Source organism: Perognathus longimembris, chromosome 17 (assembly GCF_023159225.1).
Source record: "Perognathus longimembris pacificus isolate PPM17 chromosome 17, ASM2315922v1, whole genome shotgun sequence".
NCBI classification, from domain to species: domain Eukaryota; kingdom Metazoa; phylum Chordata; class Mammalia; order Rodentia; family Heteromyidae; genus Perognathus; species Perognathus longimembris.
This window is the reverse complement of record NC_063177.1, coordinates 38,245,775-38,378,969: the sequence shown is the minus strand read 5'-3', so window position 1 is coordinate 38,378,969 and position 133,195 is coordinate 38,245,775. Positions and strand designations below refer to the sequence as shown.

Below are 133,195 nucleotides of genomic sequence, written 5' to 3'. Positions count from 1 at the left end.
TAGACATGAGCTACCGGCACCCAGCCATATCTTTTTTATTTTTTTTCTCAAATTTTTATTATCAAACTGATGTACAGAGAGGTTACAGTATCATACGTTGCAGCCATATCTTTTTTAAAAGATTCAACATATGAGAAAAAATTAAAAACTTGTCTTTCTGAGTCTATCTTAGTACATTCAACATGATGACTATATGTCAACCAAATTTCCTACAGAGTCATAACATCATTCTTCTGAATGTGTGAACAATACTGCATTGAGTACGTGCAATACATTTTGGTTCCTGTTTCACCATCAGTGGGTGCCCAGGATGACTCCATGACTTGGTTCTTGTGAATAGTACTTCAATAGATACAAGCATGCAATGTCTACATTTTATGTTGCCAGGTTGCTTAATTCCTTCAGGTATACACACACACACACACACACACACACACACACACACACACTCACTCACACAGTACTTTAGTGGGTTCATGTGTGAGATCTACAGTTACATATTTGAGGAAATTGCATGCTTATTAGTATAAAGAATGACCAAATTCAAGTTTCTACCAACTGTGTGTGGGGTCCTCTGTCTTTCCAAGGATTCTCACTAACACTTAGTTTTCTTGACGGCAGCCATTCTGACTGTAGTGAAACAGAATCTTTGTGTAGTTTCTCTTTGAAAATCCTTGATGGAGAAGACATTGATTATTTCCCACAGAATGTTACTTGTTGTGTTCCTTCTACATGTATTCATAACATTGTCCACTTTTATTGATTAGGATTGTATATATATATATATAAGTGTATATATATATACATATATTACACACATACACACATATGTACTGGAGAGTGTACACTGAGTCTCTTGTTTCCAAGGGTAGTGTTGTTGTGATCAGGTTTTCCACAGTTGAGTATTCATTTCTCTGGCAATTCTTGATGAAGCTAGTAACTTCCTCTAAGTTATTGCAGTGCTTCTGTAATGCACATGTTTCTGTCACTTTCTGTGAAGAATCAAGATACTTTACCGAATGATTGGGTAAATTTCTGAGTCCTGTATTCTGTTCCATTGTTCCTTGAGTACCACTTTGTATGTATTTTATTGTTTTGTTCATTTTAATTTGCTGAGAAAGAACTGTACCACTTGGGCCATCTGTTTTAGGTTTTTTTTCCACACAAAATAACATACTTTTTAAAATTTCTTTATTGTCAAAGTGAAGTACAGAGGGGTTACAGTTTCATATGTAAGGCAGTGAGATCATTTCTTATCCAACTTGTTACTTGTTGCATGGCTTGGTGGTCTAATATTGTATTATTGTTTTGTATCATGATACTTGAAAAATAAATTGACTCATGAAAGAAATAAAAAATTTCCCAATCATAATTACATGTGTTCTCAAATAAATAACTAAAATAATCCTAGCCAAAGGCTTCGAAAAGCTCTGCAATAAAGCTTGTAAACAACAGAAGAATGAAACTGCTTGTTTTATGACACGTAAGTGGATAGTACAATTTTCTTCTTGTAGAAAAACTAACCAGATCAGATTGGGTCGTTCAGGGTAGTATGGCTGAACACACCAAAATGGTGAGACAAAGGATAAAAGATGAACCAATGCAACAGCAGTCATAAGACAGCATGTTGGAAATTAACTGTACGGCCTTGGGGGGGGTAGGGGGAATTGGAGAAGAGGGAAAGTGGGAGAAAAAAGAGGGAGGTGTAACAAGTTTGCCAAGAAATGTACTCACTACATTACATATGTAACTGTAACCCCCTGTATATCACCTTGACAATAAAATTAAATTATAAAAGAAAAACTAATCATACTGCTAAATGGATGTGCAATACTTTCAACATTTCCTGTGGCTCATATATATGTATATTTATGTTTATTTATATATGAAAACACTTAATTTTGTGGTTTCTATCATAATTCTTTATGCTTTTCAGATTTCTATTTCCTTTTTTAATTTTTGAAACTGAAAACCTGAACAAGATAACATAATAATTCTCTTGAATAATGCCACAGGAGGGTCTTATGTATTGATAGGGCTGACTGAGAAGCCCAGTGGAGATCTAGTATATTGTGTACATATAAAAAGCAGACACAAGAATAATGTGACCTCTAACTTGTGCTGGCAGGTAAATATTGGAAAAGCAGAGGAATCCAGATGTCTTGTCAAAAACCACCAAGAGGGGGCTGGGGATATGGCCTAGTGGCAAGAGTGCCTGCCTCATATACATGAGGCCCTAGGTTCGATTCCCCAGCACCACATATACAGAAAATGGCCAGAAGTGGCGCTGTGGCTCAAGTGGCAGAGTGCTAGCCTTGAGCAAAAAGAAGCCAGGGACAGTGCTCAGGCCCAGAGTCCAAGCCCCAGGACTGGCAAAAAAAAAAAAAAAAAAAAAAACCACCAAGAGGGGACTGAGGGTCTGGCTCAAGTAGTAGAGCATTACTGAACAAATATGTTGTCTTGGGTTTCTAGCACAATCCTGCAAAAGAAAAATGAAAAATCAAAAAAAGGCGAAAGAACACAAATACACTATGTCAACTACTGCAGGTCGACAAATTCACAGTACAATACAAAGTGGATTCTTTAGCAGATAAGAGAGTTCTGAAGCCCACCTTTCATAAGAGGAACTAAGATGTGACTTAGCACTTTGACTCAGGCATGACAAATGAAAAGAATCAAAGAAGGATAGACATTTCTCAATTACATCACCCAGAGTTGGTCTATTCTTCCCTTAAAAGATTAGAAAATGAACCATGACTCACAGTGGAGGAAGGAACATGTCCTGATGGACTTCCTGTCCCCACGCTGCTGGCCTCTCACCTGCAAACCTTCCTCCCCACCTGACCTGATGAAGGGCTCATTAGGTTCTAGTAAGGCTTTAGCCTCCTGGGTCACCACACACAAATATGGGGCTATAAAATCTGAATACCTAAGAGTAGACACAGTGGATGTAAAATGTGATTGAAGCATCCCATAAGGATATACTGGCTATCATGCAAAAGCTCTGTAACAAACTAGACCAAACACAAAGGAGATGGTTCTTCCTGAAATGACTGACTGATAAATTGCAGCACACCAGAGAAATGGTGTCATGCTTTCCTTCCCACTAGAAAACTTAACCAGCAAAATATAGTGTCCTAACTTAATAAACTACCTGTCTATTAACTTAACCACAAGGAACGAACACTCCATGTGATCACATGTGCTCTTTTAGCAGTGTATAAAAGAGCATGGGGGACAGAGAGTCTTCCAAACTGTTCACCCACACCTCCTTGCACACCCACCCACAACCTCCATCCTCTGACACCATGGTCAACTCCTGCTGTGGCTGCTCCTGCTGCCAGCCCTGCTGCTGCCAGCCCTGCTGCTGCCAGACCACCTGCTGCAGGACCACCTGCTGCCACCCCAGCTGCTGCTGCCAGCCCTGCTGCTGCCAGCCCTGCTGCTGCCAACCCTGCTGCTGCCCAAGCTGCTGCAACAATTCCTGCTGCTGAGCCCTCTCTCCTGCACCCTCTTGCTCTTCAGCTGCCAGCATTTATGAAGTAGAAATCTGCAAGCTGATCATGGAGGCCAACTGCAAACCTCAGTTCCCACTGGGGTTTGTGTGGGCCTCCACATACACTGTCCCCACCCAGTCCTTCTCAGCTCACCATCTCTCTTCAAAATGAACCCAAGTTGCAATATTCCATGAAATCTGTCAACTATTTTGTTACCTTCTCAAATTCCTACATCTTCAATAAATGTGAATACATGCAAATATAAAAGCATTATGTCTCTTTATGCTTCTTCAATTATTGTTCAAATATGTAGCTCATTTCCAAACAATAAAAATCCCATGGCAGGGCATTCTGAATGTGCCAGGTCTGATCTTTCCTATTGCTTCCTCAAATTTACACCATGGTTGCCAGAGCCTTGAGCTCTCTGCTGAGGTTTTCCTATATTGGATAGGAAGCTCTAGGAATCACCTAGGCTCCAAAGGCAGGGCTTTAATAGTGACAGGAGCTGGTGATCCTCTGTCCTGCTCACCTCCCCTTTAGTGCCCATGTGACCATTGTGTCCAGGGTTTCACAGGTTGTTCCTGGGAACATATTCCAGATGCCCAAGGAGAATTCGCCATGTGGCATTCCTTGCTAGCAAGTCCCCTCTTACTCTCAATTACTTCCCAAGTTCCCTACATCTTGTGTTGTCACCATCCCCAAGTCAACACTTACCTCCATCCTCCAGCTTTGGCTCTGTCCCAGAGTGCACAAGGTCTATTCTCACATCTTCCTAACTTAAGTGATGTTGATTTTCTATATATTTTTCAACAATAGGGATGGTTCTCATCTAGGCATCAGCAGTTGGATTGTATGCTCATTAAAGTGAGAAGTGTTCTGAATATTTTTATGTCGATCATTTCAGATGTTTGTCTTTAGTCTTTCATTTTAGTTGATGTTTAATTGTTGTTGATGTTTTGCCATTGGTGCATATTGATTGTGCAAATAGTAAATATGCTTAAGATGTTGCCATACATGTATATGGGGTTATGGTATATGACCTTAGGTTCTTTGATTTGTCCTTTTGATTCCCCATACTTAATCCCCTCCCATTGGTTTACTTCATTCTTTAAAAGGTTTCTTTGTACTTTCATATTATTTTTCTTAAGATTCAACATAGAAGAAAAAATTTAATAGTTGTCATTCTGAGACTATCTTATTCTTATGAACATGATAATTACCACTTGAATAAGTTTTCCTAGGAAGCCATAACATCATTCTTCTCAATGTCTGAATAATACTGCATTGAGCACATGCAACACATTTTGGTTGTTTTTCACCATCAATGGACACCCAGATGACTCTATGGCTTGGCTTTGATAGCACAGTCTGAAATAGATGTGAGCATGCAGGTGTCTGCATTCTATGTTGCCTGATTAGTATAATGAATGAACTAATTCAAATTCCTCCCAACAATGTATGGGGTGTTGTTGCCCTCCAAGAATCCTCACTGACATTGTTAATTTTCTTGACAGCAGCCATTGTGACTGTAGTGAACTAGAATCTTTGTGCATTTTTGATTTTGAAAATCGCTAATGGTGCAGACATTGAATATTTTCCATGTAATATCACTCATTTCTGTCCCTTCAATGTCAATTCACTTCATTGCCTATTTTTATATATTCGAACTCTGTATGTGTGTGTGTGCGTGCGTGTGTGTGTGCATATGTGTGTGTGTAAACACTGAGCCTCCTGTTTCCTAGGGTAACGTCAAGTGTTGTTGTGGTCAAGTTTTGTACATTTGGAGATTCATTTTTTTTTCTAAAGCTAGAATCTCCCTCCAAGATAGCAGCACTTCGGTAATGCAGGTGTTTCTGCCCTTTCTGCCAAGAATCAAAGTACTGTAGCTAATCATCTGATTGGGTAAATTTCTAGGCCCTCTATTCTATTCCACTGGCCCTGTTTCTGTTTTGGTGGTGTTTATTGTTTTTGTTTGTTTCAATTGCTAGAAAGAGCTACACCAGGTGAGCCATCTCTCCTGGTAAATAGAATAGTTTTGTTAACATGGCTTGGTGAAATAATTTTAAGCATAATTTTAAGTGTTGTGATATTTCCAAAAATAAATTGACCAGTGAAAGAAACAAGGAAAATTTCCTATTCACAATCTCACCTGTATCCAAATAAATGACAGAAGCTCACCTAACCAAAGATCTGGAAAATCTTTGTGATGGAACTTATAAACTACAGAAGAAAGAAAGTGCCTGTTTTATGACACATAGAAGGTAGTTGAATTTCCTTCTTTTAGAAAACTTAATCATATAGCTAATTAGATGATTATTTTTACACCATGCCACATATTGTGTCTTCTGTATAAATGTATACGAATAACATTTCATTCGGAGTATTCTGATGACCTTTTTGCATTTTAGGCTTGTGTTTCCTTTTCTCTTCTTTTTGTTTTTGAACCTGAAAACCTGGCAAGGATAATGTAATAATCCTCTCGAGTAATGAAACAGGAGAGTTTTGTTTGTGATAGTGCTGAGAAGCTCAGTGGAGACCTGGTATATAGTGTGCATACAAAAATAAGGCAGAACAATAGTGTGATAGCTAACTTGTGCAATCAGGTAAGTATTGAAAAGGCAGAGGATTCCAGATGTCTTGTCAAAAAACAGAAAAAAAGGGGCTGAGTGTGTGACTCAAGTGGTAGAGCATTACTGAACAACTATGTGGTCCTCGCTTAACAGCACAATCCCTCCAACACAAAAACCAAAGAATCAAATATAAAGCACAAATGACACAAAAACACAATGTCAAAGACTGAAGGACAATGAGTTCACAGTACAACATTAGGAGGAATCTCTAGAGAACAGCAGAGCTCTGCAGCCCACATTCTCATAAGAGGAATTAAAATATTATTTAGGGATTTGATTCAGATAAACAAAATTGTAAAAAGAAAAGATACATAGACATTTCTCAGTTAAGTTTCTCACCCAGAGTTAGTCTATTTTTTCCTAAAAAGTTTAGGACATGGATCCTGACTCACAGTAGAGGAAGGGACATGTGCTGATGGCCTTCCTGTCCCCACGCTGCAGGCCTCTCACATGAAAACCTTCCTCCCCACCTGACCTCATGAAGGACTCACTAGGTAGTGATTCTTTACATGCCTGGGTCACCACACACAGTATGAATCTATAAAATCTTTAATTCCTAAGAATTGACACAATGTACCATGGAAAATGAGAATAAAGCAGAGCAGAAGGAGTCACTGGCAGTCACGGGGCGGCTCTTTGAGGAACTAGACCTAAACATGGAGGAGGCAGTTCTACCTGAAGTGACTGACAGGAGAATTCCAAGGCACCAGAAAAATGGCCTCATGCTTTTCATCCCACTGGAAAATTCCATTAGGAAAATATAGTGGCTTAATTTCATAACTACCTGTTTGTTAACCTAAACAATCACAAGGAGAGATCACATGATCACACTTGCTCCTTAGCAGGGTATAAAAGAGCACGAGGAACAGAGAGACTTCCAAACCATTCAACCACATCTCTTGCACACCTACCCAGAACCTCCATCCTCTGACATCATGGTCAACTCCTGCTGTGGTTGCAGCTGCTGTCAGCCCTGCTGCTGCCAACCCTGCTGCTGCCAACCCTGCTGCTGCCAGACCACCTGCTGCAGGACTACCTGCTGCCGCCCCTGCTGCTGTCAGCCCTCTTGCTGCCAGCCTTGCTGCTGCCCCAGCTGCTGCACCAATTCCTGCTGCTGAGTCTTCTCACCTGCACCCTCCTGCTCTTCAGTAGGCAGCATTATTGATGTAGTCCTTCTCTGAGCTAAATCATGGTAGTTCACCTGTAAACACCACTGCCCTCTGGGGTCTGTGTGGATCTCCAAATGCACTCAGTCTTGGAAGCTGTCTATCTCTCTTCAAAATGAACCCAAATTCAACATTTCCATGAAATCTCTCAAGTATGTTCTTCCATTCTCAAATGCTGTTACTACTACATTATCAATAAAAGTGAATAAATGTATAAATAAAAAGATTATCTTGCTTTTTTCCCTTCTTCAATGGGTCAAATCAATATGTAGCTCATTTCCAAACAATAAAAATCGCATAGCAGGGCATTCCTGCTCTGATCTTTCCATTGCTCCCTCAAAAATAGACCATGTTTTCCCAGAGCCTGAGCCTTGAACTCTGCTGAGGACTTTCTCTATTGAAGAGAATGTTGCAAGTAGGAGCTAAGGCCCCCAGGGGCACAGCTGCAACAATGACAGGAGTGGTGAGCCTCTGTCCTGCTCCCCTCCCCTCCAGTGTCCGTGTGTCCACCTGTCCAGTGTTCCACAGGTTGTCCATGGGAACATAATCCAGCCGCCCAAGGAGAATTCTCCATTTGGTATTTCTTGATAATGAGTCCCCCCTTAATCTCAATTATTTTCCAAGGTTCCCGCATCTTCTTCTGTCATCATTTCCCGAGTAAACTACTTGCCTCCATCTCCTCATCTAAGTCTTCCACATCTTCCTCATCTAAGTCTTGCTGGTTTTCCAAACAATTTGGGAGATGGTGATTATCTAGGAATTGGCGCTCTTTGATTGTGAGAACTCTCCTGGACATTTTGATGTATATTCTTTCAGAAATTTGCTCAATTGTTCTTAGATCAATAGCCTTTAGCCTTTCATTATTGCTGATGTTTTACTGCCTTTAGTTTTTTTCCATTTGTGTATAATAATTGTGAAAATACAAAATACTCTTAACACATTGTCATACACGAGTATGTGGTTCTATGACTTTGGGTTCTTTGCTTTATCCTTGTGATTTCCAATATTAATCCTTCCCTGTGTTTTACTTCATTCTTTAATAGGTCTCTTTTTACTTTCATATCTTTAAAAATTACTCTAAATAAGAGAAAAAGTATTCAACAATTGTTTTTCGGAGTGTATCTTATTTTACTTAACATGATAATTACCACTTCCAAGAATTTTCTTGCAAAGTCATGATATTCTTCTGAATATCTGAATAATGCTCCATTGAGTACATGTACAACTTTTGGGTTGTTTTTCACCATCTACAGGCACCCTGGTGACCCCAGGACTTGGCTGTTGTCTATGGTCCTGCAATAGGTATGAGCTTGCAGGTGTCTCAATTTTATGCTGTCTAATTATATACATGCCTGATTCTTTCACACACATATAAAATATATGATAGACAGACAGATAGAAAAGTGTTTTATCTGGATCATATGTGAGATCTATATTTATATATGTGAGGAAACTCTATGCTTATTAGTACAAGGAAGGAACTAATTCAAATTCCCACCAATAGTGTATGGGGCCTCCTTTCTTTCCCAGGACCCTACCTAACTCAGTTTTCTCAATGGCAGGTATTCTGACTGTGGTGACATTGTGTCTTTTTTTTTTTTTTTTTTTTTTTTTTTTTTGCCAGTCCTGGGGCTTGGACTCAGGGCCTGAGCACTGTCCCTGGCTTCTTTTTGCTCAAGGCTAGCACTCTGCCACTTGAGCAACAGTGCCACTTCTGGCTGTTTTCTGTATATGTGGTTCTGGGGAATTGAAACCAGGGCCTCATGTATATGAGACAAGCACTCTTGCCACTAGGCCATATCCCCAGCCCCTGTGACATTGTGTCTGGATGTAGCTTTGATTTGGAAGTCTCTGATAGTGAAGGATGTTGAACAGTTTCCATGTAATATGAGCCATTTGTGTTCATTTGGTGTCTATACACTTCAGTGTCCATTTTTTTTTTTGGATTGGGTATACTGGAGAGTCAACAGTGAGCCTCCTGTTTCCTAGGGTAGGGTTGAATATCTGAAGACCCTGAACAACCAAAGAATCTTGGGCAGAAACTAGATGGGTTTATTTTGTTGCTGTTGTTGTTTATTGAAATTTTCAATAAATCTAGCTCTTGAGAGAAATGGTCTTGATAAAGGGCTGGTATGAAAATGGGTACATTGCTTAAGGATGCATGCCTCAAGGAGTCAGTGGAGGAGACTTATTCTAGGAGGCAAGCAGCTGTACGACAAGCCCTCTAACAAACTGCCTTAGGAACTATGTTGTCTATACATTGCTCTGCACCAGGAATGTACTCTGCCCTTTTACCTGTTGGGAAAAGCAGAGTATATTCTCTAAGAAAACCTGGAGCTTTTCCTCTATATCTTTGTGGTTTCCTCTATCTCCCCTTACCTACTAAATCCAGTGAAAAATCTCCACACAGGACATATTGTTTTTTTTTTGTTTTTTTTTTTTTTGGCCAGTCCTGGGCCTTGGACTCAGGGCCTGAGCACTGTCCCTGGCTTCTTCCCGCTCAAGGCTAGCACTCTGCCACTTGAGCCACAGCGCCGCTTCTGGCCGTTTTCTGTATATGTGGTGCTGGGGAATCGAACCTAGGGCCTCGTGTATCCGAGGCAGGCACTCTTGCCACTAGGCTATATCCCCAGCCCTTATTGTTTAAATACTTCATGTTTTTCAGCTTTACCAGCACAAACCCTCAAATAAAAGCATACAAATCAAACATGCGAACAGGAATTTACTGTGATAAAAAGATTGCAAAGAGTTTTTGTCTTTAAATGTTCTTTGTTAAGACAATTAATGATGCCCTCCTTCCACCTGTTTTATGACACACAAGGGATTAGCAGAACATTTTTCTTTTTGAAGAATTAGTAATATAGCTAATTAAAGGGCATTTTTGCACCTTTCGACATTTACTGTGTCTACTCTATAAACATATCAAAATTACATTTTGTCTATTCTATCATATTTCTTTTTGCCTACTAGGCTCATTTTCTTTCTTTTTAGACTCTTTTCAATAACTGAAAACTTGAATATGTTAATAAACTAATCCCCTTGAAAAATGAAGCAGGAGTATCTTGTTAATTGATAGGGTTTAGAAGCTCCAATTAGACAGAAGAATTACCTGACAGCTAACTTGTACCCACATGTAGATATTGGGAAATGGATTGGTTTCCAATTGTCTTGTCAAAATCCAGAAAGTAGGCTGAGGGTGTGGCTCAAGTGGTAGAGCATTACTGAGCAAGTCTGTGGTCCTCTGTTCATAACAAAATCCCTCCATAACGAAAACCAAATAAAGAAACAAACAAACACAAATGGCAGAGAAACACTGTGTCAAAGATTGAAGGACAACAAATTCACTCTACAATATTAACAGGAATTTTGGTGGGACAGCAGAGCACCGCAGTCCACTTACTTACAAAAGGAACTAAAATAATTAGAGATTTGAATCAGATAAAAAAGAAGAAGCGAAGATACATGCATGGTTTTTTTTTAAGTTTTTATTATAAAACTGATGTACAGAGAGGTTACAGTTTCATACGTTAGGCATTCGATACATTTCTTGTACTGTTTGTTACCTTGTCCCTCATACCCCCCTCACATGCATGTTTTTAAATTAAGCTTTTTACCCAGATTGTGTTCTATTCTTCCCATGAAACATCTAGAAAATGGATCATGACTCACAGTGGAGAAAGGAACATGTCCTGATGGCCTTCCTGTCCCCATGCTGCTAGCCTCTCACCTGCAAACCTTCATCCTCACCTGACCCGAAGAAGGGCTCATTAAAGTATAGTGAGGCTTACCCTCGGGGTCACTGCACATAAATGTGGGTCTATAACAATCTTAAATACCTGAGAGTAGACAGAATGTGCCTTGTGAAATGATATTGAAGCATCGCATAAGGACTACTCCTGTCACCTGATGGCTCTTTGAGGAACTAGAGCAAAACACACACACACACACACACACACACTTAGATGATTTTCCCTGAACTGACTGAAAGGTGAGTTCCAACACACCAGAAAAATGGCGTCATGCTTTCCTTCCCATTTGATAATTTAATCAGAAAAATAGAGTGGCCTAATTGGATAACCACCTGTTGTTAACTTAAGCAATCACAGGAATGAACACTCCATGTGACCACACTTGCTGTTTAGCAGGGTATAAAAGAGCATGTGGGACAGAGAGCCTTCCAAACTGTTCAGCCACATCTCCTTGCACACCCACCCACAACCTCCATTCTCTGACACCATGGTCAACTCCTGCTGTGGCTGCAGCTGCTGCCAGCCCTGCTGCTGCCAGCCCTGCTGCTGCCAGACCACCTGCTGCAGGACCACCTGCTGCCGCCCCAACTGCTGCTGTCAGCCCTGCTGCTGCCAGCCCTGCTGCTGCCCCAGCTGCTGCACTGATTCCTGCTGCTGAGTCCTTTCACCTGTGTCCTCCTGCTTTTCAGTAGGCAGCATTATTTATTTGCACTAAATCACAGGAGGCCACCTGTAAACCTTACTTCCCACTGGGGTCCGTATGGGCCTCCAAATGCACTGCTTCCCTCCCCCCCCCCGACACCTCAGTGTGTGTCAGCTTTCTATCTCTCTTCAAAATGAACCAAAGTCGAAATTTTCCATGAACCCGTCGACTATCTTGATACCTTCTCAATGCTGCTATTCCTACATCACCAATAAAAGTGAATAAATGCAAATATAAAAGCATTGTGTCTCTTTAGTTTTCCTTCTTTAGTTGTTGGTAATATGTGTAACTCATCTCCAAAAGATAAAATTCCATAGCAGAGCATTCTAGGTGTGCCATATCTGAATCTTCTCCATGAGACTCTCAAATACAGGCTATGGTTGTCTTCTACCAGAGCTTAGATCTCTCTGCTGAGGACTTCTTCTATGGAAAAGGAAACTCTAGGCAGGAACTCAGGCCCTTCATGGCAAAGGTGCAACAGAGAGAGGAGCTGGTGAGCCCCTGTCCTGCTCCCCTCCCCTCAGGGCCTGCGTCCACCCTGCCCAGTGTTCCACAGGTCGTCCAGGAGAATGTCATCCGGCTGCCCAAGGAGACTTCTCCATATGGAGTCACTCACTGCTTCCCTCCCGACTCCTGATTATATCTCAAGCATTCCTCATCTTGTCCTGTCATCATTCCCCAAGTAAACTACCTACCTCAAACTCTCAGGTTTCCCTGTGCCCCATCTTCCTCATCAAAGTGTCGCTGTTTTTCCAGACATCTTTTAAGCACTGGGGATGGTTCTCATTATATAGACACCAGCTCTTGGATCCCATGCTCACTGAAGTGAGACGTCTTCTGAATATTTTGTCATGGATCCTTTCAGTGTTTCATTGTTGTTGGTGCTTTAAAGCATTGCCATTGGTGTATATTAATTGTACAAACAGAAAAGTTTCTTTAGATATTATCGTACATGTATATGGGATTCTTTGACCGTAAGTTCTTGGATTTGTCCTTGTATTTACCCATACTTATTCCCCTCCCATTGGTTTACTTCACTCTCTAAAAGGCTTCTTTTTATGTTCATATTTCTTTTTGGCTGTTGTGGGACTTGAATTCTGGGTCTGGGCACTCTTCCTGAGCTCTTCAGCTCAAGTATAGAGCTCTACAATTTGACCCACAATGCCTCTTCCAGTTTTCTGGTGGTTAATTGGAGATAAGGGTCTCACAAGCTTTCTTCCTGGGATGGCTTTGAGCCTTGAGCCTCATCTTAGCTTCCTGAGTAGGTATCATTATAGACATGAGCTACCGGCACCCAGCCATATCTTTTTTAAAAGATTCAACATATGAGAAAAAATTAAAAACTTGTCTTTCTGAGTCTATCTTAGTACATTCAACATGATGACTATATGTCAACCAAATTTCCTACAGAGTCATGACATCATTCTTCTGAATGTGTGAACAATTCTGCATTGAGTACGTGCAATACATTTTGGTTCCTGTTTCACCATCAGTGGGTGCCCAGGATGACTCCATGACTTGGTTCTTGTGAATAGTACTTCAATAGATACAAGCATGCAATGTCTACATTTTATGTTGCCAGGTTGCTTGATTCCTTCAGGTATACACACACACACACACACACACACACACACACACACACACACACACTCACTCACACAGTACTTTAGTGGGTTCATGTGTGAGATCTACAGTTACATATTTGAGGAAATTGCATGCTTATTAGTGTAAAGAATGAACAAATTCAAGTTTCTACCAACTGTGTGTGGGGTCCTCTGTCTTTCCAAGGATTCTCACTAACACTTAGTTTTCTTGACGGCAGCCATTCTGACTGTAGTGAAACAGAATCTTTGTGTAGTTTCTACTTGAAAATCCTTGATGGAGAAGACATTGATTATTTCCCACAGAATGTTACTTGTTGTGTTCCTTCTACATGTATTCATTACATTGTCCACTTTTATTGATTAGGATTGTATATATATATAAGTGTATATATATATATATACATATATTACACACATACACACATATGTACTGGAGAGTGTACACTGAGTCTCTTGTTTCCAAGGGTAGTGTTGTTGTGATCAGGTTTTCCACAGTTGAGTATTCATTTCTCTGGCAATTCTTGATGAAGCTAGTAACTTTCTCTAAGTTATTGCAGTGCTTCTGTAATGCACATGTTTCTGTCACTTTCTGTGAAGAATCAAGATACTTTACCAAATGATTGGGTAAATTTCTGAGTCCTGTATTCTGTTCCATTGTTCCTTGAGTACCACTTTGTATGTATTTTATTGTTTTGTTCATTTTAATTTGCTGAGAAAGAACTGTACCACTTGGGCCATCTGTTTTAGGTTTTTTTTCCACACAAAATAACATACTTTTTAAAATTTCTTTATTGTCAAAGTGAAGTACAGAGGGGTTACAGTTTCATATGTAAGGCAGTGAGATCATTTCTTATCCAACTTGTTACTTGTTGCATGGCTTGGTGGTCTAATATTGTATTATTGTTTTGTATCATGATACTTGAAAAATAAATTGACCCATGAAAGAAATAAAAAATTTCCCAATCATAATTACATGTGTTCTCAAATAAATAACTAAAATAATCCTAGCCAAAGGCTTGGAAAAGCTCTGCAATAAAGCTTGTAAACAACAGAAGAATGAAACTGCTTGTTTTATGACACGTAAGTGGATAGTACAATTTTCTTCTTGTAGAAAAACTAACCAGATCAGATTGGGTCGTTCAGGGTAGTATGGCTGAACACACCAAAATGGTGAGACAAAGGATAAAAGATGAACCGGGCTGGGGATATAGCCTTGTGGCAAGAGTGCCTGCCTCGGATACACGAGGCCCTAGGTTCGATTCCCCAGCACCACATATACAGAAAACGGCCAGAAGCGGCGCTGTGGCTCAATTGGCAGAGTGCTAGCCTTGAGCGGGAAGAAGCCAGGGACAGTGCTCAGGCCCTGAGTCCAAGGCCCAGGACTGGCCAAAAAAAAAAAAAAAAAAAAAAAAAAAAAAAAAAAAGATGAACCAATGCAACAGCAATCATAGGACAGTATGTTGGAAATTAACTGTACGGCTTTGGGGGGGGGGCAGGGGGAATTGGAGAGGAGGGAAAGTGGGAGAAAAAAGAGGGAGGTGTAACAAGTTTGCCAAGAAATGTACTCACTACATTACATATGTAACTGTAACCCTCTGTATATCACCTTGACAATAAAATTAAATTATAAAAGAAAAACTAATCATACTGCTAACTGGATGTGCAATACTTTCAACATTTCCTGTGGCTAATATATATGTATATTTATTTGTTTATTTATATATGTAAACACTTAATTTTGTGGTTTCTATCATAATTCTTTATGCTTTTCAGATTTCTATTTCCTTTTTTATTTTTGAAACTGAAAACCTGAACAAGATAACATAATAATTCTCTTGAATAATGCCACAGGAGGGTCTTATGTATTGATATGGCTGACTGAGAAGCCCAGTGGAGATCTAGTATATTGTGTACATATAAAAAGCAGACACAAGAATAATGTGACCTCTAACTTGTGCTGGCAGGTAAATATTGGAAAAGCAGAGGAATCCAGATGTCTTGTCAAAAACCACCAAGAGGGGGCTGGGGATATGGCCTAGTGGCAAGAGTGCCTGCCTCATATACATGAGGCCCTAGGTTCGATTCCCCAGCACCACATATACAGAAAATGGCCAGAAGTGGGGCTGTGGCTCAAGTGGCAGTGTGCTAGCCTTGAGCAAAAAGAAGCCAGGGACAGTGCTCAGGCCCAGAGTCCAAACCCCAGGACTGGCCAAAAAAAAAAAACCACCAAGAGGGGACTGAGGGTCTGGCTCAAGTAGTAGAGCATTACTGAACAAATATGTTGTCCTGGGTTTCTAGCACAATCCTGCAAAAGAAAAATGAAAAATCAAAAAAAGGCGAAAGAACACAAATACACTATGTCAACTACTGCAGGTCGACAAATTCACAGTACAATACAAAGTGGATTCTTTAGCAGATAAGAGAGTTCTGAAGCCCACCTTTCATAAGAGGAACTAAGATGTGACTTAGCACTTTGACTCAGACATGACAAATGAAAAGAATCAAAGAAGGATAAACATTTCTCAATTACATCACCCAGAGTTGGTCTATTCTTCCCTTAAAAGATTAGAAAATGAACCATGACTCACAGTGGAGGAAGGAACATGTCCTGATGGACTTCCTGTCCCCACACTGCTGGCCTCTCACCTGCAAACCTTCCTCCCCACCTGACCTGATGAAGGGCTCATTAGGTTCTAGTAAGGCTTTAGCCTCCTGGGTCACCACACACAAATATGGGGCTATAAAATCTGAATACCTAAGAGTAGACACAGTGGATGTAAAATGTGATTGAAGCATCCCATAAGGATATACTGGCTATCATGCGAAAGCTCTGTAACAAACTAGACCAAACACAAAGGAGATGGTTCTTCCTGAAATGACTGACTGATAAATTGCAGCACACCAGAGAAAAGGTGTCATGCTTTCCTTCCCACTAGAAAACTTAACCAGCAAAATATAGTGTCCTAACTTAATAAACTACCTGTCTATTAACTTAACCAAAGGAACGAACACTCCATGTGATCACATGTGCTCTTTTAGCAGTGTATAAAAGAGCATGGGGGACAGAGAGTCTTCCAAACTGTTCACCCACACCTCCTTGCACACCCACCCACAACCTCCATCCTCTGACACCATGGTCAACTCCTGCTGTGGCTGCTCCTGCTGCCAGCCCTGCTGCTGCCAGCCCTGCTGCTGCCAGACCACCTGCTGCAGGACCACCTGCTGCTGCCCCAGCTGCTGCTGCCAGCTCTGCTGCTGCCAACCCTGCTGCTGCCCAAGCTGCTGCAACAATTCCTGCTGCTGAGCCCTCTCTCCTGCACCCTCCTGCTCTTCAGCTGCCAGCATTTATGAAGTAGAAATCTGCAAGCTGATCATGGAGGCCAACTGCAAACCTCAGTTCCCACTGGGGTTTGTGTGGGCCTCCACATACACTGTCCCCACCCAGTCCTTCTCAGCTCACCATCTCTCTTCAAAATGAACCCAAGTTGCAATATTCCATGAAATCTGTCAACTATTTTGTTACCTTCTCAAATTCCTACATCTTCAATAAATGTGAATACATGCAAATATATAAGCATTATGTCTCTTTATGCTTCTTCTTCAATTATTGTTCAAATATGTAGCTCATTTCCAAACAATAAAAATCCCATGGCAGGGCATTCTGAATGTGCCAGGTCTGATCTTTCCTATTGCTTCCTCAAATTTACACCATGGTTGCCAGAGCCTTGAGCTCTCTGCTGAGGTTTTCCTATATTGGATAGGAAGCTCTAGGAATCACCTAGGCTCCAAAGGCAGGGCTTTAATAGTGACAGGAGCTGGTGATCCTCTGTCCTGCTCACCTCCCCTTTAGTGCCCATGTGTCCATTGTGTCCAGGGTTTCACAGGTTGTTCCTGGGAACATATTCCAGATGCCCAAGGAGAATTCTCTATGTGGCATTCCTTACTAGTAGGTCCCCTCTTACGCTCAATTACTTCCCAAGTTCCCTACATCTTGTGCTGTCACCATCCCCAAGTCAACACTTACCTCCATCCTCCAGCTTTGGCTCTGTCCCAGAGTGCACAAGGTCTATTCTTACGTCTTCCTTACTTAAGTGTTGTTGATTTTCTATACATTTTTCAACAATAGTGATGGGAAAGGGAAAGATGGTGCCGATAGAATAGGGAGGGACCCCGACTCGCTCCAATGGCATAGTGAGCTGGGAACCCCAACACCCAACACCCCATCAAGAACCCAGCAAAACCAGCAGCCAGAAGCAGTGGAGAAACGCAGGAAAACAAAAAGGAGCAAAAAAGAAGAACCGAAAACCTACACGGAGCCGGAGATTCACCGGGGCACCCTCCCCCCACCAGCCGACCCTGGCCCAAACAGGGTCAGGCTGGGAAAGGGGAACCCGGCGATCGGCAGACAGGCTGCCAAGAGCGCAGAATTCATATAGCGGGAGACCCCACGGCCACAAGGCAGGGTGCGGACCAAGACACACACCGGCAGCGACGAGAAGTTCGGGTCCACACCGGGTCCAGACAAAGGAACCCAGCACGGCAGAAATCGGGAACCAGGGAAGCCACCACGACACATAGCCAACCCCTGGAGGGCCAACGGCTGCGGGGGACACACACACAAAGCAGCAAAACAGAGGTGAGGACTGAAGGTGCCAAGCCACACCCGGACAGTCGATCCCACTGGACCCCACACATACCGCCCCCCCCCCGACGGACTCGTGGGAGGGCACAAGCACAACCCAACAACCCAGGACTTGCTCTGGGAGGCATAACCCGCCGAAGTGCCTGTTGCAGTGGACGCTCAGCGCACAGGAGGGCGGGGCCCCCGGTGACAGCGCCCGCTCTGGTAGGCGTGTACCCTGCACTGGTGGGCGGAGCCACAGCAGCAGCACCTGCTGCCGTAGACACGCCTACATAGGAGAGAGGGAAGAACCAAACCTGAGAAGCCATCCAGATCTCCAGATGCGCAAATCACAAAGAAACATAACTTAGTTCATCAAAGGGCAAGCCAACTCGCCAGCTCCAAAAAGCAGCACGACTGAAGGAGATGGAGAATAAAAAAGCAAATGAGGCCATGTTAACAGGAATGATCGAAAGCGTCAGAAATGAAATCAGAAAACAATTCCAGGAATTTAGAGCGGAAATCTGGAAGGACACCCAGGAAGCCAAGAAAGAAATGGAAGCAAAACTGGATACAATGCAAGCCTGCTTTAAAGAAATGGAAGCAAAAATGGATACAATGCAAGCTGCCTTTAAAGAAAATCTCCACATCCTGAGAATTGAAATGCATGAAAAAATAGATTTAAAATACAACTCTTTAAAGGAAGAAATCTCCACGATCAGAGCTGATATGACAACCATAAATAGCTCTCTGACATCCATAAACTCCGCAATTGAAACCATAACACAAAGAGTAGATCACATAGAATCCAGAATCTCTCGCCTGGATGATGAAGCAGCTGACAACAACCAGAAAATGACCACACTCCAAGAAAAGGTGAAGCTTCAGGGAAGACTAATCCAGGAACTAATGGACAAAGACAAGAGATATAATCTGCGCATAATTGGAATAGAAGAAGGAGCCGAATATCAGAGCAGAGGGCTTAATCATGTTCTCAATAAAGTTATTGCAGAAAACTTCCCCAATCTCACAGGGGACCCCATCCAGGTAACCGAAGCCTATAGGACACCTGGCAGGCCAGACCCCAGGAAAGCCACCCCAAGGCACATAATATTCAAGACTACAGACCTCAAGATTAAAGAGCAAATTCTGAATTCAGCCAAAGCGAAGAAGGAAACTTTTTTCAATGGGAAGAGGATTCGAATAACATCCGACTTATCCACACAAACTTACCAAGCTCGAAGCGAGTGGAAGAACACCATCCAAGTACTCCAGAGTAACAATTTACAACCTCGGATCAAATATCCAGCGAAATTGGAGTTCACATTCGAAGGGAGAACCAGATCTTTCCACACCAAAGAGGAGTTAAAGGAGTATGTGAATAAAAAACCAGCCCTACAGCGAATATTAAGAGGGGATCCCCACCCAACAGAGATCGTAAAAGACACACAGACAGAATCAGAAAGAAACTTCAATAGCCAAAGTCCAGCAGAAACACAAGCTCACTAAAGACAAGAAAAAAAAAAAAAAAGAAGAAAAAACAGCCCACCAAGAAAATGGAAGGAGAAAAAACACCCTTATCCTTGATCTCTTTAAATATAAATGGCTTAAACTCCCCGATTAAGAGGAGCAGACTGACAGAATGGATTCGCAAACAAAAAGTTGACATCTGCTGTCTACAAGAGACCCACCTTACAGCAAGGGACAAAAACAGGCTTCGAGTGAAAGGATGGAGCAAGATCTACCAAGGAAACGCATCCACCAAAACGGCAGGTGTAGCCATTCTGATCTCAGACAAGCTGGACTTCTCTTTAAAGTCCACTCAAAAAGACAAATAAGGACACTACATATTAATACAAGGAAAAATCCAGAATCAAGAAATCACGGTGATAAATGTATACTCACCAAACAAAAGAGGCCCGACATATGTCAAGCAAATTCTCAAAGAATTACAGAGCAAGATAGACGCAAACACAATCATAGTGGGTGACTTTAATACTCCTCTCTCTCCAAGAGACAGATCCAACACCCAGAGGATTAGTAAGGGAGCTGAGGACCTAAATAACACCATTTCCCAAATGGATCTAACAGACCTATACAGAACCTTTCACCCTACAGAGACCCAATACACCTTCTTTTCAGCAGCCCATGGATCATATTCCAAAATAGACCACGTCATAGCCCACACAAAGAACCTCAGCAAATACAAAAGTATTGACGTCATCCCATGTATTATATCTGATCACAGTGGATTAAAGGTAACCCTCAACAACAAAGGATACCACAGAGCCTATACACACTCTTGGAGGCTAAACCCCACGCTGCTATCCAACACTTGGGCCACAGATCAAATTAAAGATGAAATCAACGAATTCATAAGCCACAATGACAAAGAAAACACATCACAAAGAAACCTATGGGACACAGCTAAGGCAGTACTGAGGGGCAAGATCATTGCACTCAGCACCCACATTAAAAGATTGGAAGCAGAGCAGGTGAATACCCTCACGATGAAACTAAAACAACTGGAGAAACAAGAAATGACAGAATCTAAAACGACTAGGAGGGGAGAGATCACGAAGATTAAAGAAGAGATAAATCTGATTGAAAATAGAAAGACCATTCAACAAATAAATAAGACTAAAAGCTGGTTCTTTGAGAAAATAAACAAAATTGACAGACCCCTTGCAAGACTTACAAAAAAAAGAAGAGAAGAGATTCATATTCGTAAAATCAGGGACTCCACAGGAAAAATTATAACAAGTACACACGATATTCAAACAATCATAAGGAGCTATTTCCAAAACCTCTACTCAGCAAAAAACAATAATTTTACAGAAATGGATCAATTCTTAGAGAAGAACAAACTGCCCAAACTGAACCAAGAAGAAATAAATCAACTAAATAAACCAATAACTTACAGTGAGATACAGGAGGTAATCAAGAACCTCCCTGCTAAGAAAAGCCCAGGCCCAGATGGATTCACCAACGAATTCTACAAAACCTTTAGTGAGGAGCTAATTCCAATACTCCTCAAACTCTTCCGCGAAATAGAAACGGAGGGAGAAATCCCAAACTCATTCTACGAAGCTAATATCATACTCATCCCCAAACCAGGCAAAGATCCAACAAAAAAAGAGAACTACAGACCAATATCCCTAATGAACACAGATGCAAAGCTCCTCAATAAAATATTAGCTAATAGGATCCAGAAACTGATTAAGAATATCATACATCATGACCAAGTAGGCTTCATCCCTCAGTCACAAGGATGGTTCAACATCCGTAAATCAATCAACATAATTCACCACATAAACAGAACTAAAATCAAGAATCACATTGTTATCTCAGTCGATGCCCAAAAAGCCTTTGACAAAATACAACATCCATACCTATTAAAAGCTTTGGAGAGAACAGGAATAGATGGAACATTCCTCAAAACAATAAAAGCCATATACAACAGACCAACTGCTAATATCATATTAAATGGAGAGAAACTTAAATCATTCCCCCTAAACTCAGGAACAAGACAAGGATGCCCACTCTCCCCACTTCTTTTCAACATAGTGTTGGAATCCCTAGCCATAGCAATAAGGCAAGAGGAGGACATCAAAGGGATCCACATCGGCAAGGAAGAAATCAAGTTATCCCTATTCGCAGACGACATGATCTTATATCTGATGGACCCAAAAAACTCAGTACCCAAACTCCTACACCTAATAAACCAATTTGGCAAAGTAGCAGGATACAAAATCAACCCACAAAAGTCAGCAGCTTTTCTGTACACCAGCAATAGACAAACAGAAAAGGAAATTATGGAAACAATTCCATTTACAGTAGCCAAAAAAAGAATAAAGTACCTAGGGATCAACTTAACCAAGGACGTGACAGACCTATTTAATGAAAACTACAAAAATCTAATAAGGGAAATCAAAGAAGACACAAGGAGATGGAAAGACCTCCCATGCTCATGGGTAGGCAGAATCAATATAGTGAAAATGGCCATATTGCCCAAATTGTTATACAAATTCAATGCAATACCTATCAAAATCCCAGCCACATTCTTCACTGAAATAGAGAAACCAATCCATAAATTCATATGGAACAGCAAAAAACCTAGAATAGCCAAAGCAATTCTAGGCAAAAAAAGCAGTGCAGGAGGTATCACAATACCTGACTTCAAGCTCTACTACAAGGCCATCATAACAAAAACAGCATGGTATTGGTATAAAAACAGATCGGAAGACCAATGGATTAGAACTGAAGACCCAGAAATAAAACCGCACTCTTACAGCCAACTGATATTCGACAAAGGAGCTAAAGACATACAATGGAATAAACATAGCCTCTTCAACTACTGGTGCTGGGAGAACTGGGCAGCCATATGCAGAAAACTCAAAGTAGACCCAAGCTATCACCATGCACCAAGATCAACTCAAAATGGATCAAGGACCTCAACATCAGACCTGAATCCTTGAAACTACTGAAGGACAGAGTAGGAAAGACACTAGAACTTATAGGCACAGGAAGGAACTTCCTGAATAGAGTCCCAGGGGCACAACAAATAGGGGAAAGACTCAACAAATGGGACTACTACAAATTAAAAAGTTTCTGCACAGCTAAGGACATAGCCACCAAAATAGAAAGACAGCCAACGATATGGGAAAGGATATTTACCAGCACAGCAACAGACAAAGGCCTGATATCTGTCATCTACAGAGAACTCAAAAAACTAAGCCCCTCCAAGCCCAATAAACCTATTAGGAAATGGGCAAAAGAGCTAAAGAGAGACTTCACAAGAGAAGATATAAAAATGGCAAAGAAATATATGAGGAAATGCTCAACATCCCTGCTAGTAAAGGAAATGCAAATAAAAACAACCCTGAGATACCACCTCACCCCAGTTAGAATGGCCTATACTCTGAACTCAGGAAACAACAAATGCTGGAGGGGCTGTGGGGAAAGAGGAACCCTTCTCCATTGTTGGTGGGAGTGCAAATTAGTACAACCACTTTGGAGAACAGTATGGAGGTTTCTCAAAAAGCTCAATATAGACCTACCCTATGACCCAGCCATACCACTCCTAGGCATCTATCCTAAACAGCAAAATCCAAGATATCAAAAAGGCATTTGTACTTCCATGTTTATCGCGGCACAATTCACAATAGCTAAAATATGGAAACAACCCAGATGCCCCTCCACAGACGAATGGATCCAAAAAATATGGTACTTATACACAATGGAATACTACATAGCGATTAGGAATGGTGAAATACTGTTATTCGCAGGGAAATGGTCAGAACTCGAACAAATAATGTTGAGTGAGACAAGCCTAGAACACAGAAAACAAAGGGGCATGATCTCCCTGATATATGACTGTTAACAAAGGGAGATGGAGAGACAGTAGAGACCAAGTCTGTGAATACTGTATATGTTCTTGATACATTGTATATTGCATATATGTCAACCTGACCTAGACAAAGGATAGAAAAACAGGTCATAAGATATCATAAGAAATGTACACACTGCCCTACTATGTAACTGCACCCTCTTTGCACAACACCTTGTAAAAAATTTATGTCCAATTAATAAAAAAAAAATAAAGTAAAAAAAAAACAATAGTGATGGTTATCATCTAGGCATCAGCTGTTGGATTGTATGTAAAGTGAGAAGTGTTCTGAATATTTTTATGTAGATCATTTCAGATATTTGTCCAATTTTTCATAGATCAATAGTCTTTAGTCTTTAATTTCAGTTGATGTTTAATTGTCATTGATGTTTTGCCATTGGTGCATATTGATTGTGCAAATAGTAAATATGATTAAGACATTACCATATATGTATTTGAGGTTCTATGACCTCATGTTATTTGATTTGTCTTTGTGATTACCCATGCTCCCATTAGTTTACTTCATTCTCTAAAAGGTTTCTTTTTATTTTTGTATCTTTTTTTAAAGATTCAACATAATAGAAAAATGTAATGCTTGCCTTTCTAAGATTATCTTATTTCACTCAAGATGATAATTACCTCTTCAATCAATTTTCCTATGAAATCATGACATCATTCTTCTGAATGTCTGAATAATACTGCATTGAGCACATGCAACATATTTTGGTTCTTTTTTCACCATTCATGGGTACCCAGGATGACTCCATGACTTGGTTCTTGTGATTAGTCCTGCAATAGATGTGAGCATGCAGGTTTCTGCATTCTATGTAGCCTGATTCCTTCAGGTATACATACATACATGTACACACACATACGCAGGGGTGCTTTTGTTGGATTGTATGCGATTTCTATATTTACATATTTGAAAAGAATTTATGCTTACTAGTATAATGAAGGAAGTAATTCAAATTCCTACCAACAGTGTATGGTATTCTTTGTCTTTCCAAGGATCTGCATTAACAGTTAGGGTTTTTTTTATGGCAGTCCTTCTGACTGTGATGAAACAGAATCTTTGTGTAGCTTTGATTTGAAATTTCTTGATGGAGAAAACATTGAATAATTTCCATGTAATGTTACTCATTTGTGTGCCTTCAATGTCTATTCTTTTCATTGCCCATTGCTCACACTTGCTCCTTAGCAGAGTATAAAAGAGCATGTGGGACAGAGAGCCTTCCAAACCGTTCACCCCTGTCTCCTTGCACACACACTCAGAATCTCCATCCTCTGACACCCTGGTCAGCTCCTGCTGTGGCTCCACCTGTTGTGAGCAGTGTTGCCGTCACCCCAGCTGCTGCACTGATAGCTGCTGCTAAGCCCTCTGTCCTACACTCTCCTGCCTTAAGCTGCCAACACTTAGGAAGTAGAAATTTGCAAGCCCATGGTACACTTCGGGGCTCATTGCTGTTGATGGACACCTCCATGTGCCTTACCCCTCTCCTGCAGGTTCCAATCTCTCACCAAGAGGAATGTAACCTGAATTCTTTCTGAAATCTGTCAACTAACTGTCTTGATATATTGTCATTCAAACATATTTTCTCAAATGCTGTTATTCCTACATCTTAAGTAAATCTCAGTTTTGAGCCATCCAAATATAAAAGGCTTATGTCCACTTACACTTTTTTCTTCTTGACTTGTTTTTCAAATACACATTTCATCTCTAAATAATACAAAAAAAAAAACATGGGGCAAGGGAATCTGGGGGAAAGCTCTAGTTCTTTCCTACAGCATCCTCAAATATAAAAGATGAGTGGCTAGAGCCAGAGCCTAGAACTCTCTGTTGAGGACTTCCACTACCGAAGAGGAAGCTCCAGGAGGGAACTTTGACCCCCAGGTGCACAACTCCAGTAGTGAGGGGAGCTAGAAAACCCCTGTCCTGCTCACCTCCCCTTCAGTGCCTGCATGTCTACAGTGTTCAGTGCTCTACAGGTCATCAGCTGGAGTGCAGTCCAGTAAGGCCAGAAACAGTCCCCTCATTGAGGCACTCTGTGATGCTTCCCTCCCCACTTCCTGCTCTCAATTATTTCCTGGGTGACCCCCAACCTGTCCTACCATCATTTCCTAAGAAAACCACTGATCTCAATCTCCTGGGGCTCTGTCTGTCTGTCTGCCTCAGATCTATGACACAATCTAAGACACATCCTTTCCTCATCTCAGTGTCACGGCTGTGCCACACATGTTGATGCCACGGGGATATGAATTTCATCATGACATTTTCATGCATGGATATGAGCCTCTATGACCTTAAGTTCTTTTATTTGTCCCACTGATTATCCATATTAATCCCCTCCAGTGTGGCTACATTCTATTCTCTTTCTATTTTATGTCTTTAAAAAATTGACATAGATGGGGCTGGGAATATGGTCTAGTGTTAGAGTGCTTGCCTCGCATACATGAAGCCCTGGGTTTGATTCCTCAGCACCACATACATAGAAAAACCCCCAAGTGGCGCTGTGGCTCAAGTGGTAGAGTGCTAGCCTTTAGCAAAAAAAGCCAAGGACAGTGCTCAGGCTCTGATCTCAAGGCCCAGGACTGGCAAAAAATAATTTATACAGATGAACATAATATGAACAATTATGGAGATGAATCTCAAGGTGTTTTTTTAATCCATTTGGATGATCTTTGGACCTCATATCACTTCCCAAGTCCAGCTACTACCCCACAATAATTCAATTTAAAAAGTTTGTACACAAGCCCAACTACTGGCAGTTTTTAACCCTCTCCATGTTCTTTTTTTTTTTTTTTTTTTTTTTTTTTTTTTTTTTTTTTACCATGATGTGAACTGGAAGGACCACTGATTTAAGGGTGTGAATTTCACAGTATTGTTTTACAATGAAAAGGTATTCTGTAATATTTATCTGTGGAAAGGGTTTTTCTTTTTTGTCCCAGTCTTGGAGTTTGAACTCAGAGTCTGGGAGCTGTTCTTGGGCTTCTTCTGCTTAAGGCTAGTGTGCTACCACTTGAGCCATAGCTCCACTTCTGGCTTTTTTTTTAGTGGTTAATTGGAGATAGGAGTCTTATGGACTTTCCTACACAGGCTGGCTTTGAACTGTAATCCTTAGATCTCAGCCTCCTGAGTAATTTAGGATTTACAGATTTGAGCCACCAATGTTTGGTGGAAAGGAATTTCTTCATCTCCCTAGTATTTATTATAAGCCTCTGAATATTTAAGGAGTCTTTTTGCTATGTTTTTTTTTTAAATTTTCTTACCTTGTTTTGTGGTAAGTGGAGTAGAGAAAATTTCCCTATCCAAGATGTCTTGTTGTTTAATTCTTTCAAGTTCTCTATGTTGACAAGCCCAAGACTATGTCTAAAAGCATGAAAATCAAGTATTTGCTAAACAAGTGCATGTAATTTTAAAAACTATATTGCAATGGGCTTGGTCTTTAAACTGTCTTAATTAAGACATTGAATGACATCATCACACTTACCAACTGGTCTCTGCCCATTCTTGATGCCCAGGGCACCAGCTGAAGTAGTGGCAGCATTCCTAACTTTTACAATTGGATAGGCAATTCTGTACCCTTTTGTGACTTTACTATAAGCACACTGTAGATAAATGCAAGCCTATGTTCCTTCATATACATAGGTTTTATATCAGTCTGTCTAAAGTACTGTTCCTTTAAAAGGAGTACTGGAAGTGGAATGACCTTGAACAATGAAGCAGGTGAGTCTCTTACATATGCAGCACTCAGGAAGGTCAGGTGTAAATTAAAATGAGAAGCATCAAATACCGAGCTTTCTAATCTGAATTAGCCAGTCAATCTAGGTAGGTAGGACCTGAGTCCACATGTGGTGCTAAAGTCACAAGACAGGACACCAAACACAGAAGTAACACACAATACGGATGGAAGGGACTATATTTTCCCATTTAGCAGAGATTTGTCTCCCTAAGTAGCCCTAAACCTGAGTTTTACAGGTTTGGTTTTGGCAGAAAAGAGAGAGAGAAGTAAGAGATTGAAGAAGAGGGAGGAAAAGGAGAGGAAAGGAAGGAGAGGCGAAGTGAAGAGAGGAAAGGAGAGGACACGAGAAGAGCCACAGAGAGAATTTCTCACTACTACATTTTCTACCTTGAGACAGTTCTGTGCTCACCATAAAAAGTCAAGAAAAAAATGGCCCATCATTCACAGTGGGGATGGAAATACGTCCTACCTCATCTGGCCTTCCCGCTCTGACGCCGGTGGTCTGTCACATAGAAACCTTCTTAACCCACTTGTCCCCTGATAAGTAAGCCACCACACTCTACCCCAGAAACAAGGATGGGGCTGAAGATTTACAATTACATCAAGACCGACCAGGTGTGTTCAACAAGATGAAACTGATCACTTTACCCTCAGATACTTAACATCATATGACGGCCCTCATTGAGGAATGAAGCCAAAGAGTCACATAGGAGACATTTCCATAGGAACAGACAGATAAATACTAACACTCCAGGAAAAGGAAATCCTGTTTCCCTTCCACTTTGACATTTAACCAGGAAAATATACTTGCCTAATTTGATAATTGCCTGTTTATTAACACAAACAATAACAAGGAAAGGATGCCACAGGTAATGACAGAGACCTTTAGCAGGGTATAAAAGGGCACCAGGGCCAGAGAGACCTCCAAACTTTCCAACCACATCTCCTTGGACACTAACTCAGAACCTCCATCCTCTGACACCATGGTCAACTCCTGTTGTGGCTCCACCTGCTCTGAGGAGGGCTGCTGCCAGCCCAGCTGCTGCCGCCCCAGCTGCTGTGTGTCCAGTTGCTGCCAGCCCAGCTGCTGCCGCCCCAGCTGCTGTGTGTCCAGCTGCTGCCAGCCTAGCTGCTGCAGGCCCACCTGCTGTGTGTCCAGCTGCTGCAAGCCCCAGTGCTGCATCTCCAGCTGCTGCCGCCCCAGCTGCTGTGTGTCCAGCTGTTGCCGCCCCAGCTGCCAGTCGGTGTGCTGCCAGCCCACCTGCTGCCGCCCCAGCTGCTGTGTGTCCAGCTGCTGCCAGCCTAGCTGCTGCAGGCCCACCTGCTGTGTGTCCAGCTGTTGCCGCCCCAGCTGCCAGTCGGTGTGCTGCCAGCCCACCTGCTGCCGCCCCAGCTGCTGTGTGTCCAGCTGTTGCCGCCCCAGCTGCCAGTCTGTGTGCTGCCAGCCTTGCTGCCGCCCCAGCTGCTGCATCTCCAGCTGTTGTCGCCCCAGCTGCCAGTCCGTGTGCTGCCAGCCCACCTGCTGCCGCCCCAGCTGCTGTGGTGGTTCCTGCTGCTGAGCTCCCTGACCTGTGCCCTCCTGGTCTTCAGCGTCCAAATTCTTAATGGAGCCCATCTGAGCTGAATCATGGAGGGGAGCTATGAAACCCCTAGGGCTCGTGTGAGTCTCTAAATACACTGTCCCTTCTCCCGCCAGGTTACCACCTCTCTCCAAAATAAACGCTATTTGAATTTTCTCTCAAATCTGTCAACTATCGTGTTACCCCGCCCCCCAAACCCCCACCGTGGAGGTATTTGCTCTCTGACATATTTTCTCAATTGCTGTATTTCTTGCATCTTAAATAAATCTTAATTTCACAAAGCATCGAAACATAAAGCATCATGACCCCCCTTACTGTTCCTCCTAAATCGTCGCTATCTGTCCACACTTTGCAGCTGACCTCTAAGTAAGGAAAAGACCATTCCCAGGGGCTTCATAGTCCCCAGAGCTCCTTCCTCGTGCCTTTTTTCCGATTCAGGAGGACGGCTTCATGGTGGCAGCGTCTGCAATTCCCCTTCTGAAAGCGTTCTGTGGTTGAAGAGCAAGCTCTCACCATGAGAGTTAAAGCTCCTAGGAACAGAGGCCAAGCAGTGTGAGGGAGCTGGAAGACATCTGCTCCGGGTCAGGACCCCTTGGCAGACATCTCCCACTCTGAGATTCCAGTGGTCCTTGGTGGGATTGGAGCCCAGATTTCACCAGAGGAATTCTGCGCATTATGTATTTCTGGTGGTTTCCTCGCAGGCCTGGATTATCTCTCTAGTTCCCTGTGGCTCTTACTGGGATCATTTCATAAGGAAAACAATCTGTCTCAACCCTCCATGTCTGGAGCGGCCTCAGAGTACAGGAAATCACCCTCAGTGTTCTTGCTCTTTCATTTATTTTGCATAGAATATTGGTAGTTGTTATGGCATTGAGTCATTGTTTTCCTTTTCTGGCTACCATGGTTGCAAATTATCGAAACACTTGTCCTTTCTTCTTCCCACTGTGGCCCCATCTTTGTATTTAGTCATCTCTGCTCCTTTTCTTCTGTTGTCACATTAGTGTATTTGAAGGCTGTAGGGAAGGATGGCCATGTTAGTAAATCTCATCCCAAAGGACTCATGCTTGAAACGTTACATCCCTATGAAATGCATGTTAAGTGAAATTCACTAAAAGTAGGACCTGAAGTAGGGATTTAATTATTTTTTAAAAATGAAGATTGCTTTATTACATATATGAGTTGTACAAGGAGTGGTTCACTGCGGCATTTCCATAGACACAGACAATGTACTCTACAACCTTACCATCTCTGCCACTCCCTTTCCTCACCGCCCTCTCCCCTTCTTCTTCCTTCTGACATTGTTGGCAGTGTATCACCCTATGGAAATCAGTATGGCGATCCCTCAAATAATTAAAAATGCATCCAGCTTATGACCCCATCATATTACTCTTGGACAAGAAAGATACTTGAATAACTATGTTTATTGAATGGAGTTGGATTTTTTGTGTATTCTTATTTTTAATACAACAGACTTTCTGAGAATAAATCTGGAAGAAAGTTGAGGAAGCAAGTTAGAGTCTTAGAAATGGTTGGAAAATGTGGTTTCATTGAATTTTACCCGATTAGGTCCCCAGAAACTTCTAGAAAGCAACCACAGCCCTGCCTCTCCTAGAGGTAATGTGGCTGAACTCCGCAGTCCCACTTTTACTTGTGGCCACTCCCAGGTAGAAGGAGAGATGGCTGATACTATCAATTTAGATACCATCAGTTGCCTTTAAATTATTTTAGTGACTTGTAATTTAATTTATGTATATACATACTATGGGTTAAAGAGGCTTGTCTAAATGTAGTTCACCATTAAGATTCCCTGAGGAGCATTAAAAACTTCTCAAGCCCTGGCCTGACCCTAGACAAAATTAAACCAAAACTGTCCTGAGAAGAAACCAGGCCTGGACAGTTTTAAACATTTCTCAGGTGATTCTATCACACAGCCAACTGTGAGAGCCGCTGGTAATAGAGGTGGAGATTCTCTACCCCTTGGGCTGCAATGAGAATGTACTCTTCCTTTGTAGCTGTGATGGGATGCTTTTCCTAACCTCCATAAACAGATATGGAAACATCTCCATTAATAATCAAAATGATCTTTTTCATCTATGTTTTTATTTTTCATCTTTTTCCCTTAGCCTCTCATCTATAAGAATTCCAATGGAAACTCCCTTTTCCCTCCAGGATTCTCTGAGGCCTCACAATAAAATTATTAAAATCTTTCATATCCCAGTTTTTCCCCACACACATATGCCTATAAAACAAAAGCCTGTAAATCAAATGCTTGCTAAGCAATTTTGTTTGATAAACTTATGACAAAGGATCTGGTCTTTAAATGCTCTTAAATAAATTAAGCACACCATCAGAGGGTTAACCAACTCACCTCTCTTTTTCTGAGACATCCTTGGGTTTTATAAGGAGAATCCTGAGTTCTGAGAAACTCCCTCAGTCCTGGGTAGTCAGAGACAGTTGGTCATGCTAGCCCAAAATCCATTAACAGTAAGTTACAAATAACAATCATTAATAGCTCTAGATGAGCTAACATAGTATCTCACAGACATATGCCAAGCTAAAGAGGCCTGACAGAAAAATTGTACTCTGTATCATTTGCTTGAATTCTACATCAAAACCAGTCTACAGTTATAAGTTACTTATAATACTGCTCCCCTCCCCCCCTCCCCCACTGTGTTGGTGAGAGTTGACTGAAGTAACACTGGGGGCCCTTACATGGGATGTAGATGTTCCTTCTCTTGATTAGGTGTGGAAGTTACATGGAAGTATCTATTTATCAAAACACCACCATGTATGTGAGTTTTACTCAATCATAAAAAGTTAAAGCTGACTAGCAGTGTCCATGAAGGAATAGATCTACCAAATCACCACACTGGTTGATTTGTTATAAGCACAATTCTCTGAGTGAGCTGGCACTCTGATGAGTTCTTCTGAGGTGTCTTCACTATGGTCTATTACAATTGTGCTCGTGTGTGTGTGGTGTGCACATGTGTGTTTGTTTCACTCACATGTGAACTCCCCCAGGAAAGAGACTCTATATCACATTCCTAATGGCTGGCAACATGGGTCTCTCTGATCATCCTTTCCACACACTATAGTATGAGAAAAGCAGAATCCAGATCTAGGTGCTTGTACAGAGCTCAAATGAACATGCAGAAATGATCATGCAGAAATGTCAAGGAATTTCAGCACCAACATCATCTAGACACCTGATAGAAATGCAGGGCCTGAGGCTCACTGAAAGACCAGAAATTCTGGGAGCATGCAGACTCATCTGCATATGCATAAGCTGTTGGGGTGATTTGGATACATGCCTACATTAGATTGCTTCCCAATGGAGAAGTGATAGAATAGCTCAGTAAGGTCAAATTTGCCAAAATCCTACAGACATTTGGGATCACTTCCAAAAATTAGTGACATGGGTTTCTCTAGAAGTCTGGAAGTCAGTTCTGAAGAGATGTATATTATTATGAGTTGTTATATTAAGCTAGCAATGTAAGAAGCCATGTGACATCATCATAACATCCATCAGATGACTTCATTGCAGCATTTAGGAATACAGAAGTGTGAAGTGTCCAGCAAAATCCATTCCATAGGTACAGAGGTCACTAACATCACCCATGGGTAGAGCAGAATCCCCTTCCTCACTCCTCACAAAATGATCCAGATGATTGGAGGTTTTCCTCCCACCCAGAACAGAGGCAGAATGAGCAAATGGGCTTTCTTCCCAAAGGCCAGTGAAGGAAATGCGTAATGATTTTTGACGACCAACTCTCCTCATGTGAGAGGTTGCAAGGAGAGAGAGAGAGATGTAATGTAAGTGCAGAACATCACGTGATAGCGCTTTTGTGTGTGTGTGTGTGTGTGTGTGTGTGTGTGTGTGTGTGTGTGTGTAGACACACTGTTCTGGGAGATGCCACCCAGTGTAAGTCAGAAGGAAAATCAGGTCAGTAGAAGATATTACAACCAGACAAGAAACTGTCTCTACCAAATGAAACCATGAAACAAACACTATTGTGCAGTCTGATCATTACTTCTCTATTCAGTAAGCAAAAAAATAAGGAAAACATACTGACAACAGGAACATGGACAGAGTACATAAGAACACTTCTAAACTCCAGTCCTTCATTCTATTGGACACCCACCCCAAACCTCCATCCTCTGACACCATGGTCAACTCCTGCTGTGGCTCATCCTTCTCTGAGCAGGGTTGCTGCCTGCAGACCACCTGCTGCAGGCCCAGCTGCTGCCGCCCCAGCTGCTGTGTGTCCAGCTGCTGCGGCCCCTGTTGTACTAGTTCCAGCTGTTGTGGCTCCAGCGGCTGCCGCCTCTGCTGCTGCCTGCGTCTGGTGTGTGGCCAGATCTCCTGCCACACCACTTGCTATCACCCCACCTGTGTCATCTCCACCTGCCCCCGCCCCATGTGCTGTGCCACCCGTTGCTGTTGATCTCAGAGGCTTGTAATGTTGATCACACTACGGATGTCTTCACAAGTCACACGAAATATATCATGGCTCCCAATGACTGGGGAGCTGGGTGCTTACCTGCTCTGGCCTCTTCTGTCAAAGAATTCAGAGTGGCATTCCACTGTGTGTAGGAAGTAACAGGCACAAATGCATTGGTTCAAGGATCTTAGCCCAGGGCCAAATGTATCTCTTTGTGGAACAATAAGTGTTCATTTTTGGCACTTGCTAAATGTGATGCTGTCATAGAGCACTGTGTTCTCAATAAACACCATTTCCTACCATGCCACTGAACTCTCCTGATTCACTTGTTATTTGATAGTCTCTGTGTGTGAGATTTGTCTGTCAGTCCACACCAAGGTCCCGCTCTCTCCAAATTCCACATTCAAGGGCAGAAGCTCCTGCTTCGTGTCACCTGTGTTGGAGTCAGGACTCCACTAAGCATTTGCTGTGTGACATGGAGGAGGTAATGAACCTCTTCAAGCCTCACATTTCTTTCTCTGTAAAATAGGGTTGATATATTATGGCCTTTGAAGGTTTAATCCACTGAGCATGCGTATCACAAGGCCTAGCACACCATATAAGTTCTCTTTAAAAGAATATCAGCTACATCACTTGAAGGTAGGGATGGAAGGGAAAAGAAAAATATTTTAAATCAGGAAGAGATTTCAACTAAACTAAGTGTTGATATACATCTCAAATATTCCTTTAAAGGTTCTGGGAATTGAATATCATGAAGTCATCTAAATTTCATTTATTTATTTTCTTCCAGTCAGTGCGTGCCTTAATTATGAGTTGCATAAGTTTTGAGCACCTTTCTTTTTTCTCCTCTCCTCCTCTCCCCTCTCGTTTCCTCCCCTCCCTTTTCTTTCCCTTTCCTCTCTTTCTTCCTTCCTTCCTTCCTTTCTTTCTTTCTTTCTTTCTTTCTTTCTTTCTTTCTTTCTTTCTTTCTTTCTTTCTTTCTTCCTTCCTTCCTTCCTTTTTTCTTTCTTTCTTCCTTCCTCCCTTTCTCCCTCCCTAACTCACTTCTCCCGCCTTCTCTTCTATCTTTCCTTTCTCCCTCCCTCCTTACTTCCTTCCCTCCCATCTGTCTTTCTTAACATACAATTCCCATTTAGAACACAAAGTGTACCTTTCAAGTTAAAATTTCTGGAGATTTATGAGCTTTATGGAAACCTTCTTGTGAAAAATATAAAACTCTTCATTATCACATGCTCAACATTTTTGCATTTCTCAACCAAAAAAAAAACAATATTAGCTCAGCATATTATTGAAGTATCTCTATTTTTCTGGATCAATTTACTCCTTCCTTTGGGGCTTTCTTCGCTTGAACAGCATATTTTCTTGTTACTCAGTTTTTCTGCCCACCTGAACTCAGATAAGAATGGTCCGTGTGACTTGAAAAACATGTAAACATATACAGTACTAGTATGTTTATACCAATATAAGGGCTTACCAATTTTGATCCATAATCAAAAAATATATTAAGCCTTTTAAATTCAATTTTTCTATGCATGATATATTTTCACTGTTCTATTTACAAACAACAGGTGCAACTAAGAGTAATTGTTTGAAATTTTTTGAATTATAATTTTGTACTTTTGTATCTTTATAGAAAGTAAATAATCCGGTTTTTATTTCAAAGAGGAAATCATGAGTTGTTATGATTACCCCCCTCTTCATATGTTTCCCCTCGATCTTTTTTTCCATGAAGTTTTGCTATTAGCATGTAATAGTTTTGTAAGGGAGTTTCATTGTGACGTTTCCATATGTCCATAAACTGTACCCTGGGAAAAGGGGTTAAACTGTCAAGGGACAAAGTGAAGAGATGTTAACATGCGATGAGTTTCACCTCAGCATATGTTGGAGTTATAGACTCCAAATATCATGGAAAGATCCTGCAGACTTTTTCTGTCTCAACCTTTTCTACTCGTTCCAAGACATGTGTCTCTTAAACACTAGAATTAACAGAGCTTTTAATCCTCCCATAGGTTCTTCTCTGACAACTGCAAATTATAGGGCGTGGGCTCTAGATTTAATATGGTGTTTTACTAGCCAGAACTAAATCAAAGAATAGAGGTTTTATATGGCCTTTCAGTCTTAAAGAAAATGAGGCCTATAATTTCCAACTTTACAAGAGCAGAAACGAGATGGCCCACTGAATCTGGGTAATGACAAGACTGTTTGCAAAAGCATCGGTCATGTCAAGAGAAATTAGAGAATTCAGAGCACATAATAGCCAGAAGCAGGTCTGAAGGCCTAGGCAGTGATCGGATGAAGTAGCCAGAGGACCACACGTCTACACACAAGTATGGTAACTGCCTTTGGGAGGGTTCTGGTGCTGGAAAAATGTCTAAAAATGATACAAGAGAGGTTAGGATGGAAGTAACAGAATAGATATCATATTACTAATGGAAAAGTGTGACTGGCATGAATGTTTTGTGACTAAAGCCACTCTGTCTGCATGTACGGTAGGATGGATTTTAAGTGAATAAATCATGAATGCAGTCTGTGCTGGATGTGTTGTTAATTGATCATGCTAATCATCTCCCTTGGGGATTGATTAAGCCCTTCTCAATAACAAATACTACAAAATATCAAGACACAGACAAAAAACACCAAGGATCCATTTTCTTAAAGAGATGTTTTGATTAAGGAACCTGCTAAAACAAAATAAAATAAAATAAAATAAATAAGCAAGCAAATAATTTCAGTGAGATAGCTCTTACAACTTTTGCCAAGAATTTTCCTGATAACCTCACTTCTTTCTTTTAAAAAAAATTTGTATTGTAAAGGTGATGTACACAGAGGTTACAGTTACATAAGTCAGGTAATGAGTACATTTATTTTTGAACAATGTTATCCCCTCCTTCATTTTCTCCCACTTTCCCACCCCGACTCCTCTCCCCCACAAGTTCTAAAGCTCATTTCCAACATAGTTTCTAGTGAGTACCACTGTTTCTGTGATTCTCCTTCCCTTCCCCAGATCAGATAAACTTATATACAAGACAAAAAATACAGAAACAAAAAACAACAGGGAATAACCCCAAGGTAAATAGGAACAAAAAAGAAAGAAAGAACTGCAAACAGTACACTAAACATTTCTTGAAGTTCATTTCAATAAGCATCATTTTATAGTTTCTTTGGGTCTGGCTCACTTCGCTTAATATAATTTTTTTCAAGTCTTTCCATTTCCTTACAAATGGGGCAACTTTACTTATAGCTGTGCCCGAAGAGACCTAGACTATCCTCCAAAGGAAATTCAGTAATTGTTACTCACTAAAGATCGTGTTGTCACTTCTTAAAATGACAGTACTGCCAACATAGTCTTGTATCTTCATAGGCTTTATTACTCACCAACTGACTTTTTATTAGGTGTCTTCCTATTTCATGGACAACCCTATGAATCTATCTTACCTTAAAGGACTCTATGGATAAAAGAGCAAAATGAATACTATGTATGCTTCATGCGTCGTACCAAACAGCCTGCATCCATAGTATTTAGGACTTTCTTACAATGATAAAGATGCTCCTATCAGGTGAATAGATATTGATTCTGCCTCTGTTTACAACTGGACTCCCCCCATCTCACTTCTTTTAATGGAAAGCTTTCAAATCCAGATGCAATAGGAGGACAAGCAGGTAGCCTGGAAGAGTGAGCTAGATCCTGGAGAAAACATTGTGGGTTTTTCTGTGGCTAAGCTGCAGATTGCAAGGCCATATCACAAAGTTCTCTGGAGCTCCTGGCTGTTAGTCCCACACCATATCCACATTGATTTGCAGGCTCATTCCAAAGCAACCTTGCTTTCTCGTTGATCCTCTCAAGATAACAATCTTTCCACTAACTCATTCAAGCAGAATTTGCTACCTATTGTTATGAGTGCTGAGGTACTAGCATGAATCAACATGCACGAGATTCTCCAGTGATGGGAACAAGTATATTTCTGCCAAGCATTGCAGAAGACAGCATAGGGGTCATCTAATATGCAAAAGCCTAAAATGAAAATATTATCACAGAGCTAAGACCTCAGAGACAGAAACTAAAGGAAATGCAAAAATAAGAAGAAAAGACTTTGGGAGAGAGCAAGAGAAGGGGTGACATTGTCCAAAAAGAAATGTACTCATGTACTTATGTAACTGTAGCCCCTCTGTACATCATCTTTATAATAACAATAAAAATTAAAGCTAAAAAACAATACACATGGAGAAAAATGAATAAGATGGGGAAACAACTCAACAAGATGATCAATTTTATATTCATTTACCCCATTGGTCTTCATTTGGTCTCAACCTCCAAGAAAAACCTAATACCGTTTTTTTCAAATGTAGCATATTATTTTTATAGCAAAAGCCAAGAATAAGTCAAATACCTATCAGCAGAGGAATGGCTAAGCAAGCTAAATATGTCCACAAAAAAATAAAATACTTTGTGGCTGAAATGGAATGAGGAATATCTGAACATACTACTATGGAATTCATTGTTGCTATTATATATCAAATGAATGCAATCCAGTTGAAATAAGGTATGAATAGTATGAGAACACATATCTGAGAAAAAAGGAGATATAAATAGATAAACATACTTTAAATAATAAGAAAAGAAAATATTTATTTTTCTAATGACCAAAGTTGAAGATGGTAGCTATGCTGATTCTGACTTAATCATTACCCATGACATACATGTGTCAACGTGTCCCACTGTACCTCATAAATATGTACAAATAGCTACTTGTCAATCAAAACAAAGTGATTACCCACAGGGAAGGAAAGGAATTCAGGCAGAGAAGAAAAACAAAAGCATGACTTTTTTGAATATGGCTTATTTTGCGGAATTAATTTTGGAAGAAACTATACTTTGTGTAATTGCAGAGTCACAAAATTTTAAACCATAATTCTACTATGAAATTAGACAAACAGACAGACATTAGCGGAGTTTTCCAGTCCACATGGGGGGATGGGGGGATGACAACATGTAGGTAAACATTTCCCCCAGATGTTCACCGCTGAGCCGGACTCTTAGAGATGAGTGAGCCCATTCAGGCTCCATTCAGTTGTGCCAAAGCAGAGCACTTCCCAGCCTAGTGACAGAGATAATGAAGGAGAAGAAATTTCCATAAAAGAAGATGCCAGGGGGAAACACTGAACAGGGAGGGCTGAGCTGGGACTTGAAGAAGAAGAATTCACTAGGAAGAACTTGAAGAAGGACTACTATAAGATGTAACAGGGCCACCCAAAGTGTACAATTAATACTCATTATGCTTTGTAGACGATGACAGGTCATAACAACCTTAACTCACTTCTGCATGAACTCATGGAAAATGAGCATCTCACAGGCTCTTCAAAAGGACAACTCAAAGCATCAATTTTGAAGAATTCAGTCTCTGTTATCTCCATTTCTGAAAGTATGTGGGCCTCAAATGCATAATACTTAGCTTGGACCCTGATCTTATGATACCTTAAGGTTTTCTACCAAATCTTTCCTGTTAATACATCACACTTTAGCATTCATAGGACAAAGGAGAAAGCTTATTTGTCCATGTCCTCATTGCTCAAGCAGAATGTCTTCAATTCCTCTTAGTGAATGAATGTAAGAGAATACTTCAAACAAAGCTTTTATAGAATTCAGAATCCATTGCCTACATTGGCCTATCCTAAGACAGATAAAGAACATTTGTCTTTTACGTGTTGTAAACAACATGAGGGAGGGGGGCAGGGGGGCCTTCCCAACTGGCCTTTGCTATTGAAAAAGAATGACTTGAACCCATTCAGGGAGAACCATCAAAATGGAAGGTCTTTGGCAAGGACCAGTTTCTTCAGTCAATCAAGAAAACACCTAAGAGAGAAGTAATCCCCTATTTTACACAAATAATTGCAAGATTAAAATCTTTTCATCTCTTTCCTTACTAGCATTCTCCCTGGCAGGAGCTTGTATTTGGCCACATTGACATAAAAAGGGGCTTAACATTGTGAAAGCCATCCTCAAAATATTACCATGGAAGGATGGGGGTGACACATGGGAAACCTCAGCAATAGAGAATCATGTGACAGGCCCAATGTAAAAGATATGTAAGGCAGGAGCAGAAAGGCGAATGTGGTTTCACATGGTTTATAACAAGAGGCAATGAATCATAACACTGCCAGGAAACACAGTGAGGCTCTTCCGAGATACTGAAATAGTTAACCTCATAAACACAATTATGACAATAACTTCCCAGGGTAAAAACAAGGAAAAGTATTGTTTACAGTAACAACAGTTACCCAGCAGAGTATAAAAGGAGACCTGGGGCATGAAGATTTCCAGATTTAAGAAAGACACTCCTTGGGAAAACTACCCAGAACCTCCATCCACTAACACCATGGTCAACTCCTGTTGTGGCTCTGTCTGCTCTGAGGAGGGCTGCTGCCAGCCCTGCTGCCGCCCCAGCTGCTGTGTGTCCAGCTGCTGCAGGCCCCAGTGCTGCATCTCCAGCTGCTGCAGGCCCCAGTGCTGCCAGTCCATGTGCTGCCAGCCCTGCTGCCGCCCCAGCTGCTGCATCTCCAGCTGCTGCCGCCCCAGCTGTGGAGGCTCCAGCTGCTGCCGGCCCTGCTGCCGCCCCTGCTGCTGCCTGCGTCCGGTGTGTGGCCAGATCTCCTGCCACACCACTTGCTATCGCCCCACCTGTGTCATCTCCACCTGCCCCCGCCCCATGTGCTGTGCCATCCCTTGCTGCTCATCCTGCTGATCCGGAACCCACCTTTCCCTTCTCTGTCCCCTCCCATGGAGGACTTTCTTTTGTGTTGACCCCAAGGACACAGGGAGTGGGGTTCATGTTGCTTCACTAAGCTGTGTCTCTTGATTTTGTGGAGATCACTAGGGTCCCAACAGCTAGCTCTGTGATCATATTCTGGACTCACTCTAAATCTTTCCCATGTGATCCTTTCCCTTCCATCCAACTGTTCTTTAAATTCGGCTTCTTAACTTTTAAGTAGCTGCTCATCAGACTCAAGGATCCAAAATTTAATTTCAATAGCTCTACCTTTAAAGATTTTCATAGACTCTCCTAACTGCCCATTGAAGGTTCTTTTCTCTTTTTCCTTAATGCTCATATTTTCCTGTTGTATTTCTGTGCTAAAATAAACTACCACTTTCCTGTGTAGAAAATCCGTGTGACTGTATTCTTTTCTCTCAAGATTTTAGACAACCATGATACTGGCCTTATCATGCTGCTGTACAGATAAAGCCACATTTGTCACAGTCCACTTTGCACTGATGGTTTCTTTAGTTCTTAAGACCACATTGAAGGGTGGTCATGGGTGATTCATGGGTGAAAATCAGAATACATTTTGGAATGAGGGCGGACAATGTTCTATGGGTTGGCACTCTCTGATTATTATGTATTTCTAAAAGGAGTTCATGGTCATGACAAAGAAAATGGAATCGGGCATCTGGAGCAATTGGTTTGGAGCAAAACATAAAAATGAAGAACAAATGGGAATGAAAAGAGTGGGTTTTTTGGTAGTATAAACTCTTACTTCCTGCACTTCAAGGGCAGATGAAGCTGAGGACCAAGCTGAAGGCTTAAGGATGAGAGTAGCAGAGCTCTGGAGGTGTTGCTGTCATGATTTGGACTGTTGTTTCCACCAGGTTAGCACCTTCACTGGAACAGAAGGAAAACATGACGTAGGAGGTTGGAGTGTCTGAGTTGACACAATTAAAATCTGGGCATCTGGATTTCAGAATAGCCCCTCCACCAGAGCTCTGGCCTGCAGAAATGGTTGACTTTCCATGCTAATGTCTAGGATCATCCTTTTTCTTAAAGATGAGGTAGAAGCTTCAGTCTTGACAGTTATCCAGTTAACTCCTCCCATGTATCCTCTTCGCCAAACGCTCCTAATGAGAGTTAAGTTATGACAGGCTTTACCCACAAAAAGGCTAGGATTTCTAATGGAGCAGTACCCCGCCCCCCGAAAGATCTGCAGGACTCAAAGAACCCCTTCATGAGTAATGGTGTGCCTCTCCATCAGGAGACGTATATTGGCCAATTGTCTCTCCTTTTGTGATGTAACAGCTGGAAGATGCTCATCTCCTAGAACCATCATTTCCTGAGGCATGGGAAAATTGCGACTATAGTCACTTCTATTCCTCCCATGCTGCTGACTGGCTATGATAATCCCGCAGGAACTTGTAGTTATGCAAGAAATAGTATTATTCCAGCAAAGGCAAAACAGATCCTCCGTTCTCTCCTTAAAAAAAAAAAAACTGTTTGCATCATCAAAACACAGCCAGATAGGGATTTTCCTTTCTTCCTTCGGAGTTCCTATCATATGCATTGATGGGTTTCAGTGTATTTGGTGCTATCGGTCCATTCTAACTTGCATGTCAATTGATACTCTTGCAAGTAACCTCAAGGTAGCCTCTGAGTCCTGACATGGCTCTAGTAGGCTCTGAAGGTTTTCTTGTTTCTTTTTTCTTTTCAATGTAAGGAACTTACAGACTTCCAGACTTATTTGTATATATTCTTCTCTAGACATAATCAGCCATTTCTCCAAGGACCCACAGTTCCTTTTGGTAGAAGAACAGTATCTGAGGCCATACATTAAAGTGTTAATTATTTCCTCTCATCTCAGCTTTCCTGGTGTCCACAAATAAAATGTATTTATTATAGGTTTCTATAGACAATGACACCATTTATATTTGAATTCACATATCTTACCTACAAGTACTAAATCCAGCCCTTTGACTCCATCTTGGTTAAATGAGGGAGTTCCTTTTTACTTATGCTCTCACTTCCTCTTTCTCTATTGTTCCATCATTTTTTAAATGGAAGTAAATTTCTGGTGTGGTGTGTGGTGTGTGTGTGTGTGCACGCATGTGCACACACATGCTGGTCCTAGCACTTGAACTCAGGGCCTGGGTGCTATCCCTGAGCTTTTCTGCTCAAGGACAGTGTTTTACCACTTGAGCCACCACTCTATTTCCAGTTTTTAGTAATTAATTGGACATAAGATGCCATTTCTTTTTTTTTCTTTTTCTTTTTTGCCAGTCCTGGGCCTTGGACTCAGGGCCCGAGCACTGTCCCTGGCTTCTTTTGGCTCCAGGCTAGCACTCTGCCACTTGAGCCACAGCGCCACTTCTGGCCTTTTCTATATATGTGGTGCTGAGGAATCCAACCCAGGGCTTCATCTATAAGAGACAAGCACTTTATCACTAGGCCATATTCCCAGCCCACTGGCCATTTTCTATATATGTGGGGGAATTGAACCCAGGGCTTCATGTATACAATGCAAGCACTCTTGCTACTAGGCCATATTCCGAGCCCTTGATTTGCCATTTTTAAACAACATATCCTGGAGATTTCCTCATAGTAGCATACAGAGAAACACATCATTCATTCCTCTTTTTAGACTGAATACTAGTCCATTGCAAGACTGCATTGGTTTATTCATCCGTGTCCAATAGAAAGACACTCACATTGTGTTAGTCTTCTTGTTGTTTTGCTGGGCTTTTCTAAGTAGAACAGTCGTGAGTACAACATATATTCATATTTTTGTCTGAGTATCTTTGGGATACTTTATAGAGTGGGAGTAACTTGGTCGAAGAACAATGTTGCTAGTTATTGTCAAATATGTACAAGAAAAGTAATGACATGCCTGTCTCCACATTGTTTCACAGATTAGTTGAATTTTGAATTTTTATTTTTTTTTGGCAAGTCCTGCGCCTTGGACTCAGGGCCTGAGCACTGTCCCTGGCTTCTTTTTGCTCAAGGCTAGCACTCTGCCACTTGAGCCACAGCACCACTTCTGGCCATTTTCTATATATGTGGTGCTGGGGAATTGAACCCAGGGCTTCATGTATATGAGGCAAGCATTTTTGCCACTAGGCCATATTCCCAACCCTGAATTTTGAATTTTTTACAACATAATAGATGAGAAAAAGTATCCCATATCCTTTCATTTCTTTTATCATGAATAAAATTTGATATCTTTATACAGTGGGAAAATATCTGTGTTTCTTTTTCTCATCAGATAATGATCTTTTGAAAAAAAATCTATGTTTAGGAGTCTTTTATATACTATGAATTCTTTGGTAACATATATCATGAGAGTTTAAAAGAAAATTCATCATTTGTGTTAACTTGCTTATTATAGTTTAATGTAAATTTAACTTCAAAAAGTATGCACGCAGGGCTGGGGATATAGCCTAGTGGCAAGAGTGCCTGCCTCGGATACACGAGGCCCTAGGTTCGATTCCCCAGCACCACATATACAGAAAAAAAAAAAAAACGGCCAGAAGCGGCGCTGTGGCTCAAGTGGCAGAGTGCTAGCCTTGAGTGGGAAGAAGCCAGGGACAGTGCTCAGGCCCTGAGTCCAAGGCCCAGGACTGGCCAAAAAAAAAAAAAGTATGCATGCAGATATGTAATAAAATAGAAGCATTATAGAATTTTCTTTAATGAGGAGGTCTCTGACAAGCTCTGCTTAATTTCGTAACTAGTACTAATTGACTTTTTTGTTTGGCTAAGTATTTTTTGTGATTTTTTTTATGTTGTTGGTTTGTTATTATTTTGGTTTCATTTTTGTTTTGAGTTTTCTCTTAGCTGGTCTGTAACAGGAAATCCTCCTTCTGCAAATTCCTGAGTGCTGGGATTATAGGTGTGCCCCACTGTGCTAGATTTCACTTCTATTGCACCAACACTTTCCTTCCTACCTTCACTGTCACCCTTTTAGACAGACATTCCTCTTATAATCTCCATAATATCTTCACCTATGTGTTCTTCCTGCTTCCTGTCATTCTCCCATCTGCAGTCAATAATAGCTGAGACCGGGATGTTTACATCTCACTGATAGATACAGATACAACATAAATTCAAGAAATTCCTTAAAGTCTCCCCATTTGATCAAAAGTTTCACTTTCCTTATTGCCCGACACATATTATTATTATTAGATAGGTCATTAACCCCATCAAATGCCAAAAACATACTCCATCTAACCAAGTGCTCATTGTCTAAATGTTCATCCCTCCATATCTAACTTGATTATCTGTAATATGTGGAAAGTGCCTTTTAATTTCAAAAACTTTCACATCCACCCAACTAACCTGCACTGAAAAAGATATTTTCATGAGACTAACACCTTGTAGTCTCTACCAAAAAAACAAGAGTGTGAAAAGGAGACAGAGGACAATTGGATCAAGTGTGGTAGCCTAAGGCATATCTTGAAGCCAAGGGGAGGGAGGGAGTTATTTTAAATGAAATAGATGTCAAGAAAGATCTTAGCTGTACTGGGCATTTAAACATGGGTGAGAGTTTGCTAGCTCAGAAAGACAGAAAACAATATTCTAGGCTAATGGAATATTCTAGGCATGAGGAATGGCAAGGGGTTATCATTCTTCACATTTTGTGGGAAGCATCGCCACTCAACTGTGTGACTTCAGTCCGATTGGATCTCAATTACCTCATGTGTAAAGAATTAAGGAAAATTGTGTCTACCTCACAGAACCCTCGTGATGCGTAAACAGGAAAACAATGGTAGAGAACTCAGAAAATTCCTGAGTACTGCTATTTACAATGATTAGTGTTAGCTCATCTTTCACGAGGAATGTACAAATTTTAACATACAATTGTTGGTTTGTTTATAGTCCTCTAAATGGCTACCAAACTTTTTCTTACACAAGTGTAGCCTTGGCCTTGAATGTTTACAGCATAGAGAATGAAGCTAAAAACCTTTATTTCTCCTTTATACCAAGCAAAATATCTCTAACATGGATCATTGATAGATAACAGCTCAGAATATAAAAAGTGTACTTCCAATGCCATTTTGGATGCACATACTCAATGGGTATACTAACTTATTGAAATGCAAGTCAAAATGTTCCCTGATTGCCAGGCATTGGTGGCTCATGCTTGTAATCATAGCTACTCAGGGAGGCTGAGATCTGAGGATTGTGTTTTGAAGCAAGTCTGGGCAGGAAAGTCTATGAGATTCTCATTTCCAATTACTCAGAAAATGCTGGAAGTGGCGCTGTGGCTTAAGTGGTAGAGCACTGGCCTTGAACAAAAAAGTTCAGGAACAGCATCTGGGCCCTGAGTTAAGCCCCAGGACCAGCACAAAAACAAACCAGAACAAAATGTTCTGTTATAGCACCCACTAGGTGCTAAAAATCATGTCAATAATCATTTAATACTTTTTATAAATTTATTTATTTATTAATGCCCTTATGTAGTTGTACAAAAGGGTTCAACAGGTCATTTTATGAGTATATTGCATCTTGCTAAGTGTCAACCATTCTCTCCCTAATCTAATAATTTTTTAAAGGTCCCATCATAACAGTGTAAATTTTACTACATAAAAAGTAATGAATCATTTGCATTATAATTGTTTCAGATTGAGTAGATTCAATAACACAAGATACATAGGAAATTCATCAGGCTCTTTTACAACTCAGTGACCATCCAAAAAATTCTAAAGAATCAATGTATTTCTCACCACATAAAAGCTACCTCCCCTTTCAGACCCTAGCACCTGAAATATGGGTCTTCCATCCTATTTTTCTACGAGAGTTCCATTTTACATCTTTTAACCTATTTGACAGCAGAGGAGATTTAGTCATTATAAAATCTATTGTCTGTCAGCATGTCAAGGGAGGTCAAGCCACATTCAATCCAATGAAACAAAGTCACACAAAGGGTCTACTGTAGGAGATATGGTAAAGGAAGAAAAATGGTGCTGATTCACTGCGTTTTCACCTAATTAAGGTAACTCATGGTACAAGAGGAAAAGGAAATGGTGTCTTTTCTATATATAGGACTATTTACCAGATAAACATAATTAACTAAGACTAAATTTCTTGTTAGTACAAACAAGGTCCCTCACATGGTTAGTAGCCCTCAGAAAGGTATAAAAGGCAAGAGAGAGTAAGGAAAGATCAAACTCGCAATACTCATCCTCTTGCAAACCCACCCACAACCTCCATCCTCTGACACCATGGTCAATTCCTGCTGTGGCTCCGTCTGCTCTGAGCAGGGCTGCTGCCAGCCCAGCTGCCTGCAGACCACCTGCTGCCGGACCACCTGCTGCCGCCCCAGCTGCTGTGTGTCCAGCTGCTGCAGACCCCAATGCTGCCAGTCCATGTGCTGCCAGCCCTGCTGCCGCCCCAGCTGCTGCAGGCCCCAGTGCTGCATCTCCAGCTGCTGTAGGCCCCAGTGTTGCATCTCCAGCTGCTGCAGGCCCCAGTGCTGCATCTCCAGCTGCTGCAGGCCCCAATGCTGCCAGTCCATGTGCTGCCAGCCCTGCTGCCGCCCCAGCTGCTGCAGGCCCCAGTGCTGCATCTCCAGCTGCTGCCGCCCCAGCTGTGGAGGCTCCAGCTGCTGCCGGCCCTGCTGCCGCCCCTGCTGCTGCCTGCGTCCAGTGTGTGGCCAGATCTCCTGCCACACCACTTGCTATCGCCCCACCTGTGTCATCTCCACCTGCCCCCGCCCCATGTGCTGTGCCATCCCTTGCTGTTGAATCTTCCCCACTATGGATGAAGACTTCCCTTCTAAAAAAATATGTAATGCCCAAGATAATGGATGTGCACAGAAATGCCAGAAGCCTATCTCATTCCTAGCAATTTGATGTCCTCATTAGAACTTCTGCCTAACCTTCCTTCTAAATGAATTCAATGAGAATCCCCTAATAAAGTAGCAAAGTGTCCCCAGCACCCCTCCCTTTGGCATTAGGATATCCCTTCATCATTATCTCTATCCCTTGAAGGACCACAGATTTGATCCCTCCTCTCAATAAAATTCAATAAAGTATCTAATCTATACAGCTTTGCAAAGATTTTTTTAAATGTATCTTGCTATTTTTGTACCAAAAATAAACTTCAATTCTACAGTCTCTAAAAATTGAATGGAACTGTTAATCTCTCATTTTTGTCTTAAAAGGGATTTATACTTGAGTCCTGGGTAATTTTACTTTGTCTATACGTATAGAGCAGACAGCATATATCCTTCCTAGTCAACCTTCCAACAAGTGTTAAATGTCAAATCTCCGGCTTGGTATTTCTCTAGAAAGGCTTCATTGTCTCAGGGTAAGTCAACTAAGCACAGTACAGTCTTTAATGGAAAGATTATTGGTAGAGTGCTTGCCTAGCATGCATGAAGCCCTGGGTTCAATTCCTCAGCACCACAGAAAAAGCCAGAAGTGGCGCTGTGGTTCAAGTGGCAGAGTGCTAGCCTTGAGCAAAAAGAAGCCGGGGACAGTGCTCAGGCCCTGAGTCCAAGCCCCAGGACTGGCAAAAAAAAAAAAAAAAAAGAATGAATTTAACAATAAGTAAAACATCTTGGAAAAATTCAAAAGGTCAATGTTAACCTTTTGGATGTGGGTGTAAAGGAAGCCTAGAACACTACTACTGGGACTGTAAACTTGCTCAACCACTCTGGAAAGCAATATGGAGGTTCCTAAAAAAACTAAAACAGAACCACTCTATGATCTAGTGATTCTACTCCTGGGCATTTATCCAAAAGACTACAAACTGCTACAGTAAAGCCACTTGCACAACCATGTTCCTTGCAGCACTATGCACCATGGCCAAGATATAGAACCATTCCAGATGACCCTTGATGGACCAAGGGATCAAGAAAATGTAGTGTATATATACATGATGGATTTTTATTCATACATGAGAAAAATGATATTGAATTGTTTTCAAAGAATTTGGAAGGACCTGGGAAAAAATCATGTTAACTGAAGTAAGTCAGGCCCAGAGAGACAAAGGACCCATGTTTTCTCTCATAGGTGGAACCTAGAATTAATTTACAAATATAAGTAAGTACCTTGGGGTGATATCCAGGTGTCCATAAGTGTATTGCTGAAGAACTCAAATGGCGTAGTTCCTTAGAAAGGAAAATTCACAGTCCAACACAATAAACTCCAGGAAATGGATACTTGAAAGGGAGAGTAGAATCAGGGGATGGGGTAGATGAATGAAGAGAGGAAGTGGGTAGAATGCTGTCATAATATTCAACCCATATCCTACAAAATTAAGGAAGTTGAGAGGAGGGTGGGATTGAGAGGGACAGGGGAAAATAATGAAAGGGGTGATGTTTCTCAAGAAGCCTTGTCTTCATAAATGACTTTGTTGAATGACAACTCCTTTGTACAACTACTTAAAGATGTTTTTACAAAGCAAATGTGTAACTAGATAAAGCCCTTTTAATATGTTATTTTATGTGTTGCAAAGGAACATTTGACTGTAATTTACTTTGAAAAATACTTAGGAAAATCCTTTTCTTACTCTCTCTCATTTTCCATTATGAATAAACACATAAACAGAAAAGGCCGGAAATGGTGCTGTGGCTCAAGAGGTAGAGTGCTAGCCTTGAGCAAAAAGAAGCCAGGGACAGTGCTCAGGTGCTGAGTCCAAGCCCCAGGACTGGCAAAAAATATATAATAATAATAAACACATCTTTGTGATTTGTATACATGATAAATGACAATATCTGTTCTTTTAAAATGAAAAAAAACTACCTTTTTCTCTTGGCTAACAAAAGCATCCAATAGATAGTTTCTCCAGTTGTATATGTTTTTGGACTCAGAGTCATGAGTGCAAATGAGTGAAAAGAGTCTTTTCTCTGGATAAAGAGTGGATCTACTTCAGTCAGGCAGCTCTTCATCCTGCCATGGCCAGATGGCATCTCCATGGCCAGGCAAGTGAATGCAGAGGAAAGCCTGCAAAAAGCTCATCAGTATAGCTGGGCACTGTGTCTTCTTTCTGTTCTTGTCCAAGGCTGTGCTTCCTTCTCAAAACAGAATTCTAGCCACTCACATGCCTCTCCTCTGCTCACGGAGGTCATTCCATTCTGAGCCCTCTGAATGACTTCCACTGAGGCAGACTCCCAGTGTGATTTTTCCCATTGTCCCATACTGCTCCTTTCCCTTCCCTTCCCTTCCTTTCCCTTTCCTCCCCTTTCCTCCCCTCCTCTCCCCTTCTCTCCCCTCCCCTGCCCTCCCCTCCCCTCTCCTTCCCTTTTCTTCCCTTCCCCTTCCCTTCCCTTCCATAGGGTTAGTTTCTAAAGCATTAAACCAGCTGCATGCTAATCTTTGCTCAATATCTGTTTCCTGGAACTTCCCTCTTGTACCCCAAACCAACTGGAAATTCATGACAGTTAATTTGAGAGCCAGAAGGATAGATTGAAAAGTACATTTCATCTTTCAGTGCATGATAAAAAATAGGAGTATAAGCATAAAGTAGAAAACATTTTAACAGTCTATAGGAAAATTGTGATTTTATTTAAATCACATTTATTTATGGATATTTTATATACATTTTATACTAATACTTGGCTAAAAGTTTTTTTTAATAACAGAAAAGATTGAAACCACAATTAAATTTTGCCTTCCTTAGTTTTTTTCTGATATGACACATCCTTATTAAAGGCATTTGTAAGTCAGGTGCTGGTGGCTCATGGTTATAATTGTAGCTACTCAGGAGGCTGAAATCTGAGGACTGGGATTCGAAGCCAGCCCATGTAAACAAATCGGAGGGACTCTTATTTCCTACTAAACAGCAAGAAGCCAGAAGTAGAGGTGTGGCTTAGGTGATAGAATGGAAGAGCCAAGAGCTCGAGGTCCTGAGTTCAAGCTGAGTTCAGTAGCAGAACAATAAATCAAGAGATGACAGGCAGAAATATGGATAAGTGCATTTGTACTGTATGTAAGCATTTGTTTACAACCCTGACTTTGCTTGTATCTTTCTTATTCTGATATTTATTTAAATATCATTTGATATTTTTTAGAAAATGTGATTCATTTCAGATTAACTGCATTCCCCCATCTAGATTAAGTGCATTGCTTGACAAATTTACACCCAGAGACACACAGACACACACACATTTGTATTTATTGTGAGAATGCTGAGCATTTTCCTATTACATGTGATGAGGATTATTTACCTATATATAAGAAATCTGTCAATTCATGTAAGTCTTGTTTGACTTCATGGTTAATACCAATATTTTCTTGATTTTCTAGAATATTCTAATTGTACAATCATGGCAAACAAAAGCATGCTACCTGTCCACCCACAGTGGTAACCCTATCATTAACTCAAACATTTTTAGGTTTTTCTTCTTCTACTATCTTACTTTCCCCAATTCCTCACTGGCGACTCAGGTATAACAAATCAAGTAAATAATTAGCACTTAAGTCTTTATCATGTGACATGTCACTAACCACATAGACAATATAAGTACTTAAACAAACAAAGTAAGTGTCATTTCCTTCTAATGAATTGTGATCCATTTGTTTGGAATGCTTCTTCTTTTCACCAGCAGTCAGTATAGATAGATAGATAGATAGATAGATAGATAGATAGATAGATAGATACATACATACATACATACATACATACATACATACATACATACATTAGATAGATACATAGATACACAGATACATAGATTCGATAGATATGAAAGACAAATGATGATAGATAGATCAGCTATGCTATGATACATAGAATTGATAGATAATAGATAGATAAGATAGACGTAAAGGACCATTACATGCAGTATGATTTCATTCACTCAATAATCAACTACCACCCATTTCCCTTACCTTTATTGGTTAAATGAGTGGTGAAGATTTTCTTCCATTCTATGAATTGTCTCTTGATTCTAATTCTTTGGATATGCAGAAACTTTTTAATTTGGTGCTGTCACATTTGTTCATTTCTGCTCTTATTTTCTAAGCATTTGGAATCCTGTTCAAAGATGATTACCTAAGCCTATATCTTCCAAATTTTCTGTATGTCTTCCATAAATGGCTTCAAAGTTCAAAGTTTCCCATTAAGATCTTTGATCAATTCAGAGTTGATTTTTGTACAGACAGATAGGAGTCCAGTTCTACTGTTTTGTATGGAGATAACCTGTTTTTCTAGCATCATTTATTGAAGGGCTGTATTGTGCCCAGTGTATATATTTAGCTGCTTTATCAAAGATCACATGGCTGTAGCTGCAACTATGTGGAGCTTCTATTCAGTTCCATTAACCTTTGTGTCTGTTTTAGTGCTAGTACCAGGCTCTTTTTTTAAAAGTATATATTATTGTTATTATTAAGGTGGTATACAGAAGCGTTACCATTTCATAAGTCAGGTAATGAGTAAATTTCTTTTGGGTCAATGCCCATGCTGTTTTTGTTATTACGGTTGTTACTATGGTTGAAGTCCATTTCTGTAAGACCTCTACCATTGCTCTTTGCCCAAGATTACTTTTGCCACTCAGAGTCTTTATGAATTTTAGGATTGATTTTTCTATTTCTTCAAAGAATGACACTGGGATTTTGATGGATGTTTTGTGGAATCTTGCCTTTATTTTAGTAGCATGGCCATCTTTAGAAAATTAAATCTATCAATCTGTAGACCTGAAAGGTCTTCTCACCTTCAAGGTTTTATAATTTTCATTGTAGAGGTCTTTCATCCTTGGTCAAGTTTCTTCCTAAGAATTTTTATGATGCTGTTGAAAAAGAATTGTTTTCTTTATTCTTTATTAGTCTGTTCATTGTTAATATACATTAAAGCTACTTGTTTGAAGTGTTGATTTTATATCCGACTACATTTCTGAAAGTGTTTATCAGATTTAGGAATTTTTTTTGGAAACAAGGTTCTGTAAACATCTTTTTCTTTTTTTTATTTTTCAAAAAATTTTTATTATCAAACTGATGTACAGAGAGGTTGTAAACATCTTTTTCTATTTGAATCCCCTTTGCTTCTTTCTCTTACCTTATTGCTTTGGCTAACAATTTTAGTATTATATTAAATAACAGCAGAGAGAGTAGACACTCATGTCTGATGCTTGACTTTATAGGAAATGATTTCATTTTTTTCCCCAATTTAGTATGGTGTTGGTTATAGATGCGTCATGTATAACCTTTATTATGTTAAGGCACAGTTCTTCTGTTCCTAGTTTCTTCAAAGCTATGATCCAAAAAGATGCTGAATTTTGTCAAAGACTTTTTCTTCATCAGTTAAGAGGGTCATGTGACTTTTTCTTTGATTCTATTTACATTATGTATTACATTTAGTGATTTGTACATGTGGAACCACCCTTGAATCCCTAGAATAAAACCAATTTGATCATGATGTATGAGCTTGCTAACGTGTTGTCAAATTCCATCTACAAGAATTTTATTGAGAATTTTTGCACATATGTTGATCAAAGATATTGGTAGATGGTTAATTCTGGTTGTCTTTGTCCAGTTCTGGAATAAGTATAGTACTTGCCTTATAAAATGAGTTTGGTACTGTTCTGTCCCTTTCTATTTCATGGGAAAGTTTGAGAAGTATTGGTGTTAGAATTCAGCCGTGAATCCAGTGGGTCTTGAGCTTTGTTGGATAATTTTTATTACTGCTTTATTACTTTGATCACATTGCTTATTAGATATGGGTTTATGTGGTTTATCTCCTCTTGGCTCAATTTTGATAGGTCAAATGCATGTAGTAATGTGTCCATTTCTTCTAGAGTTCCCAGTTTATTTGAATACAGATTCCCAAGTATTTATCATGATCCTCTGGATTACACTGTTGGTTGTTGTTTTTTTCTCTAAGTTCACTTGAGTCTTTCACCCTACTCCTTTTAGTCAGATTGGCCAACTGCTTATCAATCTTATCTTTCCCAAGAATCTACTTCTTAAAAATTATAGTTTTATTATCTTTAAGTAGTTGTACAAAGGAGTTACCGTTCCACAAATCGGTTTATAAATACAATGCATCTTGATTAATGCCACCCCTTTCATCTTTTTCTCCCAGCCTTCTCAACCCAACCCCTCTCTCGTTTTCTGAGATTCATAGAATATACGTTGAATTTTATGACTGCATTCTCTTTTTCATTCATCTACCTCCCCTTCTCCTTGACATCCACTCACATCTTTCAAGTGCCAGTGTGCTACTATTTATTTTGTTAGACTGTAATTCTCCCCCCCCCCCCGCCCTAAGGAATTACACTATTTGAATTCTTCCCAGCAAATGCCTTACTTTGAAAAGACAACTTTTTGTTTTATTGATTCTTTCTAGAGTTTTTCTTCATTCTCCATTTCATTGCTTTTTTTTTTCATTTCATTGCTTTTTGCCCTAAACTTTATTATTCTGCTCTGCTTGCTAACTTTAGATTTGACTATTTCTTGGTTGTTGTTTTTTCAAGGAGCTTTGGGTACATGACCAGGCTATTTACTTAATGTAGGTACTCATAGTCATAAATGCACCTCTTTACCAATGCCTATGAGATTGATCAAAGGTTCTTTTAGGTTTGCTCTCATTTTTTTTATTACGTTCTAGGAATATTTGGATTTTCCACCTTATGTCTTCAACACATTCATCACTCAGTAATTTATTGTTCACTCCCCAAAAGTTAGAATATTTTCCGTAGTCTCTTTTCTTGTTGATTGTATGCATGGAGTTATTTCCGTTTACTTATGCTTGCTAAGACTTGCTTTGTGCCCTAAGATATGATCTGTATTGGAAAATGTTCCATGGGCTACTGAGAAGAATATGTATTGTGAAACTGCAGGATGATATATTATGTAAATATATGTCTAGTCTATTTAATGATGTTCCTTAAATCTGAGGTTTCTTGGTTGATTGTGGGGGGAAGCTGTCTGTGTGACTTCTCTATTGGTGAGAGTGGGGTCTTGAAGTCGCCCACTATCACTGTCTATATTTTTTAAAGCCAGTAGTGTTTGTTCAATGAAGTTGGGCATACCATCATTTGGAATATATATGTTAACAAATGTTATTTCCTTTGGGTAAATAGTTCTCATCACTATTATGAAGTGACCTTCTTTATCTCTTCTGATGGGTTTTGGTTTTGAAGTGTACTTTATCATTTCAGTATAGCTACTACTACCTGAGGGTTCATTTTCTTAGAAAATCTTTTTGCACACTTTAGTCTTAAACTAACACTTGTTTGACATGGTAGTTCCTATGTGCCAGTTCATGCCTGTGATCCTCACTATGGTCAGAAGCACAAATAGAATATCAGTCCATGCAAAAAATGAGACCATATAGCCAGAGCAGAAAGTGTTGAAGGCACAGCTCAAGACCTAAGGAGAGTGCTTGCTTATCAAGTGTGAAGCCCTGGGTTCAAGCCCCAGTGCTACCATATGCAAGTAAATAAATAACTTGAAAGCTGGGCCTAGCAATGCACAACTGTCATCCTAGCACTTAGAAGGCTGATTTATGAGAATTGTGAGTTTGATATAAGCCTTAGCCACATAGGAAGACTCTGTCAATAATATTAATAATTATTATAAATAAATTACAAACCATAAATTAAACTCTCTACTCTTAAAGACTATCCTGAGAGACATAGAGTAAGAGATGTGTTTTTATTATTTTATAGTGGTGAGTGAGTCATTGCCAGAACCTAAGAGTCTGGAATGAGACCTAACAATGTTAAGAACTTCTGTGGGCCCATCTAAGAGGCCCACAATCAATCACAGCCATGCTCACAACATTCAGGACATCTTCCTCCGATGGTCTTTCTTTCTAATTCTTTCCCACCTGAATGGAACATTCTTTGATAACCAAAGATGTGTTATGATTCAGGAAAAAGTTTCTCCCATAATTTGTAAGCATTAGTATGCAGATAAGAGCAACTGTCACATTTAAAAACAAAATACCAGAGACTTAGGTGGTAAGTGTCTTGTAAGCCTTTGGATAGGCCCAGGCCAAATGTGACACATGAATGAAGAAACAGGACAAATGCTTCCAAGGAAAACATATAGCCTACCAGGAAAAAGGAAATGTTTAATTTACTTGTACTTCTTGGGGCGGGGGGTGGGGGGGAATACGTCACTAGAAACACTCAATTATGTCATTAAATGATTAATTTTCTAGGAAGGTAAATAATAAGCAGGAAATAATAACATCATCACAAGAGGTCTTCTGCAGGGTATAAAAGGGGACATGGTCCCAAAAGACTTCCAAACTCAAGATCTTCACTCTCCTAAACCCACTCAGAACCTCCATCCCCTGACACCATGGTCAACTCCTGTTGTGGTTCTGTCTGCTCTGAGCAGGGCTGTTGCCAGCCCAGCTGCCTGCAGACCACCTGCTGTAGGACCACCTGCTGCCGCCCCAGCTGCTGTGTGTCCAGCTGCTGCAGGCCCCAATGCTGCCAGTCCATGTGCTGCCAGCCCTGCTGCCGCCCCAGCTGCTGCAGGCCCCAGTGTTGCATCTCCAGCTGCTGCAGGCCCCAGTGCTGCCAGTCCATGTGCTGCCAGCCCTGCTGCCGCCCCAGCTGCTGCATCTCCAGCTGCTGCCGCCCCAGCTGTGGAGGCTCCAGCTGCTGCCGGCCCTGCTGCCGCCCCTGCTGCTGCCTGCGTCCGGTGTGTGGCCAGATCTCCTGCCACACCACTTGCTATCGCCCCACCTGTGTCATCTCCACCTGCCCCCGCCCCATGTGCTGTGCCATCCCTTGCTGCTCATCCTGCTAATCTGGAACCCAACTCCTCCTTCACTTCTGCCCCAGAGATGTAAACCCTTCATTTGTTAGGACCAAAGGAATCTGGTTGATGCCATTTAAAGGATGGGTTTCATAATTTTAATGAGCCCACAACTAACCTATAGCCTCTTTGAGCCCATTTTAAACTCTCTTCTTAACTGTGCATGCCTTGCAGCCTTGTTATTAAATATGAACTATTTTTACTCCACTAGTTAAAAATATTAATTCTGCTCTTTATCACTTTGAGGCTCCAGATTATTCTTTCCAACATGTTAATTATTAACTTCAGCCTCTGTTTTGGCACTGATTTTATACCCTGAGGTCCAATTATGTCCTATCTTTTCTCCTGGAGAATTCTGTTGCTTCCAAATTTCTAATAAACTTTTCAGCCCATAAGAGTTCGTTGACACTGTTCTTCATTGTTTTAATAATCATATTATTCCCTAAGTAAGCAGGCATATTTCACATTAAGACATGGGAAGAATAAGCCATGTTGAAATCATTTGTAAAATAAATGTTATATCAAATGGGGATAGCTTAAGATCTTAACACAAAAGTAATATGTTTGAAATGGATAGCCCTGGCTAACATCTGTAGTCCTAGCTATTTGGGAGGCTGAGATTTAGAGGATCATGGTTTGAAGCTATCCTGGGCAAGAAAGTCCAAGTCATGTATCTATACCATAGCAATACTGATGGTCAGCTCGGTATTTTGCCTTCCATTTCCTGGGCTTCTTTGTAGGGTGAAGTTATTCCAAGAAATCATAGATAAATTGCCAATATTTGAGGCTCAGGTTCCAGATCCCCCTGCCATTACTTTTACTATGATTTATTATCAAAGCAAGATTTTAGGCCAAAAAATGCAATACTGCTGGTCAATGTGGCACACAAGAGGAAGGAAGCTTTGCTAAGGATCCTTGCTACCTCACACTTATGTGTAAAATAAGAACATTTTTCTGTGTGAGTATATCAGATTCTCACCTCTATGAGTTATGATCTGGAAAATGTGGCCACAAGTATTTGCAGAGGAGGGGCTTGAGGGGAGGGCCCAATGGCTTTCTGTATTTAAGACAAGTGAAAATGGGGAGAATAATTGTTCCAGACTCCGAGATGATCCCACATGAGCATCTGGAACCAACTGCCAGTGGATTGTTAAAACCTCCTGTTGGGGCTGGGGATATGGCCTAGTGGCAAGAGTGCCTACCTCATATACATGAGGCCCTGGGTTTGATTCCCCAGCATCACATATACAGAAAATGGCCAGAAGTGGTGCTGTGGCTCAAGTGGCAGAGTGCTAGCCTTGAGCAAAAAGAAGCCAGGGACAGTGCTCAGGCCCAGAGTCCAAGCCCCAGGACTGGCCAAAAAAAAAAAAAAACCACAAAAAAAGCTCCTGTTACTTCTAAAAATAAAAGAGTCTGAGCCACCCCATATCCACCCAGGAATTTGATAAGACAGAAAGAAAGAGAAAAAGAAGTTATTTTAAAAAATGCATTGCACTTATAAATTGATTTGTTGAATGGCAACTGTTTGTATAACTTAATGATAATAAAGATACAATTTTTTTAAAAGGTTAAAACATTGAAAGGGAAGTGGTACCACTTTTCCTGCTTCTATTATCACAAATTACTGAAAAATTTGTTAGAGAAACTAAAAAATTGTTCAGGAAATAATGGATTTAGTCTGACTGACTTGACGTCAAAGACAGAGAACACAAACTATCAATCTATTTAACTTGGGAGAAAGTATTGGAAATGGACAAATTCTCTAATCATTTCTGCAAAGGCTCATCTTTTGCAATGGAACAGTTACTACCCACAGTCCTCTTTCATTTGCTAGAGAATGTTCACACCACTAGTGGAGCTATGTGGTTTCCAGTAGTAGACAATTGCCTGGGTGAAAGGGTAAGGTTGTAGCTATTGCTATAACACCAAACTAAGCAACTACAATAAAATTCCCATATTCAGACATATTTCTGTCAATAATTGATAGGTTAATAAAAAGTAAATAAAAGTATAAAGGCATTTCCACAGCCAAGAAATAGGAAACTCCTACAGCAAATAAATGAATAAGCAGATTTAAAAAACCCAACTCCCTTATAGAATATGAATAAATAATGGCATGTCACATGAGGAAATGAACCGCCCCTGGTTCTTCTTTGCAATGATTTCAGATTTGCTATTGCTTTAATAAAGAGTTCTCTGACCTGAAACAAGCATATTTCCTGGTGTGAGATTCTCATATCACAGAGAAGTCTAAAGTTGGATTCCAAACTCACTTGAGCTGCAAGTTTTCAGCATGGCTATACAGTTTATTTTCTTTTTCTCTGTGTTGTGTTTATATCAATCTTCCCCAACGACTTCTCTTAGCAGACTTAAATTTTCCAATCATCCTGTCTCAGACAGGAGATCATACACAGTTGTCTGATCATCTAATTGCTGTGAGGTGATGTCTTTTGGAACTTTGAGAAAGGTATTAAAATACTAGCCTTGAGTCACCAACTCATAACCTAAAGTTGAAGCATCACCTCACAGATTGAACAATCTGGTCTCAAGTCAGTTATAGACTGAACAAATTAACAGCTGGTGCTCTTTTTAAAAAAAAAAAAATTCTGGCATCTTGGTTGCTCTTTTTTTCAAGGTCAGAAATTTATTATTTCAGAATCTGTCACAGGCTAAAGGCATGGTCCCACAGGGGAGTGCCCATCTAGAAACTACAAGACCATGAGTTCAAATCCAGTACCCTCAAAACAATTACTCCAGATGCTTCTGAACTTATGTCCTCCAATTACATTTTTCCCAAGAGAATATTTTCTCCTATTAGTGATTAGAATCATCAATGCTTATTTTCAAGCAATGAAATGGAATTTCTGAGGAAATGTTTGATTAAGAAAATAGGGCTGGGGATATGGCCTAGTGGCAAGAGAGCTTGCCTCGTATACATGAGGCCCTGGGTTCGATTCCCCAGCACCACATATACAGAAAACGGCCAGAAGTGGTGCTGTGGCTCAAGTGGCAGAGTGCTAGCCTTGAGCAAAAGGAAGCCAGGGACAGTGCTCAGGCCCTGAGTCCAAGGCCCAGGACTGGCCAAAAAAAAAAAGAAAATAGCTACTCTCATAAAATTGATTTCTTTCCAGGTATATTTTATTTTTTTAATACCTAGTCAAATACAAATTAATCAGAGCTAGACAATAAGAAATTCCTACTGAGAAATCAGGAAATTTCTATTTAATCAATGGTAGTTCTTGGTGAATAAAGAAGAGAGAAAGGGTGAACATTATCCACATGAGAGCTAGGCACTAGGGGCTCATGTCGGGCAATCGCAGCTACTCAGGAGACTAAGAACTGGAGGACTGCAGGTGATAATCAGTCTGGGCAGAAACATTGGAGAGATTCCATCTCCACACTATCAAGGTAAAGAGCTGGAAGTGTGTTTCAAGCAGTAAAGCACCCATTATAGATAAAGTAACTCAAGGAAGTGTGAATTCCAGCTCCAGTCCTGGGGAGAGAAAAAAGAAATTATCATTATGAATGAGACCAATGGGCATAATCTGTTTTGATTTTTAAATGTTTGTGTTTAAACTTCCCATTCGAGATTACTAAAACAATTTGTTCCCCTTCCACTTCAGTAAATTATGTTATCCTCCTTTACTATTTACTCTTCCTTCCGAGTCCTCTCTAGAAGTATTCTTTCCCAACTGACCAAAGGCCTGAAAGGTATCCACAAGTGTGATATTCTCTTGTACTTCTACTAACAGAAGTAGGGTTACCAGCTACACTAAGAGGACAAGTCACTACTTGAATCTCAGATAACCAACAAATGTTTTCAAAATGCAAGTATGCCATTAGTATACTAGGCATAATTTTTATTAAAAGGATTAGTGGGCTCTCTGAAATTCAAATTTAACTAAAGAATCTATATTTTCATTTCCTAACTTCAAAAGAAAGTTTCAAAACAACTTGTGGCCAAAAGCCAAGCCTGCCTAGCCTTATTCAACTAAACCTCAACTAACCTACAGACACATGACCTAGAAATAAATACTTACTATTTTGTGTGACTGGAGTTTGTGGTTGTTTATATGCAGCCATCATTGACTAATCCAACCGTGGTAGTAATGAGATACTAGTTTAATTCACCAGTCAGTGTACAAAGATGAGCAGATAGATTTCTAAAAAGATGGCATGGGTTAGGCTGGTTATATTCTAGCTATTTTTAAAATTCAAAATGTAGAAGGCATTAGTTAATAATTCCTAGATTAATAGATAAAATAAAACACAAACGAGCACTATTAAGTAAATCTATTGGTGTTCACTCATCTATAAGCACTTTGTGACAACATGAGTTTATGAATTCTATATGCTTGAGTCTGAATCCAGACTCTGTAATTAAAGAACTGAACGAGGGGAAATCAGGCAATCCCTCTCTGCTTCAGATTTCTCCTCTGCGGAGGGGAGATGACAAAAATTTTCTCTATTGATTATCATGATCACTAATCAGATTAAGATATGTAAAGCATTTGTTATAATTACATATTCAATAGATGGCAGCTTAAGGGTCTTACATGGTAGGGGAATAAAAGGGAGGGAGCTGAGATCCAGCATCAATAAAGGAAAAAGCACACATGAATTATGATGAACTGTTGTTAATGTGGGGTGAAGAGATCCCATAAGGTCTGAGTTACAAAAGAAAATAGGATAAAATTTTGTCTTAAAGGCCTACTAAAATAAAAAAAGTCTACTGAAAATTGGTCATAAATTAAAAGGCTACTTGTAAACAAATCACAAAATATTTCCCTTCTAGAAAATCACATCATTTTGCCTAGAATAGTGCATATCTCATTCTTGCTATATTGTCTCAGATAATTATTTTATTTGTAGTTAAAAAAAATAAAAGGATCAATTAATGTCACTGTGGAACCAAAATGAAATTTGACAGGGATAGAGAAGGCAAAGTTAACATAATTCACATTTATTGTGTTTTCCATGGATCTTCAATGCAAAATGGAATTAATCCTCTCATGTATTTCTTTTTAAAATATAATTCCCTTGCTAGGCACGAATGGCTCATGTCTGTCATCCTAGCTACTTAGGAGACTGAGATCTGTGAGGATCATGATTCTAAATCAGCCTGGGCAGGAAAGTCTATGAGACTCTCATCTCCAATTAACCACCAAAAGCTGGAATTGGACCTATAGCTCAAGAGGTAGAGTGCTAGTCTTGAGTGAAAAAGCTTAGGAACACTGCCTAAAACCTGACTTTGAGCCCCAGGACTGACACACACACACACACACACACACACACACACACACACACACACACACACACACACACACACACATCATTTCCTTGAAGCTCAAGCACAGTAATTTCAGCATAAATGATAATTTTAAAAAACAACACTTGGTGGCTGGGTACCAATGGCTCATGCCTGTAATCCTAGCTACTCAGGAGGCTGAGATCTGATGATAGCATTTCAAAGCCATACCAGGCAGCAACACCTGTGAGACTCTTATCTCCAATAAACTACCAGAAAGCCAGAAGTGGAGCTGTGGCTCAAGTGATACAGTACTAGCCTTCAGCAGAAGAAGTTCAGGGATGGCACCCAGTCTCTGAGTTTGAGTCCCAGGGCTGGTGTGCATGTGCACACGCGCACGCACACACACACACACAACCAATATGGTAATTTGTAAGCTCTTTGCCTTCCTGTTTTTGCTTGTAAAATAAGCAGGGTTGATTGAACATAATTTCCCCCCATACCCAAAGGAAGAGAGTAGATCTACTTCAAAAGAAAAGATTTTTTTTACACTTTTAAGGAACTCATCATAGAAGGTAGTGAATATACAAATAATTAACAATTAAAAGATTGGACAAGGGTGTATTTCCCAGGTTCACAATGTCTGCCAGGGGAAACATGATATTCTGACATGGATATCAGGGAAACAGCAGACCCAATAAGAAGTTATACTTTGTTGACCTGTGGCAAGTATTTTCTGAACTGGAGCTCATTGAGAACCTAACCCAGAAGTTATCTATCCTGGAGTCAAATATTTCCCCAGTTGCCAGAGAGTACCACTTCTATGGATGCTGCTGAAATGAAGAAGGCACTTTGCTTATTTTACTAAATGGTGTTTCACTGAGTTCAAGAAGCATGAATCTCCGCATGAAGGGCACTTACCAATACATGAGAAGACAATGGAGCTGAGTCCTCACATCCCACCCTCATTGTGGAACCAGAGAAAATCTCCACCTTCTGAGCTGCCAAATGAAAACAAAAAGGCCTGTATGCATTCCCCAGTCCCCGGTTCCCATAGAGGCTGTGACTAATCTCAGATACATTTCAAAGATAAAAATTGCAATGCGTCTTGGAGGAAGCTGAGCTCAGGTTGTAAGGACAAAGAGGGCATTCCAGGTGAAAGAGGAGACATCAACAACCAAGGTAAGAAAGCCCTGGTCCTGTGCCAGAGAGAGTGATCAAACCAGTATGGCATGATCTCCGGGGCTCCACCTGGTCCTTCCTCATAATGTAAGACTCCGGGAAGGAGATGGTGATTGGCCTGCCTAAAATGATGCTATGAACCTGTTACTGTCCTGCCCCTGTGTGTTAATGAGGCAAGTCACTGCTTGGGTGGCAATCTCAAGAGTTTTTGAGGGGCAGAGGAATAAAATGCTGGCTTGGGGACCAATGGCTGCCTGATTAGGTCCTAGCTAGTTGGGAAAACACATTCTTTTATGAGTGAAACATATTTCAGAGGCAGATTCATCAGAATTAAACCCAAAGCCTAAATTTGGTAAGAACAGACAATTAAAGGAATTGAAGAAATATTTGGGATGCATATATGTGAAAGTGTGTGAGGTGAGGGGAGCTGAAAATACCACTGGTCAATGTTAATTCCTCATGTAATTGGCTGAAAGATCAAGGAAGCAATCATGTGTCCCAGAGGTCATCCACCCCTGGCCAGATATATAAAAGGCCCAGGAGGAGAGGGAACTATCACACTCGAGAACATCCAACTGCCTTCCACTCCTCAACCCCACACCAAGCCAGACCCCACCATGACCGGCTCCTGCTGCGGCTCCTTCTCCTCCCTGAGCTGCGGGGGAGGCTGCTGCCTCCAGCCCTGCTGCTTCCGCGACCCCTGCTGCTGCCGCCCCGTCTCCTGCCAGACCACCGTGTGCCGCCCCGTCACCTGCGTGCCCCACTGCACGCGCCCCATCTGCGAGCCCTGCCGCCGCCCCATCTGCTGCGACCCCTGCAGCCTGCAGCAGGGCTGCTGCCGCCCCATCACCTGCTGCCCCAGCTCGTGCACGGCCGTGGTCTGCAGGCCCTGCTGCTGGGCCTCCACCAGCTGCCAGCCCATCACCGTGCAGGCGCCCTGCTGCCGGCCTCCCTGCTGCCAGCCCGCGCCCTGCCGCACCACCTGCAGGACCTCCTGCTGCAACTCCTGCTGCTGAGCCCCTGGGATAGAGAGAATGACACACCGGCACGTGAAGCTCGGTTTGGCTTTGGAACTGAGTTAAAAAGAAACAGATCACCCCTGTCCCCTGAAAGGTTTCACCAGTGAAACATCTCCCAATCTGGGTAGAGTCTGCTATAAGCAGATTTGCATCACTCTCCTCCCACCACCCCGCCAACATCCAGTCATCTCTGATGGCCTTTGAAAAATCCCCCAATGGGCTTTTTGCCAATGCACCCTGAGCCCTGATGGTTTGGGCTGCTCAGATTTTTCACCATTGTCTCTTGCCACCATTGTCTCTTGCTCAGTGTTGTCAATAAACTAATGTTTCCTGAACTAGCCAACTGCCTCGCTCCCTGATTCATTTGGTAATGTGTGCTTATTAGTGTACTCAGATGAGTAAGATTGTATAATTTACACAAGAAAACAAAGCTTGGCCTAAGCAAGATTTTAACCATTGACATCCAACTCGCAGAGTCAATCTGTGATGGCTGTGAGGGAGCCTCCGTGGTTGCCACGTAGTGAAAAATGAGCCACATCTCTTATCGCAAGGGGCTCCCAGTGCAATGGAGGAGACAAGGTGTTAGTGAAGAGGGGTGGAAGTAGAGCATGCCCTGCTCAGAGTGGTCTCTGGCAGTAAGCTGCATAACTCAGTGTATCTCGCTGTATCTCTCTTTTCTATGGCTCCTAGAATTGTACTGTCTGAGTACAGCCCATGCATCATCTCAATCAGAAACTCAGCATGTTTATTAAAATGCATATGCCCAGGCTTCAAACTTAACCTTTCTAACCAAAATCTCTGGGGACAGGTGCTAAGACGGTGCAATTTTTATTTTTATTTTTTTGGCCAGTCCTGGGGCTTGAACTCAGGGCCTGAGCACTGTCCCTGACTTCTTTTTGCTCAAGGCTAGCACTCTGCCACTTGAGTCACAGTGCCACTTCTGGCTTTTTGTTTATATGGTGCTGAGGAATCAAACCCAGGGCTTCATGCGTGCTAGGCAGGCACTCTACCACTAGGCCGCATGCCCAGCCCACGATGGTGCATTTTTATCATCGCTTCCATGCAATTCACAGGCACAAAAGAACTTCAGGACCACGATCTCTGTGGGAGATCTGGATCTGAGCTCCTCGAAGTTATGACAACCAAGTGTCTTGATGGATATTATCACTCTCTCCTTTCCATCCCTCTCCCTCATCCCTCCCAACTCAACCGCTCCTTGAATATTATGACAGAATTCCCCTTTTTTTCTCTTCATTCATTTGCATTCCCTCTTCCCATACACCATTCGAGTGCCAGTTTCTGATGTTCATTTTACTGGGATGTGAGTTCGTTTTTCTAAAGAGTTATACCATTTGAGTTCTCCCCTGCAAATACCATACTTTGGTTAATACATTTGTGTACACTTGCATACAACCCCATTTCTAAATTTGTTCTATTGCTTCCATGTATAAGAGAAAATGTGCATCATTTTTCTCTCTGGGCCTGACTTACTTCACTTAACATAACCTTTTCCAGATCTAGAGGAGAAGCATCTTTAAAGGACATAAGGAATGCATCTTGAGCTGGTGGTGGGGAGAATAAAAATGACAACAACCGGGGCTGGGGATATAGCCTAGTGGCAAGAGTGCCTGCCTCGGATACACGAGGCCCTAGGTTCGATTCCCCAGCACCACATATACAGAAAACGGCCAGAAGCGGCGCTGTGGCTCAAGTGGCAGAGTGCTAGCCTTGAGTGGGAAGAAGCCAGGGACAGTGCTCAGGCCCTGAGTCCAAGGCCCAGGACTGGCCAAAAAAAAAAAAAAAAAAAAAAAATGACAACAACCAAGAAGAGACAAGACAGATAAAGAGGCCAAAAAAAAAAAAAAAAAGACTAAAAAGAGACAAAAAAGACTAAAGAACAGGTAGAGAGGGAATGCAAGGAAATGAGGATAAAGGAGAATGAAGAGGAAGAGAGAAAAAGAGAGGCTAGCAATCCTGACAAGGGTATTTGAAGGTCATACAGAGGAACTAGGACAGTCCCTAGTCTATTATTGAAGATGGGAGATCTATCGTCTCTGTTATCTGCCCTTTGCCCAGCCTGAAGCTCATGTCTTACCACTCTCTCCCCACTGCTTTCTTCAAGCTACATTGATTTCCTCCTAGTGATTGGCCATTGGATATTACACATGTCTTAGCTTTTGCTCATGCTCAAATGCTCTTTTTGGCTACCTTTTCTCCCTTCTTTATCTACCTAACTGATTCATTTCCAAAATTCAGCTCAGCCTTTTCCAGCAATCCTGTCCTAACCCTCTAGCACATGTGCAAACCTGATTGCATGCATGTGAATGCATACACACATATACTTGCACAGATAGTAGGTTAAGTTAGGTGAGGTGGCTTCATATTCTCGTAGCATCCCAAGCTTACCTCCATCCCCATAGGGCATTATAATGGGATTGCCTGTTTCTCTGCTTTCAAGGAAGGGACTAACATTTATCATTTTTTTCCTACCACTGAGCTCAGTGTTTAATTTTTATTTGTTCAATCAAACTAAATTGAATTTTCTTTACAGCAGAATTCTACAAGATAGATATTTATTTGATTTATTTGCCTCAGCCTTCCATGTAAGTTATTCTTGGGTTTCCTGTCAGAAAAATGGGAAAACTAACACTACTATAGATGTCTGAGAAAGGGAAATAACTATATATATGTAAAGTGTCCAATACCACTCAAACAAAACAGAATTAAAAAACAACAATATACTAGTAACCAGCAATAAGCCAGACTGTAGGTGTGGCTCAAATGGTAGAACACCAACCAACCAAGCTAGCCAAGTAAGTGTGAGGCCCTGAGTTTCAACTCCAATACTGGAAAAGTAAAGACAAATAAGCCCACACCTCAGAGGCAAATTTGGTCTGCCAAATCACCAGCAAACCATGGACAGGATTCATTTTTACTACCTTCCAACTCCTCATTTATTTTCAAAATTCCCAATCATCTTGGCTATAGCTAGAAAGGACAGAGCTATTTTAGATGGTTACTTCAGACATTACTATCCCATTTCTTTTATAATCCTACCTCAGTACCCCATACCAGCCAAACTCCTCAGCCAACAAACTATACTGTCTATAACAGAAAGATAAATGATTCCTTAACAAATATTTTCAATAGATTGTGAGGAATTTAATACAATGTGCTTATATTACAGCTAGAAATCAAAAATTATCCCAACTTTCACTTTTATGTCTGAGACCATAATCAGGGAATAATATTCAAAAATTCTGGTGTACATAAAAATCCTCATTTAGTTTGACCTTATTGAATGAGAAGAATCCAGGGGCTGGGGATATGGCCTAGTGGCAAGAGTGCTTGAATGAGAAGAATCCATCCCCTTTAATTCCTTGATCTATTTTTTCTGATTTTTTGTTTATTTGTTTGTCCCATTTCTTTTCTTTGTTTTTTAAATTTTTATTGTCAAACTGATGTACAGAGAGGTTACAGTTTCATACGTTTAGGCATTGTATACATTTCTTGCACTGTTTCTTTCCTTGATCTATTTTTGTATTACCTTTCTAGGCTGTGCACCAGCTGTTCGCACCTGTGATCCTAGAAACTCAGGAGGCTGAGATTTGAGGGAATCACAATTTGAAGCCACCTCAGGCAGAAAAGTCCATGAGACACTTGTTTCCAATTAAATTAGCTAGCAAAAAGGTGGAAGTGAAGGTGTGGCTCAGATGGTAGATCACCAGACTTGCACAAAAGCTAAAGGACAGTGCCCAGGCCCTGAGTTCAAGGCCCCAGTACCAACACCACACATACAAATAATATATATTTTATTATATATATATATATATTCTTTCTATATTGGTGAATATTTTATAATAGGAAACTATTCACTATTTATATTTCTTTCTCCAACCTCCCACCACCACCAAATAGTATTGCACTATTTATGTTTTGGCTCATAATTGATTGTGAGTTGTAGGCCAACTCAGACTGCTAAAAGAAAAAAAAATCACTCCAATGCTTTGATGGTTATTTCCTTCTCAGCAAGGTGTTTTGCAGAAGCTCTGGGCCATGTTTTCATAGCAGACTAGATACACATCACCTTTTATGAGCTGTTCTGGTTTGGGCCAAATTGTTACTTCATCCAAATGCCAATCAGAAACCAGTCCCGTGACTAATGCGCTATGCCTCTGTCTGGCTCCTCTTCAGAAATGGTGAGTAAGAGGAAAGAAAGGGTAATGGTGGCAGTACTTGGTCCCTCACACTTTCAACCTGTCACATGACCTGGCCTGGAAGGGTTGGCTGGCAGACAAACAATTCTTCCGATGACATAAACATCAGGTACACACCTCCAGGGAAACAGCGGAGAGATGGAAAGGAAAATATTCTTCCGGGTGCTGGAATTTCTGCCTCAGCCACTGAATCAGTCCAGGGTTCTCATTTCCATGGATGACCACAACTCCAGGATATGACCTTGTGTCCTGAGGGGAGGGGGAGGAAGGTCATCCATGCCAGGGCTAGTATATAAAGGGCTCAGAGGGAGAGGAGGCCATCACACCTGAGAACATCCAACTGCCTTCCACTCCTCAACCCCACACCAAGCCAGACCCCACCATGACCGGCTCCTGCTGCGGCTCCTTCTCCTCCCTGAGCTGCGGGGGAGGCTGCTGCCTCCAGCCCTGCTGCTTCCGCGACCCCTGCTGCTGCCGCCCCGTCTCCTGCCAGACCACCGTGTGCCGCCCCGTCACCTGCGTGCCCCACTGCACGCGCCCCATCTGCGAGCCCTGCCGCCGCCCCATCTGCTGCGACCCCTGCAGCCTGCAGCAGGGCTGCTGCCGCCCCATCACCTGCTGCCCCAGCTCGTGCACGGCCGTGGTCTGCAGGCCCTGCTGCTGGGCCTCCACCAGCTGCCAGCCCATCACCGTGCAGGCGCCCTGCTGCCGGCCTCCCTGCTGCCAGCCCGCGCCCTGCCGCACCACCTGCAGGACCTCCTGCTGCAACTCCTGCTGCTGAGATGCCCGACGCCCAGCCTTGCCAGGTGTGCAGGCCAGGTGTGGCGCTGACGTTCCCCACTCCTGCTGTGCAGATGAGAGATGCCACCTGTGCGTTCCTCAGCCATGCACGCAACTGGAACTATTTCCCCATCGGATTCCACAGCTGATTTCTCTTGTCTGACAGCCTTTAGAAAAATCCCAGCTCTCATTAGCTAAATCCCTGGTCTGTAAAATAAAAAAAACAACAACTCATAAGCCTGGTGCCAGTAGCTCACGCCTGTAATCCTAGCTACTCAGAAGGCCGAGATCTGAAGATCATGATTTGAAGCCAGCCTGGACAGAAAAGTCTATGAGACTTACATCCAAATCAACCAGCAAAAAGCCAGAAGTGGACCTTTGGCTCAAGTGGTTGAGGACCAAGCTTAAGTGAAAATGCCAAGCGAGAACAGGAAGCCCTGAGTCCAAGGCCTAGTTCTGGCTCCCAAGAAATGCATAAACAAAGATCAAAGTTCCTCTTCAACAAAGTTCTAGCCCCTTACTAATAATCATGTGTCTACTATTTCAAGGTTATCAAATGGAATATTTTTCCAAGGATGCATATTATGCTGTTTTCCCATAGCAAAAGAGAAATAAAAAATTATTTCTGGGAAAGAAAATATGTTTCTTCTTATTGTTTCCTCATCTTCAAAAGTTTGTTTCCAGCTTAAATTATGGGATAATGCAGAATGAGACAAACCAAGGGAAGGGAGTTTTCACAGGGACCTACTTTGAACTTAACTATAAGAGCATTCAAGTACAAGGTCTCTGATTTTCCAAAGCAGTTCAGGTAGTTCAGATCCTCTCATGGAATGGGCCTTCCTATTTCAAGCCACGGGTTGTCGTGGGAAGGAAGAGGTGAGATTCCAGTGGGTCTCTCTGATCATGAACTTGACTCAGATGGTCCAACAGTGACACATGACAAAAGAAGAAGAGCCTGGGTTATAGAGGTATTTACTGCTAATGTGGAAAAGTATGCAATGAATGAGATCCAATGACAGCCAGAGAATCCCTCAGCAATGAATACATGGTTTAAAGGAACAACCACCACCCCAATGTCTCTGTGGCTCCCGCCAGCACCACCATAGCCAATTCTGCTTCCAAACAGTGGGAAAAATAGGAAAAAATGTAGTCTCGGAGCCAAGTTATGAACTCAGGATACAGTCCATTAGTGAAACAATGTCAGTAAGACAGTTGATAAGGATGGTTTTGTTGTTGTTTGTTAGACACTTGTCAGCCAATCAGGAAATATATTGCCCTCAGAGAGAGATATTTTGTTTCCCTTGAACCTGATCTCAATGAGTTTTGTGGAATGTGCAGCTTGTGTGCTTAGTCCTATCTCCTGACTGTCAAAAAAAGGCAAGCAGGCCTGCATGGGTGGCTCACGCCTATAATCCCAGCTACTCAGGAGGCTGAGATCTGAGGATCACGGTTCTAAGCCAGGCCAGGCAGGAAAATCCATGAGACTCTTATCTGTAATTATCCACCAGAAAACAAGAAGTGGTGCTGTGCCTAGTGGTACAGCACCAGCCTTGAGCTGAAAAGCTCGGGGACAGAGCCCAAGCCCAAAGTTCACGCCCCACATCCAATACACACACACACACACACACACACACACACACAGAGAGAGAGAGAGGCAGGCGAGGAAACTTTGTGAGAGGAAGGACCTTTCTTATTCTTTACTTTTGTTTTTTTGTGCTAACAGTGGAGCTTGAACTCAGGGTTCTGCACACTGCCCTGTGGCTTTTTTTTTTTTTTTTTTTGCACACAGCTAGTGCTTTGCCACTTGAGCCACAGCTCCACTACCAGCTTTTTGGTGGTTAACTGGAGATAAGAGTCCAACTTTCCTGCCCTGCCTGACTTTGAACCATGATCCTCATATCTCAGCCTTGTGAGCAGCTAGGATAACAGGCAGGAGACCCCCGTGCCTGGCAGAGGAAAAGGATCTTGATTCATTTTGTTTACTACTAAATTTCTACTGATCTGCACAATAGAAGGAACTTGGCACACAGGAAGTAATCAGAAATTATTTGTTGAATAAATACTCAGAGCATCAGAAGAGAGGCAGACATAATCCTAGCTAAACTCTTTTCATTCTGGACATACAAATATTTCAAAAAGTAAGTCACCTCAAGATGAAAAATATTTTTTCTTTACATGTAGTAAAACTTTCTAAATCATTATATACAGGGGTACTTAGTGTTAGGCATTTCCAAGCACTTTTCTATATCAATTATTGCAATTTTAAAATTTTAATATGTGCACAATGGATGTTTTTCTTTATTAAGGGTCTGATATTTACTTATACATAGGCTTACAAGTCCAGGTTTTGTTGTTATATTTTTGCCTTTCCTTAATTTTTTAAAACTCTACAACCACATCAATTTCCCTCAGCTTTTTTGCTCATGGCTGGTGTTCTACTATTTGAGTCACATCTCCAGTGCAGCATTTTGCTGGTTAGCGACAAAGTCTCTTGGACTTTTCTACCAAAACTAGCTTAAAAATGTGATCCTCAGATCTCAGCCTCCGTAATATCTAGGATTATAGAGTTCTGAGCCACCGTGGCCTGATAGAATTTTCTCTTTGGACTTCCAAGGGCTTCCTTGTTTGCCAGTGTTCTCTCAGATACATAATGCTTATTTTTCTCCAAACTTCATCATCATTACTGGATCTTGGTTTGTAGGTTTGTTTTCCACAGTATCCCTAAGCCCTAGTCAGCCACACTGGCTAATGCAGATCCAGGTAAGTCTGCAAGGGGCTGTGAAAGCAAGGTGACCAATAAGGGATGAGCCTGAACCTTCAACCGCGGATCTAAAACAGAACTAGTTGCAAGGAAAGGCCAGACCAAAGTAAATCAAGAGGCAAGAGCTGCAAAGTATTTGTGGCATGGTTTTCCTAGAAGAACTCAGAGTTGGAAACCATTAGGCATGACCATTGGTTCTGTCAGCAGGAATGAGCTCAAGTCTAGTTCACAGGAAGGTGTGAGAGACCTAGAAATGGGCAAGATAGTGCTGAGACCACTGTCAGCTAGGATCACTAACTCCAGGTATGGAATCTTGGGAGATGGCCACCTTTATCTAGATGTACTCAGGTTCTTCGTCTTCCTCACTATACTGTGGCCTTTCTTCACTTAAACACTTAATCATGTCCCTTAAACACTTAATCATGCCCAATTATAATACTATGTCCATTGGGGCATGTTTGGGAATATTCAGAAGACTGAGTAGGAAATAATTCTTCTAATTCCTGAGAGTACCGGCAAGATATCAAGTCTTTTCAGATGACTCTCACAGCCACATCACAAATAGTCATTGTTTTAGAGGTAAATATACCATTAAAATTCCTAATTCCAGCAGACATTTATTGAGGCCTGAGAATGTGGTTCACACACTAATTCTCTAGCTCTTTGGGATTGCAATGTTCCCACATATATTTCTGGAATGAGTATTGCTACAAAACTTACTAGATGTGTAAACAAGTTGCTTATCAGGTTCCTTGCACAGAAAATGAAATATACAATTAGGTTTGCCTTCTGGAAAGGTTATGAGGAATAATGTAGTAAGTATGTCAATTTATTTTATTATATTACTAATGATGTAAGTCATAAACAAATATTTATTAATATATTATTTGTTAACTATATTTATATTCTATATTTATTTATATTGATTATATATTGATTAATAAATATAATATAGTAATTTTAGTGATAGTATATAATAAATATATGGATGATACAATAAATAATATAGTAATTTTAGTGATAGTATATAATAAATATGTGGATGATACAATAAATTTAATATAATAATATAGATTTCATTAAGCATGATGCCTGAACATAGTTACATAGGATTGTAAATAAAGGGTATAAATAATGAAATTCGCCTTTGTTTCCAAAGATAAAACCCTGGAAATCAATAAGTGAATTTCTAAGTCTACACAGCAGTTGCTGCAGGCCTACTAAGATATATCCCAGTAGCTCTGAAAGTATATTGGCAATGTCCTCTCTGACCAACTGAAGTTTAGCTTTTCAACATGATGTCGCAGTGGCATTCTCCACTTGTTTAGCAATGGGAAATGCTGGCCATGGCTTGGCCAATTCCCTCCCTGGTTAGTAAGGAGCCCCGGGGCCATGGCAGGCATTGTGCTCTCAAAACATCACCTGCCAGAAGCATCATCAAATTATACGGTAATTGGAGACTTTGAAGTTGGTCATTCAGTTCATATTTGAGGCAGAAATAGCGAAGTATAATGGCTCTCCATTAACTAAGGGAAACAGTCTCGGATGAGTCCTGGAGCCCTGAAAAAGATGGCTGGAGAACTCACTAACAGTGGTGTCATTTGAGAAGGAACAAACCAAAAACAAGCCAACGGTCACGTGACCCGGGGGTCATCACCTCCTGGCCAGGTATAAAAAGGACCAAGAGGAGGAGGGAGACATCACACCTCCCTGCCCTCCACTCCTCAACCCCACACCAAGCCAGACCCCACCATGACCGGCTCCTGCTGCGGCTCCTTCTCCTCCCTGAGCTGCGGGGGAGGCTGCTGCCTCCAGCCCTGCTGCTTCCGCGACCCCTGCTGCTGCCGCCCCGTCTCCTGCCAGACCACCGTGTGCCGCCCCGTCACCTGCGTGCCCCACTGCACGCGCCCCATCTGCGAGCCCTGCCGCCGCCCCATCTGCTGCGACCCCTGCAGCCTGCAGCAGGGCTGCTGCCGCCCCATCACCTGCTGCCCCAGCTCGTGCACGGCCGTGGTCTGCAGGCCCTGCTGCTGGGCCTCCACCAGCTGCCAGCCCATCACCGTGCAGGCGCCCTGCTGCCGGCCTCCCTGCTGCCAGCCCGCGCCCTGCCGCACCACCTGCAGGACCTCCTGCTGCAACTCCTGCTGCTGAGATGCCAGCAGCGGCGGAGGCTCCTCCAGGGGGAGTCTCTGCATCTCCTCAAGAAGCCTGCTGATCGTGCCTCCGGGCTAGCTCAAGCTACCCAGCAAAGACACCTTTCCAGACCTGGGACTGAGGGAGCCTTCTCTGTCTTCTTTGGGCCCTGTGCCATGTTCTCTGTTTCCTAATAAACACGATATTCTCAGCATGGAAAACATGGTATTTGTGATACTTCCTTTTGCACCCATCGTCTTTTTGTGTTTTGAGTTGGTTGTTGGTGGTCCAGAGATTACCGAGGCAAGATGCAGAGCAATCTTCTTCCATGGCTCTCTGCAACAACCCCCGAGTGTGAATAGTTATCTTCTAGTCATTGGAAATGTCATTTCCAGAGAGACTTAGGTGTCTGGAGAGAAAGGTGCAAAATGACTGTGTTCCAGTCACACCTCAGCCACCTGAGAAATGTCTTGCAACCATGGGCACATTAGAAAGCTGTGTCTGGGTGACCCTCCATTCACTGTGTCAAGGTTTGTTGTCTGAGTTCAACACCTGTTGGTTGCACCACAAAAAGCCAGTAGGTTGAAGGAGGGGAGGAGCCTAGGCAAAATCTTGCTCATCATCTCTGTTTTTAAAGAACAGTGAATAGTGAATTTTGAGTGAATGAATGAATGATATAGGTAAAAAGCAATCATAAGCCCAGGTGTCAAGAAACAACCCCAGAATGTATAAGTTTCCTGACATGAGACCTTGAATCAAACATGTCCTCTCAGTAAAGTAGAAACATGTTTATCTTCCCGAAGTACATTATGGGCTCCATTCTTTTGTGCCCAATTCAACGTTCACCACAGATGATGGATTCCCCTCTTTTGTGCCTGAGAATAGGTACTGGGAATATTATTTACAATGCCAACTTAAGTGGATACTAAATCTACATTGGGTTTCCCTGATGGCTTTTCTGTGCTGAGAAATCACACATTAATGGCATTTTTCCAAGCAAATTGATCAATTGCTATCCATCTTCTTATTTATTGAACATGAAGTTAAGAGTCTCACAGACTTTCTTGCCCAGGCTGGCTTTGAACTATGATCCTCAGATCTCAGCCTCCCTGAGTAGCTAGAATTACAGGCATGAGCTACCGGTACCTGGCCCTTCTGGGTATTTTAATTTTAACTCATTCTATTAATGAAACTAGTCATTAAATAAGCATCTTATTTGATGTGCATTCTGTGGTAGCCATTTGCCATACCAAATATGTTGGTTTTGTCCTAAATTGGAAAATAAGACTTTATATGGCACAACATAATATGACATTTCTAAATACACCTCTTGCTTTATTTAATACATTAATTTGTTTTGACAGATACAAGATACTAAATGTCAGACATGGTTCTTAAGTCTTTGACATTTAAATCCCATGACAATCCTGATGTGTATCATTATCTGACCTAAAGCGACAGAACCCGCAAGTGACAGAACCTTAAATGAGTGAAAATAGCATCTGAATTCTTGATTGGTTAGATATTCAATAGAGTAGATTTAATGTGTGATATACTATATATGTGTATAGCATATATAGCATATATATGTCATATATATGTATATATATATCTGAACTCAGCGCCTCATGCTCTTGAATGGCTTTTTTGTTCAAGGATGAAGCTCTACCACTTAAGCCACACCTCCACTTCTGGCTTTATTTTTCTGGTTAACTGGAGATAAAAGTCTCATGAACTTGTCTAGTTGGACTGGCTTCATTTCAGCTAGGATGACAGACATGAGCCACAAGCACCCAGCTGGATCATGTATTTTTACTGAAAATTCATACATTCACAAATTTGACACAGTAAGAAGGGCCCATGTTTTCCATAACATGGTTACCTGCAACCAATTCTATGGGAAAAAATTTAAATCGCCTCTAGCTTGGCATCAGTGACACATGAGTTCCTGAAGCCCTGTGGACACATGTCACCAGTGCCATGAGCCTAAAGTTCTCTACTAGAAGTAGTGGGTAGGACGAGTGTGCTGCAATGTCTCAAAGGCTGGAAGGTTTCACTAAGTGATCCTTGCAGTCTGTACCTTTGTACACAACGTTACAGGGAAGAAAAAAATATCTCTGGGTTGACTTTATGGGAGAAGTACTTACAAAAGAGAAGTTATTTTCATTAAGCATTAACTTTTGTCAATGTTGGCAATAGTTCAATCACCAAAAAGTTTCCACAGAAACACAAAGACTGATTAGGAGATGCTATGTTATGAAAAGAACAGAATGTACTACTTTCATCTGAGTTTCTATTATGAGCAAAGAAAGGGAAAAAAAAGGACTCCTGTCTGTGAGCAAAGAATGGGAAGCATGGGAGAGTGGAAGGTCATTAGCATGGATGGAGACTTCTGGAAGTCTCTCTCCTCTGTCTCCTCAATGGTGGTGATGTGTCAGTCAACCCACATTCCTTTTCAAGTTTTGGAATGGTATTTTAAATTCTATGGGAGGAACTTTAGACCCCCACGTGTGCTCAAAGTACTTTCCTATGAAAGAGAAAAATGATTCCACAGGGACCTAAATGCTGCCTGGCAACTAGCAAGAGTAGTAAAGATGGAAGGAAAGGAGTCTGCACCCCCACTGCCCGCAGCCACGCTTTCAGAATAAGCCAGGCCCATCACATTTCCATCAGGGCACAAGATGAAAACTAAAAGACAGCCCCCCCGACACACTTCCCCCTGAAGTGGGTAGTATGATATGTTTATAATGTTGGCTAACAAAACCTCCATCATCACACTCGGTAGTCCTAGCACGCAAGTCATGGTACATTAAGAAAAAACTTTCCATGATTCGAATTGTGTGTGTGTGTGTGCGCGTGTGCACGTGTGCATGTGTGCACGTGTGCATGAGTACTAGTCCTGGACTTGAAGTGAGGGCCTGGGTGCTGTCCCTTAGCTTTTGTACTCAAGGCTGGTGCTCTACTACTTGAATCACAGCTCCACTTCTGGTCTCTCTTCTTTCTTTCTTTCCTTCCTTCTTTCTTCTTTTCTTTCTGGTTAATTGGAGAGAAATTCTCAAAGACCTTCTTGCTTGGAATGACATCAAGCCACGATGCTCAGATCTCAGCCTCCTGAGTAGTGAGGATGACAGACGTGAACCACTGGCACTCAACATCTCAGCTCTTGATTCCATAGAAAAAGTTGTTGTAATACTTAAGGCAAGTATTAAAATATCATGTTTAGAGATGAAACACTAGCATTCAGTGACTAGAAGGACCAGAGTTGTAGACAACTTGAATTGGAATAAAAAGAAAAAATTACATGGAAGTCTTAGATACTTTATCTGATATCTACCTGGTTTACAAATGTACTTCTGATTTCCTGTGTGTGAGTTTCTATCTGACTGGAGACATATACATTCTTCTATATCAAATGATAAGCATATGTATCCCGCAGGTAGGATGTACCTGACACCTTACCTGTCAGATTCTCAGGTAAGATCTTCCAGGGAGGCTGTTGGTTGAGAAGGATCTAGCAAGTGTTCTACGAATTCCTCAATGATACATTCTTTTAAAAATTGACATTCTCTTGGGACTATACTCTCCATGCTTAACTGGATGTTTCTACTCAAAATGAACATTAGGAGATGCAAGGAAGGAGAAAGATTGGTCACAGACAGATAGGAGAACGTGTTCTGCTGTTCCCAATTACAGATGATGGCTATAGCAAACGATACGGTATCGTGTTATCAAAATCAGAATTTGGAATAGTCTCATCACAAAGAAATGATGAACAATGATAGATAACCTAACTCTCCTGAGTTGGCCAATACACCATGCATCTGTGTGACCACAACACCACACGCTATGCCCATAAAATGGATTGTCTGTCAATTAAAAGAACTGGATCACCTCTAATGACCGAATTTTTAGGTTTTTGTAACAAATGGTGTGAATACATCCTTACTGAGAGATGCAACAAAAATTCCTTAATGAGATAATAAGTCAGCCATTAGTCAAGCAAAAACTCTGCTTAATTGGCCAAAATAGTAACAAGAGGAATTAGCAGGACCCAGCTATGTATATAAAAGGCCCAGGGGGAAAGGAAAGGATCACACCTGTGAAAATCCAACTGCCTTCCACTCCTCAACCCCACACCAAGCCAGACCCCACCATGACCGGCTCCTGCTGCGGCTCCTTCTCCTCCCTGAGCTGCGGGGGAGGCTGCTGCCTCCAGCCCTGCTGCTTCCGCGACCCCTGCTGCTGCCGCCCCGTCTCCTGCCAGACCACCGTGTGCCGCCCCGTCACCTGCGTGCCCCACTGCACGCGCCCCATCTGCGAGCCCTGCCGCCGCCCCATCTGCTGCGACCCCTGCAGCCTGCAGCAGGGCTGCTGCCGCCCCATCACCTGCTGCCCCAGCTCGTGCACGGCCGTGGTCTGCAGGCCCTGCTGCTGGGCCTCCACCAGCTGCCAGCCCATCACCGTGCAGGCGCCCTGCTGCCGGCCTCCCTGCTGCCAGCCCGCGCCCTGCCGCACCACCTGCAGGACCTCCTGCTGCAACTCCTGCTGCTGATTAGTGAGCCCATTGCCTAGCTCAAGCAATCAGCCGTCTGGAAAAGTCTTTGTCCCTTTTCTCTGCCTAACAAACCTTCCCGCTCTAAGCTACCAAATCAACGAGTCTGTGAATAGAGACCCAGACTTAGATCTATTGCCTTAGAGCATGGTTATCTTCTAATAAATTCCTCTTCTTTGGTCCCACAAACACTGCTTTGGGTTTAATTACTCATGCTAATTTTCACTGCATTTTGTCACAATGAAACTTGCCCTGATTACCTGCTCTCTGCATGTCACAGACTGCTTGTTACATGAGAGGCATTAAAACAGAGTTAAAAATATCCACCTAGCCAGGTACCAGTGGCTCATGCCTGTAATCCTAGCTACTCAATAGCCTGAGATCTGAGGATCATGGTTTGAAGCCAGCCTGGGCAGAAATGTCCCCATGAGCCTCTTATCTCCAATTAACCACTCAAAAACTGAAAGTGGCGCTGTGGCTCAAAGTGGTAGAGTGCTAGCCTTGAGCAAAAGAGCTCAGGGATAGTGCCCAGGTCCTGAATTCAAGCCCCACAACCTATAAATATATTCACCTACTTAAAACTTTTAGAGAGGTCTGAGTCAAATCTACCATAACACAATTGAAAAGTAGAATGTAAGAAATATGAAAGACAATATACAGTATGACAGCCAAGCTATTACTGATTGAAGGAGGAAGGAAGGAAGGAAGGAAGGAAGGAAGGAAGGAAGGAAGGAAGGAAGGAAGGAAGGAAGGAAGGAAGGAAGGAAGGGAGGGAGGGAGGGAGGGAGGAAGGAAGGAAGGAAGGTTTTTAATGAATAAAGATTTGGGTGTCTAGCTGGGTGCCAGTGGCTCATACCCTAGCTACTCAGGAGGCTGAGATCTGAGGATCATAGTTCAAAATCAGCCAAGTCAGTCAAACAAAAGGGAGTCTATCTCCATGAAATCAGGAAAAGAAAAAAAAAAACCATGCAAGAGTGCAAGGCCCTGAGTGCAAGGCCCTGAGTTCAAGCCTCAGTATGAGCACACAAAAAGAATAAGATTTGTGTGTCCAGAATTAGAAGGAAGGTGGCAATCTGGGCTATGGAATCAGTATAGGCAAAAGGATGGAGTTCTGTGGAACTATCCAAAGGACAGTTTGGCTGGAGCACTGAATACACTGAATATACACATATAGAGTCTTAGAGGAAGAAAAATCTGGAAAATGGGTATGATTTTCACGTGGGCAAATAAGCAGGAATGAAGCATTAAAAGTTTAAGGGGGGGGGGGGCTGGGGATATGGCCTAGTGGCAAGAGTGCCTGACTCATATACATGAGGCCCTGGGTTCGATTCCCCAGCACCACATATACAGAAAATGGCCAGAAGTGGCGCTGTGGCTCAAGTGGCAGAGTGCTAGCCTTGAGCAAAAAGAAGCCAGGGACAGTGCTCAGGCCCTGAGTCCAAGACCCAGGACTGGCCAAAAAAAAAAAAAAAAAAAAATTTAAGGGGCTGGAAATAGCATGAGTGGAGCCAGCACTAGGATGACACCTATCTGAACTCGTTGCAGAGACAGAAGGCCTAACTCTACAGAAATAACTACTATGCAGAAACTAATGAGGAAGCCACTGCCTTGGTCTAGGTGATAAATAATAAGAACCAAACTGAGATTATGTCCATGAAATACAGGAGACATGATGAATGTGACAGACATATAAACCCAGGAGGAACATTAAACCAAGTTAAATTGGGGAAACAAAAACAATTATGAATCAGTACAACTTATTATAGTTCTCAGGAGGAAAAAAGAACAACTACTCTTGGTCTGAAAACTCTTGAAAGAATTCTAACACATTTATACTTTATTGTGTGTTTAAAATCACTAATTCATGATTATTTTGCTCACTACCTCATATTTCTATTCTAATATTAAAATATTTAAAGTAGGAGGAAGAGACAAAGAGTTTCACTAATATTAATTGATCCTGGAGGGCAGATCAATACAAAATGAAAAAAAAAACTGGCTCTAAGAAAGGTAAGAATTTAATACCTAGTTCTTCTTCTAGTTTTGTAGAAAATTATTTAAACTCCATAAAAAGGTAGCTATTTTCAGACTCAGTAGTATTCTAGCATTCGGGACTCAAGTTGAAAGAAAATTAGATGTGATTTATACATATAACCAATGATCTCATTTAAAATGTTGAGCCAGAATGGTTCTATGTTTGACTCATTTCTTTGTTTAAAACCTCCTACACTGATTTGTGCACTAGAGTCATATATGAGACAAAGAGGGTCTTCCTTTTATATAACCCTTTAGTGCTTTGTAAATAATCGGATCAAACAACATTCTATATTAAAATGATGTCAGGTTCTATACCAACATCACTGAGTGGTGAAAGATGATTTACTTTTAGCCTCCATTATTCAATGATTGCACATAACCAGGTTGTGTGTGTGTGCGCGCGCGCGTGTGTGTGTGTGTGTGTGTGTGTGTGTTACTAGGGCGTGAACTCTGGGCCTTACCTTCTTGCTTGGCTTTTTATACTCAAGGCTGGTATATACTCAAGCTGCCGCGTAAGCCACACCTTCATTTCCAGCTTTTTCCTGGTTAATTGTAAATAAGAGTCTTGTGGACTTTTCTTTCCTGGGCTGGCTTTGAACCTCAATCCTCACATCTCAGCCTCCTGAGTAGCCAGAATTGCTGGTATGAACTACTAGTACCCAGCTCTGCATGTAACCATGTTCAACACCATGCCTACAGTCATGTTTATCAGATGACAACATACCACTTTTATTGACACTGAATCATGAATCATATTCCAATGTAATCTTGTCCCTATATAAACCAGTATCTCCACCTCATAAAAAAAAGCTACCTCCATTTTTCTATTCATAACTAGAAGGGATAAATAAACATCACAAGTAGAAACAATATGGGGGTCTGGACACCATTATTTTACCTTCTCTCTTATAGCCCTAAACACTCAGTGAAAAGAAACACATCCTTTCTTTGGGCAACTACCAGAAATTGAAATCGATATTAATTGCTGAAATCCATTTTAATCTTTTTGCACTAAAACCTCTAAGTGACATAAACCAAAGCATGAACTGACAATTGATTTTTCTAGCCTCCCTTATAAATACTGTCAATCAGGAAAATTGTTTCCTAATTCTTTCTTTTTCTCTCATTAGTTCTTCTTCATGGGTTCACCTGTCCTGCTCTTTGATCCAATACGTTTTTATAGGACACATAGTGTAGTAACATAAAATGATATAAGCTCTTGAGAAATAAATACTGACAAAGAAATGCCAAACCCACAGTGGGGGTTGGGAGAGATGGGGAAAGGTAAGGAAATGGGTAACATTGATCAAGATGCTTTGGACTCATAAACTGATTCTTTGAAACCCCTTTGTACAATGACTTAAAATAATAGAAAATTGATTAAAAATAGCAATCCAGAGAGCAATCATCTTTATCTTTAATAGACGAGTGATTTTTCTTTGTTAAATATATAGATATGGAGGTGAATTTTAGCTCCTCCTCTTTAATTAACTTGAAATAGATATTTTGTTTTATATACCCTAAAGGGTAAATATTTGAAGTCCAGAGGAGTGAGTGGGAATTGCAAAGTTCCAATATCTGGAATTTCTATGAAAATGAAAATTATAGAGACAATAATCTTACTAATCTAAAAGACATAAAGACAGAGCAATTCTTGATTAGTAATTCTTTTCTGGATCTGTAAGATGTACCTCCAAGCTCACATTATCTGGTGGGAGACAGTCACCTTGCTGGGTGCCATAACCACCAACACAAGCTCGAGGCTGAGGCCCCAGTGAGTGGAAATTACAGCAATGCTTAGAAATGAGCATAAACATTGCTCTAGGATGAACACACGTGGTGAGCATTACCTGAGCAATAAGGAAAAAATCATTAGAATACATGTTTAAAGCAACACAACAACAATCAGAGGGCCTTAGAAAAGTTTGTTTAAAGAGTAAGATGATAAAAATGTTGTCTGTCCTGGACCAACTAGCTAAGGCTTATAAAAGGCCTGAGGTGGAAGAAGCAGTCATAACTCAGAAACGTCTCTTAACCACACGACTCTCAGCCCAACTCCTCACCACCATGGCCTGCTGCTCCACCAAGGGAAATTGCAGCTCCAGCTGCTGCCAACCAAGCTGCTCCCAGTCCAGCTGCCACAAAACAGGCTGTGGTGCTGGAGGCGGCATTGGCTGTGGCCAGACGGGTGGCTCTAGATCCGTGAGCTGCCGTACTAGGTGGTGCCGCCCAGACTGCAGCGTGGAGGGCACCAGCCTGCCTCCCTGCTGCGTGGTGACCTGCACGCCCCCCACCTGCTGCCAGCTGCACCATGCCCAGGCCTCCTGCTGCCGCCCATCCTACTGTGGACAGTCCTGCTGCCGCCCCGCCTGCTGCTGCCACTGCTGTAAGCCCACCTGCTCTCAAACTACCTGCTCTCAGCCCACCTGCTCTCAAACTACCTGCTCTCAGACAACCTGCTCCCAGCCCAGCTGCTCTCAGCCCACCTGTTCTGAACCCACATCTTCTCAGCCTACCTGCTCTCAGCCCACCTGCTCTGAACCCACCTGTTGAAATCCTCCTGATGGGAATTTTGAGATGATGCTTACAAACCAATGATTTGAATCCCCATAGTCCTTTGAACTCCAATATCCATCATCTAGCTTGCAACCTTTTGTGGCTCCATCATCTCCCAGGAGGTAAACCCAGACATCTGTAGTGGGAGATCAAACGCCTTCCATTGAGAAAGCCTACCGTGTGAAAGGAGTTGTATAACATTTTGCTGTAGATAGTATTTGAACCATCTCCACAGCTTATTCGTACATGGATTTAATAAAAAAAATTCATCTCTTCAAAAATGAGGTCATTATTAGAACTGGCTTTTCTTTGGGATTTGTTGTGATATTTGGATACTGGGATTTTTCAAAATCTCAAGATGGCACGATAATTTTTCTCCTTTTCTTTTAGGTTCTTTTTAATCATTATCATTAAAAGTGGGTTTTCCTTATATTACCATTAAGAGGCTCAATATTCTACAGCCAAAATGTATGACTAAAAAGAAAATCACAACAGTACTTGTGATCCTCATTTGTTTCGGTGATCCTCATTTGTCTCAGTGTTCCAGAAGTGAATTTATTTTAAAAAAAAATAAAAGGAAATATACATCAGCCACTTGTGTGGCTAAATCTACCTAGCCATTCATATATGATTCTGCATAATTTTTTCATTCATCAAATGTATACAAAATTATAATAGAAAACAAGAAATTCCCTAAGAATAAGACCATGATAATAACAGAAGACACAAAGGCATCCTCATTTTTAGTCCTAGTTTGAAACTAATACTCCATGACATCTCTAGCAAGTCCCTCCACTTGGCAACCATTACTAATCTGAAAACCAAGCTGTATTACTACTTACAATGTTCTTTTTGAGTTTAGGCAAGCAGATCACTTCCTTTTAAAAGGTGACAAATGACAATGAATCTCATCAGATATCCAAAGGGGAAAAGTGTTCAATGGTCAAATAATCTTATAGGCTTTATTGACAGCTTGGTTTATCAATCACACTAAGAACATTAAAGGGACTGTCATGCTCTGTAATAAAGAAACCTCTAGACACATTTCTCCAAAACTGATTTATCCAGAAAATTCTCTGTTCTTAAAATCCTCTAACAGCAATGCCCCTAAGCCCTATACTTTGATGAAAGAGATTGTCAACTGATAGTTTTCTAATACTCATTCAATCCTCTCATGTATTAACAAGTAGAAGGCAAATACTCATTAGAGGGATGAATTTAAATGACCATATTGACCACACACCCCATTCTTATTATCTCCAGAAAGAATTCTGAAACAAAGAAGGAAATAAAAGACACATTATCCCATTCCACAGTCCACAGTATATTATCAACATTGTAAGCCACAGATTATAGGTAGAAGAGTGTGGGAAGTAATTACCTAGACATTAAGGGGTAACCTTTGGGGATTACTGCAAATTTTTAAACTAGTCAGGCAGTTGGTGGCTCACACCTGTAATCCTAGCTACTTAGGAGGCTGAGATCTGAGGGTTGCTATTTGAAGCCAGCCGTGGCAGAAAATTCCATGAGTTTTATCTCTAACTAACTAGCAAAAAGCCAGAAGTGGAATTATGCTTCAAGTGGTAGAATGCCAGCCTTCAGTACAAATACTAAGGGAGAGTGCTCAGGCCCTGAGTTGAAGCATCAGGACTGGCAATAAAAAAATTAAAAACAGTTTTGAAACTAAGGGATTTCATTAAGAATATACTCAATAGCACCTTAAAAAGACTTGATACTTGAAAGTGATTATTTGATGTTATATGTATTCTGTCTCATCTAAAAAAAATCAAAGGAGTAGGGTCTCTATTCATACAACTTTATTAGAATTAGAAAAAAAAAAGTATACTCATTCTGGGAGCTAGTGGCTCACACCTGTAATCCTAGCTACTCAGGAGGCTGAGATCTGAAGATAGAACTTTGAAGCCAGCTCAGACAGAAAAGTCCCCGTGAGACACTTACCTACAATTAACCACTCAAAAACTGGAAGTGGCACTGTGGCTCAATGTGGTAGAGTGTTAGCCTTGGGCAAAAGAGCTCAGGGACAGCATCTAGAACCTAAGTTCAAGCCCCACAACTGACAAAAAAAGTAAAGCCTTTGGGTTGCACAGACATGGGGCACACAGTTGCCTGGCCTATGACAAGCTGGTATGAAAAACAATGAGCTGAGCAATTAAAGCCCCACATTGGGACACAATGTACACCCTGCACTCAACATCCCTACAAGATTATCCATGCTCCCTTCCCCTCCTATACAGATCTCTTTTCACCCTTCAGGATAAAGGGGTTTAGGGGATGATGCACATTTTACTTAAAGGGACTTCAACATAGGAGCATTGAAATAAATGAGAGTGCTAGGATGTAGCACTTAATGTTCTAGGTTTTATCTCCAGTACCAAAAATGAAAAGACAGCAACAAAAACAACAACAAAGTTGAAAGCAGTGAGAATGACATTGGGAAGATGGAAGAAGATGGTGTGACTTCGATTAAGATAGAAAGTTGGAGGTAGGAGGAGATCCTTGAAGGTTCTCTATTGTCCATTCCACATCCCTAAGATGGGAGTCCTGCCCAAAGGCATGACTGTCTCAGGGAGGAAGAATGGCATGTGTGGTCATTTGGTGAAACAGCGACATCAGATATCATAGATAGCAAAGTAAGGGAAATACAACCAGAATAGATTTGATTACTGTACCCTTTTTCTTGTATATGTCTACCTGACTTGAGGCAGGGGAAGGGAAACACAGAAATGGTGGGACAGAGGGTGAACCAATTCAGCGGTGATATTCACTAGACACTGTTGGAAATGAACTCTATAACTTGACAGGGGGATATGGGTGGAGGAAAACTGGGAGAGAATGAGGAAGTAGGTGACAATGTTCAAAAGGAAATGTTCTCATTACCTGACTTATGCAATTCTAACCACTCTGTTCCCACCTTTACAATAATTTAAAAAAAAAAAACTAGTAAAATAGAAATGAAGGATTAGGACAACCACCCAAAACCAAAACCCTGACATTACAAAGAAAATTACTCAAAACATTAGTCTCTTTTTCTCTATCTTAAACATGACTCGAATAATGTTCAAAAATAACACACAAACTTATCTTTTCTTCTTAGGCTACTGAAAGCATCTGGGCCTAGTAATCTAGTAATATCTAGTAATCTAGTAAAATCTAGTAATATCTCTCAAAGTTTTTTTTTTCATTTTTCCTTTGTTTTATAGGTATTAAGGAATTGTACAAAGGTTTTGCAATTCTAGAAATCAGGTAGTAAGTACCATGCTTCTTGGAAAGTGGGTTTCTTAAAGTTTTAAAGTCAAAGTATGGAAATTTTTCCCCTCAAGACCACAGAGAGGATGTCAAGTATAAAACAAGACAGAAAATTTATACAGAGATATATCATGAATTCTTATGCCTATTTCCATGGAAGCCACTCAAGACTAAAAACAGTTGTTAAAGCAGAAAAGATCTGGGGTCAAGTATATTTTCTTGATTTAATTGGGAAAAATAAAGGAAGATTCAGATGAGTCTCGATTCTAGCATACAGAATTCTCAAAAGGTCAAATATTATTCTTAACAATTCCTTAAGGGTATCTAAAGGTCAGAAATAGGGAAATTGTGTACTCAAGAAGATGCTGAAAACAGTGGCAAAGAAGAAAGGCCTGGTGGAGCTTCAATACTCAGTGCTATTGTCTCCAATGCTCATATAAATACTATATTTCATCTCCTCAAATATTTGAACTTCTTGCCAAGGGAGATAAGTCTTTCTGATATTAAATATTTTCCTGAATTTAAGTAGGAATTCAATAGTTCCTGAGACTGTGGTCATGACAAATGCACGTTTCAAACATCCAGGGTGGAAAAACTGGTTAATCAAAGAAATTGTGATTAGCATTGCTTAAAAAGAAGCAGGACAAAGCCAGGCTCACACCTACCCAGGAGGCTAAGATTTGAGAATTAAGGTTCAAAGTCAGCCCAGACAGGGAAATCACTGAGCTTTTTCTTCAACTGGACACCCCCCCCCCCCCGCCCACCCCCACCCCCCCCCACACACACACGTAGTGGTGTAGCTCAAGTGATAGAGTACCAGCCTTGGAGAAAAACAAAGGAAAAACTAAAGGATGATGGCCCGGTCCCTGAATTCGAGGCCCAGTATAGGCACAAAAAGAATTTTTTTTTAAAGTTAAAGGAAGACAAAGAACCCTATCTTCCTATTCAAATTTGATGTAGGCTTTACAAGCTCTTGGAAAGAGTTCTGATCTAAACTCAAAGCTGTCATTTCTGAAGAAGCAATCCAAACACTGAATACTGGATCAAAGCCTCTGGCAACATCTGAACTCTATTGCTCTGTGCTGGAGCCTATACTCCATGGAGGTGGCAGCTCACATTCAGCGTACCAACGCAATCTTCACTTCGACCTCCATTCATTGCCCCCTTTGAATTGTATGAACTTCCAGTCAACTGGCCTAATCTCTACAACAACTCATATGCTAGAGATTTAACACACCACAGAATGTCACATACTCCAGAAATAAGGAGACTGTGTATGGCTTTTTTACATCTAAGAGCATTTAAATTTTAAATTGACACCTTATTACCTTCTGTAAAAGTCTCAAGATGGGTAGACTTAGATTTTTTTTATTTTAGCATTTAACTCATGAAGTATGCTTTTCATGATTTTTTAAAAGTAAATAAAATATCTAGGAATTATCTAATAGTTAATTGCTGACTTAATCTCTACTCTTCATTCTGAAAAAGAAAACATGTAAGAAAATGGACATTTTTTTCATACATGGCTTCTGTCCTTTGATTTTTCCTTAGAAACTACTAACATCTGTAGAAATAAAAGAAGAGACAGTCATGGTTAGAGGATTTCATCTGGAGTTAGATTAGTAGAGTTTTCACTTTCGGATTTGCTGCCAAATCTTGGACAACTTGGTCAAATCTATGGCTCAATTTAGTCCACTGAAGTATGAAAATGTCAGTAGAGTTGCTCTGAAAAATTCAGTGAATTGGTACTTAAAAGATATTCAGAACTGTACTTACTAAGGTACATAATAAGTACCCTCCCTAAAGTGGTAATGATGACAACACATTTATGTTTCCCAGATGAAAGGAATTTATCTCTTTTTTCGAATCTAGCCCTCCTTACTTCACAGTCAAAGCAAAGATGACAAAGAAAAGAAGGGGCTTCACAAGACCCGGGAGCCCCATTTGAAGAGTCAACAGTGAGCAATATTAACACTCTTTAAACAGGAGAGTATTACCCAATTATCTGGGGGATAATGGGGAAATTGTAACAAATAAGGGGGATCAGAGTTATGATCTCAGTTCACACTCATGACTACTTCACCACAGGTAAGGATGTTAATTGGAGACCAAATAAAGTCAACTTTTAAAGGCTTTCAGAAGGTTGAACAAGTAGCTCAGGATTAGGCCAATTATTATTCAGAGGCAAATTATACAAACACAAACAAGGAAGAAATATGGGGAATGAGGATAATAGGAGCCAGCCATGGATTATAAAAGGCCCAAAGCAGCAGTCACCATCAAAACTCAAAAGGTTCCTTCAGGCAACCCAACCATCACACCAACCCCTGACACCATGGCCTGCTGCGCTACGAGCTTCTGTGGGTTTCCCAGCTGCTCCACCAGTGGCAACTGTGGCTCTAGTTGCTGCCAGCCCAGCTGCTCCCAGTCCAGCTGCTGCCAACCCAGCTGCTACCAGCCAAGCTGCTGCCAGCCAAGTTGCTGCCAGCCAAGCTGCTGTGGAACCAGCTGTGGTATGGGAGGCGGCCTCAGCTGTGGCCAGGAGGGAGGCTCTGGAGCCATGAGCTGCAGAGTCCGGTGGTGCCGCCCAGACTGCCGTGTGGAGGGCACCTGCCTGCCTCCCTGCTGCGTGGTGAGCTGCACGCCCCCCACCTGCTGCCAGCTGCACCATGCCCAGGCCTCCTGCTGCCGCCCATCCTACTGTGGACAGTCCTGCTGCCGCCCCGCCTGCTGCTGCCACTGCTGCCCACCCACCTGCTGCCAGCCCTCCTGTTAAGAGCCTGACTCCTGGTGATTTAGGGATGAAAGAAGAAGCATGGCGAAACAGTCCTGTTAAAAGCCAGGATCCTGATTCCTAACTTGAAGTTTCGGCTTTCAACTCAATTCACGGTCTCACTGTATGGTCAGCTACTCCTAGACTCCTAATAATTTCTTTGAACTTTTATCTGACTCTGTTGCAAGAACAAATCATTGGGCATCTGGAAACTATTTTTCCAACACTGAAAAGACTATGACAACTCCTCTAACAATGCAAAAGTGAACATTTGAGTCCAGAAAAATGGGAAACAACCATTTGCAGAGAGATTGACCGTCTGCAAATATCCCACCCCACTCTCCCAGGCTCAGCACTTCCAAGGCCATGGAGGAGCCATCTCTTCTTCTAAGACATTTTCCTCTCTCTAGCCCACTGTCCTACAAATTTCATTCCTTATGAAAGAAGAATAATGTACTAGATCTAATAAATCACATAAACTATGGCAACAAACAAATCTCTTCTGTTTGTCATTCAGTGTGTTCACAATAGAGGTTCCTTATAATCTTTCACATGAAAGATTTCCTTTTGTTTCATTCTCTGTCCTTCTTACACTGGGTTAGGAAATATGATAGGGTCCAATCTAAGTTAATCCCCACAAACGATATTACCTAGGGCCTCAGAATTGGTACAGGTTCTATCTCTACCTCGTTCAGTGTTTCTATAATCAAATAGGTTAAGAAATCAGGATTTCTGAATATAGAACCTAAATATGACATGGTTTTCCATCACTTTGAGGGATGTTATTGCAGGCAATCTTCAGGCGGTAGGAATTATAAATCATACTCCAAAGCCAGGTGCTAGTGGCTCATGCCTTATAATCCTAGCTACTCAAGAAGCTAAGCTCTGAGGATTGTAGTTCAAAGCCACCCAAGGCACAGAAGTCTATAAGACTCTTACGTTCAATTACCACCAAAAAGCCAAGAGTGGAGCTGCAGCTCAAGTGGTAGAAAACCAACTTTGAGAAAAATAGCTAAGGGTCAGTACCTGGGCCCTGAGTTTAAGCTTAAAGAAAACACACACACACACACACACACACACACACACACACACACACACACACCTCCATTTACGTGGGAGATATAGATCAAGAGACATATAAAGATAGGAAACCTCTTTGAAGAACACGTTCTTAATCAGATGGAGATTTTTTTAACTCCAAACTTTCTCTAGTTTCTAAATAAGAAGTGGGAACAATGAAAGAGTTGACTTCATATTTAGGATTAGCATGTCACTTACTAGAAATACACACTTATTTACTCTCATATATAAACACAAAGAAGCACATGTTGATATACACGATCTAGATGGCTAAAGTATAGTATATCAAGATAGAAACGTCATGCAGTAAACTTTTCAAACAATTAACAGTCTAACACAATGAATACCAAGAAGCTGAAATGAGATCATAATTGGGGAGGAGGTGGCCAAGAGGAAGGAGGGGATAAGTGAGAAAAGGAATCGGGGACAGATACAGCCATAATACCCATAATGCTAAATGTACATACGTGATAAAGGAAGGGAGAAATGTGAACTGAGTCTGGGTAAGGAAACAGACAGGGTGGGGGAGAATGACAGAAAGGCTATCTGATCAAGAAGCACTGGACATTTACGTTACATTGTAGTGTCCTTGGTACAATATTTTGAAATTCAGAAAACAGTAAACTATATAAATAACATAAAAACGTTTCAATATAATACCCATATTCACCAAATGTATATATATGTATATATATATATAAATGTAAACATAAGAAAATGCTTCATAAATTTGGGAATTTTTCAACAAAGCTAAGGATTTACTCATTCTATACCTTGGATTTGACACTCGAGGGTAGTGATACTATATTTTATATAAAAGATATTACGTGGTTGAAAGTATAACATTTTGCCAGGCACTAGTAGTTCACCTGTAATTCTAGCTACTCAGGAGGCTGAGATCTGAGGATCACAGTTCAAAGTTGACAGGGGCAGGAAGGTCCATGAGATTCTTATCTCAATTAACCACCAGAAAACCAAAAGTGGTACTGTGGCTCAAAGTGGAAGAGCAAGCACTAGCATTGAGCACAAGAGCTCTGATACCAATGCCCAGGCCTGAGTTCAAGCCCTATTTCAAATGGGGGGTGTGGAGAGCAGGGCATTACAAGTGAATGTTTAAAATGTAAATTCAAGTTTTCAACATTACTATGTACTCCTAATAATTCTTTTATCCTATGAGCATTTACTGAGAACCTGCAAGCAAGATGGTACAGAAGCATCGTGTAGGATACTAATATGACTGACTGATCTACTAGATTTATTATATAATTTATGTCCAGGAAGCATTTGAGAGATCATCTAATTTTACAGATGAGTAAAGCAACATTCAGAAAGATAAAGTGCTTTTTCTTCTCACTCCCCATTTAGAATGATGTCAGCTTCTAGCTTTGTCATGTGTACCTGTTGCAATGTTTAGGTACTTTATTCCTATTCCTAATTTCTTCAGAGCTTTGAAGATGAATTAGTCGAAGGCTTTTCTGCATCATTGAAATAATGATGTGATTTTGGTCTCTAGATGCTATTTCTAGGCTATGTTATATTGGTTGATTTGCCTATGTTGAATAACCTTTTAATCCTTGAAATGAAACTGACTTGGTTGTAGCATATGATCTTCATTAATGTGTTGAATTCAGTTACTATTTCATTGAGAATTTTTGTGTCTGTGTTCACTAGAGAAATTGGAATGTCATTTTTTTTCCTGTTATGTCTTTGTCTAGTTTTGATTTCAGAATACTACCACATTTTCATATCATTTGGCTTCACAGAATCAGTTTGGTGTCATTTTTTCTCTTCCTTGAGGGGCACTGGTGGTAGAATCTGGCAACAAATCCATCAGGTCCTATGCTCTTCTACGCTTGAAGACCTTTTATTAATGTCTCATTCCTTGTTATAGAACTATTTGATTGGTTTATATCTTCTTGGTTCCATTTTGGGACATCAACTGCATCTAGAAATCTATCCATTTCTTCTACATTTTCCACTTTATTAGAATATATTTTCAAGGAGTTTCCTAATTATCCCCCAGATTTCATTGGTATTTGTTGCAATGTCCCCTATGTCATTTCTAATTATATTAGTTTGGGTTTTTTCCCTTCTTTTGGTTAGGTTGACTAGGAGTTTAACAATCTTATTCATCTTTTCAAAGGGACAACTTTGTGTTTCATTGACTCTTTGTATTGATTTTAAATCTCCGTTTCATTAATTTCTACCCCAACCTCTGTAATTTTTTTCCACCTCCTTATTATTGTTTTTCTAGGAGCTTAAGGTACACATTAGGCTAGTTATTTGAGATCTCTCTGCTTCTTTTATATTTGTGCTCATAGCTGTATACTTTCTTCTTACACTCACTGCCTTTGCTGTATCCTCCAGGATCTGGTCAGTATGCTTTCATTTTCATTCAATTAGGGGAATTTTTATTTCACGCCTATTTTTTTTTATCACCCAATGGTCATTCAACAATATAGTTTTAAGTCTTCATGTGCTTGAATATTGTTTGTAGTTTCTTTTATGGTTGAGTTCTAGTTTTATTACATTATAGTCTGATAGGAGTTATTTCAATCATCATATATTTTCTAAGATAGGTTTTATGTCATAAAACATGATCTATTTTGAAGAAAGTCCCATGGGCTTCTGTAAAGAATATGTATTATTCAATTGGTGGGTGAAATATTCTGTATACAGCTCCTAAATCTATTTGATCTATAGTGTCAATTGAGTTACTGATTGATAATTGATTTTTTGGTGTGGATGACCTATCTATTGGTGAGAATAGGCTATTTAACTCTCTATTATTGTGCCAGAGTCTATCTTATGCTTGCAAGTGCAGCAATGTTTGGGTGTGCCAATATTTGGTGCATATATGGTACAAATTGTTATCTCCTCAATGAATTATTCCCTTTGACTCTTCTAACCAATTTTTTGTCTGAAGTCTATTTTATCAGCTATGAATATAACTAACTACTCTTGGCCACTTTTAAAGTCTATATGCTTGGAAAATTTTTCCGTTCTTTCACCTTAAGCCAATATTTGTCTTTATCCTAAATTAGATGTGTCACTTGTAGCCAACAAATGATTGGGTCTTGCTTGCCAATCTAACATGCTACTCTATATCTTTGAACTAGACCATTAATACTCAGTGAATATTGAAAATTGTGCAGTATTTCTTGACACTTTGTTGTTTTGCTGATCTATTTATCCACTGGGATTTATTCCTTCCTCTATTTTCCTGATTGCATGTATCATTCTCTTCTGTGTGTATTCTTTCAGTATCTTCCACAGTGGTGATTCAGTTGTCATACATTCTTTTAGTTTTTGATTTTCATGCAAGGTTTCATTTATCCTTCAATTTTGAAGGACAGCTTTGTAATCCAGGTTGACATTCCACACCTTCATTGCTTTTAGATGTATTTAAATTTTTCCTCTTATTCTGATGGGTTCACCTTTAAGAAATTTTTAGGTGGAGCACTGGTGGCTCACACCTGTAATCCTAGCTATTCAGGAGGCTGAGATCTGAGGATCACTGTTCAAAGCCTGCCTAGTCAAGAAAATTTGTAAGACTCTTATTTCCAGTTAAGCACCAAAAGATCCAGAAGTGGCTCAAGTGGTAGAGCACTAGCCTTGAATACAAAAGTTCAGGGATAGCATTCAGACTCTTCAAGCCCCAAGACTGGCACACAAAAAAAAGATTTTTAAAAATGAGAAGCAGTCCTGCTATATGCTGCAGGCTGCCCTTTGACCTCACAGGCTTACAGACTCAGCTTTTCAGTGCTGAGATTCTAAATGTGTGCTACCATGCTTGCTGGCTCAAAAGGATGAGAAGGCCATTTAAAAATGGTTAAGATATACAGAGGAGTTACCATTACATAAGTTAGGTAATTAATATACTTCTTTTTGGACAATGTCACCCCTGTATACATCACCTTTATAATAAAAATTAAAATAATCTATATTTTGCTACAGGTATTTTAATCAGTTTTTAAATTTCTATCAAAATGTTCTTGTAATAGAAGATAAACTATGTGTACATGCTTGTTTATAGTTGCAGAAGCAGGAAGAAAGGAAGAAAAATGCATCAACTTTCTGATATTATCTCTGGATCCCTGGTTTGGGAAAGGATGTGTATGTACACATCCTTCCAGGAAAGAAGAATTTTTCTTCAAATGACTATCCTGTTCGATTTGCCACAATGTGCAGCCTTTACCAGCATATGCTTTTAATTTAATCAAGTCAGAAAACATTTACAGGGAAAAAAAAGACATTAAATGCTTCCATTGAGAATATATGTTCAAAGGTGATTAAAGGCAAGAATAATAATTAGGATCCCATGACTTGCAAACACTGATCACAGAAAGGTGGATGTTGTCTGGGTGTTAATGAATCAAGTGATAACTCAACATGTGAGGGATGCTAAGATTGGTCTTTCCCAGTCTGAATGAATGGCCTATGAAATCATGATCAGTTTGGAAGATAATGTCCAGTTTCGATAAAATTTGTCTAAAGGTCATTGAAGGTCAGGTATGACACAGTGAGCCAGGGCAATGTTGGGCCCAAGTCTAGTACTCCATGTGACTTACATGATTAGGCGCTACTGTGCCCAGCTTCCGTATGCACCTTCGCTTAATCCAAAGAAGGAAGAGCCATAATGAGACTTAATTGAACATTAACAAAAACAAACAATCGAATGCTACTTATAATTTTCTCGACAACTCATGTAGTAGCCAATCAAAGACTGACTTTGCAATTGGCATCAAGGAAAGATGCTAACTGTTAGGTAAACAAGCAGCTCTGGGGAAATATATAAAAGGCCAGCTGTGGAAGGTAGAGTCAAAACCCAGAAACTTCTCTCTCTCCAGAACACACACCTCAACCTGTCTCCTGACACCATGGCCTGCTGCGCTACCAGCTTCTGTGGGTTTCCCAGCTGCTCCACCAGTGGCAACTGTGGATCCAGCTGTTGCCAGCCCAGCTGCTGCCAGCCCAGCTGCTCCCAGTCCAGCTGTTGCCAGCCCAGCTGCTGCCAACCCAGCTGCTGCCAGCCCAGCTGCTGCCAGCCCAGCTGCTCCCAGTCCAGCTGCTGCCAGCCAAGCTGCTGCCAGCCAAGCTGCTGCCAGCCAAGCTGCTGTGAAACCAGCTGTGGTATGGGAGGCGGCCTCAGCTGTGGCCAGGAGGGAGGCTCTGGAGCCATGAGCTGCAGAGTCCGGTGGTGCCGCCCAGACTGCCGTGTGGAGGGCACCTGCCTGCCTCCCTGCTGCGTGGTGAGCTGCACGCCCCCCACCTGCTGCCAGCTGCACCATGCCCAGGCCTCCTGCTGCCGCCCATCCTACTGTGGACAGTCCTGCTGCCGCCCCGCCTGCTGCTGCCACTGCTGCCAGCCCTCCTGCTGCCAGCCATCCTGCTGTGAGCCCACCTGCTGTGAGCCCACCTGCTGCCAGCCATCCTGCTGTGAGCCCACCTGTTAAGAGCCTGACTCCTGGTGATTTAGGGATGAAAGAAGAAGCATGGTGAAACAGCACTGATCTCTGAAGAAGTGCTCCCTTTGATGGTTGCTAAGCATCGGGATGTTGCTAAGGTACTCATAAACGATGAAACTCTCCATCAGGACCCTCAAAACATGCGTCCATCCACATTCCCTGGAGAGCTTCCTCTACCTGAGTAGCACATCTGGATGAGATTGTTTTCCTGACATTTTGACTTCCTTTCCTATCGCTTGCTTCCCCCCACTTCTTCAAACCTGCTTCCTACTTCATATCTCCTCCTGTTACTTTCAAATAAACTATCTTGATGTGCAAAGCAAGCAGTGTCATGTCCTTCTTGTAGCTCTAAGCTGTTTGCCTACGGCTGAAATTCAAGACTGGATCTGCATTGCTATCGGGATCCTTATCATAAAAAACTAAATTAGGCCCGAGTCCATCTGCTAATTACATAATCTTCATTGTTACTCATATAATGAATAACCTTCATGGTTATTCGGATGTGTATGGACTACATTAGGGTTATGTATTGACTAATATAGACACTTTTAGCTGAAATATTCAGGCTGATCACTGCCATGGGTTCCCACATAAATCCGCATCATGACGGCTTCTAAGTATGTTTCTGCCATCTGTGTTCTCCTCTCATTCAATATACTGTAATTCTCCTTCATTTGTGCCCACCAAAAAGAATCCACACTATCTTCTACTGAATGCATACTTCAGGATCTACCAATACTAATTCCCTAGAACATTTAGGTTCAATTCTTGTGTCTTGGTCTGTGTCCTTCTTCCCACTGATGCCCAAATGTCTCTTGTAAGCTTCAGCTCTTGTGATTCCCCTTCTATTCTCACAACCACACTAGACTAACACAGTAATATCATAGATTTGTACTCTGCAGTCCAACTGAAACAAACTCACAAAAAATATTCTCGGAAGAAGTTAACACAAATCTAGAACAAAAGATAGTTGCTTTTGACATTCAAGTTTTTATTATTATTTAACTAAGAAAGACAAAATGTATGTATACAAAATACATTAAGACACAGTACAGAAAAAACTAGCCAAAAATATTTTCCAAATTTATTTACAGGTGCTCAGCACTTGCCTCTCGCATTTAATCAATAGCAGGGATACACAACAGGATACACTTTAGAAAAGGACAAATTTGTGGTAATGCATTCTTCAAGATGTCCTAACTCCTAGGTATTTCTTCCTAAACCTTTATTTAACAATCAAATTCAGACAAAAATAACTCAATATTATTTCCCAGTCTCATTCTACTTCAGATAACAGGTATCCTTCATGAGAGATACTACAACTTGTAAGTTCTATTTACTTCTTTATGAGTGGTCCAGGCACCCACAAATCATGGTCTTTATTCCACCTACTCAATGAACATTTGACTCAGTGAATAGTTATTAAAATTCTTCCAGAAGCTAAACCCTGCTTACATTCTAAACTCATTTGAGTCACAAGAAAAAATTTCTGGTCTAGAATATAACTCATATTTACATATTTCAAATGGATTAAAAATCAAAGGAACTGTAATGGGAATTCAATTGAATGTCAGAGTCAATGAGTTGGAGGCTTTAATTACAGATGAGCAAAGGTGTTCTCTGAGTCCCTAGCTGTTTTACATTCAATGGAATTTGGTCTGCAGATGGAAAAAAAACAATACTTAAAAACAGTGCAATTACCCTTAGCTTTAGAGGTTTGGGTAGATGGTCAGTTGGAATGACTACTATTCAAAATGAGGGTGTTGACTGGATGTAACATGGGAGGACTCTTTGAACTCAGGAAACCACAAGCTTTCTAAGGAGCAAAAAAGTCTCCATGGCCTTGTAAAACATAGTCATTTCCATAATGGGAGACAAGTCTTCCAGTGGAAGCCAATCAGAGGTCCACTGAGGGACAAATTTAAACCAAAAAAACAAGAAAAATATGTTAAGAATTTTTACAAACGGCAGCTGGTTCAGATATATAAAAGGCCCCACACCGAAGTCACCTCCAAAACTCAGAAACTGCTCCAAGTAGCTCACCTCTCAACTCACCTCTCAACCTCACAACCATGGCCTGTTGCGCTACCAGCTTCTGTGGGTTTCCCAGCTGCTCCTTCGGTGGGAACTTTGGCTCCGGCTGCTGTGGCCAGGAGGGAGGCTCTGGAGCCATGAGCTGCAGAGTCCGGTGGTGCCGCCCAGACTGCCGTGTGGAGGGCACCTGCCTGCCTCCCTGCTGCGTGGTGAGCTGCACGCCCCCCACCTGCTGCCAGCTGCACCATGCCCAGGCCTCCTGCTGCCGCCCATCCTACTGTGGACAGTCCTGCTGCCGCCCTGCCTGCTGCTGCTACTGCTGCTAGCCCATCTGCTAAGAGCCAGGTTGCCGATGCCTAATGTCCCAGAGCAACTGTACCTTGCAAGTGTCCACCTCCTTGGACCACTCACCAGTTCCTCCTTCTATCTCATTTCGTATGCTAGGGGCTCAATATTATATGAGCATCAAGGCTTTACCTGATTTCAGTATAGAAGTAATACTCTGACCCTCAACTACTGACTGAAATTCTATGAAGCTCCCTCCTTGGCATCCAGTGGCTTTGGGTATACTTTTTCTGACACTGTCTTGTGGGATTGAAAATTGTCATGATCGGGGGTTTCTCTCTAAGAACCCTCTGTGACTGTATAGGCATTCTGCTTTGTGATGTATTTTTATCTTCTGTTTTTCTAAAAAGTCAAATCCTCCAACATCAAAGGCACCAGAATGCAGCCAAGTAACATTCCTCAGATGTCATGGAGAATCACAATGTGTCTGTTGACTAATTCAATTGTATCTGTGGTATCTTCTGATGTTTCTTAATAAAGGTTATATACTGAGCAAATAAATCAGAGGCTATGTTTCTATTTATGCACATCGAATGGCTTCGCTATGTATAATTCAAGAACATCAACTCAAAATAATTCATATGTTCCTCTCTCTCTCTCTCTCTCATCCAATTAGCATGTATCAATTGTACAAAGGGGTTTCATTGTGGCATTTCCATACATGTGTATGGAGTGCTTCAATCAAATTCATCCTCACGATTACTCTTTCTTATTCTCTCTATTTGCTTCTTTTCTGAAGAGACTGAAGAATGCATTTACATACTCAGTGATAAAAGTAAATGAGCTATCAACCTGTGAACCCCAAGGAGAGGGTCTTACAGGCATATTGCAAAGAGTAGAAGCCAGGTTGAAAATATACATACTATGATTCCAGCTGTATGATGTTCTGTGAAAGAAAAAAAAAAAAAGGAGGGGTGGAACTATGGAGACAAATAAAAAAAAAAAGTTACCAAAGCTTCCTGTTTATGGTGCCCTGCAGATTCTTGTGATCCAACACTGAAATAGAAGCTTGAAAAAAAAAAGATTGTTATGAAAATAGAAAGACAAAGGACTGGCCAACGAAACTTAAATACGCATCCTCTAGGGCTCAAAGAAATCTTTCCTATTTAAATAAAAAGGAATATACATCAGCGATGTTCCCACCTCTTCTTCATCTTAACTCTTCTCACTTAGAACACATATCCCATGAGAATTGAAAGAGACCCTGACCCTGACCTATTTGGCCATCCAAATGAATGCTACCAGTGGCTACTTGTAAGTCTCAAGCCCATACTTACTAAACTTTTCTAAACTTTAACCCTAGAATTTTCTTTACTATTACATGATAAAATAGACTGCAGGAAGCTCTTGAATACCAACTCCTTACACATAATATTGAAAAAGATTAGATTGTATCAATGATCTAATGATTACAAAACATATATTTCCTATTCCAAAGCAAAAATGGGGAGCTAGGTGCTGATGGCTCATGCTTGTAATTCTAGCTAGTCAGAAGGCTGAAATCTGAGGATTATAGCTAGAAGCCAGCCCAGGCAGGAAAGTCAAGGAGACTCTTATTGCCAATGCACCACCAAAAAAGCTGAAAATGGAGCTGTGGCTCCACTGGTAGACAGCTAGGCTTGATCAAAAAGCTAAGGAGTACTATCTAGTCTCTGAGTCCATGCTTCAGTGACAGCCTGGAAAGAAAAAATATCTGAGACAATGAAAATATTACAGGAAAGGGTAAGAAAAACACTAAGGCTCCTAGGCATGGTTTAACACTTCCTAAATAAAGATCCAGAATCACAACAAATCAAAGAAAGACTGGATAAATGGGATCACATCAAACTGAAGAGATACTGCCAGCAAAGGACATTGCTAGCAAGATAAATAGAAAGCCCAAGGGATAGGAGAAGATTTTTACCAGCTATGCATCAGACAAGGGCCTCCTATCTCAAATATACTTAGAGCTCAAAAACTCAACCCCCCAAATAAACCCTCAAAAACTCAACAGCCCAATTAATAAATGAACTAAAGACTTAAAGAGATACTTCTCAGAGGAAGAAGTAATGATGGCAAATAGACACATGAAGAAATGTTCAACATTTCTGGCCATAGAAGAAATGCACATCAAAACAACATTGAGATTCCATGTCACCCTAGTTAGAATGGCCATTATCAAGAAAACTAATAATAATAGATGGTGGTGGGGATGTCAACAAAAGAAATTTCTACTACACTGTTGGTGGGAATGTAAGTTTGTTTACCATGCTGGAAAGGAGTATTGAGGGTTCTGAAAAGAATAAACATAGAACTTCCCTATGACCCAGCAATTTCACTCCTGAGCATTTATCCAATAGGACACAAACCAGGCTACACTAAAGCTACCAGCACAACCATGTTCACTACAGCATTGCTTAGCATGGCCAAGATATGGAATCAATCCAGATGCCCTTCAGTAGACAAATGGATCAAGAAATGGTGGTTTATATACACAAAGAAATTCTATGCTTCCATCAGAAAGAATAACATTGCCCCATTCATAAGGAAACGGAAAGACTTGGGAAAAAATTATATTAAGTGAAGTAAGCCAGATCCAAAGAAACATAAGTTGCATGGTTTCCCTCATTTGTGGTAACTAGAATGTGCCTATAAATCTACAAGTAACCACACTAAATGGTTTTAAAAAATACACTGGGGGACTGGGAATATGGCCTAGTGGCAAGAGTGCTTGCCTCGTATACATGAAGCCCTGGGTTCGATTCCTCAGCACCACATATACAGAAAACGGCCAGAAGTGGCACTGTGGCTCAAGTGGCAGAGTGCTAGCCTTGAGCAAAAAGAAGCCAGGGACAGTGCTCAGGCCCTGAGTTCATGGCCTAGGACTGGCCAAAAAAAATAAATAAATAAACCCAAAAAAAATAAAATAAAATAAAAAATACACTGGGACATGATAAATTATACAGGTCTCTAGATGTTCACACAATGAGACCAAAGGAGGATATGCATAGGAGGGGATTTATAAAGGCTTAATAGCTTTGTGCATATGATCATATAAACTAACACATTAGTGAATGAACTCCAAGAAAAGAAAGTGAAAATTTTTTTGTTGCTGTTGTTTGCTGTTTTTTTTTCTTTTGTCTTGTTTGTTAGTTAATTTGCCTTTGGGGGGGGGCACAGAAAAGGTGAAACAAAGGGACAAGTAAAATAGTGGTACTCACTAGATACTACGTGGAAAATGAACTATACATTTTATGGGTGGGAATGGGGGGGGAGATTGAGAGAAAGAGAGGAAAGGGTAAACATGGCTCAAAACAAATTGTACTCATTACCTGATTCATGTAATCGTAACCCCTCTACACCACGTCTAAAATAACAATAAAACGTATTTTTTTAAAGAGAAGAAAAAATCTGAGGTTTAGTCATAATCAGAGATCCATAAATATTTAGTGGAGACCTTGAGGTATCATTTATTTCCTGGAGCTATGAGACTGATATTGCCCCAAATTGCACACTGGCTGTACTAGTATATGCTATGTGATTGAAAAGTTAGCTGTGTGTTGCTCATTTAGGGACTGGGTTGTCTTCCAAGCTCACTGTTCACTGCAGGATTCGTTCCTTCTCATGATTTTACAGAGCCCATTCTGTCTTGAAACCCAATGATTGTAGGTCAAATCCTTCTTACCTTTTGAATCTCTCTGGCACACTCTGGATATGCTCCAACCTCGGTTTTTGTATAACATTTCTACTTTCATACAGTGCTCTTATGTATACCCAACCTTACGGCTGGTGGAACAACACCAACACCAAGATGGCATTAGCAGCTCAGTTTTATGGTCACTGGGTCCCTTTTTGTAAGTCTTGCCTACAAGCAAACCAGAAGCAGATTATTAGAGGGGAAGTATTTTCAGGAGAAGGTATGGCTTTTCCCTAAAAACCTTAGAGGAATGCTCTGCAATTCTTCTGTTGGTACTTGCCAGAGGGTGGATGTCAGTGAGACATGGCGGAGTATGCTGGCTGGTAAGGCCCAAGATGAAATGGCAGCTTGTACTGCAACTGGTGGTTGTCTTTACTGCCTTCCCTTGCTCTTGTTCCTCCCTAAAAAAATTATGCAGAAGCATATTAAGTTAGTATTGAATATATTATAAAATCACATTCAGATATAGTATTCATTTGAGTCTAAAGTACACAAAAAGCTAATCAGAAGTTGTGCTTTTTCCAAAGCTAAAATCTTGGAAGAAATCTTATCCTATTCTAGACAATTGTACTCCATGAAACTTTGCTTCATAAGTGTCTTAATTCTTACAAGGCTTACCTTTATCCTGGAGTTTACATGTTTTAATAAGGCACTGGAAGTACGTGCTACTCCCTGTTCAGCAGATGTAATCAATACGATGCTATCCAGGCCACGGGCTGATTGGATGTTGTATGGAAGCTCCAGATAGCACAGGACTGACATAGTCCTAAGGAAATGCTTAGAATTGAAACTAGGTCAAAGTAAACTACTTCTGGTTATCCTGATATGGAAAAATGGGCTTATTTTTTTCCCACATCAATAACTGCATAGCAGATTCCGGAGACTATAATAATCTCCTCCATTAAAGACATTACATCTGGAATATCAGTCATTGCCCAGGGACATTTCAGATGTACTGACAGTTAATGATGAGTTGACATCAAGAAGTGTATCCTGGATTATCCAGTGTAAAGTTGATCTATTCTCAGATTGCTGAAACATGAGCCCTGAAGATCAAGTCCTGAAGGATAATCCTCCTAATGGGCAGAATGTCAAGCAGTACTGCAGTGGGTTACGTTGTCTGGATTCAAAGATACCTGGAAGTACTGGACTCTGGTAGCTCATGTGCCTATAATCCTAGCTACTCAGGAGGCTGAGGTCCGCAGATTGCAGTTCAAAGCCAGCCTGGGTGGGAAAGTCCATGAGACTCTTACCTCTAATAAACTGCCAAAATGCTGGAAGTGGCTTAAGTGGTATAGTGCTAGCCTTGGGGGTGGGGGAAGAAAAGATAAAGCTCAGGGACAGTGACTAGGCTTTGAGTTCAAGCCCTAGGGCCAACACTCCCCCCACACACACACACACTCAGAAGTACAGGTCCACAGTGTCTCATTGTTCAGCTAAACCATCAAGACTTGAGAGTAGGACTAGAAGGCTTAGAATCTTAATGACAGTGAGGTCTAGGGAAAAGGTTTCCAAATGGTTCTGTCTCATAATGGCACACAGTCTGAAGATATACTAGTTCCAGTCCCAGGTGAATGTTTCCCCACAACAGAGAATGCTGATCAAGTGGGCTGCCTGCCCAATGAACCATGTATAAAATGGCTCTGTTGGCAGTGCCATCAGGTATTCATGAGACACTGGCCCAGAGGCTCACACCTATCATCTTGGCTATTCAGAAGGCATAGATGGAGAGAATCCTCATGACAAGTCATAGAAACAAAGATTGTAGAGACTCTTTCCTTACTTATTTGCATGCTTTTTCTTCTTTCCCTCCCCATCGTGGCCACAGGCTAAATTAGCTCTCAGTGAACTTTAGTATTGTTTAATACTGGCATTGATCCTGTGAAACAGATTTTCATGAACTCGGTTTTGTAGATGAGTAATTCAAACCTAAAAGAGGCTAAATGTTACTTATAGTCACATGCTCATTAGTTACACATTGAAATACTACTATGCAACTCTGACCCCCACTCCCACCCCAAACACAGGATGAGACACTATAATTAAGGAACTAGGAACAGAGAATGGGGTTGGGAGATCCCTCAGACAAACACTGCCTGTGTTGGAAGCCATAAGTTGCAGAATGAACTGCCCTGGGCACCGATTGTCACTCCCTTCTCTATTGAGCTTTGAGAGGCTGCCTCTGGTGCCCAGCCCCATTGCTTCTTTGCCAGAGGCTCTACTGAACTTGACCACTAGGGGGCAAGAGAGGAAAACTGCCGAGCTGGAATAGGAGGGGAGTTGCTCCTTCCTTTTTGCTTCCTTCTAGGTAACCTTAACAAGGCAAGGCCAGGTGACACTAATGCTTCTGCAGAAGGTGAGGCCACCACTAGCTTCAAAGCTTGCAGTGACAACTCTGACTAGCCATGAGACTTGGAAGAGCAGAGAGAGAGAAAGAGAGAGACAGAGACAGAGACAGAGACAGAGATCTGTAAATAAGAGCTAAAGAGCTCCAGCTTCCTTTGATTTATTGAATAGTTGCCACACCAACTAGATTGATTTATTGAGCACTGTTTCAGACACTGTACTACTCTTATTACTGCTGCTGCTACTAAATTCTCAGGCTGGGAGTATGGCTTAGTGATAGAGTGCTTGCCTAGCATGCATGAAACTCTGGGTTTGATTTCTCAGTACCCATAAATAGAAAAAACTGGAAGTGGAGCTACGGCTCAAATGGTAGAGTGCTAACCTTGAGCACAAAGAGGCTCAGGGCCAGTGCCCAAGCCCTGAGTTCAAGCCTCAGGACTGGCAAAAAAAAAAAAAAATCTCATGTATTAATTCATCCTTTATGTGCCTTATCAGTGTAGTAGTTACCTTAGCTACATTCACAAGATATACAGAATTAACAAGGTAACTTCCCTACTTTAGAAAGACATATCCTTTCACCATCAATGGTCAGCATAATTAGTTTCAAACTGGAAGTCAAAACTCCACCTCTAGCTTCAACCTCATGGATAATTATTGGGATATAGTGCCCTGTTCTGTTCATTCCTTCCCCTCCCCCCCAAAAAAAATCAGTTATTTTCCACTTATAGGCATTTAATGCTGCTGTTGCCTACTGCAGGAATTCCCTTTCTCCTCATTCGTCTTGTATTTGAGTCCTGTGCGCCCCAGAAAATACTGAAACACTAGAGAACACACCTGTGCTTGCTTGTCCTTACCTGCCCAACAAAGTCTGGTTGAAATAAGCCAAGTGATATATTTTCTCTTGAAAAACATAATAACCACTCAAATTAAAGACTAGTGTGTAGTGATTACAGGTACAGACTCTGAAGTCAGAAAGGCCTTGGTTCAATCCAAACATCACCACCTATTGACCTCGTGTGATTTAACCACCCTACATCTCAGTCACCATTGGCTATAAAGTAGAAGGCAACTTCAACAGCAACTTCCTAATGTTGTGGTAAGAATTAAATGATAAAATCCTTGTGAGGTACTTAGAACCCTGTTATGTTGTCTTAAAATGTATGAGTTTCCTCTCACTGTACAGACAACCACATATTTAGTCAGCTCACAACTCAAAATATGCTAAAGGCATAAAGTCAGTTTATATTTAAATAACATAGCAGGTAAGTCTCTAAAGTTTGTTATAGAATCATTGTAAGTTTAACTATTGTAATATTAGATTTCGCATAGTAAATAAACAAAAAAAAAAAACACTTGCACATGCCAGGCACTCAAATCTTATTAAATGTCTATTTGCCCAGCCAAGTTAGTGGTAGTTAACACATGGAGGTTTACATTATTTAAGTATACTGTAATCTACAATAATATGCAAGCACTAAACTGAAGGCTTAGGGTTCCCAAGGAAAATGGGTAAGACTCCAGTCAGTGTAAGAGTGTCTAATCAACAGGTAGAAAGATTACATGTGCAGATATGCACAGAGAAATTGACTAAACTGTGGAGTACCTAGGGGAAGAGTCTAACAGTGTAACTAACTCCTTTGTACAACTAACTTACAGGTTAACGATCAAAGCCCCAGTACTTCCCCTGCCCCCACCCCCACCCCCACCCCCTTGTGGAATGTGTGAAGCAGCACTATTTGAGGTGAACTTACAACAGTCCTCACTTTGGCACCATTTAGCAGTTTGCATTCCATTTTTAAGCTATGTATCATAGATGAGTATCTTTCTATTAAAAAAAAACACCTCAATCAGGATTGACAACGCAAAAGAATATTGCACATGACATGTGATTGAATACTGTGAGATTGGTTCTGGCAGATGGCAGGGAGATCATGTCCGTTGACATGAGACGAAGTGGAATAATCACAGTCAGCCCCGTAGGACACACACCCCTACACACCTGCAGTGACTATCAGCTGTGCTCAAGCAGGAGATACACAACTTTCATCGACAAGGACTCCAACTTAAGAATAAGTTTCAATGTAAAGATAGCAAGGTGGAGCCAGGCACTGGATCACGCGTGGTTCAAAGCCAGCCTGGGGCAGGAAAGTCAATAAGACTCTTTTTTTTTTTTTGCCAGTCCTGGACCTTGAACTCAGGGCCTGAGCACTGTCCCTGGCTTCCTTTTGCTCAAGGCTAGCACTCTGCCACTTGAGCCACAGCACCACTTCTGGCTGTTTTCTATATATGTGGTGCTGGGGAATCGAACCCAGGGCTTCATGTATACGAGGCAAGCTCTCTTGCCACTAGGCCATATTCCCAGCCCCTCCATGATACTCTTATCTTCCACTACCAGAAAACCAGAAGTGGTGTTGTCGCTCAAGTGGTAGAGTGATAGCCTTGAGCTGAAGAGCTCAGGGACAGCACCCAGGCCCAGAGTTCAAGATAGCAAGGTGGCAAGAGTCCTAACAGACTTAATTATTCTCAGTGGGAAAATCTGAGTCAACTGGCTTATTTAATCTGAGCCCCAAATCCTTTGCCCCAATGCTCAAGTAAGTACAACGTGAGCATTATATAATAAATAGGTAGATCAATATCCATGGCAGCCCGGATCTATTTTATAAAGGACTATGCCAGCAATTTAAAATGTCATGCAATTCAGGAAATAATGACCAAAGGATTTTTACTTGCAGGCACTTTTATAAGGATGACACACTTAAAAAGTTTCCATATCCTGCTTATGTGAAGAGATGAAGCTCTCCAACCAGTTAAAAAAAAAAAAGCAACCTTGAATGACCTTGAGCAGGAAGCCTGCTATGATTCCTGCTGACTTGGAGATGCCATTGTGGAAGACTTTGCACAATGCCAACCCAGAAATCCACTGTGTCGTTGGGAGACGGATGTCAGTAAGACACAGGGAAGTTCAACACCATGGGTGACTAAAGCACATAAAAGTGATCATCGCATTCCCAGCCTGGGAACTTCATAGTCAGCAGAAGTTGCCTCTTCCTGCGGGAACCTCCCAAATCTTTACACCAGCTCTGTTCTCTTCCATGGACTTCAGGCTGTTGAACTTCTGTGGGTTCTAAAACAAACTCACTATCATCAACCCCTTTCCTACCATAGCTTTGGCTTAGGTCTCCTCACCTGTGAGTTAATCTGTGCCCTCCACACAATCCTTGACCCGCCTGTCCACCCATGCTCTCACTCAGCATGACCATCACACCTTACCTCTCAAATCTCTCCCCAATTCTACCACCTCTTATCAGTCCGTCCTGCTGCCTAGACTCTCACTTGTCTGGCCAGTCTATATGATGGCTCTGCTATTCTTCATTTTCTTTTCTTTTCTTTTTTTTTGTCAGTCATGGGGCTCAAACTCAGGGCCTTGGAGACTGTCCCTGAGCTTTGTTGCTCAAGGCTAGCCCTCTACCACTTTGAGCAACAGCTCCACTTCTGGTTTACTGGTGGTTAATTGGGCTTTCCTGCCTGGGCTGGCTTTGAACTGCGATCCTCAGATCTCAGCCTCCTGAATATGACAGGCATGAGCCACCAGCCCCTTGCTTGTTCTTCATTTTCTTCTGTGCATGAATCATATCCTTTCATTCCTAGTTTTAAATAAACCAATATAGAACTGTATCTTCTAATACTCAATAGCACAGTAGTATAACAAGGATTGATCACAAATAATCAAACATGACCCATTATCTAGCAGAGGTGATGGTGAATATCTCTAACACGAAGAAATCATGTATGTCTGAGGTGATAGATATGTCATCAAATCCTTACACATGTTAAAAACATTAAAGTTACCTACTGTGCCCAATAACTATGTACAACTTCTTTGTGCCCATTAAAAATAAGAAATATATTTTAAATGACTAAAGAAATCATCCACTAGATTCTCAATGCCTTTAAAATAAGGTATAAACTCTGTAGAACAACCTGGACAATCCTATCTAACCAGCCACATACCAACACTTTGACTTCATCTCTTGTCACTGTATGCCAGTCACCCAATCAGGAACCACTTCTAACCACCATAACCAAAGAAGGTATCAATCTTAAGTGCCTCCTGGACACTGGGGCATATTCCCCTGCTTTATCTTCTTCTGGCACCTGCCACTTCCTGAAGTCTTTATATATTCCTCTGTTTATTTTACTACTGTCTGTTTCTACCACCAGAACAAACACTGTGAAAACAAGAATCTTATCTGATCTCAGCATTGCTGTATTCTTCTAACCTAGGATGGCACTGGGCATTTTGTTGAATGAATTAATACATAAAATAGGATGATTATCTACTATCATATGAAATCAAGTAACCACAAAATACTAATAAAATACTAATGCACAATTGTTGAAAAGTTACTGCTCTTTATCTGTGTGACTTTACAGTCAAAGTATTTTTCATTCTGTTTTTAAAAATTATTATCTTTAAGCAGTTGTACAAAGGAGTTGCCACTTAACAAAGTAGCTTATGCATGCAATGCATCTTAATCAAGGTCAACCCTTTTAATGTTCTCATCTCCCAATCTTGAACCACCCCTTCCCTTGCTTTTCTTAAATTTGCAGTTATATACAATGATTTCTGGAGTACATTCTCCCCACCACAACACATACTTCTCTTCTTTCTCTGTCTATCCCTCCCCCTTAGTCCCATGAACCCTTGCAATTACCCATTTCCTGGTGCTATTTTGTTGGGCTTTGACTTTGTCTTTCTAAGAAATACACTATGTGATTTCCCCCTTTAATCTGCCATATTTAGTCAATACATTTGTATGCACTTGCATACTACCCAAAGTGTTTGCTTATACATTGTAGGCTAATTCTAGCTTTCACATGTGAAGGAAACCATGCAACCTTTGTCTCTCTGGGCCTGACTTGCTTCACTTAATATAATGGATGAATAAAATCCATAGATAGATAGATAGATAGATAGATAGATAGATAGATAGATAGATAGATAGACAGACAGACAGACAGACAGACAGATAGATAGATAGATAGATAGATAGATAGATAGATAGATAGATAGATAGATAGATAGATAGATAGATAGATAGATAGATAGATAGATAGATTTTCCTCATGCATTTGTCCATTGAGGAACATCTGGGCTGATGCCATACTTTGGCTATGGCAAATAGTGCTGCAATGAACATGGTTGTGCTGATAGCTTTACTGGAACCCGGTCATTCTGCTTTGGGAAACTGACACAGTAACAGTGCTGGTCACAGAGCTGTAAGCCACAGAGGATGCACACTTGAGCCACAGCTCTGCTTCTGGCTCATTAATTGGAGATACAAAGTCTCATGGACTTTTCTGTTCCACCTGGCTTCAAACCACATTCTGCAGATCTCAGCATCCTGAGTAGCTTGGCTTCCAGGTGTAAACACCAAGCGCCTGGCACTTATTTGCTTCTTTTTGCATAATGCCTAGTTTGCAACAAGTATTCAATCAATAAGTGGCTGACTTAAAAAAACAAAAAAAATTTTTTTTTTGGCCTGGGCCTTGGACTCAGGGCCTAAGCACTGTCCCTGGCTTCTTCCCGCTCAAGGCTAGCACTCTGCCACCTGAGCCACAGCGCCCCTTCTGGCTGTTTTCCATATATGTGGTGCTGGGGAATCGAACCCAGAGCTTCATGTGTAGGAGGCAAGCACTCTTGCCACTAGGCCATATTCCCAGCCCCCTGACTTAAAATATTTTAATGCAGGATAGAGAACCAAAGCTACAAAATACTCTGTTAAGAAGGTGGTTAAAATCAAGGACTCTTTTGAGCTTTCATTTTGTTGTCTTTTGTTTTTGTATAATTTCCTAAACCATTTTATGCCAAGATAGATCAAGAGAATATATGCATGTAAGCCTTTCAAAGCCAGTTAGTTTCAAAACAGTTCTTCAGTTTAATGTTTTTCCTACTCTAATAAAAATTCAAAATACTAGGGCTGGGGATATGGCCTAGTGGCAAGAGCGCTTGCCTCATATACTTGAAGCCCTGGGTTCGATTCCCCAGCACCACATATACAGAAAATGGCCAGAAGTGGCACTGTGACTCAAGTGGCAGAGTGCTAGCCTTGAGCAAAAAGAAGCCAGGGACAGAGCTCAGGCCCTGAGTCCAAGCCCCAGGACTGGCAAAAAAAAAAAAAAAAAAAAAAAAATTCAAAATACTATACTAAAGTTTACATCTGCTTAGGCACAGACAAATGGAGAGAGGTAGAGTAGGTGAATTCAAATCACAATTGTCAATGTGTGTGAATATGTGTGTGTGTGTGAGAGAGAGAGGGACAGAGAGAGAGAGAAAGAGAGAGAGGGGGAGAGTGAAAATGGAGCCAGGTAAATTGAGGGAATGGGTGGGGTTCAGAGAGATTAGGGAGGAAGGAAGGGGTAACATTCATTAAGATGCATTGCACTCACAAATTGACATGTTGAATTGAAATCCCTTTGTACAACTACTTAAAGATAATTTTAAAAAATAAAATAATTGAATTGAAAGGGAATACCAAAATCGAGAGACACAGGGTAAAAAGACAAACGACTACAAAAGCAATACTTGCAAAACTGTTTGGTGTAAATCAACTGAACAACTCATGGGGGGAAAGGGAAAGGGGGAGGGGGGAGAGGTCAATGAGGGAGAAGGTAACAAGCAGTACAAGAAATGTATCCAATGCCTAACGTATGAAACTATAACCTCTCTGTACATCAGTTTGACAATAAAAAATTTTTAAAAATAAAATAATTGTAGTGGTTTAGATGGAATTTGGAAATACCTCTTTGTTCTAGACAGCAGAGCCTATAGGATATTATTCAATTTCCCCAAGCATGCCCTATGATACTAACCTATAAAAGTAAACAATCTCTGAACAAGAAAGTTTAAAACATTCTATCTCTTCAATGAAAAATCACAGAGCACTACAGAAGCATATGAAAGGCTGAGTTCTTCAGCTTTCCTCAAACTTACTGAAGAGAATTATTTCATGTCCCCTGAAGCAGTTGTTCATATAAAACTCATTTGGGCAAAATCTGTACCTGTCAGCCGTTAAATGGCCCAATACAATGGGTATTTGGGTGGTAAACTGTCTTAATACATAACATGGTTGGATAGGAGTTTTAAAGACCATTGGGCCTTGTCACCTATGCAGATCTGGGTTCCCATCCTGCCATGTTATCATCCAAAGCATGTACAAAGCATGGTAAAGAACCAAGTAACACTGGGCACCAGTGGCTCATGCCTGTAAGCCTAGCCACTCAGGAGGTGAAGATCTGAGGGTGGCAATTTGAAGCCAGCCCAGGCAGGAAAGTCCATGAGACTCTTATCTCCAATAAACTATTCAGAAAAGACTAGAAGTGGCTCTGTGGTTCAAGTAGTAGAGTGCCTTGATCACAATGAGGCTCAGGGACAGAGCCCAGGCTTTGAGTTCAACCCTCAGGACTGGCAAATAAATGAAAGAAAAGAAAAAGAAGGAAACAAGTGACTTGCTAAAGTTAATCTGCTATGAGAGGATGCCTCTTTACACAGAACCAAAACCCACTGCTCTGTAGATTCTACCCATCCATCTTCATTGAGTTTCTGAGGCCCACAAGGAATAAATCTAAATGTTTTCCCAACGTTTTCAGCCAGAAGGTCAAGAGGATCATGACACCGCACATCTATGGGTTGCTGATAGAATAACCATCAAAAAGTCTACTTATCTGTTCATCTGAAAAGTAGATACAACCCATACACACATACACACACACACACATACACACACACACACTCACACACACACACAGAAGATATGCAGATACCTGGCATACTTAGGCACTCTTAGTAATGTGTAATGGTTGGAAGATAATGATTCCACGCCTTTGAAGCCTGAAATGAAGCTGTCTGTCTATGCAGTGACCACTAGGCACTATGAAGAGTCCTTATTTGACAACAAAATGACCTGAATCTCTTTAATGAGGTGACAAGCATGACATAGGTAATAAACCACTTAAGTAATTAGATGGATTTTATGGAAACTGCTATAAACTGAAACTTGGGAGGAAAATAACTCTTGGTCATAGGTTGACGCCCAGGGAGGCAGGTATATAAGAGCCAGAGGCAGAAGCCAGAAGCATCAAGACACCAAGAGCCTTCTCCTCCCCAGCCCAACAAAAACCCAACTCCCAGCACCATGTCTTGCTGTATCCCCCGCTGCTGCTGCAGTGTCCCCACCGGCCCCGCCACCACCATCTGCTCCTCTGACAAATCCTGCCGCTGTGGAGTCTGCCTGCCCAGCACCTGCCCACATGAGATCAACCTCCTTCAGCCCATCTGCTGTGACAACTGCCCCCCACCCTGCTGCCAGCCCGAAGTCTTTGCACCAAGCTGCTGGCTGCTCAGCTCCCGTCACCCAACTCCCGGCCTCAGCGGGATCAACCTGACCACCTATGTCCAGCCTTGCTGCGAGAACCCCTGTGAGCCCTGTTAAGCAGTCAAAACCTTGACTCGGGTTCAGTGACCTGACTGCCCTCTGTCTTCTCTATGACCTGGGCCTTCAACTGCTGCTACTCCCTACGTCCAAGCTAAATCCATAGGTATCCAGTGCCTACGGCCAGGTTCCTGTGGATTGGCTCAACTTCTTTGTGCTTTGCTCCTCTGGGTACAGGTGGAGACTTGGGATCTGTGAGGCTATTCCACTGCTCTTTGGGAAATAACCATCTAGACGATGGTTTAATAAACTTCATTCTGGCTTAGCAAATAAGACCTGGTGACTGTTTATTTCTATGTCTCCTATTAGAGAAAGTTGAGTGCCTATCTTTACCTAAATAGTGGGCTATAGGCATGTTCAAGATCTCCCCCAGCAGCGGTGAGAGATCTTTTTTTAACTAAAATCATTTCTAGGATTTATTTTTATTTATTTATTTTTATTTTTGCCAGTCCTGGGCCTTGAACTCAAGGCCTGAGCACTGTCCCTGGCTTCTTTTTGCTCAAGGCTAACACTCTGCCACTTGAGCCACAGCGCCACTTCTGGCCGTTTTCTATATATGTGGTGCTGGGGAATCGAACCTAGGGCTTCATGTATACTAGGCAAGCACTCTTGCCACTAGGCCATATTCCCAGCTGTGGTGAGAGATCTTACAGCAATACTCATCACAAAATTAAATACTGGCTTTTGCGACATCTTGAATGGTTAAAAAAAAAACTGCTAGGTTATTTTGTAGGATGTTTTTATCTAATTTGTTTCTGGAGATACTGTCATGTACTGTGCTAGAATCTAGGTTGCTAAGAGGTTCTAATTTATTTTATTTTAATTTTCACTGTTCTGATACTGATTTTTTAAAATTTCTTTCCCTTTGGGCAGAGAAGGGGGGGCATTGAAGGTAGTTTGAAGGGGTTTGAATTTATAGTCTCAAGTGTGCTAGTCAAGCACTCTACCACTTGAGCCACATCCTCAGTTCATTTTGCTTCGGTGTATTTTCTCTTGCTTTTACTTAGGCTAGGCTCAAGATCTTTCTACCTTTGCCTGCTAAGATTGCAGAAGTATGCCATCCACACTGGTTTGGGTATTTTGCTGTGATACTGGATTTTTTTTTCCCCCTGTGTTTGTTTTTCTTAAGATAGAGTCACACTAACTCATTTTCTCTAGGATGGCTGGACTCAAACCACAATTGTCCCATCTCAGCCCCCTAAGTAGCTGAGATTACAAATGTCTTTCTTCCCTAATTAGCTAAACCAACTGGTGATTGCAATGGCATGCACAAATTACTTTGATTCTATTTTTGTGTCCATAAACAAAATTTCAGGCTCAAAAATTCAAGATATCTTTGGAAGGTATACTCACCCTTTCCTTGACAAATGTTGTCTGCCAAAAACAAAACAATTTTGAATGAGTATTATCATCTGAGTATCCCTTGCCCCTCATATGAGGTTCACCTGGGTTTACCTTAGTCATAACTATGCTTAGAAGTTTACAAGTCCAAAATATACTATCATGTCTTTAAAATGCTTAAATATCAAACCACAAACAATATTCTCTGTATACCAGAAATAGCTACCCGACTCTGACAGCACAGACATAGTGATCCTTTTAAAAGAAAATGTATATAATAAGCAGTAATTTGTTTCCTTAGATAGCCTGTTTAAAAAAGAAAAAAAAGAAAACCCAAATTGAGTATGGTCTTTGTGGAAAGCACCCAGAATGCAATCTAGTTATGTAATTTCTTATACTTGACTGTGACTTGAGTATACTTGTTTCTCTCTCAGACTGTTTCCCCATCATTAGCTTCCCACCTGTAGCCTGGTATCCACCCAGCCTCAGTTTCCTTGCTATTATTTTCTGCTCTTGCTTTAATTTCTGAGTTACTATGAAATCTGAATGATCCAACGAGCAAAAACTACTTTATCTACCTCATCTCTCTTCTACCATTACTGGGACTCAATGGTTCCCAGCTTTCTTCCCACTAGTTTGGCTTTTGTTGTTGTTGTTTGGCTAGACACTGGTGGCTCACAGCTATAATCCTAGCTACTTAGGAGGCTGAGATCTGAGGATCATGGTTACAAGCCAGCCTAGGGGGAAAAGTTTGTGAGACTCTGATCTCCAATTAACCATCAAAAAGCTAAAAGTAGAACTATGGCTTAACTGGTAGGCCTTGAGTAAAAAAAGCTAAAGGACATCCAATGCCTAACATATGAAACTGTAACCTCTCTGTACATCAGTTTGATAATAAAAATTTGAAAAAAAAAAAAAAAAAGCTAAAGGACAGTGCCCAGGCCCTGTTCAAGCTGACACACACAATAAAGGATATTTTTCTTCTTGTGTTCATGGCTAGGTAGAATTCATACTATGGAAATGGCCATACTGGGCTGGGAATATGGCCTAGTGGTAAAGTGCTCACCTCATATACATGAAGCCCTGGGTTCGATTCCTCAGCACCACATATGTAGAAAAAAGCTGGAAGTGACACTGTGGCTCAAGTGGTAGACTGCTAGCCTTGGGCAAAAAGGATCCAGGGACAGTGCTCAGGCCCTGAGTTCAAGTCCCATTTACTAGCAAAAAAAAAAAAGAAAGAAAGAAAGAAAATGGCCATACCACCAAAGGTGATCTACAAATATAAAACAATCCTTATCAAAAACCCAATGACATTTTCTCTGAGACAGAGAAAACCACCCAAAAATTCACATGGAACAACAAAAGGCCTTGAATAGCCAAAGCAATTTTAAGAAAAGGAAAAAAAAAAAAGCAATGCTAGTAGTATCACATTCCCATTTATAAAGCTCTACAAAACAGTTTGGTACTGGCACAAAACAGGCCTAAAGATCAGTGGAGCAGACTAGAAGACCCAGAAATAAAAGCATACACTTACAGTTATCTGATATTTGATAAGGGAATCAAAATTGTACAGTGAAAAAAAGATAGCCTCTTCAATGATTAGCTAAAATTGGATCCCTGTTTGTCACCATGCATAAATATCAATTCAAAGTGGATCAAAGACCTCAATATTGGACCTGAAACTGAAATTATTACAAGATAGAGTAGGAAACAATTAGAATTTATGGGCATAGGTAAGAACTTCTGAAAAGAGTAGCAGGGGCATAGCAAACAGGAAAGAGACTTGACAAATGGGATTACATCAAAATAAAATGTTTCTGCACAAAAACGGACACAGTTACTAAACTAGAATGATAACCAGCAGTGGAGAAAATCTTTATGAGCAATACATTTAGAAAAGGCCTAATATGCAAGGAGCTAAAAAATTAACACCCCCCACAAGAAAACTAATAACCCAATCAATTAATGGGCTAAGGAGCTAAAGAGACTTCTCAGAAGAGGTAAAAATGGCAAATAAACACACAAGGAAATGCTCATTCTGGCCATAAAGAAAAGGCAAATCAAAATGACTTTGAGATTCTATCTCACCCCATTTAAATGGACTAACATCAAGATTTCAAACAACAACAAATGCTGGCAGAGATATAGGGGGGAAAGGAATGCTCTTGCACAGTTGGTGGGAATGTACACTACTAGAACAACTACTCTGGAAAGTGGTTTGGCAATTCCTCAGAAAAGTAAACCTAGAACTTCCCTATGATCCAGCCATTCCACTCTTAGGCATCTACCCAGAGAATTACAAGTCAGAATATAGTAAAGACACTTGCATACCCATGTTCATTGTTGCACTATTCACAATAGGTAAGTTATGGAAACAGCCCAGATGCCCTACAATAAATGAAGGGACCAATAAAATGTGGTACCTGTATACAATGAAATTTTACTCATCCATTAAAAATAATACATTTGGGGCTGGGGATATAGCCTAGTGGCAAGAGTGCCTGCCTCGGATACATGAGGCCCTAGGTTCGATTCCCCAGCACCACATATACAGAAAACGGCCAGAAGCGGCGCTGTGGCTCAAGTGGCAGAGTGCTAGCCTTGAGCGGGAAGAAGCCAGGGACAGTGCTCAGGCCCTGAGTCCAAGGCCCAGGACTGGCCCCCCCAAAAAACCAAAAAAACAAAAATAATACATTTGCAGGGAAATGGATGGGCCTATAACAAATCATGGTAAGTGAGGTAAGCCAAGCTCAGAGAGACAAACGATGCATGTTTTCTCTTATATGTGGAAGCTAGATCTAAAATATACCTGGATGTGAGAACCTATACAGGAGTCTAGGCATTCACACACAGTCCGACTAAAAGAGGACACCTTTAGGGGAAGGACCCAAAGGTGCAACTCTTCTGAATCTTTAAAATACTATTTATCAAAACAAACTCCAAGAAAAGGAAATGGGGTTTTTAGTGTTGGTAGTGGTGTCTGTTTTTGCTTTGGGGTTGTTTTTTATGGAGAGCAAAGGTAAGGTGCAGAAAGAGAGGGAGAAAGGGTGAACAAATGCAGTCATGCTATTCAATATACAATATGTGGAAAATAAACTATGAAACTTGTGGTGGGGGATGGGGCGTCAGAGGGAAAGTGAAGGAAGGGGTGACGTTGTCCAAAAAGAAATGAAAAATACACATTACCTGATTCATGAAATGGTAACTTCTCTGTACAACACCTAATAAGAGCAATAAAACTATTTTTAAAGGGTCTTTTTTTGGTTTTATTTTCTGAAATATATATTTTTCCCATGTGGTTTTCTGAAATAAATATTAATTCCTTCACTTTTGTTCATCAAGACTTTCATTTATAAGTAAGAAATTTAGGATTGATAAGTAGTAATTACTGTTATTATGCCACATTGGTAAGGTGTAAGTATTGAGTCTTTATTGCTAATCCTGAAAATAATTCTACATGTCCTATTACAACCATGATGGGCTTTTATCAGGCAAAGGACCTCAAGTAATTAAAAAAGAAAAACTCCAACTAGAAGCCAGGAGATGTGTGATGTAGTTCGGGCTGTGCCTCGAGCAGCCTCTGTGGCCACGCAACTCACAGAAGTTCTCTGGGTCTCAGTCCTAAAATGGGTTGATCAGCCAAATCAGCTCTAAGGTCTCTTTCAGTTTTGACGTGTTAGATTCTAGATCACCCAGGAGCATTCTGAATAGTGAAGATTTCATGCCACTTTGTTACTTGAACTGCTTTCAATGGCAATAATCCACAAGTGCTGAATGTCTATGGAATGGGGTGTCCTTGCATGCAACACCCATCTATCTTCAACCAAGCCTCTGGGCAGTAGAGGGGGTTAAGCTGATTGAAGTACAATATACACATGTGTGAAACACTACAGTTTAATGGCAGGCATGGAAAACAGGTTCTGTTGGGAAGTAAGCACCAGTGGGGGGTGAGGCGGACGATGGAGAGGATGAAGGAGACTGACATGGCTTAATGAACATTGATGAAAATAAAGCCTGTTCAAATTATTTGAAGAAGGGGTCTACCTTTGATCAGGGGTATATTTTAGGCCTGCATGGAAATATCACAATGAAAGCACCACGTATAACTAAATAGGTTAACTTTAAAATCGTTTACAAATCTCTAAGAGATAACGAGGCCTTATTCTCACCAAGAAAGGTAGAGAAAGATTAGCTTACTTTCAAAGCCGCATACATCCCAAGTGACAAAGAATTAAATCTAAAACTACCCAAAACTACCCACTACATCTAAGCACTTCTTCCTTTACAGACTTCAATATGAAATAATAAAATTCAGTTACATGTGGCTCTCTTGGTCCAGGACAAAGTTCATGCCAGTTAGCAATGTCATTCTTCTTATTTTTTATTCTTGTTCTGGCAGCTCCACTTTCAGCACTTTGGTAATTAATTATAGGTTTTAAAAAAAAAAGACTCTAGAATTTTCTGCCTGGGACAACTTTGTTTTGTTTTGGTTTTTTGCCAGTCCTGGGGCTTGAACTCAGGGCCTGAGCACTGTCCCTGGCTTCTTTCTGCTCAAGGCTAGCACTCTACCACTTGAGCCACAGCGCCACTTCTGGCTTTTTCTATATATGTAGTGCTGAGGAATTGAACCCAGGGCTTCACGTAGAGGAGGGGAGCACTTTACCACTAGGCCATATTCCCAGGCCCATGCCTGGGATAACTTTGAACAGAAGTCCTTAATTTCAGATTCTTTTTTTTTTTTTTTTTTTTTTTTGCCAGTCCTGGGCCTTGGACTCAGGGCCTGAGCACTGTTCCTGGCTTCTTCCCGCTCAAGGCTAGCACTCTGCCACTTGAGCCACAGCGCCGCTTCTGGCCGTTTTCTGTATATGTGGTGCTGGGGAATCGAACCCAGGGCCTCGTGTATCCGAGGCAGGCACTCTTGCCGCTAGGCTATATCCCCAGCCCCTCAGATTCTTGAATAGCTAAGATTGCAGGCATGAGCCACCAGTACCCATTCATCTTGCTTTTTGAGTCTGATTTTACATACTGAGTAGAGAGATCAGCACTGAAATCTTTGCTGGGTCTTTGACATTGACTGACACACAGAATATATACCAACTCAAAACATGTTGTTGTTTTTTTTATTTTCTTGAGGTAATTCAGTCATCCAGACCAAAGTAGAATAAACTACCTTTGAAGTTAATGATTATATAGTCTCAGTAACAGAACAGAAAACCATGATAGTTTTTCTTTCCAATTATTTCTAGCACTCAGGTCTTTCTTGCCGCCTCTTAAATCTAGACTACTGAATCTAGACCATTCTAGAACCCCACTTCCCACTCACAGCTCCAGTCTCCCAGTTGGCCTTGACTCAATTATTCTATACCCCTCCTTCCACCCAACTCTAACTTAATCAGACAAAGGGTTCTGGCCCTTTATAAATATTAGTTCCGCTGAATGCTCTAAGCACCAAGATGATCAAGATTTTTGTTTTATTCTGAATCAAGCTGCTCTTTGGGCTGGCTGTCAGGACCCTCGATACCTTCATACAGAATTCCCATCAAATCTCACTTGCTACTGATCTTGGGGTAACATATAACTTACAACCTAATTATAATAGTGCCATCCATAAAATGATCAAGAGCATGTCCTCTGTAAAGACTGTCTTGTGTTACATGGAACTTCCGTTGCTTACTGTTGGATTTTTAAAAAATCACTAGTATCTCACACCTAGTGAAAATTAAATTAGAGAAAACATATACAGCTTTTAGAGCAATGTGTGATGCTGTAACCCTTTAAGTCTTTTTGCTTATTTTATTTTGTTCTAGTGCTAGGGCTTGAATTCAGAGCCCAAGCACACTCTCCCTTAACATTTTTGCTCAAGGCTAGCAACCTTACCACTTGAGCCACACCTCCACTTCTAACTTTTGCTGGTTTACCAGAGATAAAGACTTTCACAGACTTTTCTGTCTGGGCTGATTTCAAACTTCAATCCTCAGATCTCAGCCTCCTGAGTAGCTGGAATTACAGGCACGAGGTGCCGATGAGTCCATCTGCTTTGGGATGCTGGGGTTAGGACTCTACATTGCTCCTTTCATTTTTCTGTAAGGTTTGACCAATAGAGGGCGCTGGAAAGAGACTGCAAGGCATCATGTGGAAGGAAAACGGGCCCAGTTGCCTTAGCACCAGGCCTTTACCTGGCACCAGCCCTGGGTTCTAGTCTTCAGATTGGGCCCTTAAAACACAATGTCAACGCACTTCCTAGAGCAATGATGGGCCCCTGAAGAAATGCAAACTCTGGCCCCAAAGGGCCTCTTCCCTGAGCTTTAGAAGTTAAGAGTGAAGTATGAGTTAAAAAACAAAAAATCTCCAGCAAATGTTATCTCTATCATTCTTCTGGGGAAAGTTGCTTTTCTCTAGTTCCTCCAGTCTTCTGGTGGGAAAATAGCCTTTATCTTCTGTTCTACTTGAAAGGATATGTCCCGGCCATCCCAGAGGACCATGCGGAGATAATCACAGACAGGAGAAGAAGGTTCATAAAGAGGTTTATTAGTGGGGCCCTAGTTCCCACGGGAGAAGGAGCTACATGGCGTCTGCACCTTATCCAGGTGGCAGCTTCTCTCTCTGAGGGTAAAGGGGAAGTAGGTAGGTAGTGAGTAGGAGAGGCTCATTAGGTATGGGTGGATCTGGGGGCTAGTGGGAGGATCTGAGGACCTGAGGCTAGGGAAATGCTAACATTCCCCCATTTGTTGTTTATAACCTTATATATCCTAATAATTACCTGCAGTTAGCTATTCCTGGGGAAAATAATTTGGTGGGTTTTTTCCTTAAAAAGGGGGGGGGGAGGGTCAGTCATAAAACATTCTAGGCAGTGACTTTTCTTTAGCTGTCCAAAGCCCAGGACATTCACAGACCTACACATACTAAATACCAGCTTGTTCATACATGAGATAAACAGACCACCCCAAAATTAGAACTACCTCAGCACCCTATCTATCTGATAGGCCTCTCCGCAACACCCTATAAAAAACCATGCAGTAGCTCATGCTAACAGCTACTTGGGAGGTAGAGGTCAGGAAAATTGTGGTTCAAGGCCAGCTTGTGAAAAAAAGTTAAGTGGGACACCATCTCAGCTCATAATCAGAATGTGGTGGTGTGCACCTGTCATCCTAGTCACACAGGAAATATAAGCAGGGGATTTTAGACTGAGGCTGGTGCCAAGCAAGAATGTGAATCGGGCCTGAAAAATAACTAAAGCAAAAAGGGTTAGGAGTCATTGGCTCAAGTAGTAGAGCATCTACCTAGCAAGCAGGATTTTTTTGGTTCAAATCCCATTACCACCACCAAAAATAAAAGGCCTTGTACATGCAATCCCAAAAAATGGTCTTTTTTAGGATTTTCTAACTTATTCATTTTTTGTTGTGGTTTTGGTCGGTCATGGGGCTTGAACTCTGGGCCTAGACACTGTCCCTGAGCTCTTTTGCTCAAGGCTAGCACTCTACCACTTTGAGACACAACTCTACTTCTTGTTTCCTGGTGGTTAATTGGAAATAAGAGTCTCATAGACTTTCCTCCATGGACTGACTTTGAACCACAATCCTTAGGTCTCAGCTTCTTGAGTAACTAGGATTACAGCCATGAGCCATCAGTGCCTATCAGCTTTTTACTAATGAAGTTCTTTCCTCCCTCAGCACTCTGACTCTCCATTTATTTTCTTCAGTTACAAAAGCACCACCAGGAAATACCCAGAAGTTAGCACCCAGTTCTGCAGGCCCACCCTTGCAAGCTTCTCAGTTTAAATAACCCCACCCTGTTCTCTTCCCTCTCCAGCCCTAGAGCTGCTGGCTTCTTCCTGTATTACCTCAGCTTTCTTCTCTGGCTGTTTCACAGTCATCCAATACTTAAATTTAACAAATCTTTCTATTGAAATTCCTTGGATGTGACTTGTTATTTGCTTGTCTCCTGAATAAGTTTGATACACGATCATGTGATAGATACCAGAGATTATTATTTTCTGCCTTCCATAAATATTGACTCCATGTATTTGAGCTTCCAGATTCCACCCACAGCCCACGTACTTTACTAGGTACTGGAGATATCAACATGAATAAGACAATGCCTCTGTTTTGAAGAGAACTGTGATCTAGTAAAGAGAACCAATATGTATTCCAAAGAAATTCAGCAATGTGCTATGGTGGTTATGGAATTCAAGGCCCAAAGATGGGAGTGGCCAGGTGTTCAAGGAGCAGGTGCTGAGGGGAGGGGCAAGAGAGAAGTCACGGCTTTGCCTCCAGTGCACTTAGTTCCTTTCTCAGCCCTTCTGACCTAAAACTACTTAATGCAAATCTTCCATTAAGGCCTCTTTCATCACTTTAGGCATCTTGCATGGCATTTCTTCTTATGGGAACCTGCCATTCACTTAATCACTCTCATGTCACACACAATGCCACATGATTTACTCAAGTTATTCACATTTAACATTCACTTAAGCCTTACAATAAGATTACTATAGGCTATTTATCAGTTGTACGTTTTTTAACCAAAATTATACTTGAAAATGAAACCCCGAAGCTCAAAGCAATTATCTTACATCTAAAACTCTTTCCATCACTTCATTGACTACTTCATTATGTTACAAAGTAATGTCGTCTAGCATCTTCTAGAAGACCTCAGACCATACATTCTTGGAGGACAGGACCCTGGTCTTGTGGATTATTGTCTGTGCCTCACACTCAGACTATATGAGATTCATTAAACACTCCAGGACAAGTGGTTTGGCAGATCGCCGGTCTCTTTTATTATAGTCACACACTAATATTAGCCATGACTTGCTAATGCCACAACAGAATGCAAAAGGCAAAGAATTATGAAAAGACATCTGACTCACAAAAATCCAGCTTGACAAAAGTTTTTAAATGAAACAGACAAAGTTAGCAATATGCTTTTCTGAAAGTAAAAACCTTATTTGCTGTCTTAAAAAGAGAAGCTAGAGGGGCTGGGAATATGGCCTAGTGGTAGAGTTGCTTGTCTTGTATATACAAAGCCCTAGGTTCGATTCCTAAGCACCACATATATAGAAAATGGCCAGTAGTGGCACTGTGGCTCAAGTGGCAGAGTGCTAGCCTTGAGCAAAAAAAGGAAGCCAGGGACAGTGCTCAGGCCCTGAGTTCAAGGCCCAGGACTGGCAAAAAAAAAAAAAAGAGAGAGAGAGAGAGAAGCTAGAGTGAACAAATGCAGCAGTGATAGCAGTGATGCTATGTTGAAAATGAACCATACAACTTGTGGGTGGGGAACAGGAGGGAAAAACTGGGATAGAGAGCCAGGGAAAGGATGACATTGTCCCCAAAGAAATGTACTCATTATCTGATGCATGTAACTGCAACCCCTGTTTATCACCCTGATCATAACAATAAAAAATGCAAATTGCAAAAAGAGAGGAAGTAGCCTCGTTTTTAGACCACAGATACTCATGTAAACCTATATCATAATCTGTTCTAACCGACCAGTTCTTTGTAGGACTGAGAGCTTACTGGTGTTTATATCTGGATGATAGGGTGAAGAGGTATAGAAAAGTCATTGTGCAGGACTTGCTCTTTTTAAGCAAGTCATATTGTATGCCTCCAATATTCATTCATTCCCCTGAAATCTATGAAAAGGTAGCAGTATAATTGTGGTAGGACCCCCCCCCCCCGCCCACCAAACGCCAGGGTGTAACTCCCCAAATCTATCACAGATACATAAATTGAACAGGATCCCTTCTTAACTCTCAGGAAGATCACTCATCCTTCTTCATACTGATCAACAGTCACTCATAAGGGGACATTCTGATTGGCTGGTAGAGCAGAAGAAAGCAGGGCAGAAAGATAGGGCTATGTTTACACAACACTGGAGAACAACACCGACACCATTTTGAAACAGCAACAGGAAGCAAGTTTGAGATGTCGCCACCAAATAAAACTGAAGGGGAGCTGGTCCCGCGGTGGACACAGAAGAGTTGGGGAGTTTATTTGTGTAAGATTAGGAAAACAACAACAAGGAAGCGTGCCGGTGGAGGGAAGCCAGGGTCTCTGAAATAGGTGGGTATAAAAGACGCACCAAGGGCGGCTTTGTAGATGCAAATCTGCTCCACCGGCATCATGTCTTGTCTGGAATCGTGTCTCCAAGGACCCTGCAGTGTCCCCACTGGCCCAGCTACCACCCTCCGCTCCTCTGACATATTCTGCCCAAGTGAGGTCTGCCTGCCCAGCACCTGCCCACACAATGTCAGCCTCCTCCAGCCCACCTGCAGCGACTCCACTCCCCCACCCTGCTGTGTGCCTGACTCCTATGTGGCATCGTGTTGGCTACTCAGCAAGGGCCACCCTGTCCCAAATGTAACTGGGATCTCTGTCACCACGTGTGTCCAACCTTGTGAATGTCAACCCCCCTGCTGCTAGCCAAAGACATCTCAAAGTGCTTCCAAGGTTGTCCCGAAGAACCCAAAAGGTGGGAAGATGTTTTGACCATGGGCCTTCAGCGTTGCACAAATGCTCTTTCCCCCATTTTGAACAAGAATTTCAAGGAAGTGAGAGGAAACATCGAATCGTAGATCTCCTTACTTTAAAACTAAATAAACACTACTACCAAACCATGTACTGTTTTCATGTTTAATGCTATAAATACCTAAGGACTCCTAACACATGCATCATGAAGCCATAACTAAATTCAGCAGAATTATATTTTTTTAAATGACATCAATGTAAATCTCATGGCCAGAGGAAGTCTCACAGGGACTTAGACACACCAGAGCAGAACTACATGGATAATAAAAATTTCATTCTAGGCTCAGAACAGTTTTAGACCTCAATGTTTATGTCCTACAAAGTTAGACTAACGACTAATATGTGTCCTTAAAGAGACAGAGAAGCTACAATTAGATATCAACATACACACACCCTAATCTGTCATTTAACCCAACTCAATAAATATTTACCAAATGCCTACTCAGTGCCAAGCATGCACCCAAGTGCTTGAAAGAGACAAGCAAGATTAACAAACAAGTCCCACTTTCAAAGACCTTGCACTGAGGTGAGGCAAACAATGGTGGAACGATATACATAGCAGAATGAAACAAGGTCTAAGTGAAAAATGCAGCACATTTTGTAAGAAGAGGGGAAAGAATGAAAATGTCTGGAAGGCTTGGCTAGTGATTGAGTTTCTTTATGAAGGAAATATTTGAGCTGCAGCTGCAGAAATGAATAGGATTTGAGCAGCAGAGACTTAGAGAGGAAACTTTTAAGCTGAAGAAACAATGAGCATGGTGGTCAAAGAGGTGCAGGGCCTGGAAGACTCACCTTCATATTATTTATTGGCCTTTATGGTAAATACCCAATATTTAAGAAAAAAACATTAGCCTACTGCATGAAAAGACCTTTCCTAATGCACTCTATCCCATTTGGTATTTTCCACTGATTTTTTTCCCTAATAACTGATGATTCATTGGTTTAAAAAAAAGTCACTTCACCAATGAAAATAGTGATCAAAGGAAACATTAGTTTACAAAAGGGTTTTTTAAATAGTTTGAGAGGTGAGGCCTGTTCATGATGTAAAACCTTTGATTTCTTCTAGTCTTCACTAGTTGATCTCCTTCCCTTCCCCCCACACACACTGATCTTTTTTTTCCAGTCATCTTTTTTCTCTTTCAAACAGACCATCTTGGTTTGGGGTAATGTCCTGTCTAAAACAATACACTAAGGAATCTGTATTTTGTGTTTCTTCAACAATCACTTGCCATCCAACCACTTAAGAAATGTAGATTCCACCCACTGAATAGTTGCATGCTGATCATGAGGAGGTATGGGAAGATGTGGGAATCAAAGAAATTATCCAGTTCAAACTCACCCCCAACACACACCCCAACATCTGCCAGCCTACAGGAAAGCAACTCAAGGCCAGTTGAGGTGAAGAATGCTGTCAAAGGCATCCTTAAAGGAATTTACAACTGTGTTGAAGATCTAAGAGATGAAAACAACTAAGCCTGCTGAGTAGGAAGTTAGTCTGTGACAAAAGCATTTTATGAATGCCTCATTTGTGCACTGTGCTGGGTCGGGTCTCCTTCACAATCTACTGTTATCCTGTGGATCTTGTGATTCTCCCCTTTCAGGTTATGTTTCATGTTCTCACAGATATCACGCATGTCAAAATGAAGGCTGAGGTAAATTTCTTTTAGGAGAGTAACAGGATGGCTCTTCCCTTTCCACGATTTTACTCTTTGACTCACTACAAGATAGGTACACTTCTGAGAATAAAGATGTTATGAAAAGAAAAAGCATATGGTAACACCACCTTTGGAAACTCACCATAGAGTTACCTAAAATAATGAGAGCTACTTTAACCCAACACCATCGTGCATGTGACCTTGTTTGCTTATTAGCACCCGAATTATATGATCCATAAAAAAATATATGCTTGAGGTGAATACTGGCAAACAAAAGAGTCATCGATGGGTAGCCATATCCTTATAATGAGTTCAAAACAGTTCAACTGATCACTTGAGTTGCTTGTCCTTAAATTACTCAGTAAAAAATGTTATTTTATTATGAATACTACTTAAGATGCAGGTGGAGAGAAAAAAGCAGACCTTCACCTCTAGAATTATACCTGAATTTTCCCTTGGACTGACCACACAATTCATGTGGCATATGTCATGCCAGGCCCCTGTGAAGGTACAAAAATGCAACGATCTTATGACAAAAATGACATATCCATGACTCAAAACCATGATTGCTTTAATAAAGGCAGGAAGTCTTAAAATACAAGAAAATACCAAACTGATTAGAGAATCTGAGTGAAAAGAGCTGCCATAAACAAAAATAAGGATAGGAAGCCTCCGGGTTGGGCCCACACCCACTGAGGAGGGTATATAAGAGCCTCAAAGAAAGAGCAGACATTGGAACCTCAGAAACATCACCCTTCCAAGGAGCCAAAAACCACCCCAACTCCTCCCAGACACCATGGCTTGCTGTGTCCCCCGCTGCTGCTGCAGTGTCCCCACTGGCCCTGCCACCACCATCTGCTCCTCTGACAAGTCCTGCCGCTGTGGAGTCTGCCTGCCCAGCACCTGCCCACACACCATTTGGCAACTGGAGCCCACCTGCTGTGACAACTGCCCCCCACCCTGCCACATCCCTCAGCCCTGTGTACCCAGCTGCTTCCTGCTCAGCTCCAGCCTGCCCACCCCCAACCTGGAGACCCTCAACCTCACCACCTACACCCAGCCCTGCTGTGAGCCCTGCCTCCCCCGCTGCTGCTGAGCCTTGACTCCCTGGCTCTGAGCGGACACTGAACAACCCAGGGACTCTGTCTGTTCAATGTTTACCTGCCTCAACAGTTTAATTGGAAGTGAGGTAGACCAAATGGCTGACATATGAAAACCCAACTTTTAACTTTAACGGAAAGAAACGCCATAGATAGATAGATAGATAGATAGATAGATAGATAGATAGATAGATATGGCTTATGGTTATCCGGTTAAATAATCATTTGGTTCATATTATCAAAATGCTATTAAACGATGTCATCTTGTTTCGTGCTTCTTTCTGGATTTTTCTCTCTCTATATTGAGTCTTTCCACAGAGGCAAAAATAATCTCCTGATGGGTTTTCTAATAAAAGTTATTTCCCTGGTCATATGTATTTTTTATTTATGCTAGAGTTTGGGGTATATTTCTTCTTTTTAAAGATAAAAATGGTTGTCTTAGTTTTTCAGAAAAAGTTTCAATTAAAGAAGTTGCTTAGAACTGACTAACTATTCACAGTTTACATTTTATGTTCACCTTGATCTTCTTTTTTTCCAGAAAAATATAATTTGGTGATGAGTCAACATTTAGCTAATTTTTGCCAGTTGAATCACACGTACTTAATCCTTAAAATAGTATTCATAGATGACAAAAGTGAAGCTTTAAGGATTATTCAGCAGTAAAGTTAGTAAGAAAAACAGAACCCTTGGTATGCCTAGCTCAAAAGCCTAATTCTTTCTACCACATCATAAGGCCTCCAGTATTAGTAAAAGCAGAAGATTTTTTAACAAAGTTATTATATCAATTTGAAATATGCAAGAGAAATAAGAAAGTATAAGATTCTTTAACAAAATCATGACACCCAATTATAATAGAAAAAGAATATGTTGGCTTACAGATTAATATTGGCAGGGATTCTATCTTAAGATCTGGGTCATTTAGTAGGCTAACCTTTTCCAATTTCAATTTTATTTAGAGAGACCATAAAACGGTTATCTCTAGTAGCAAGGCACTACAAATTATTGGCCAACACATTAATATTAGCATAAGCTGGGTGCCAGGGGCTCACACCTGTAATCCTTGGCTCTCAAGAGGCTGAGACCTGAGGATTGGAATTCAAAGCCAGCCTGGGCAGGAAAGTCCAAGAGAGTTTTATTTCTAGTTAGCCAGCAAAAAGCCAGAGTGGAAGTATGGATCGAGTAATAGAGCACAGCTTTGTGCATAAATAAATAAATAAGAATGCCTTGGCCTTGGATTCATGCCTCTATACTGGCACAAATATATACATATACATATGTTAATATGACCATTGGTACTTTTCAGGTGATAGTTTTGGAGCTACAGCTAAAGTCTTTATTAAACAAACTTTAATCCATTAATTGCCTTTTATTAACTTGCTTAATTTTGTCTTCATGTAGAGTATCCTCTCCTGAGTCTAGAAATAAAATGTGTATGTGTGTGTTATGTGCATTTGAACAGATACCTATTTTTATATACTACATATACAGCACATATTTAAACATAAATCAGAATCTTACTGAAACATTGAGATTAAAAAAAAAAAAAACAAGAAGAATGCTTGTAGGGGAGAAGATTGGGCAAGGAAGAGGAGAAGCAAGTACTTTTAGGATCTTTAATCCTAGAGATATTCCTCAGAGAATCCCACAGGATACTTAATAATTTAAGTCTGAGTGGACAATACTTAGAAGCTACAATGAAGATGGGACACAACCTAGCATGCTACCAACAAGAGATCCGACCTACATTTCTCATGCATTTCCCCTGTATTTTGAGAATTGTCCCTATGTTAGTCCAATATTCTTGTGCTAGGAGCATAAAAATAAAAAAAAATGTTATGTTAGGAGCATAAAGATCAAAGAAATGCTATGACCTGAAGTGTCCACAAGTTTCTCTTAAATCAGGTGAAGGGGACAGGCTGTAACTACAATACATGTGTGCTGCACATGTTGTGAGCTGTGGCTACATTCCGTGGTTCTTACTCTGACTGAGAAGGAACAGCACAGTGATACCAGGCCACAGGAAAATGAACTAATATCCAGATCCGGTGATTCTGTGTGACCAGAAGCAAAAGGCCTGGGGTCTGAGCCCCCTAGACAAAGCATGAGAAGATAAACTGACAGTAAATAGGTCCTGACAGAGCAGCTGCTTAGTAAATCACAAAGACATTGGGAAGTTTGGTGATTTCAAGCTACAAGAGGTAGGGGAAACCCAAAGCAAAGAGGCCTGAACTGGAACCTCAAAGGAGTGAAAGACTGGAAGCAAGAGATGAGCAATCATACCTTACTTCTGTCTTTATTTCACCGCCAATCTTTGGTTCGTGCTTTCCTAGTCATAGATAGCCTCACTGGCTATCAAAGATGTTACGGAAACTAGACAAACTCGCTAACTATCAAAGATGTAATTGAAACTAGACAAGCTCGTGTAGTTTTTTGGGGGGAAGGGGGGAATGAAGGCAGTGGATTTTCAACACCTTGAAAATCAAGAATTATAGCATATTTCCTGTTTTAACTCAAGAAAAAGGAGACGCTGCTTTTGAAAAAACAGCGTGTTTCACAGCTGGGGCACATGGTTTAAACTTCCATTTCAACCACATAAAGGGCAGCTCAATTCCAGTAGAGCTTGTATTTAGACCTTAACAAGGGAGTCAGAGGCCACCTTAGTCCAATTACCTGCCACCTCTAGGCCTTGCTACCTCCATTATAAACAAAGCAGAATAATAACCAGCTCTCTAGACTACAGCAGAGAAAATGCACCTTAATATGAGACTGCATGTCTTGTCAATAAAAGTGATGAGGTTATCAACATAAACTTGATAGTCTATGACTTTCTATTATATAAACACAAGTCTCATTTACAATGAAGGAAGGAATATTTTTTTTTTTTTTTTTTTTTTTTTTTGGCCAGTCCTGGGCCTTGGACTCAGGGCCTGAGCACTGTCCCTGGCTTCCTTTTGCTCAAGGCTAGCACTCTGCCACCTGAGCCACAGCGCCACTTGTGGCCGTTTTCTGTATATGTGGTGCTGGGGAATCGAACCCAGGGCCTCATGTATACGAGGCAAGCTCTCTTGCCATTAGGCCATATCCCCAGCCCAGGAAGGAATATTTTTGCGCATAGACAATAACCATTCTTGTAATTCTTTACAGTAGACTGAAAGTTATATTGCATTCTGAATAAAAGATGAATATCTTCCTGCCATGAAGTTCCAGTTTAAGTGTCTATAAGCCATGTTCCTTTTGCAATATTTCCCTCAATCATCAAAATAGATGTGTCCTTTTTGTTGATGTTTTTGCTCTTAGAATCTAATCTTTTACTTTCTAATTATAATATATAATAACAGTAAGTGTAATCCTAGCTACTTAGGAGACTGAGATCTTAGGATCATGGTTTGAAGCCAGCCTGAGTAGAAAAGCCCATGAGATACACATCTCCAATTAAGTAGCAAAAGGCACCAGACAAGTAAAAAAGCAAGTGAGAGCACCGAGCCCTGCACTCAAGCCCCACTAATGGCACAAAAGAAAAAGAAAATAGCAGCAACATATAACAATATGTATGTGGGGCTGGGAAGGTGGCTTAGTGGTAGAATGCTTACCTAGCATGCACAAAGCCCTGGGTTCAATTCCTCAGTTCCACATACACAGAAAAAGCGGGAAGTGGCTGGCACTGTGGCTCAAGTGACAGAGTGCAAAAGAAGCTCAGGGACAGTGCCTAGGCCTGAGGTTAAGCCTCAGGTAAAAAACAAAAACAAGAAAAAAAATACTCCTGTGATAAACTTTTCTACCAGAGTCTGAGCTCCATACAAGTGAAAGCGATGTTTACGTTGTTCACTGTGGTCTAGTCAGTGTTTATCACAGCCTGGGACATGGTCTTGCCCAATCAATGTCTGTGAATTAAAGCTCTGAATAATGACTGCAAGGCATGCAATTTGGCAGATGCTCATGGGGGAAGTATTGAAGCACCAGAAGATGTGATGAATCCTCTCTTTCTAAGCAAAGCTATAGAGAACTTATATAAATCTTTAGATTTATCCATTTATGTGTCAGCCACTTTCTCTACGTGTAAATGTGGACCTTTATTGATCGAGAACTTTTAAGATACATGTTTGCTGTTACTTTTTTCTCAAGTAAATTAATGGTAAAAAATATGGGGTTTCATTGTAATCATATTTTGGTTGTATTCATCTCCTTATGATTCTTCTGAGGCTGATGTTTCTTTTCTTTCACCTTTTCCCTCCTTCTTCTTGACTGTGTTTCTTTTATTATTTTACTTATTTACTATTATTTAACCTTGCCTTGAATTTTACCTGCAACTCATTTTGCTAATGATAATGATTGATCTTCCCATACCACTTTATGGTTGTCCGTGGATCTTAACCCCTCTTTTTTCATATCTCACCATAACAAAGGTCATCTACCACAAACCGATAGCCAATATTACACTGGATGGTGGCAAATCATTTCCTCTAAAGAAAGAACTATGACAAGATCCTGCTGTACCATTCCTAGATACATACCTGAAGGAATCACCATCAGCAGACATTAGAAATGACTGTGCTCATATTCATGCCAGCTCTATGCAACTTGTGGAATAAAACTAAGTGCTTCATCAATGGATGAATTGATTTATTGAAGAAACATGTGTGAGAGAGATAGGTAGATGATAGATAGATAGATAGATAGATAGATAGATAGATAGATAGATACAGTGGCGTATTATTGAGTCTTACAGAAGAGTGAAATCATGTCACTTACAAGAAAATGAATAGAACTAGAAATCATCATCTGAAGCAAAATAAGCCAGACTCAGAAAGGTAATCACACCATTTTTTCCCATATATCTAAAACACATAATCTTAGCATCATGGTCTCAAGCTATTCTCTCCCTTAGACTACACAGACATAAATTAAAATTTCAGTTTCCCACGATTATCAGTGAAGGTAGTAGCAAAGCAAGTAAGTTCTCAACAGAAAGGTAAATGATCACACACCTAAACAGGATGTTCTGACTTAACTAGCTCTGAGAAAAATATAAATACATTGATGAAACCTCATTTTTTTAATCCATGAAATTGGCAAATGCATTTAAGATATCTATGTAAGTTTTAGGGAACCAGGAATTCTCAACACAGCACAGCTAAAAGAAATAGATAAGTTAAAAAAAATGGCTAAGTAGAACCACTTTGGAGAAAAGTAAAGCAATCAATATCAAAATATTGGAAATTTCCAGTGGCTCATGCCTATAATCCTGTCTACATGGTAGAGTGCTAGCCTTGAGCAAAAAACACAGGGACATCACCTAGGCTTTGTGTTCAAGCTCCAAGATTTTCACAAAAAGAGGAAATTAGCATTCTACCATAAAACACTATCTAATAAATATTTTCATTTTTTAGATACAGAAATGTGCTCACTTATTCATACAATTATCCTTTATTGCTACAAATTGGAATATATATTTAATAATATGAAGAAGTGTTTTGTGAGTGTGCTAGTATGGAGGCTTGAACTCAGGGTCTGGGCACTGTCCCTTTTCCACACAAGGTTATCACCCTTCCATTTGAGTCACAGCTCCACTTCTGGCTTCTTGTTAGTTAATCGAAGGTAAGAGTCTCTGGGACTTTCTTACCTGTGCTGACTTTGAACTGTGATCCCCCGATTTCTGCCTCCTCAGTAGTTAGGATTACAGATGTGAGCGTCAGAATCCATCTAATACATATTTATTTATTTATTTATTTTGCCAGTCCTGAGGCTTGAACTCAAGGCCTGGGCACTGTCCCTGAGCTTCACTGTGCTCAAGGCTAGCACTCTACCACTTGAGCTTCATCACCACTTACGGCTTTTCTGGTTAGTTTATTAGAGATAAGAATCTCCTGAACTTTTCTGCCTAAGCTAGCTTCAAACTGTGATCTTCATATTTCTGCCTCCTGAGTAGCTAGGATTGTAGATATGAGCCACTGCCAACGGATCCCAATTTCTAATGAATATCTATTTAATAATAAAATGCTGAAATGATGTGCATATTTTTAAGTTTTTTGTTGAGTATTTCTCACTAATTGTGATCTTCAAGAGCCTCAGACCTCATAGAAGGCAACTAAAATGAAGTTCAGTTTTAAAAAGCAAGACTACATCATCAGACAAAAGGATAAGGGAAAAGGAAGAGAGAATGAAAATGGAGTAGCCATGGAGAGCTAACAAGTGAGCTGCAATGACAGTCCTGTCATCGTCCCCAGCAGGGCTGGTGGCCTAATCGTCATAGGAGAAGCCCTCAGCAACACCTCATAAAGCTTGTGTCCGTGACAAATTGCAAGAGTAATCAGGGCACATTTAGCAATGAACTCAAATAAAAGTTAATTAGAAGAACAGAGACTCTTCACAAGCATCTAAATGTCAGACCAATTAGATAATGTGAACACCAACACAAACAAGAACCAGGAAAGAAGCCTCCGGGTTGGGCCCACACCCACTGGGGAGGGTATATAAGAGCCTCAAAGAAAGAGCAGACATTGGAACCTCAGAAACATCACCCTTCCAAGGAGCCAAAAGCCACCCCAACTCCTCCCAGTCACCATGGCTTGCTGTGTCCCCCGCTGCTGCTGCAGTGTCCCCACCGGCCCCGCCACCACCATCTGCTCCTCTGACAAGTCCTGCCGCTGTGGAGTCTGCCTGCCCAGCACCTGCCCACACACCATTTGGCAACTGGAGCCCACCTGCTGTGACAACTGCCCCCCACCCTGCCACATCCCTCAGCCCTGTGTACCCAGCTGCTTCCTGCTCAGCTCCAGCCTGCCCACCCCCAACCTGGAGACCCTCAACCTCACCACCTACACCCAGCCCTGCTGTGAGCCCTGCCTCCCCCGCTGCTGCTGAGCCCTGACTTCTTGGCTCTGAGTGGATACTGGTCGACCCAGGGACTCTGTTCAATGTTCACCTGCTTCACAATGGCCCCCTCTGCTCAGTACCTGACATGGAGAGAGCCATCCAGAGCTTTCTTGCACACCTGCGTCAGCACCTAGACCTAGAGGAT

General features: G+C 41.1%; 15 protein-coding genes across 16 annotated transcripts; all 15 read left to right on the top strand.

Moving 5' to 3' along the window:
* The first annotated feature begins 28,082 nt into the window (after nt 1–28,082).
* On the top strand, nt 28,083–33,124 carry LOC125365326 (keratin-associated protein 4-7-like). 2 transcript variants are annotated; one of them, XM_048365329.1, is made up of 3 exons: nt 28,083–28,638; nt 29,228–29,231; nt 32,914–33,124. In XM_048365329.1, exons 1-3 carry the CDS (start codon nt 28,083–28,085, stop codon nt 33,122–33,124), a joined length of 771 nt encoding a protein of 256 aa, XP_048221286.1. The 2 variants fall into 2 exon arrangements, with proteins under 2 accessions (XP_048221286.1, XP_048221287.1); XM_048365330.1 differs by lacking the exon at nt 29,228–29,231 and having other exon boundaries at nt 28,083–28,528; nt 32,980–33,124.
* Nucleotides 33,125–39,495: 6,371 nt separating this feature from the next.
* LOC125366267 (keratin-associated protein 4-7-like) lies at nt 39,496–39,861 on the top strand. Its single transcript, XM_048366855.1, has one exon. It carries the CDS (start codon nt 39,496–39,498, stop codon nt 39,859–39,861), a length of 366 nt encoding a protein of 121 aa, XP_048222812.1.
* Nucleotides 39,862–55,130: 15,269 nt separating this feature from the next.
* On the top strand, nt 55,131–55,586 carry LOC125366266 (keratin-associated protein 4-6-like). Its single transcript, XM_048366854.1, has one exon. The coding sequence runs from the start codon at nt 55,131–55,133 to the stop codon at nt 55,584–55,586; it is 456 nt and encodes a 151-aa protein (XP_048222811.1).
* A 7,056-nt stretch (nt 55,587–62,642) lies between these two features.
* On the top strand, nt 62,643–63,041 carry LOC125365344 (keratin-associated protein 2-1). The gene has a single exon (XM_048365351.1). The coding sequence runs from the start codon at nt 62,643–62,645 to the stop codon at nt 63,039–63,041; it is 399 nt and encodes a 132-aa protein (XP_048221308.1).
* Nucleotides 63,042–67,643: 4,602 nt separating this feature from the next.
* On the top strand, nt 67,644–68,042 carry LOC125365343 (keratin-associated protein 2-1). Its single transcript, XM_048365350.1, has one exon. It carries the CDS (start codon nt 67,644–67,646, stop codon nt 68,040–68,042), a length of 399 nt encoding a protein of 132 aa, XP_048221307.1.
* Nucleotides 68,043–72,554: 4,512 nt separating this feature from the next.
* Nucleotides 72,555–72,953, top strand: LOC125365342 (keratin-associated protein 2-1). The gene has a single exon (XM_048365349.1). It carries the CDS (start codon nt 72,555–72,557, stop codon nt 72,951–72,953), a length of 399 nt encoding a protein of 132 aa, XP_048221306.1.
* A 4,135-nt stretch (nt 72,954–77,088) lies between these two features.
* On the top strand, nt 77,089–77,487 carry LOC125365345 (keratin-associated protein 2-1). Its single transcript, XM_048365352.1, has one exon. It carries the CDS (start codon nt 77,089–77,091, stop codon nt 77,485–77,487), a length of 399 nt encoding a protein of 132 aa, XP_048221309.1.
* Nucleotides 77,488–81,465: 3,978 nt separating this feature from the next.
* On the top strand, nt 81,466–82,077 carry LOC125366265 (keratin-associated protein 1-4-like). Its single transcript, XM_048366853.1, has one exon. The coding sequence runs from the start codon at nt 81,466–81,468 to the stop codon at nt 82,075–82,077; it is 612 nt and encodes a 203-aa protein (XP_048222810.1).
* A 5,605-nt stretch (nt 82,078–87,682) lies between these two features.
* LOC125365340 (keratin-associated protein 9-3-like) lies at nt 87,683–88,123 on the top strand. The gene has a single exon (XM_048365347.1). It carries the CDS (start codon nt 87,683–87,685, stop codon nt 88,121–88,123), a length of 441 nt encoding a protein of 146 aa, XP_048221304.1.
* A 5,957-nt stretch (nt 88,124–94,080) lies between these two features.
* LOC125366264 (keratin-associated protein 1-1-like) lies at nt 94,081–94,656 on the top strand. The gene has a single exon (XM_048366851.1). It carries the CDS (start codon nt 94,081–94,083, stop codon nt 94,654–94,656), a length of 576 nt encoding a protein of 191 aa, XP_048222808.1.
* A 2,084-nt stretch (nt 94,657–96,740) lies between these two features.
* LOC125365353 (keratin-associated protein 9-3-like) lies at nt 96,741–97,028 on the top strand. The gene has a single exon (XM_048365360.1). It carries the CDS (start codon nt 96,741–96,743, stop codon nt 97,026–97,028), a length of 288 nt encoding a protein of 95 aa, XP_048221317.1.
* A 14,236-nt stretch (nt 97,029–111,264) lies between these two features.
* On the top strand, nt 111,265–111,561 carry LOC125365352 (keratin-associated protein 3-1-like). Its single transcript, XM_048365359.1, has one exon. It carries the CDS (start codon nt 111,265–111,267, stop codon nt 111,559–111,561), a length of 297 nt encoding a protein of 98 aa, XP_048221316.1.
* Nucleotides 111,562–123,017: 11,456 nt separating this feature from the next.
* LOC125365351 (keratin-associated protein 3-1-like) lies at nt 123,018–123,317 on the top strand. Its single transcript, XM_048365358.1, has one exon. It carries the CDS (start codon nt 123,018–123,020, stop codon nt 123,315–123,317), a length of 300 nt encoding a protein of 99 aa, XP_048221315.1.
* A 2,553-nt stretch (nt 123,318–125,870) lies between these two features.
* On the top strand, nt 125,871–126,213 carry LOC125365349 (keratin-associated protein 3-3-like). Its single transcript, XM_048365355.1, has one exon. It carries the CDS (start codon nt 125,874–125,876, stop codon nt 126,171–126,173), a length of 300 nt encoding a protein of 99 aa, XP_048221312.1. The 5' UTR covers nt 125,871–125,873; the 3' UTR covers nt 126,174–126,213.
* A 6,525-nt stretch (nt 126,214–132,738) lies between these two features.
* LOC125365350 (keratin-associated protein 3-3-like) lies at nt 132,739–133,038 on the top strand. The gene has a single exon (XM_048365356.1). It carries the CDS (start codon nt 132,739–132,741, stop codon nt 133,036–133,038), a length of 300 nt encoding a protein of 99 aa, XP_048221313.1.
* The last annotated feature ends 157 nt before the right edge of the window (nt 133,039–133,195 follow it).

Excerpts from the sequence above, each read along its gene's own strand:
- LOC125365345 (XM_048365352.1), top strand. The coding sequence starts at position 77,089 with ATGACCGGCTCCTGCTGCGGCTCCTTCTCCTCCCTGAGCTGCGGGGGA.
- LOC125365326 (XM_048365329.1), top strand. The coding sequence starts at position 28,083 with ATGGTCAACTCCTGTTGTGGCTCCACCTGCTCTGAGGAGGGCTGCTGC.
- LOC125365344 (XM_048365351.1), top strand. The coding sequence starts at position 62,643 with ATGACCGGCTCCTGCTGCGGCTCCTTCTCCTCCCTGAGCTGCGGGGGA.
- LOC125366264 (XM_048366851.1), top strand. The coding sequence starts at position 94,081 with ATGGCCTGCTGCGCTACCAGCTTCTGTGGGTTTCCCAGCTGCTCCACC.
- LOC125365340 (XM_048365347.1), top strand. The coding sequence starts at position 87,683 with ATGGCCTGCTGCGCTACGAGCTTCTGTGGGTTTCCCAGCTGCTCCACC.
- LOC125366267 (XM_048366855.1), top strand. The coding sequence starts at position 39,496 with ATGGTCAACTCCTGTTGTGGCTCTGTCTGCTCTGAGGAGGGCTGCTGC.
- LOC125365352 (XM_048365359.1), top strand. The coding sequence starts at position 111,265 with ATGTCTTGCTGTATCCCCCGCTGCTGCTGCAGTGTCCCCACCGGCCCC.
- LOC125366265 (XM_048366853.1), top strand. The coding sequence starts at position 81,466 with ATGATAAAAATGTTGTCTGTCCTGGACCAACTAGCTAAGGCTTATAAA.
- LOC125365350 (XM_048365356.1), top strand. The coding sequence starts at position 132,739 with ATGGCTTGCTGTGTCCCCCGCTGCTGCTGCAGTGTCCCCACCGGCCCC.
- LOC125365351 (XM_048365358.1), top strand. The coding sequence starts at position 123,018 with ATGTCTTGTCTGGAATCGTGTCTCCAAGGACCCTGCAGTGTCCCCACT.
- LOC125365349 (XM_048365355.1), top strand. The coding sequence starts at position 125,874 with ATGGCTTGCTGTGTCCCCCGCTGCTGCTGCAGTGTCCCCACTGGCCCT.
- LOC125365353 (XM_048365360.1), top strand. The coding sequence starts at position 96,741 with ATGGCCTGTTGCGCTACCAGCTTCTGTGGGTTTCCCAGCTGCTCCTTC.
- LOC125366266 (XM_048366854.1), top strand. The coding sequence starts at position 55,131 with ATGGTCAACTCCTGTTGTGGTTCTGTCTGCTCTGAGCAGGGCTGTTGC.
- LOC125365342 (XM_048365349.1), top strand. The coding sequence starts at position 72,555 with ATGACCGGCTCCTGCTGCGGCTCCTTCTCCTCCCTGAGCTGCGGGGGA.
- LOC125365343 (XM_048365350.1), top strand. The coding sequence starts at position 67,644 with ATGACCGGCTCCTGCTGCGGCTCCTTCTCCTCCCTGAGCTGCGGGGGA.